Below are 144,179 nucleotides of genomic sequence, written 5' to 3'. Positions count from 1 at the left end.
GAACTGTGAAATGACACTAGTATGATCAATGGCACTGTACATTGTTTTATATAATAATTTATTCAGCCTATAAGGCTTTGATACAACAATGTTGAAAAGCAATTTAAATTAAATTCATTTAAATGTCAATTCTCATGGTTAGGATTTTTCTATAATTGGCTATTTAATTAAAATAATTTTCACAGTCATTAATACAGCCCACAACTTGTAGTGCGCTGACATGTTTTAATTACATGGTATTAACAAAATTGATATGCTTTAGAAAGCATGGTGAATAAGAAATAATTACATGAATCATATATCATCCCCCTTATGGACATTAACAGTATTTCATCATAATTGATGAATTTTGAAAAGGGAGATAAATAACTGAAATTGCACAAAATGGACATACTCGATTTAAAGAGTAACAATCATGGCATTGCAACATGGCATTGGTAGATTTTAAGCAGTAGGCCTAATTTTGGGTACTACCAGTACTTGCATGTCTGTCTTTTGACACACATTCATTATTGACATTGTGATTTTCTCAGTGGAAGATACAGCTTACAATGCTTCTCAGACAAACAGAGTGCAGAATGAATATTTGAATATTAGTCTCCTCAAGGAGTCGAATGTGTGTGTCAGTGTGTGTGGCAGGGGGTGTCTTTAGTTTTAAAGTTAATAACAGCAATAACCATATAATTTGTTCATGCGACTTTCGAATTGTGAAAAAAGAAATGGATGTGCGCAAAACCAAGCCATAGTCAACAAACGAGTTATCTCAGCTGTTGGCCGCACACAACTACCACCGGACCTACCAACAGTGTAGGAAAAAGTTAAAAAAAAAAAACATAAAAGTGACTACAGAACCATCAAGGAAAAGTGGAAGTGGTTCGACCAAATGGACGCTATCTAAACAGGCGAGCAATGGGAGGGAGAATGCCCTGGACTCAGCCACGATGCTGATACATTAATGCCCAGACTTTCCCCAGAGATCTCTTAATAATATTTATTTGAACCTTTCATATAAACAATCTGTGTAAATTTATTTAAAAAAATTTGAGAATTTAAGAGATTAATTGGCACACATCTATGTATAACTCCTATTGAAACCTAGGCAACAATTTTGATTAAGAGGTTCTGTTGGTCACTGAAGTTGTCAGGTGCATTTCTGATTAAACACCCAGAAATGTAATACAAATTATGCATTATTCAGTAAGTTGTCAAAAGCTCTTCTTAATGGGATAGTTCATCCAAAAATGAAAATGTTCTCATAATTTACCCACACTCATGCCATCCCCGGATGTGTATGACTTTCTTTCTTCTGCAGAACACAAATGAAGATTTTAATAATAATATTTCAGCTCTGTAGGTCCATAAAATGCAAGTGAATCTAAGCCAAAATTTTGATGCTCCAAAAAGCACATAAAGGCATCATAAAAGTAATCCATTTGACTCCAGTATTTTGATAGGTAACAGGTAAGGGGTGATATGCATAAAGAATGTGAATGACCAAAAACTCAAGAAAAATTATGTAAAAGTGATCTGTTACTCACCCACACCTATCATATAATTTCTGAAGCTACTGATTTAACCACTGGAGTCTTATGGATTACATTTATGCTGACATATGTGATTTATTGGCGCTTCACATTTTTGGCACCCATTCACTTGCATTGTATGGACCTACAGAGCTGATATATTCTTCTAACACTCTTCTTTTGAGTTCAGTAGATGAAAGAAAGTCATACACTTCTGGGATGGCATTTTCATTTTTGGGTGAACTATTCCTGTAAGGTTGTCTATTTGTACACCGGCTGTTTTTCAAACATCTTTAGTCACCCTCAAATATATATACAGAGAGAGAAGTGTGGAACTGTAGTGTCTTTGACAACCTTTTCTGGGTTAGTGTTTGCAGGATTTTTCTACCAAGGTGGAACGCTGTGTCCTCCCAGACACTGGCGGAACATTGTTATGAACCATGCGCGACACGGACGGGTTAAGCCGTTGCGCACTATCTCCAGGATGCGAGTAGTGTCCGAGTTGGGGTGGCCAGTTGGGTTGCCAAGCTAATTTGTAAGGTTGCCACCCGTGCCACCCTTCTGGCCCCACCCCTGCATTGCAGAAATAAACCTTCATCAATGATTAGTTGAGAAAGAAGTAATTCATTAAATGCAATAAAGAAATCTACTGTATGCATCTGAAATAATTATCAGATGTCAAGCTCTTCTGATGTTAAGATCCATTCATGAGATTGTTATGATGATGTTACCCTGCTTTTCATCTCTCTCTTTCTCTCGCGTCTTGTCTACAAATATATCTGCAAATCTCAGGATTCACTTGGAAGGATGCCAGGTGAGTGTCTTGTGAGCTGAGTTGGCAAAACGTCCAACCTTATGTAAAATACTACCCCTCTGGTGATATCAGTCTTTAAAAGAGCTAATTTAATTTTTTCAAAGAACCCGCTTGATAGCTGCACAGTTACTCCACGGTGCCTTGTACCCCGTTTAAAGCGGCACAGATTTTTATATCAGATGAGAGATTTGTGGATATATAAATTGGAAGCTAAATCTGTATAAACAGTAGTAATTACCGTGCCATTCACAGACCCTGTTGTGCTTGTTCGGCAACAGCCACAGTGATTAAAATGATTCTCCATCGACTTCTCGATTAAATTGCTGGCAGTGGCGATCCTTTGACCTTTCCCATTGATTGAACATAACAATCACAATTCAATTGTAATGCAAAGAGAACATTTGTTTTAATGTACATGAGATGCATGAGCCATTTCCTAGAGGCTTGAGGTAATCAATGAAGTGACTTCAAAAAGAAACCTGCACAAATATCCGTTGCAATCAGAGTCCTTGGTGTATATTGAATCCAGTAATGTGCACTCAAACATTCTGAAGTCTGTTGCATTACTCAATACATTTGCATCCTATGAAGGAACATTTTGCATACCCAAACCATTTTTTGTATTTTAATTTGTGCTACAATTGTCAGTTTGCAAAAACCCAGTGTTTTTATTATTTCCATTTGCTTTCATGTATTCAAATGCTTCATGGAACTCACTGCATGGGGCACAGAGGTCTAAAGATTATGAAGGTTTCTTTTTTTGCATTGTACATCCACTGATTAGTAACATCTGGATGTGACACAAGTATGGTGCGAGGAACACATCTGGTTGTATGATGCCATTAAACTTGTGGTAAAACTGGTCTGCCACTGATTACTTTTATGTAACTCAACTCCATCTCTCTGACCAGGGAGGAAAAACTCCATGAAATATGCAGCTTCTAATCAGCATTTAATTCTAATTTTAAAAGCAGCACTACATTCTGCATTTTAAAAAGTATCTTGTGAAGAGTGAATACTGTCCTTAAGGGATTCTGAAGAATTGAGAGATTATGGTTTACACGCACATTAAACAGATTAAACCAGTCAGATCTCATAAGGCAGTTTATCTAATGGAGAAAATGTTGTATGCTAATTGGGTAGTCTGGTGCTGAAATAACACATGAGTTGTGTTCTTCTCACAGTTTGTAGATTTAAGGTTAAAGTCTGATTAAAATCAAAAGACTGATCAGGGATATAAGCTGAAAAGTATTCCCTGAATGAAAGCATGGTCGCTACACACACACACTGAAAAAAAGTACATTTCTTGAAAAACTTCTGCGATGATAGATTCAATTCCATTTATTAAATGTTTAATAAATGTTATACAAACACTGCTATCTCACTGTATTCAGAAAACAAAGGGAAACTTAAATTGCTTTAATCGTCCAATCCTTTGACATTGTTATTGGCTTTAAAAATAGCAGTTAACAGTAACTGTCTTGTAAAGGAAATTGAACCACATTTGCTAAATGATTCACAATTAAGATATGGCAATCCAGACCAGCAAAATTGAACTGGGGTGTTGTGTCTAAGAAAAGTCGATGCCATACAAAGCTATTTAATTAGCTGAAAGGTCCAAAGAAAAACAGGCTGCCTAATATGTATAACTTGAATAAAATTTAAAATGATTGCATTCCGTTTGAAGATTTCAGAGCAAGGATATGTTCATTAGCAGATATCTGGATAGAATGAGGCAGCTGTTTTTCACAAAAGCAGAACTTAAATGTCAGGAAGCTCAACCATTCGCTACCGCACTGCTAAGCAAGACTGAAGTGTGTTTCTTTTTTCTAGTGTTCACTAATATGTTTCACACTGCTACCTTTAATCTGTACTATAGGGAAATAATGTGTATCCTGCCTTATTTACCATGCTTACTTAAGAGGTACTGTACAATTAGAATTGTATTGAGAAACAAAAGGACTTTGAAGGTGGGAAAGTGCTGACATTATTTAACAAGGGAAAAGCACCTCATAGAAAAAAAGGTCTGCAATACATAGTTTCCTGTAATGTTCTGCAATTAAATGCTGCTCGCTCTCATTAGAAATACCATGTAAATCATCAACAGTAAACAGTAAAAAGTTTTATTCCCACAACGTTAAATTACACACTTTGTGCATTGGACAGCAACTGTGTAAACATTGTAATTTTGCTTCATTCTCATTAAATGTATGCACATTTTTATTTTCTTTAACAATTCATAAACAGATCCAGAATAAAAGTTAATAAATGTCAAAATTTCCATTAGAGGAAAAAAAGCATCTGGCTACATCTTTGCAAATATCAATCTATGAACCTTTCATCACTTGTAAAACAAAATGCTAATTGTCCCTTTAGGAATTTGTGACACAGTGACAAGAAATGAAATGCCCTGTCCTTTTAGATGTGGAAATCAAATGGGGTAGCATACAGAAACCCTAGTGATGGCAAAGCAAACATCGCCAACCACGTTTTCTATGTGGAATTATCAGCGCATAATGATACATCTCTCTTAGATAAAAAATGCTACTCCCAGTTGGAGAACCCAATAAATTCAACCTCTAATAACTGTGAATTCACAATGATCTATTTTCTGACAGAATTAGCCAAGCTTTAAAAAACATCCATGATTACAAAGCATATAAATCAGATACGTTTTTAATGCATTTGGTTTTACTAGAGTACTTCTGGCTTTGAAAAAGTGGTTTAAAGTAAAATATTCACTTATTGAACCTTTAGAGCAAACGCTAATGCTCCATTGTCAGCTCGTTCAGGTTTCTTCTTCATCTATTGTCCCATCAGTCCAACGCTGAGGCTAATTTAGAATTAAGAGTGCAAAAGTGCTTACACAAAGGGTTCCATGTTTACTTGGAATTAATTTTAACACTTAAACAGAATCCAAACTAAGGGCTTGTGTGGGCCAAGCCATCTGCATTTCACCTTATATACACATATATACAAGAATATTTATCAGAAACGCCAGCCAAAGCTGGCAATATGTGTTTCAAAACAAAGCGTAATTTGTTTATTTTTACCCTACAAACATGCTCTACAGTGTCCTTATGAGTGATTAGCAATGTTGTTCTTCAAAGGTCCTTAAGAGGAGTTTGATGCAGTTTTTGCTCGTCCTTCCATTAATCCAAGCTCACTTAAGAGTCTGCCATATGGACGTGTGTTCCAAGCGATAAAAGTGATTTAGAGTTAATTCTAAACTCTGTTCTCTTTACCTTGTTTGTGTATGGATTTCAGAGTTATATGACAAATGTGAAGTGGTGAGCAAATTAATTTCTTTCATTTCAGAGCTCCATAACAATAATTACAGCCTGTAATCATTTCTAGAAACACAAATATCAGGGAATACAATTAACATCCAGAGTGCTTGCACAAATAAAATGATTTTATAAATAAAAAATGTGACGTGTTCAAATGTTTCAGGATGTTCCTGCAAATACTTTGGAAGCAAACCTATATTCTTTAATAAACATTCCTGATTATGCTTGGATTAAGTGATCTGAGGATCAGACATTTATGAAATTGTAACTGTATGTGTGAATATCAGATTATGTTTGATCCTTACGCAGTCCCTGCCTTGCAATTCGTTTATTTTTATTTTTTTCAAGTGAACCAAGCAACAGTGACCTCTACAGGGAATCAATATGGAATACTCTGATACACAGGACCGTAGACAGGGTTTGAAAATTAGTGAGGTCCACGGTGAGATGTCAAGACTTTTACCAAAATTACACCTACAAACGCAACATATTCTATACATCAAAATTAAATATAAAAATTAAAGGACAGTAAACAATAATTATACTGAAATAATGTTTTAATCGCAAATGCAGTTAACAATATTAATACTGAATTTTTGTCACATAGAAATGCACATTTGAAAATAAAGCATTGATTTTGAGTTGAAAAGTTAATTAACAACTAATTTATCTATGTTAACTCCGTAACAAATTTATATTATCCAAAACAATTCATTGTTCCCTTCCGAGGGAACTCGCACTGCGTCGTTGAAAATGACTCTTTGGGGAACGCTCCTTAGCGTGCGCCTCTGAATTATGAATGAAATTATTCCAATCTTGATTGGTGTTGCGTCATGACGTAACATGTGACGGCATAACCGGATGCATAAAAGTGACGCCGGCACACAAACACATTAGCTTTCGCTCTTCAGCAAGTGCTTTATGTGTATTGTTTGTCTTATTTGGTGTTGTTTGTCTGATTTAAAAATATTATGGCCACCCAACAGTTCATGAAGTGCGTGCACCCCTGCCCTCGTTTCATTACGGGTAGGGACACGCACGCTTTATGTCTGAATTGTTTGGGAGCGCAGCACGCACAGGCAGCTCTCGAGGGATCTGCCTGTGAAAGTTATGAAGCACTACCCATGAGAGTGCTGCGCTCCCGGTTGGCGTGCTTTGATGATCACGGTCAGGCTCGCGTTCCCCACGGATCTGGTCCCGCGTCTGTTGAGGCAGCGCGGCGGTTGAGATCGTGGGGTTCGCAGCGAGATCTTGCAGATGAGAATGAGACTGCTGCGGCACTTTCTCATTCTTCGTTTGAGGATCCCGAGCCTACTGTGAGTGGTGCAGAAGCCCACGTCGCGGCTTCTTCTGCCCACGATCAGGTCCCAATGCTTGAGCTCTCTGCTTCCGAGGAAGTGGATATGCTCAGCATTGATGCGGACGACCGTGAGTCAAGCACGCCAGTTTTCGACCAAGCTTATGAGGAGCTGATTGAGGTTGTGACGCGTGCCGTGGCCAGACTTGATATCAGCTGGCCACAAAATGAGCAGGAAACGCAAGTTGAAAGACAAATTAGACGAGCGTTTCCTGCGGCACAGATCACAACCTCAGCGCCGGGGTTTGCCGTTTTTCCCCGATCTCCATAAAAAAAAAATATATAAATATATATCTCAAGATCGTGGGGTAAACCGCATTCGTCCCGTGTCTCCAGCCCCAGTGTGGTGATAACAGACGATGTTTTGGGGGCACGGGATATGGGCTAAAACCCCGGCGCTGCCTAGTAAGCCCTGCAGGGATACATCTGCTTTAATAAGTAGGGCTTACATGGTGGCAGGTCGGGCTGGTTCTTGCCTGCACTCAATGGCTATTGGCCGCTCTATGGCAGCTATGGTGGCCACAGAGAGGCATCTGTGGCTGAATTTATCGGGGATAAAGGAAAATGTTAGATCTTTTCTTCTTGATGCTTCCCCCGTAAGGTAAGTCTAAATCGAGTAGGGCAAGCAGATCAGCCCCAGCCATCAGTCAGCTTCTCGCACCCCCCGTATCGAGTAAATCCTGCCGGTCTCTCACTTCAGGAAGTCGAGAACGGTGCTCGAAAAACACCCGAGACCAGCCTCGAGAGGCTGGTTCCCTTAGTAGATTTTGTAGAGGCATGGAATCATCTTCCCAACATATCTGCATGGGTCCTGCATATAATAAAATCAGGGTACAGACTGCAGTTCGGGCACCGCCCCCCCCAAATTCTCTGGGGTGGTGCAGACTACAGTGGTTCCGGAGCAGACTCAGGTGATGGAACAAGAAGTGCAATCTCTGCTGCTAAAGGAGGCCATAGAACGTGTTCCTCATGCAGACAGGGAGTCCGGATTTTACAGCCGGTACTTTATAGTTCCAAAAAGGATGGGGGTTGAGGCCGATTTTAAATCTCAGAGTTTTGAACCGGCCTTTGAGGAGGTTCAGGTTCAAAATGCTTACTATTCCTGCCATCGTGAGCCAGATCAGATCCGAGGACTGGTTTGTCACGATAGATCTAAAAGATGCCTATTTTCATGTATCCATCCTTCCATGTCACAGGAGGTTCCTGAGGTTCGCTTTCAGGGGCTGAAGCTTACCAATATCGGGTTCTTCCGTTCGCCTAGCACTTTCTCCCCGCACATTCACCAAATGTATGGATGCAGCTCCTGCTCCTCTGAGACTTCAGGGCATCCGCATACTGAATTATATCGACGATTGGCTCATTCTGACCCAGTCTCGAGAAATGGCGGTTCGGCATCGAGATGTCATCCTTGGCCACATTCGAAGTTTGGGGTTGAGACTCAACACAAAAAAAAGTGTGTTACAACCATCCCAGTGCACAACGTTTCTGGGTGTTGTGTGGAACTCGGTTACGATGCAGGCACGCATGTCTCCTGCACGTATCGAGTCCGTTCTGGCGATGGTGTCCGGGTTAAAGCTAGGCCAGGCCATCACTGTAAAGCAGTTTCTAAGACTGCTGGGCCTCATGGCAGCGGCATCCAACTTTATACCTTTGGGCCTTCTACACATGACCTCCCTCACTGGCTGGGGCGCGGTCATGGACGGCCGCTTGGCCAGGGGTCTGTGGCAGGACCATCATCATTCTTGGCACATAAACTATCTAGAGATGTTGGCTGTGTTCAGGGCTCTGAGGAGCTTCCTTCCAGACATCTAAGGTTACCATGTCCTAATACGTTCGGACAATACATCAGTGGTAGCTTATCTGAACCGACAAGGGGGACTCAGATCGCGCCCTCTGTGCAGACTGGCGCATCAGATAATTTCTTTGGTCCCAAGGGAAAATACTGTCTATCAGAGCATGTATGTTCCGGGGGTTCAGAACCAGGGAGCAGACATCCTGTCGAGGCAGGGGCTGAGGCCCGGGCATGGAGACTTCATCCAGAGGTGGTGAAGTTGATATGGGACAAATTTGGACCATCGAAAGTGGATCTATTCGCGTCTCGAGAGACGTCCCACTGTCCATTTTGGTTCTCCCTCTCACATCCAGCCCCACTGGGGTTGGATGCCATGGTACAGGCCTGGCCGAGGCTTCGCCTGTACGCATTTCCCCTGATCGCTCTGCTCCCGGGAGTCCTGGAAAGGGTCCGCCAAGAGGGCATCAGTCTACTTCTGGTTGCCCCGATGTGGCCGGCCCGAGTATGGTTCTCAGACATAATCTCACTCCTGATAGCTCTGCCATGGCAGATTCCTCTGAGGAGGGATCTGTTGTCTCAGGCAGGGGGCACAGTTTTCCACCCTCGTCCAGAGTTGTGGAAACTGTGGGTCTGGCCCCTGAGGGGTTCAGTACCTAAATGCTGGTCTATCAGCGGGGGTGGTTAAAACCAAACTTAACTCTAGGGCTCCGTCTACTAGGAGATTATATGGCCTCAAGTGGAATGTGTTCTCCACTTGGTGTAGAGAACATGAAGTAGATCCAGTTAACTGCCCGGTGGCTTCAGTTCTGGAGTTTCTTCAAGATCGTTTCTCTGCTGGTCTCTCCCTTCCACACTTAAGGTGTACGTGGCTGCCATTGCGGCTTTCCATGCACCATTGAGTGCTGGGCCTCTGGGGAGGCACCAGTTGGTCATTTGTTTTCTCCGTGGTACATGGAGGATGAGACCGACAACCAGGTCCAGGGTTCCTGCCTGGGACCTGGCGGTGGTTCTCGAAGGGTTATCCCTGGCCCCCTTCGAACCCCTTCAGTTGGCCTCGCCCAAGGACCTGACGTTCAAGATGGCTTTTCTCTTAGCTATTACCTCTCTAAAGAAGGTGGGAGATCTTCAAGCCCTGGCAGTAACACCAGCTTGCTTGGAGTTTGCCCCTGGCGGAGTTAAAGCCATTCTGCACCCGAGACCTGGCTTTGTGCCTAAGGTGCCTTCTAACACGGCACGGTCTACGGTCCTGCAGGCATTCATCCTCCACCTCATGTGTCGGCAGAAGAAGAGAGGCTCCATTTGCTCTGCCCTGTCAGAGCTTTGAGCGTTTACCTCGAGAGGTCCTCTTCTTGGAGGAGGTCGGACCAACTGTTAGTGTGTTTTGGGTCACCTAAGAAGGGGCTCCCTGCTTCGAAACAAACCATTAGTAATTGGATTGTTCAGGCTATTATCTCGGCCTATAAGGTGCGCAATTTGCCTTCACCTTTGGCCATAAGGGCTTATTCAACTAGAGGCATGGCGTCCTCTAGGGCTCTCTTATCGGGAGTGCCCCTCCAGGAGATCTGTGAGGCAGCCGATTGGGCTACCCCGCACACTTTCATCAGGTTTTCTGCACCTCCCAAGTACGCCTGGCGCACGTGTGCTCTCGTCCTAGCTGAGTGCCTGAGTTCAGTTTCACTCTAGGGCAGGCCTTTTTCGGCGCGTGGCCTAGTGGGCATTTGTTCCCCAAAGAGTCGTTTTCAACAACGCAATGCGAGTTCCCTCGGAAGGGAACGTCTCGGGTTATGACTATAACCCTTGTTCCCTGAGAAGGGAACGAGACACTGCGTCATCCTGCCATGCCCCTCAATGCCTGACAGCGGCTTGCTTCATCGCTAGGCTAATGTGTTTGTGTGCCGGCGTCACTTTTATGCATCCGGTTATGCCGTCACATGTTACGTCATGACGCAACACCAATCAAGATTGGAATAGTTTCATTCATAATTCAGAGGCGCACGCTAAGGAGCGTTCCCCAAAGAGTCGTTTTCAACGACGCAGTGTCTCGTTCCCTTCTCAGGGAACAAGGGTTATAGTCATAACCCGAGACGTTTTCCTTTTGCCTGACTCTTTAAGTATTTAAAGGTGCACTCAGTAATTTCTTCCCCTTTAGAAAAGATTTACTCCTGAAGAAGTGAATTATTATTTTTAATTTAATGTAGTCATATCAGTAAAAGCTGTTTTATTCTACATGGGGCAGGGATGCCCTCATGGAGGCTGCCATTTTAGAATCACATGACCAGCTGAATACTACTCGCTTACTCTCAAGCTTAGTCTTATTATTGGACACTTTCACTCATTGATTAAATTAATCATGTCTGATTGTGAATTTCTAAGTACATTTCTAAAATGGCATCTGTAACTGAAAACAGCTGATTTTGAATGATGCTGCAACCACACCACTCAGTGTCACTGTAAATCCAAGATGATATGAACAAAGAGTTACTGAGCTACCTTTAATTACCATTTTTCAATTAAAATTCATAAGAACTAAACATATTTACAAAGGAGAAAAAGTCATAACTTCATTCATGAGTGTCCAGGCAAACATTTTTTTGTTAAATTCTGCTTTGTAGTTACATTTACCAATAGTTATGACAATTTACCATTGTTCATGCATAATATCCATTGTGTAGCCTCCAAATTCTCTGGGGTGGTGCAGACTACAGTGGTTCCGGAGCAGACTCAGGTGATGGAACAAGAAGTGCAATCTCTGCTGCTAAAGGAGGCCATAGAACGTGTTCCTCATGCAGACAGGGAGTCCGGATTTTACAGCCGGTACTTTATAGTTCCAAAAAAGGATGGGGGGGTTGAGGCCGATTTTAAATCTCAGAGTTTTGAACCGGCCTTTGAGGAGGTTCAGGTTCAAAATGCTTACTATTCCTGCCATCGTGAGCCAGATCAGATCCGAGGACTGGTTTGTCACGATAGATCTAAAAGATGCCTATTTTCATGTATCCATCCTTCCATGTCACAGGAGGTTCCTGAGGTTCGCTTTCAGGGGCGAAGCTTACCAATATCGGGTTCTTCCGTTCGGCCTAGCACTTTCTCCCCGCACATTCACCAAATGTATGGATGCAGCTCCTGCTCCTCTGAGACTTCAGGGCATCCGCATACTGAATTATATCGACGATTGGCTCATTCTGACCCAGTCTCGAGAAATGGCGGTTCGGCATCGAGATGTCATCCTTGGCCACATTCGAAGTTTGGGGTTGAGACTCAACACAAAAAAAAGTGTGTTACAACCATCCCAGTGCACAACGTTTCTGGGTGTTGTGTGGAACTCGGTTACGATGCAGGCACGCATGTCTCCTGCACGTATCGAGTCCGTTCTGGCGATGGTGTCCGGGTTAAAGCTAGGCCAGGCCATCACTGTAAAGCAGTTTCTAAGACTGCTGGGCCTCATGGCAGCGGCATCCAACTTTATACCTTTGGGCCTTCTACACATGACCTCCCTCACTGGCTGGGGCGCGGTCATGGACGGCCGCTGGCCAGGGGTCTGTGGCAGGACCATCATCATTCTTGGCACATAAACTATCTAGAGATGTTGGCTGTGTTCAGGGCTCTGAGGAGCTTCCTTCCAGACATCTAAGGTTACCATGTCCTAATACGTTCGGACAATACATCAGTGGTAGCTTATCTGAACCGACAAGGGGACTCAGATCGCGCCCTCTGTGCAGACTGGCGCATCAGATAATTTCTTTGGTCCCAAGGGAAAATACTGTCTATCAGAGCATGTATGTTCCGGGGGTTCAGAACCAGGGAGCAGACATCCTGTCGAGGCAGGGGCTGAGGCCCGGGGCATGGAGACTTCATCCAGAGGTGGTGAAGTTGATATGGGACAAATTTGGACCATCGAAAGTGGATCTATTCGCGTCTCGAGAGACGTCCCACTGTCCATTTTGGTTCTCCCTCTCACATCCAGCCCCACTGGGGTTGGATGCCATGGTACAGGCCTGGCCGAGGCTTCGCCTGTACGCATTTCCCCTGATCGCTCTGCTCCCGGGAGTCCTGGAAAGGGTCCGCCAAGAGGGCATCAGTCTACTTCTGGTTGCCCCGATGTGGCCGGCCCGAGTATGGTTCTCAGACATAATCTCACTCCTGATAGCTCTGCCATGGCAGATTCCTCTGAGGAGGGATCTGTTGTCTCAGGCAGGGGGCACAGTTTTCCACCCTCGTCCAGAGTTGTGGAAACTGTGGGTCTGGCCCCTGAGGGGGTTCAGTACCTAAATGCTGGTCTATCAGCGGGGGTGGTTAAAACCAAACTTAACTCTAGGGCTCCGTCTACTAGGAGATTATATGGCCTCAAGTGGAATGTGTTCTCCACTTGGTGTAGAGAACATGAAGTAGATCCAGTTAACTGCCCGGTGGCTTCAGTTCTGGAGTTTCTTCAAGATCGTTTCTCTGCGGGTCTCTCCCCTTCCACACTTAAGGTGTACGTGGCTGCCATTGCGGCTTTCCATGCACCATTGAGTGCTGGGCCTCTGGGGAGGCACCAGTTGGTCATTTGTTTTCTCCGTGGTACATGGAGGATGAGACCGACAACCAGGTCCAGGGTTCCTGCCTGGGACCTGGCGGTGGTTCTCGAAGGGTTATCCCTGGCCCCCTTCGAACCCCTTCAGTTGGCCTCGCCCAAGGACCTGACGTTCAAGATGGCTTTTCTCTTAGCTATTACCTCTCTAAAGAAGGTGGGAGATCTTCAAGCCCTGGCAGTAACACCAGCTTGCTTGGAGTTTGCCCCTGGCGGAGTTAAAGCCATTCTGCACCCGAGACCTGGCTTTGTGCCTAAGGTGCCTTCTAACACGGCACGGTCTCACGGTCCTGCAGGCATTCATCCTCCACCTCATGTGTCGGCAGAAGAAGAGAGGCTCCATTTGCTCTGCCCTGTCAGAGCTTTGAGCGTTACCTCGAGAGGTCCTCTTCTTGGAGGAGGTCGGACCAACTGTTAGTGTGTTTTGGGTCACCTAAGAAGGGGCTCCCTGCTTCGAAACAAACCATTAGTAATTGGATTGTTCAGGCTATTATCTCGGCCTATAAGGTGCGCAATTTGCCTTCACCTTTGGCCATAAGGGCTTATTCAACTAGAGGCATGGCGTCCTCTAGGGCTCTCTTATCGGGAGTGCCCTCCAGGAGATCTGTGAGGCAGCCGATTGGGCTACCCCGCACACTTTCATCAGGTTTTCTGCACCTCCCAAGTACGCCTGGCGCACGTGTGCTCTCGTCCTAGCTGAGTGCCTGAGTTCAGTTTCACTCTAGGGCAGGCCTTTTTCGGCGCGTGGCCTAGTGGGCATTTGTTCCCCAAAGAGTCGTTTTCAACAACGCAATGCGAGTTCCCTCGGAAGGGAACGTCTCGGGTTATGACTATAACCCTTGTTCCCTGAGAAGGGAACGAGACACTGCGTCATCCTGCCATGCCCCTCAATGCCTGACAGCGGCTTGCTTCATCGCTAGGCTAATGTGTTTGTGTGCCGGCGTCACTTTTATGCATCCGGTTATGCCGTCACATGTTACGTCATGACGCAACACCAATCAAGATTGGAATAGTTTCATTCATAATTCAGAGGCGCACGCTAAGGAGCGTTCCCAAAGAGTCGTTTTCAACGACGCAGTGTCTCGTTCCCTTCTCAGGGAACAAGGGTTATAGTCATAACCCGAGACGTTTTCCTTTTGCCTGACTCTTTAAGTATTTAAAGGTGCACTCAGTAATTTCTTCCCCTTTAGAAAAGATTTACTCCTGAAGAAGTGAATTATTATTTTTAATTTAATGTAGTCATATCAGTAAAAGCTGTTTTATTCTACATGGGGCAGGGATGCCCTCATGGAGGCTGCCATTTTAGAATCACATGACCAGCTGAATACTACTAGCTTACTCTCAAGCTTAGTCTTATTATTGGACACTTTCACTCATTGATTAAATTAATCATGTCTGATTGTGAATTTCTAAGTACATTTCTAAAATGGCATCTGTAACTGAAAACAGCTGATTTTGAATGATGCTGCAACCACACCACTCAGTGTCACTGTAAATCCAAGATGATATGAACAAAGAGTTACTGAGCTACCTTTAATTACCATTTTTCAATTAAAATTCATAAGAACTAAACATATTTACAAAGGAGAAAAAGTCATAACTTCATTCATGAGTGTCCAGGCAAACATTTTTTTGTTAAATTCTGCTTTGTAGTTACATTTACCAATAGTTATGACAATTTACCATTGTTCATGCATAATATCCATTGTGTAACTATGGTATTAGCAAGATCATGTTAATCACCATGGATGTAATTATTGTATGTAATTAATTTGTAAAAAAAATAAATAAATAAATAATAATAATCTATGGAATTTGTAATGAAAAACAATATCCTATAAACATGTAGAAATAATAAAACCAACTCAATGACTAAGTGATTTTTATTGCCCTAATAAAGGCTACAATAAATCATATTTTTGTAGGGTAATAATATTAAAATGTATTACAAATAGATACATTATTTCTGGCAAAATGCCATAGTTACTACTACAGTTAACTGTCAGGTATATTCCTATAAGGGTGTTGATTTGTGGAATGAAAAGCCTGTAATTACCTTTGTGAATGGAACAATGTTCCCCTTCTGTCACTCACTCGGCGTTGTGTCGAATTAAGTGACACAAGGGATCTTCCTTGGCAGCCTTGCATACCTCTGAACTTGAGAAAAGGTCAATGTGAAATTGGCAGACAGAATTTGCACGCTCCGCCCCCGGACATACGGTATAAAGAGAAGCAGCCGTGCATCAGTCAATTCTTTGTCTTCCTGCGTCTTCGGAGCTGAGAGGTTGTGCAACAGCAAAGTTGAGTTCTCCATTGTTCTACTCACCTCTACTGGTGAGAAGCACTGCTGTTGGATCTACGGCACGTTTCCAGCTGGCGTTCTCTCTCTCTCTGCAGGCTGTGCAGTCCACGCCCCTGGGTGCATTCACTGCCTAAATGAGTTTCTCCCCTCCTAAAAGAGTTTGTTTTTCTAAAAGAGTTTGAGTGTTCACTCATAAAAGAGAAATACACAGCAGGCATTGAACGATCTGCACCTGGGTAGTCCCGACCCCGACGTGCTGCAGGAAATGCGCTCTGCCACCGACCTCGCTCTCAGAGCCACGAAGGTCACAGCACAGGCACTTGGGTGGACGATGGCCACCCTAGTGGTCCAGGAGCGTCACCTCTGGCTGAACATGGTCGAGATGCGCGACGTTGACAAGACACGCTTCTCAACGCCCCCGTCTCCCAGCTCGGCCTCTTCAGCAACACCATCGACGACTTCGCCCAGCAGTTTTCGGCGGTGAAGCAGCAGATGGAGATGAAAACCCACATTGTGCTGTGGCACTGGCAAACCAGCGTCCCCCGCCCCGCCTGCTCATTGAGGGCATCCCAATGCAGCTAAACAACATGTAGCCCCACTTCAACACGGGCCCAGCTCTCAGCCCCAGCGTCGAGCACCTCGCAGGCGGCGTATGCCTCCCTGTCTCCAGGACCCCTTCCAGGACCAGGAAAGCTCCGAAACGCTCCTGAGATGGGCGATCCAGACAGTCAGACATTCACTCTGGAGCTGGTACCAAGACCACGCTGTCCCCCAGTGGAGGGCACTGCCTTCGTGCTGCGGTACCCACGTTCTAAATAAAAGAGCAATTTCCTCACTTCCTGGGTCATCCAGCCGGTGCGCGCCATTCTCATGGCACCCCGGCTCCAAAAGTCGACAGTCCCAGCTCCCCAGACGCAGCTTCCTTGCCTCTGGACCCATGATTGTGATTCAGTTCACCCGGCTCCCGCCTCGTTTCGGCAGTATTCACTCCACCTCCGTACACGGCAAAAAAGAAAGGGCTTTACGGACATAGATCACGACTTCTCAAGGACGGGATAGAGCCCATCCCTCCAGCCGAGATGAAGAAGGGTCTCTACAGCCCTTATTTCATCATACCCAAATAAGGTGGCAGGTTGCGACCAATCTTGTACCTGCAAGTTCTCAGCCGGGCTTGGCACAGACTCCCGTTCAAAATTTTCACGCAGAAACAAATTCTTACCTGCGTTCGACAGCTAGATTGGTTCGTGGCGGTAGACCTTGAGGACGCGTACTTCCATGCCTCCATCTTGCCTCGACACTGACCCTTCCTACGGTTCGACGGCCAGGTGTATCAGTACAAGGTCCTCCTTTTGGCCTGTCCCCTCGCATCTTCATGAAGGTCGCAGAGGCAGCCCTTAACCCGCTAAGGGAAGTGGGCATCAGCATACTCAACTACCTTGACGACTGGCTCATCCTGGCTCACACTTGAGAGTTACTATGCACTCACAGGGACCAGGTGCTCATGCACCTCAACCATCTAGGGCTTTAGGTCAACTGGGAAAAGAGCAAACTCGCCCCGGTTCAGAGCATCTCTTTTCTCAGCATGGAGTTAGACTCAGTCTCAATGACAGTGTGCCTCACCAACGAGCGCGCCCAGTCAGTGCTCAGGTACCTTGTTCTCTTCGAGCACGGCACGGCGGTTCCTCTAAAACAATTCCAGCAACTCCTGGGGCATATGGCATCCTCAGCCGTGGTCGCGCCGCTCGGATTGATCCATGTGAGACCGCTTCAGCACTGACTACAGACTCCAGTCCCGATATGGGCATGGCGCCACGGCACATACCATGTGACAATCACCCCCTCATGTTGTCAGACATGGATTTTCTTCTGGATTTTCTCCTCCCTAGCCTCAGGACCCATATGTCCGGGGGCGGGGCATACAAATTCTGTCTGCCAATTTCACATTGGCCTTTTCAGAGGTTCAGAGGTACGCAAGGCTCCCAAGGAAGACCCCTTGTGTCAATTCATTCGACACAATGTCTCGTTCCCTCCCTCAGGGAATGGAGGTTACGACAGGAACCATGACATTCTCCTGTTTACCTCATCACTGTAGCTTAATACGACAGGCTGTTTAATCTTGTTTCAGCTTCAGCACAGAGCCTTTAAGTGTCTTGTATCAGATGGGTTTATACAGCACCGCCACTCCCTACACGCATACTACGCAGTCTGCGTAGGGCACCAACTCCCAAGGGGGGGTGGCACCATCATTCCCTAGGAGGGCACCAGAAATTCCACCGGCTGCCCTTACTCGCATGTTATACATTATTCAAGCACCCGAAAGCAGTTGCGGAACACAGATGATCGCTTCACACTCATATCACGTGAACGCTTTTTTTGTATTTTATTCAGTTTACATCACAAAATGTGAAATGTGAAAAAAATGTGACCTCATAGCTGGCTATGGCTATGCTTATTCACATTTGACTTCCTGCAGTAAACTAATGCAGGATGAAGAACCAGATAATAGTATCAATATAACATTGAAAAAAAAATGATATAATAATAAAAGGCCACAGAGCACATACATAAACACAATGTAGATTTTAAGCGATAGTTCATCCAAAAATGAAAATTCTGCCAATATTTACTCTTACAAAGCCATATGCCTTTTTTTCTTGCATGGAACACAAATGGAATCATCTAGCACTATATCCAGAAGCTCTTTTCCATGGTTCCCTTGTCCCCATCCACTTTCATTATACGTTACTTAGGCATTCAGCTTAATAGTTTATGTATTCCATGCAGGAAAGGAGGTCATACAGGTTTGGAACCTAAATAAAGACAGTTTTCATTTGGGGTGAAGGTTCCCTTTAATTAAAAACAACAAAGCAATACAAATAACTTTTGAGGCTTGGTTTAGGTATCTTGAAAAAACAATATTTAAAATTTTTATTTGGTCAAACCCTTTTTGTCCTTTGGTACAGAATAAAAAAAGAAGACTTTATTTTTCCAAAAAAGCAGGACAAACTGTTGGACACATCCAGGTATAATGGCAGCATACCCAGAAAGAGTTGCCAAGATGTTTCTCCCTCATCTCTAAACTTCAGCAGAGGAGAGAGAAGCGTCTTTCACAGAGATATGGGGTAGAAAGAAAGGGTGCCAAACAACATGAGGCAGAGCCAAGTGCTGTATCATGAAGGAGGAATGAATGATGGAAAGATAAGGGACAAACCAAAGAGAGCAGACTAAACAGGAAAAGCAGACAAGCAACAAATGTGGGGGGTAGTCTGGGCTGACACAGAGCGCATGGTGGATACTGACATTGCATGTATCTGCTTTTGTTTAGTTAGGACAAGAAATGATTCTGTCTCATAAAAACACTATTTGTACTATATGTTTTCTCTCTTTGTGGTGCATGTACTACAACCTGAATAAAGGTCCTAACTAAAGTGTATCTATTCAGTGGTGGATCTTTAGTACATTAGACATCAAACGGTGACCTAACACATTACCAAAATCATCAATCAAAAGTAAAAATCGTTTAACATTATAATTCAATTCACTTAGCTGCGTTTTATTTTATGCATTTAGCATTGTTTCTTCCCAGAAAAGACCTGAGACCCATTTTTGGGTTGCAACCCACCAGTTAATTATCACTGTACTAAGAAATTCACTCAAGCTTAAAGAATAGAAACCCATTTAAGATTAGAGCCTGAATCTGGACATATTCTGTTCTGTTGTTTTCCTCTTTCTTGAGTACAAAAGACACACAAGTCATGTTATGCCCTATGTCCTACTGTTGCCTAGTTTTCTTTTATGCATTCACTTTCAGCTCGGCAGCATAAAATCCTCCAGAAAGCCAGCATTGTCCTCCTGCACGTCCCCTGGGTTTCCCATCACCTAGCTGCATCTCTCATCCACACAATATAACACCCTGAAGACCCAGTGCTGTTCTGGCTCCTTATAAATGGCCGCACACAATTTGAGGAAGATTAATTAAAATTCAATTAATGTCACTGCTGATTGTGTTGATTCTCAAAGACTTTGCAAATTATTCCACTTTTACTGAGGCCTTAAACAAACAGACTCAATAGCCTTTCACTGATTTGACCCTTGAAATAAAAAACATCTGTTGTGTCATTATGCGCAGAAATAAAGGGACACATACATTCGCTGCATTGAATACATCACTGTGGAGAGAGAGTTTTGCAACAATAGAAGATCTGCAACAGTAGTGTTACAATTGTAATTGAGCACTGTAGTTTTATACTGAATCGATTCAAACACTTCCAAAGGCCCATAGTCTGGTCTGGTCTAGTGGATTTCAACGTGTAGTCGATGGTGCATAAAATCAAACATAAGGCCAAGCAATGTCTAGCAATGAAACTTTGGCTAATAGGATACAAAGCACAAGGCATTAAGGAAAAAAACATTTCCACCATGAATATGAAAAAACAAATACATATCTAGGTGGTTTAAAGTGGATCAGTAATTAATCACACAGTTTTCTGTGATAATCACAATTAATCACAATTAAATGATATACAAGATGCATTACAACAAACATTAAAAAATCATCATAATATATTTACTTTATTTTTTGTCTCAAAGAACTTGCAAGCAATTGGTTTGTTAACTTTTTGTCAACTTGTCAAAATTGTTATTTTACTCACTTAAATGTGTTCTTGTTAAGATGTTTTTTTTTTGCATAAAGAGTTAATTAGATACAATTTTATAGGTTTTAACCCTTAATACAAGTATAAAGTATGTATACATGCCATTAAATCAGTGGACATGTTGTAATTACAATTTGGGCAAAATCTTCTGCCATTTTAAAGTTGACTCTTTTTAATAATATGGGCAGATTAAATTCATATCAAACTTTATTGGAAACTTAGAATCTTGTGTACATTGTAAAATCATTATTAGACACTATTCATACAGATATAAAATATATTGAATGCTGAAGTTTAATTTGCTGAAGTTTAAAATATCAAAACTATTATTTTCTCTGGCTTCTGTTCAGTCTTTACAAATAAAGCCGACCTGGCTGCAGCTTGATGAACAGACAGGTCCCTCTTAGTCTCTGTCACTCCCATGTTGGGTCTCTCTTGGGTGGATTCACTTTTGAAACTGGTTCAGACGACAGTAGTTGCACATTTACAGGCAATGCGAAGAGATACAGCAGCTTGCCTATATCTCTTGCATGACTGGTTCTCCACTTGCTAATGTGATCTCATGAAAATTCATATGTATACTAACATAAAGTTTGGTTCTAGTAAACGTACATTCTTCTACGTTTGCATAGACACCAAATTGTATTGACGTATTGACAACATCTAATCATCATAATTTTACGTATTAACACCTATAGAAACGTACAAATAATTTTATAATAATATATTAATATTGAATAATTCATATCAAAACATGAACAAAAATACATTTAAACGTGACCAAAACAGTACATTCTTTTAGGTATGCATGCAAGTAGTATGAAAAGAATTTTGACATACTTCATCCGGGAAGTGGGCATTGACCTGTGACCCACATATGTGATGTAAGAACAACAACCGTAAAAATTACCTGCTCTAGTTGTGTTAAACAAGCATCATTTAAGTATAAGGAACAATTATATTGGTGTATGTAGCACTTATAGTTGAGAAGAGTTGTCCGACTCGCGGTTCCCCGCCATTCTTTTAAATCCAATGTTTTGAATGTGAAGTCGCCTCAGCTCTCGAGGCTTAATGGGATCACTACATTTCCAGTCAATCCGCTTTTCAGAATCTCACCTGAAATAGTAGGTCACCCGTGTATTACTCGCTTTCTGCTTCATGATACTGTGGATTCGAGATTGGCGTACCGTTTTTGGCAGACTGTGTATTAGAGAAGTATGGATAGTCGGATGAAGCAACTGGCCCTAAGTGGATCATGACCATTTCCGACATGCCATATTCTGCAATGCATATGTTTAAGTGAGATACTGTATGACAGCACCATTATGGAGTGCATCAGGAGAAGATTAACAGTGATTAATAATTTTAAGTGTACTCTCTACCTCACACAATGCCAGGGCTGGTAATCTGGCATACCAGGCATTTTCCCGGTGGGCCGATGCACTTTGGGGCTGATCAGGGGCAGACTGGCCATCGGGAGAACCGAGCGAGCAGGTGGGTCGGCTGCAAAACGTGCCGAATGGGCTGCGGTGAGCAAAAATGAGCCGGTGTGTTATGCAGAACGGACCACAAAACGGTGCCGCGATATGCAGAAAAGGACAGCGAACACCCTGAACACCCACCCCACGTTTGAATGTCTATCCAAACGTACAACCATACAACTTTAAATGTTACAAATATTAATGTACAAATAGCTACGTATATAAATGAGATCAGGCTGCACTTGCGGGTAAAGTCTTCAATCTCCATACTATAAACCCACTACCACGTATTATATAGATTATTATACATTGAATGTGCATTGCAAGCATGCACTACTCCACACAATTAGTTTCTCTGTTAAGATGTGCAGTTGAGTCAAGCATGTACCTCCTGAAAATGTGTACAATATATGCCAATGTGTTTCTATCTGTAAGCAGTGAAAAACATAAGTTAAGTTTTGACCATTGTACAAAGGTGCCTAGGTTTGTTCCTGGCAGGCGGCAGATGCCCAACCCCACCCTCACCCTAATCAGAGCCTGTAAGGTGGAGTAGCAAAAGGAACAACTCAGAATACCTTTCTCCTATTGTGTCAAGTTTCAGGAAGTAAAAACCCCCAAAAAACTGTCACAATGTAACATTTATAAAACATTTTAAGAACATTCATTTATTGCTTCAAACTTAAAGCAAAATAAACACTTTAAAACATCCAAAGGTGTTCATGTAACATTATTAATGCTTTATTAGCTTGAAAATCAACAGTTTTTTGGTAAGTCTACCAAGGCTAGTTGAAAATATGTACCAGTGTATGTTTTTAATTGGTAAAACAAGCACTCCATTGTTTTACAATTTGCCTGCTCGCATATAGTTTGCATTATATTTAACCAATTGTGTGATGCAAATAAGCTCAACAGTCTAATTATCCCTACAAAACTATCCCAGAGGATTTGAAACTCTAAGTTCAGTCTCATTTCCCACATGGCGCTCAGCAGTGGCGAGTCCTCAGCTCTCTGATCTTCTCTAGACCCAGCAGCTCGAACAGAGGGAGCCTGGTGTACTCCATTCCCTGCGCTACTTGAATATATAATGCTTCTCTTTACTTTCTTTATTCCTTCAAAAAAATGCATCAGAGGCCCAATATGAATTCTCCCTGTAACCCAGCAAAGCAAGGGGAGCGCGACGCACCCTGCATACCAGACTGTGTTTTATAATGATTGAGGCGCACATAAAGCTGCTTTGAACCTTGTCATTGAATTTCCTTTTAAATTTTTGTGCATATTCAACTTATTCCCACGCACTGCTGGAGACTGATCATAAAGAACAATGCTAATGAAACATATAACAGGTAAAGACAATGGTATTAGTGCAATACTAGCAGAGATGATCTCCATCCAGACTGGCAGGTGGACTGAATGACGTTGTACGCTCTCTCTCTCTTGCCCACACCCATGAATCTCCTTTAAAAAATGGCAATAGTTGTGATTGCACAAAGTTCATTACTTCGGCTAAAAAAGACGGGTGTGGAAAGAATCACATCAAGGAATGACATTGACAGAGGAACTGCTGACTTGCATCAGTGTTTTGATGTGAGTGATCAAATCGATGTACACACTCTTGTTGAAAGACATGCTGGGGTGGGGGGATTAGCATTCCAAAGTCCCAAATAGTGAAGGTGCCTTCTTGCCTTAAATCATTAGAGTTTACATCTGCCTGTGCCAAATAATCAGTATTTACCAGCACTAGTTTTTGCAGAGATCTGGAAGGAACATTCTCCCGTGTTGAGTTCCATTCCTCAATTATTAAGTGACTACATGGGAAATAGAGAAACATTAGTATGTGTGTAAAACATTTAAAAGATTAAGAGCTTCAAAAGAGTCACCCAGGAGAGAAAACATGAATGTGAAACTGCTTTGGCAGTAACCAGGCAGTGAAACAAACACTGGAGTTGAGGAAATGGTTATAGGAGACTTTTTTGTTTTGTTGTACAAAGATTCTCTCTTAATGCACACAGAGCTGTGGGGACAGGAGCACAACTGGTGGCAAGGGGAAGACAGACAGTCAGACTAAGCTGATCCACCGATCAGAACGTTAATTTCAGACGCAATATGGTATTTGCTAACCTATCATATTTTCTGTTTCAGTAAGAGGTGGGACATTTCCAGCATCAAATGCTGATGCACAAGCATCCCTGGAGTAACCATAATTTGCGCAGTAAATTTATTTCCCTTCTAAATGTATATATATATATATATATATATATATATATATATATATATATATATATAGATTAACCTTTCTGAATTTACTGCATGTATTGCAGTCGTGCTAGTTTTTGATGCTCCTCGCAGATGCTGGACATTTGTGTCTAAAACATTTATTTCTTACACATTTTACATATATACTGTCCTTCATAAATTCACAGTACGCCGACCTCTTCAGACACTACTGCACCACTGTTCAAAACCAACAACATACAGCAAATTTTCACAAATTTACATTCACAGAATGGCAAATATCATCCTCTTATTCCCACAGTGAGGTTTCAGTTATGCAAGTTATTTCTGTGATTAGGTCCATTTGTAAAATTGCTAAGTGTCATACATGAACTTAATTATTAAATGGCTCGCTGGAATAGCCTACTTGATACTGATTGGTCAATCACACATTTTGTGGACAAACATATTTGCATAATGACTGTTAATCTGTACAGTATAACAGACTGTTTTCTTGACTTCTATCATAAAGCAGTCTCTTTCGTCTCACATAATAAAATAATATTAAATCAATTAACAACATCTTGTACATCACCATTAATTCTAACAACATCTTGTTTTTCCATACAATGAAAGTGAATGGTGACTGAAGCTGTCATTTTGTCAAACATCTCCTTTTTTGTTCCATAGAAGAAAGAAATTCAAATTGTTTTGAAACAACATGAGGTTAAGTAAATTATGTCAATTTTCATTTTCAGGAAATTTCCCCTTTAATAAATTTAGACCAAGGCCTTTTAAATGTCTTCATCATGTACTTATCTTTAATACTATATAGCAGAGCAGGATACATAAACTTGGCTGTACTGCAATCCGACGAACTGCTAATGAATGTAACAGAGTGTGTGATAGAACAAAGTTGTTTGGAGTTGTGGAGGAGTGACTTTGTGGTTAGAGCATTGTGCTTTTCTACACTATTTGAATTCAGAGGGCTTGCTTGTAACTCTACGCTAATGATCAAAGTTGAGAGGGGAAAAAATCTCCTGAGTGTAAGTTATGAGGATGAGACGAGCAGAGGAAAAATGCTTTGCTACCCAGCTTTGAACACTTTTACACTTTCCAATAAGCTTTGTTTTTTAATTGGCTGAAATTAATCTTAGGGATGTAGATGCCTGATTTGCATTCATTAAAACTCAACCAAAGAAGTCATGCTTAATTCCAATCAAATTTGCTTAATTATGCATGGCGAGAGAATCCCAAATGAACTGTGGATTTTTGTTATCTTTCCTCTTTTTGTTTTCTATAGCAAATAAAAAGCCCCTTTTTTCTTTTTGTTTCCTGTTGCAAATAAAATGTAATGAAGCTGTCTCTATGTGTTCTGCTGAATGTTGAGAAGCTGGGCAGCAGCACCTTGAGTCTTTGTTGAAAAACAATAATATGGCTAAAGTAATTACTGGAATCTAAATTTTTCATTGTTAATTGTGGATGTCAGCATCATTAATTTTAATTTACAGCGGGCAATAAAATTAAGAATACTTTATGCTGATGCTTTAAATCATGCCAGTGAAGGCGATGCATAATGCAACTTAAATTTCGAGAAGATATTGATTAGGCCAGATAGCCTTTTCTATGAATCTTAAACAGGCAGATGCAGGATAAAGCCTGAGGGATCACTTTCACTCGCTGTCACTGTGCTGGCCAGGGTAAAGGACTTCAGTACATTGATTATCACTGTGATGTTTCTTTGGCAGTTAAAAATAAATTAAATTAAGTTAAAAACGAAAAGTAGAATGAATATATATGGGAAAAATAAAAAGAGAAGAAGATGGGTGTAGATCCCTTACTATATTCTATAAACAGCACATCCTTGTAACTTGAGTATTGGGTCTGTAGGCTGGCCAGCAACAATTCATAATGTAAAAAGCACTGTTGCAATATGTGATGTAAGCAATTTTGTTTTTAAAATACTGTAAGTTATCAACTGATAAGGTGATTTGGTCACATACAAAACACATACAGCAGCTACATTTCTGAAATAAGTTATATATATGGAGGGAAGGGAATATGGAGGTTTGTGGTGCTAAGGTTTTATTGAAAAAAAGGCCTAAAGGAAACAGGTGTCATATCTTAAAATATTTCAATCAGTGTGGCCAGGAACCCTACCATATATCCTGTGATCTATGTTTTTTTAGTGAAAAAATATGTGGGACTGGTATTAAAAGAAACACTTTAGGTTGTCTCTATTGTGTAGGACATCACAATGTGCTTGTACTAACAGCATTTGATTAATAGCCTCTTTTCTTCTTTGGTGTACAGGAAATATCCAGCTACAAGAAGCTTTGGAGCATTGTACTTGGAAAACAAAGGAAGTATTATAGCTGCAAGCAGTGATTAACAGGCTTCAAGCCTTTAAAGTCCTTTAAGTACATATGTAACAGATATTAAGCATTAATTATACAGTCTGTTAGAAACAAAAACAATGATAAAGTGCCATAATTTTCAGAAACATCAGCTTTGGTAGCACAGAGATATGGTATTTTTACATTACTGACTGTTAATGTGCCACTGAGAGGCAGAGGTACCCAGTTTTTTTCATGTGTCCTCAGATTGACCTCTTACATAAGTGTTTTAAATTTGGTGATGATATCTCAATCCATTCAAGAGTTTTAACCATTTAAGAAAAAGTGGCCATCGGCACTTTGTGCATTTTGACATACTGTTACAGCGGTGCATCAAAATTTTTTTTTGATAATTATTAAGATTGGGACTCCAGATAACCTTTCTGAATGTTTTGGCATACCGTTTGACAATAAATTAAGCATTTTAAATGGGTACTGCAGTCCAAATTCAAAATATCGGATAGCTGTCTGCCCCGCCTTAGACTCGAAGCTCATGTGGGTTGCCAAAAAGTTGACATGCAACTCAGCATCCGTTTTAAACGATTTCTGGGCTTTAAGCTGTCTCCATCTTCCAAAGGCATCTCCAGTATTTATCCTTGTTTTACTACACCTCTTGTCATGATGGTTTATTGACGGATGGCAAGGCTTTTTAGGTCAGGTGGAATCTGTTATCTCTGATCCAGTTCATTTGTTTGCTTCAATGGCTGCAGCATGCAGTGTTGTTTGCCTGCAAACGTATTAATTTTTTTAAAACGCAATAGTGTCTTCCGGTGGCCAATTGTTTTCTAATTTTGCACAGACCTCTTGGGCTATTCAAGATATGCAACTGTTCACATATATCTTGATGGTACCTTGGGTAAAGACACTGCATGCAAAATTTCAAGTTGATCGGACCAACAGTTCCATAATTAGAACCATTTATATAGCGCCACCAAGAGGCAGAGGTGTGAAATGTTGTGTGTGTCATCAGAATGACTCCATACATAAGTGTACCAAATTTGGTGATAATATCTCAATCCGTTCAAAAGTTATAACCATTTTAGTAAAAGTGGCCACTCCCACTACGAAAGTTTTGCCTTACCGTTTGACAATAAATCAAAAGTTCAAAATTCCTTTGAAAACTACTCCTATTGGGACTCTGCTGAATCTTTCTGCACTGATTTTGTTCTGATCAGATGAACGGCCTATGCCAAGTTAATTTTGAATTTTTTTCAAACAGTCCAAAATAGGTGGGTAAACGAGTGGGCAGAGCCAAAATTTGTCAATAAGTGTTTATATTTGCAATGATGCAGGGAATCACCACAAAATAGAATTTTGTTTCTAGCCCTTACAGCCCAAGAGTTTTAGCCCAAAATTTGATTTTGTTAACTATAGCACCATCCATGGTCCAATCGGGCCAATTACATGCATATGACTAGCCAGCCGGAGTACTACCATCCCTGAAAGTTTCAAGTCTCTAGTCTAGGCCTTACGGTCTGCATGATCATTTTTATGGTAGAAAAATTATAATAAAATCCTGACAAAAGTGGGTTTCTAGCCATTCGGGATTGAACCCCTAATAATAATCCTGACAAAAACAATAGGGTTTCTAGCCATTAGGGCTTGAACCCCTAATAAAATGGATCTTCTTGGAAACAAAAATCAATGAATAGTTATTTCCTGTTTCATGCATGTTATTAAGACAGCCTTGTTCATTTCTAAGAATCCTCCTGTCTTTCCACTTGAAGAATGTTGAGGTCTCATGACTTGTAAAGTTATGCCAAAAGTAATTAAAGGAATCTGCATAAAATTAATTTGGCCATATATATAATGTTCTGTTTGCCTTATTATGCTTCATGACATCTTGAATCTTGCATCCATGTACCATGCATATCACATAACTACAATGTGGAAAAAAGCTAATTTAGTTGGTTGTTTGAATTGTTGGTGACTTTATTACACCAGTACAGGCTGAAAGTAAATTTTTCAGAAAATAATATATGAAATTCTACGATTTGTTTTATAGAAACAAATGCTTTACTGTCAAGGAATAAAAAAAGATATAATTGTCAGGCCCAACTGCCATTGCATGATTGTGGTCACTGGTTAGATTTATGTCTAGAAGGATTTGCCTGTTATGCATACAAGAATATAATTTCTTGGTGGATGATTGTGTGCTATCACAAAAGCTTCTCCACTCGATTGTTCTGTTTCAGAATTGGAGGACTGCCCATGGTCTTGTTTTATTACTCATGCAACGCCAACTATCAGCACCATTTTCCTTTTCCTGCTTTTTTCCTGTCAGACACTGAGACAAGTCATTTCAATGTAACAATGATGGTGATGACTTATCACATACAACTGATAAACCAGCTGCCCTTACTTTGATCCAATTCACTTCCTGAAATGGACTTCCTAAAACAGGCGGTAAACAGGCTGAAAGTGTGCTGTCATTTCTTCAGACCAGCAAAAACATTTTAAATTGATTATTTTACCTGTTGTCTGCATCCCTGTGGACTAAGAAGAAAGAAGGCCTGCTGTAGCAGTGTTCCTACCTACACATTTCCCCAATACAAAACCTTGAGACAATGGTGTTAAAGCAACCATGGGATCGTTGAAATCCGCAGTGGCTGGGGGAAAGAAATGGGCCTCTCGGTTAGGAAATGCCCCTTAGTTCATACAAATGTCCTTCATTCTAAGGTTAACATGTGGCCATTACGTCTATTGTATTGCAAATATGAGAAAATAAGTCCCACATGCTCTTAAGGGATTTTTCTTTCCCCAATAACCATTCTTTTACTTGAAGGGCTAAATCATTGACATTGCTTTAGGGGTTCTGGTCAACAGAGTTGAATATAAAAGACCTAAGATTAATTCAGCAATCTGTGACATCATTGAGTGAATAATTCATTCTGATGGACAGATAAGAAATGATCTGTGTGAAATTAATAGAGCTTATTTAATAACATTCTCCAGCGGATTCCTGGTACTACATGATGGTGTATGAGTTGCTAAGGCCGTGTTTCAAAAATCATGGCAAATGATTCATTCGCACTCGTCTGGTAGTTGAGTTTGATGGATCATTCTTAAAAGCATTGTTGCTAATCTTCGGCTCCTGTTTTTTAGGCTATTCACAGATCAGTGAGTTTTCCGGCTAATCCAGGTTTTGATGCTCCCCTGTCTATGTACATGGTATTCATCATATCTTGACAAGAGGAGTCCTTCAAACAACAAATAACCTTCAGAAAAGGGAAGCAAGCGGTAGATGTGCAGTTATTTTGGATATGTATCACAGAGGGGTAAGAACACAGCGTGAGATGAATGGCGTCCTTGTTGGCAGTGGGAATGGACCCCTTTTCAGTTCCTCCAAATAACCATTCTGAACCCTAGCCATGCCTTCGACAACTTAATCAGACAGCCTACTACCTTTAAAGTGGCTGGGCTGTTTTGATTGCCATGTTTATTGGATCCCCCACCCATAAATCAAAGCAATGGGGACGGTTCTACAGACATGACCACTCATCATTTGCTAGCAGCCTTGGAAACATTGTTACAGGAGTTGCGTGTCTGTCAGTGGGGGTAAATCAGACTTTGGAAATTTTGCCTTTTCTCCACAAGAGCGTTATGGTTAGAGTAAATCATCTTGAAAATTGATGTCACTTTCCCAAAGTGCTTCACCTAACCATTCCTCAATGGGGCTCTGTCGTCCCATGTCAATGTCAGCTCTTTCCTCTTACTTTCTAAAAAAGTGGCTTTTCACCATGATGGGCAACTGAGGGATCACTAAACTTTAGCTGGGAACTTTCTGGTTCCCAACCAGTTTGTTAGAGAAGTGACATTGGAACTGTCATTATTTACTCAACCTTGTGTCATCCAAAACCTGCATAACTGCATAGATTCTTGCATCACTTGGAATTATTGTATGGTATTGGGAAGAGGGAGTTTTTTAATTGTGTGTGTGTGTGTATATATATATATATATATATATATATATATATATATATATATATATATATATATATATATATATATATATATAAGCAGATAATTACATAATCAAATCTCTTTATTGTCACAAGACCATTTACACAAGTGGTGAAAGTCTTGTGTGCAGTTCCGAGCAACATAGCAGTCATGACAGTGACGAGGCATATAACAATTACAATAAACAACATAATTACACAACACAATAATAATATACAATGTACAGTAAACAATATACACAATATAGAATACACATACAATAAAAAAAAAAAGAAATAAAGAGTATATAAAAAATATATATACAGTAGTTGTATCATGGAATTTCAAATTCAAAATTCACAAAGCAATGTGTTACTTATTTCATTATTATTGCATATTTGCCTTACATTCTGATTTAAAAAAAGGTGTGATCAACCTAAATCATTTTGTCATGATTTACTCACCTTCCAATTGATAAAACATTTTCATTACTTTAATTCTTCCATGGAACACAAGAGGAAAGTTTTGAAGAGTGTTGGTGTTGTTCTTTTCTTTTTTTTTTTTTTCTTTTTTCAGTACAATGATTTCTGTGGCTGTCATTCCCAAACATTCAACCTAGAATCTCCTTTTATTTTCCAAAGAAGAAAGAAAAACATACAGTAATATCCAAGGATGTTACCCCTCCTACCAACCACCAGAGGGAGCCCTCTCCCGAATACTAACTCTGTACCGTTTCTTCATTAGTTACTTCCTGTTTGAACTATATAAATACCATGCTGTTTCCACTGTCACATTGCGAAGTATTGCCAGCTTACCCTGCCTTATCAAGGGGTTTTCCATTGCCAATTGTTTATTTGTTATGACCATTGCCTGTTTTTCTGGATTTAATTATTTTGCTTGCATTCAAATAAACTTCCAGCACATGGATCCTAACACTGTCTCCACAGCCAGTTCATTACAGAATACTTCACCTAACATGGATCCAGTGGAAGTTTCACAGCTCCAGGCTGCGTTCATGCATCAGTGTGAGGTACTAAGGGGTTACCAAAACCAGCTGAACAACCTTCGAGCTGCCAACGATTGTTTGACACAATACATTCACTCATTGCCAGCACCCCATGCTAAACCAGTAAGCTTTGCTCACTCTGATAAGTTTGATGGTTCTGCTGAAAAATGTCGACAATGCAAGGTATTTTTTCAAAATCAGCCTGAATCATTTGATCAAGACTCCAAGAATTGTTCTTTCTTTATGTCACTGCTTACTAGCAAAGCTCTCAATTCGGCCGCCGCTATTTGGGATAAAGACACTCAAATTCAGGTTTTATTTGATTACTTCGTTCAACAAAGTCTTCGAGTATCCAGCGGGCGGTCAAGATATCTTTGTTCAGCTACTTCATCTATACCAGGGTCATTGATCAGCAGCAGATTATGCAGTTCTGTTCAGGACACTAGCAGCTCAGAGTGGGTGGAATGATGTCGTTCTGAAGACTGTTTTCCACAAGGGGCTTAACCTGAAACTCAGGATGGAACTAATTGCAAGGGTGAAGGTATGAATCTTTCTGAATATATCACTATGGCCATCATGATTGATAACCTGCTTCAGAATGCGTCATGGCCTCAATCATGTTTCACCCCAGATTCTACAGTCTCAGAACATGCCCAGACATCCACTGTATCACCCAAACCCATGCATGTTGCTCACACTCGTGTCTCCATGGAGGAACACCAACGTCGATGCAATGAAAACCTTTGGTTTTATTGTGGTTCACCAAGTCATCTCAATGCTTTCTGCCCACACAAGAAATCAAGGTTCCCTGAGTCAAGGCAGCACGTGAGTACTATGAACATTAAATCACCCTCCTCACATCATTTTCTCTTGCATAGAAATCTCTATTGGTGATCATGTGAGATGTGTTACAGCATTTGGGGATTCTGGGGCTGCTGTTAATCTCATTAATCCAGTGATTGTACAATAACTCAACATACCAACCATTGAATGCTTTCCTAAGCTTAACATCACTACTGTGGACAACGCACCTATTGGTACTGGCATAACCCAACAGATTGTTCCGATAACCATCAAGATTGGACTTTCATTTTGAAAATATCTCCCTATTTGTCATCAACTCATCAATCACGCTCTTATCCTGGGTCATCCCTGACTAGTGGATGTTGTGGGGCTTTTCCACTGCACGGTACAACTCAACTCGCTTTTTTGGGGTTTTCCACTGTGGATGGTACTGGGTCCCTGATCCTTTTTTTGAGTACCTCCTCGGTCGAGGTTCCAAGCGAGCCGGGACGATACTAAATGTGACGTCAAAATCCTGCAAATCACTGATTGGTCATGGAGAATCGTCACTACCAGCATCACTGGAATTCTGACACGCGACATCAACCCGCTAGTTTTAAAGTTAGTAACAGCAATAACCATATCATTTCTTCACACGACTTTCGAATTGTGAAAAAAGAAATGCTGTGCGCAGACAGTCCTCTCGTTAGCGACGATCAAAACGAAAAAGTCTCTCAGGAAGTGTGTCAGCTGTTGGCCGCACACGGCTACCACTGGTCCTACCAACAGTGTAGGGAAAAGTAAAAAAAAAATGTGACTACAGAAACATCAAGGAAAAGTGGAAGTGGTTCATCCAAATGGATGCTATCTAAACAGGTGAGCAATGGGAGGGAGAGTGCCCTGGACACAATGGAGGATGGTACATTTTGTTGCGTTAACTCTATACTCCACTTGAAAGCTTCACTTTATTTAGTTGACCAGCTACTGGAAGCTTGCTTCTAAAACAGCCAGGCCAATTTAACTGTTACACTTGTGTAAAATCACCATGCATCAACTACTTTATGCAGCACAATGAGATAATAGCTAACAGCTAGCAGTTGTGTTATTGTTTTGGTCAGTTTGTGTTGTGTTTAAGATGATGTCACGGCACTATGACGATCAGCCTATAATCCCACCCATGTTGAGGCTACACTAAACTGCAGTGGAATTGCTAGCTCAGAAAAGTAAATTGAGTTGAGGTCAGTCGAACCGAATGTGCAGTGGAAAAGTGCCATTGGTGTTCCTTTTCTTTTTTCAGTACAATGATTTCTGTGGCTGCCATTCCCAAACATTCTACCTAGAATCTCCTTTTATGTTCTAAAGAAAAAAGAAAAACATTCTGTAGCATCTGAGGTTGTTACCCCTCCTACCAACCACCAGAGAGAGCCTCCATGGAACTGTGCCATTGAACTTCTGTCCAATACAGCTCCACCGAGAAGCAAGGCCTATGCATTGTCATGCCCTGAGACCCTCTCCATGGAGAATTACATTGAGGAATTCCTTGCTACCGGTTACGTCCGTCCCTCCACCTCCCCAGCTACTGCAGGATACTTTTTCGTTGAAAAAAGGATGGCGGTCTACGTCCCTGTGTTGACTATCGAGGCCTGAACTCTGTCACCATAAAATATCGATACCCATTGCCACTTATCCCCTCAACACTTGAACAACTCTGTGAAGCCAAGATCTATACCAAACTGGATCTTAGAAGTGCCTATAACCTCATCAAGATCTGAGAAGGGGATGAGTGGAAGACTGCATTCATCACCACCAGGGGGCACTATGAATATCTGGTCATGCCGGATGGATTGTTAATGCCCCCTCAGTTTTCCAGTCTTTCATCAACGAGATATTCGGAGACTTACTGAATCATTGTGTAGTGGCTTACATTGACGACATCCTCATCTACTCACAGTAAATGGAACACACCTAGCAGGTCAAGACATTCTTGTCACTTCTCCAGAAACATCAACTTTTCGTCAAGGCAGAGAAATGTGAGTTCCTTACCACCTTCCTGAGTTACAACATCAGCCATCAAGGTGTAGAGATGGATGTCTCAAAGGTAACAGCTGTCACTGAATGCCCTCGACTTACTAAACTAAAGGAACTACAGCGGTTCTTGGGCTTTGCCAACTTCTATTACCATTTCATTAGAAACTACAGTACCATTGCAGCACCACTCGCATCATTGCTCAAGGGAAAGCCAAGCAAATTGCCATGGAACAATGCTGCATACCAAGCCTTCATCTCCCTCAAGTCAAGCTTCACGACCGCTCCGATACTGAAACATCCTGACCCCAATCTTCCCTTCATCATTGAGGTAGATGCTTCAGATTGTGGGATTTGAGCAGTCCTGTCACAAAATCAAATAACTCTAGCTTTAAGGGGAATAAGGAGTTGCTTTCTATGAAAGCGGCACTCAAGGAATGGCATCACTGGTTAGAGGGGCAGTTCAACCTTTCAAGTTATCATCGATCACAAGAATCTTGAATATGTCAAGGCAGCCAAAAGATTGAATCCACACCAAGCCCGATGGTCATTGTTTTCCACCAGGTTCAATTTCAGTCACTTATTGCCCTGGCAGCAAGAACAGCAAGGCAGATGCTCTTTCACGCAGACACAATCCACCTCACCTTTAACCTCACCCTGGGTCCATCCTGCCACCATCTGTCATCATATCACTGATTAGCTGGAACATAATTGAGGAAATACAATGAGCACAACAGCATTAACCATCACCACCTAACTGCCCTAGCCCAATCACTACATACACCAAGTTCTACATCAGAGGACTATCCAATGGGTCCACACTTCCTTGACCACAGGACATTTTGAAGTTTTGCCAGGTATGTGCCCAATCCAAGACCCCCAGAGAACTGCCCGCTGGGTTGCTTCAACCACTGCCCATGCTTCAAAGACCATGGTCTCATCTTTCCATCGAGTTCATCACAGACCTGCAAAAGGACCTCCCTTGGCTACACTACCATTCTGGTAATCATCGACCGATTTTCCAAATCGTGTAGACTTGTCCCTCTCAAGGGTTTACCCACTGCCATGGAAACTGCTAATATTTTGTTCCACCAAGTCTTTAGAGTCTATGGATTACCAGAGGACATCGTGTCAGATCGAGGTTTTCATCAAAAGTTTGGCAGGGATTTTGCAAACAGTTGGACATTAATATGAGTCTCACTTCTGGTTATCACCCTCAGGCCAATGGAGAGGTGGAATGTCTGAATCAAGAGATTGGCAGTTACCTTCGACTCCATCTAACCTCCCAATGCATGCTAGGCTACCAACCCCGATGTTCCCTTGGTCAGGAGAACCTTCTATGGTGCCAGCGGTGGACAATTGGATTAGGCAGCTAGAGGGTGTGTGACAGCTCACATGTCCAGTTAAAGCGAGGAAATTTTTTTTATTTGTTATTACCATTGCCTGTTTTCCTGGATTTACTGCTTTTTGGATACCACTTTGTTTTGTTTGCCTTGTTGGACTGTCTTTTTGGTTTATTGGATTATACCGCCTGCATAATAGATTTTTGCATCACTTGGAATTATTGTTTGTAACAGGAGTAATCTAGTTTTCTTGACACAGTCACACACACTGTATAGGCAAACGTGACTATGGTATTGGGAAGAGGGAGTTTTTATATATATAAGCAGATAATTACATAATCAAATCACTTTATTGTCACACGACAATATACACAAGTGCAGCAACAGTGGGTGAAAGTCTTGTGTGCAGTTCCGAGACACATAGCAATCATGACAGTGACGAGACATATACCAAATTACAATAAACAACATATTTACACAATACAATTTACATATCAAATGTACACATAATTACGCAACACAATAATATACACAACAGTAAAAAAAATACACACAATATAGAATACACATACAATAGAAATAAAAAATAAATAGTATATACAAATATATTTACAGCAGTTGTATTTTGAAGAGAATATAATTATGACAGTCTAGTGTGAGATAATAATATTAATAAAGTGCAGTGCTGATACATTTATCGTGAGAGATCAAGTGTTCAAAAGTCTGATTGCTTGGGGGAAGAAGCTGTTAAGTAGTCGGATGGTGCGGGTCCTGATGCTGCGATACCGCCTACCTGATGGTAGCAGAGAGAAAAGTCCATGGCTCTGGTGGCTGGAGACTCTGATGGTCCTCCGAGCTTTTTTCACACACCGCCGTACCAGGCGGTGATGCAGCCAGTCAGAATGCTCTCTACAGTGCTGGTGTAGAACCGTATGAGGATGTGGTGGTTCATTCCAAACTTCCTCAGCCGTCTCAAGAAGAAGAGGCGCTGGTGAGCCTTCTTCACAATGGCCTCAGTGTGGATGGACCATGTGAGTTCCTCAGTGAGGTGGACACCGAGGAACTTGAAGCTGCTGACTCTCTCCACCAGTGCTCCATTAATGGTGATGGGGCTGTGTTCTCTGTCTTTTCTCCTGAAGTCCACTACAAGTTCCTTGGTCTTACTGATGTTGAGGGAGAGGTTGTGCTCCTGACACCAGCATGTCAGTGTGTGCACCTCCTCTCTGTAGGCTGTTTCATCAATGTCTGTGATCAGTCCTACCACCGTCGTATCGTCAACAAACTTAATGATGGCATTGAAGCTATGTGTTGCCACACAGTCATGTGTGTACAGGGAATACAGGAGTGGGCTGAGAACACAGCCCTGCGGGGCTCCAGTGTTGAGGGTCAGTGATGAGGAGATGTTGCTGCCCATTCTTACCACCTGACGTCTGCCTGACAGGAAGTCCAGGATCCAGATGCACAGCGAGCTGTTTAAGCCCAGAGCCCGGAGTTTCACATCAAGCTTGGAGGGCACTATGGTGTTGAATGCTGAGCTGTAGTCTAAAAACAGCATTCTCACATACGTGTTCCTTTTTTCCAGGTGGGAGAGAGCAGTGTGTATTGTAGATGCAATGGCATCATCAGTGGAGCGGTTGTTGCGGTAGGCAAACTGCAATGGGTCCAGTGAGGTGGGCAGCACAGAGCAGATATAATCTCTGATTAACGTCTCAAAGCATTTGCTGATGATGGGGGTCAGAGCAACAGTATGCCAGTCATTTAAATAAGTGATTTTTTTATTGCTTTAATACAGGCACAATGGTGGACACTGAGGAGAGGGACAGGTTGAAAATGTCCATAAAAACACTAGCCAGTTGGTTCACGCATGCTCTGATGACGCGGTCCGGAATGCCGTCTGGAATCCACATTGGAGACCAACCGAAAGTAAACAATTATAGTGAAATGAACTTCTCACCCAAAGTGATCATATCACTTTAGAAGACATTAGTTTAACCAATGGAGTTGTATGTACTATTTTAAGTTCCACATTACAAAGTGCACTAAAATATCACCATTTACATTTGGCAGACGCTTTTATTCAAAGCGACTTACAGAGCCCTTATTACAGTGACAATCCCCCTGGAGCAACCTGGAGTTAAGTGCCTTGCTCAAGGACACAATGGTGGTGGCTGTGGGGAACGAACCAGCGACCTTCTGATTACCAGTTATGTGCTTTAGACCACTACGCCGCCACCACCACTCCCGTAAACAACTCAATTAAATAACATTTCCCAAAGTCTAAGTTGAAGGTTGACAATTTGAAATAACTAGGCCCAATATGCTCATATAGATTTCAGGCCCATTGCAATGAATACACAACTTATTATTGCTACTGCAATCGTGAAGGAGAGTGTGACATATTCCCTGTTGTCTTTTGTTTGTGTACTTTTATTTTGCAATTCCTGTTAAGTTCCTGTTACCTAGTCTTGTGATGTCCTGTTTTCCCTCCATGTTCATGTGTCTGGTTTTCATTGGTTCATTGTTTGATTACTTCGATTCAGTTCTAGTTTGTCAGTGGTTTTAGTTAATTGTCTTGTTATCTTGTTTTAGAGTTCTGTTTGTTCATTGGCTTTTGTTACCCATGTTTTGTGTATTTAAACCCTCATGTTTGCCTTTGTCGGTTGTCAGGTATAGTACGTGTAACCTTGTTGTTTTACCAAAGTTTAGTCTAGCCCGTGTACATGTAACCTTGTTGTTTTGTCAACGTTTAGTCTAGCCCATGTACATGTAACCTTGTTGTTTTGTCAACGTTTAGTCTAGTCAGTGTACTTGTAACCTTGTGGTTTTTGTTTTGCTCTAGTCTAGCCATAGTCATAGTCAAGTCAATTCTAGTTTAGTCATGTTTAGTTAGGTCCTTGGTTTCTTGTTTTTGTTTCACACTCACATTTATAGTTAGGGATACTGGTTTCCGTGCTTTAAGAATAAACTGCACTTGGGTTCATCTCAACTTCATCGTATTCGTCTCTGCCTGTTTGTCAACATCGTTACAGAGAGGGACAAAGACAAGCCATATTCACAAATTCGAGCCATTTTGTACTCCCCATGAAAAGTGCTGCAGGCAGTCTTTTTTTACTTTTAGCCCTGGCACTGCCCGCTGCCCAGAATCTAATGTGAAATTGTTAAATGTCAATCACATAACGCATTAAGCATTTTAAATGAATCACATATGTTAAAGCTTTAATTTCAACAGCTCTATTATATATAATATAGCTAAAATACCTTTTCACATTTCTAATTTTTGGAATGCAGAAGTAAACTATCACAGAGTATACTTCTATCACAGTGAATGGGACACAGAAAATAATATTTTTGCTTAAACATTTGCTCCAACAGCAAAAGAAGAGGAAAAATATAGAGCGTGGTGATTACGACAGTCAGAAGATGCCAAATTTACTGTCACCCCCATAGCAGCTGTATTAGAAACCCCATCACCATGAGGGCGGTGTTATTTTCCTCAAAACGAGCATAAAATATATTTAGCTCATCTGGGAGAGAGGCAGTGGTGTTCACGGCGGAGTTTTTATTCCCTTTGTAGTCTGTTATGATATTGATTCCCTGCCACATAGTTCTAGAGTCGGTTGTGTTGAACTGTCCTTCAATTTTGTGCCTGTACTGGTGATTGGCTTCTCTGATTTTTACAGAGTTTGTTTACGCTCCTCCGCATTCCCGAAATTAGTCTGTACATTAAGAATTACACAGCTGTATTAGAAACCCCATCACAGCAGTAGAAACTAGTTTTGATTTTAGTGATTCCAGGGTAAAACAGTTGTTAAAACATAAATTGATTACATTTTAGATTCTGTCAATAATTCAGTGTCTGCAAACATAAGCAAATGTAGATGTGCAAGAACCACACTTTACTTAAGAATACAATCAAACTCTTATGAGATCACATTGCAAAACCACAGCAGCAACAAAGAGTTAACTTACACAGCCCACTTAATCATCCAAGTTACAGATAAAAATAATGCATACTAAACCCATAAGACAAATTAAAATGAAGATCTCTGGGATATCAAGGGGCTCTATTGAGATATCCCTTCCAGTACTCTGCCAAAAGTGAGAATACTAATAATATGCTAAGGACTGAAAATTACCATCTCGGATATGTCTAAACTAGTATACTGGTAAACAAGCCTCCTGTTAGAAACAGGGATGATTTGAATCAACAAGGGTGAACAGATATGGATACTCCCTGCATTAGTGTTAATTGGAATAGATTATGGAGGGATTTGGCGAAGTGACCTTCAGTGTACTAATTGAAATAGTATTCAGAGTCAGCAGTGGAGTAATCAAGTTAAACACAGAATCATAAATCATCATGAGAAGCGCTGTCACAACGAAGCCATTAGCCCCCTGTTTTTCATCCATGCACCCTCATGGAAATATCTGCCATAGCGCTCCCTAGGTTAATAGGAACAGAAATGGCATTTAAAGTCTATTTGGATCAAATGTACTGTGTGCCTGAAAGTAGAACTCTGCTAATTTGCAGGTAATATGGATTGATGTGGTTAGGTGAAGGGATACTTCAGCCAACAGTGGAGTTGTACTTGGGAAGTCTTTAGCATACAAGATTCAACAGGTAGTTCTGTTAACAGTGTTGATGGTCAACACTGATCTGATTAGATTTACTTTACAGTCTTTAAAGAGATAGTTCACACAAAAATAAAAACTCTGTCATCATTTACTCACCCTCATGTAGTTCCAAATCCATATTGTATGAGCTACTCTGTTCTGTTGAATACCAAAAAAGAAGTTAGGCAGTATGTTAGTCTCAGTCACCATTCAGTGCATCATTTTACTGTGCAATGAAAGTGAATGGTGGCTGAGGTTGTCATTCTGTCTAGCATCTCCTTCTGTATTCCAGAAAAAAAAGAAAATCATTCCATTAGGAATATCATCAAGGTGAGTAAATGATGACAGAATTTTAGTTTTATATATAAATATTTAAATATATTGGAGATGCTTGGAAATTGATCCTGCTGAATAAACTGTACCTCACAAATGCTGAATGTCGTCACTTGAGCCTCCTGCATGCATATAACAGCACTCTGTGAGACAGAGACTGGGTGGTTTGTCAAAGTTTATAACATCTTTATTGATATCAACAAGTACACTCAAAGCAAATAGCTTTTTAATTGTTGCAAAATGAATGAATTGGATACTAAACAGTATGTTAATGTCAATGAAACGTCTTTCACAGAACAGTGACCACCAAACTTGTCAGAACACTGATAACAGGCTGAATTGGAATGCTTACATGGCATTAATCAAATAGCTACGTCTAATTAAACAGGCTTAAAACATGTCTTTTTCTAAATGTTGCACAGGTATTGCAATAAATTCTGATCACCCAAGCTTGGAAGACAAATAATTAGAACTGCCACACCATTCTGATGAGTGATGTCAGCGTCTCGGAGTGACCTTCCCACTGCTAATTAATTTTCATCTCGGGAAAAAAAAGACCCTGTTGTTGCACATTATTAATTGAGTTCATGAAAAGATGCGGCTGATTAATTTTTGTTGATAATACTTGTCAGTCTAGGGAGCTTTAGTGATCATTTTATGGCGTTGTGTTTTAGCGTTTTTCAAAGTTGATCAGAGTCATCTCTGGCGTGATTAATTTGTTACGAAGCCGAAGCAAAACTAAATACATTCTGAGTTAATTAGAAAACTTTGCTTTTGGAGTGTATTTTCTGTATACTAGATAAAAGCAATGAGTTACTGTTCAGTGTATGCCAGGTCATATCAGAGTCACTCTGAAACAAGAAGAGAGAGAAGAAAAGAAAAAGAAAAGAAGCTTTTTTTTTCTTTTGTCTGATGCAAAACTGTTCATCTATTATTAGTATACTCTACAAGTTCAATTTTTGTGAAACTTTTAAGGATAGAAAGTTACTTTATTTCCCTGAATTGTGAGGAACAGTTAGTGAGCCCTTTGGAATGATTTGTAGTTCTGCTGAATTGACAAATATGTCAGATTCCAATTTAGGGCCAATGCATAGGGTCTGGGAAAAAATCTTTATGCGTGGATCCCAACTTCTCAGATCCAATGAGTAGGCTATGCCATAGAAGACCTCAGTGCCAAAGGACTGGGGATGCTGCCTCTCTCCCCTTCATTTCCTGTCCTGCCTTTACAATCCCATCAATATATTATAAAAAATAAAAAGTCTGCAAAAAAGTACATGTAAAAAAATCTTGTTATTTTTTATATAAGAATCATACTTGAAGTGCCATCCATGGAAAGATACAAATAATTTCAAAGGCTTTTCTTTCACAACTGTATGCCATAACAGTTTTAACTGTCTTCTAATGTTGTAGGCAGTCAATGGCACTTACAGAAATATTAGGGTTCTCAAGAGCCTTTTCTCTCCATAAAATGAGTTCACAGCACAGAAGGGCTGCTCTTCTTTGATAAGGTATAGCTACAGAATGCTAGAGTGAAAACCAATATAAATTGATAATTGATAATAGAAAAAACATTTATCTGAAATGCCCCACTATAATCTGTGAAATTCAAGATGTCATTGAGCTGTTAAGAATGTGTCCTTTAATTAATATTCTGGCAATTTCCATCCATTATCCTTGACAGTCTACATAAATGTATGTGAATAGCGCAGCATGTCATGGTTATAAAATCATATTCATAGAACAGTAATTATACTGGAGCACATTTTATTTGTTACTGCTGTACTTTATTATACTCAAAATAATTTTTGAGGACTAATAAACAGAATTCATGTATAATTGCTACAGTGACAATAGTTTGCAATGAGCAAGGAGCGGATATGCTCAAAACTGGCATCGGCAAAATAAATCTTCGGTTCTTTCCGTTATGATATGCCTTATGCAAGAGATCGCATTATAGCAGCGAATTTTAAATCGCATGCAGTCTTAACAGTGGTTCCTAACTGGTGCAAGTTCAACAGCACTCGCAGAACAAACATGTTTCTTTCTTGTCCGCAGTTCAGCTATTCTCGCGTCAAACAATGAAGCAACTGTTTGTTCAGACACACATACAGTATTTCATTGCGTAGGCATAAATATTATAAATTATTTACTGGTGTTTCATTGTGGTGGTGGTGTTCATTTGCGCTCATCTCGTAAAAATTATCATTCCGACATGACTTGCATGCTCCAGATGGCCACCGTAAGTTGTTTAGTTGTTATTTTGCACCAGATGGCCACTGTAGATGTACATTCACTCACTAACTGAATTTGTCAGAGCAATTCTTGAGTTTACTCCTGTATTTAGCTTCTTTAAATTTTACTTGAATAAATTTCCATAAAGTAAAATTTTACAAAAATTTTTTTTATAATATTCCAAGGCTGGATCCGGCCACGACTTATTCCACTTATTGGCTGCTTTCAGTTTGTGAAGCCAAAGATAAACCAATAGTTAACCAAAACATTATTAGAATAATAATCTGTGATCATGTACTAACTGTAGCAAATTTCAGTTGTATAAATGTACACTGGATGTGTTAAGGTGCCTGCGTACCCCCACCATTATATGTAGGAAACAGTAATATGTGAGCTAGGAATTAAATTGAACTGTCCTTATTCTACATTATTATGTTAGGAAATTTATAATGGAATAAGTCAGGTTCAACAACCATTATTAATTAGATAAATTACAAATAACTAGATTATTTGTCTGAATAAAATTCTCCACCATTAAAATCGTAATACAATGTCTCGTCATATCCGCTCACAATTTCTATTGTAAGTAATTCGCTTTAAAAATAGAATTATGATTCATTCACTTTTTGGAATAATATAATTCTCATGGCTTATCAAAAATAATATTACACATATTTAGGTACAGCTTTGAAGCGAAATCTTTTAAAAACAGTGATGAGATTATTTATCAAAATATACCACAGTCAAATCATTTACATTTATGCATTTGGCAGACACTTTTATCCACATTATTGCTGTTCTAAACATAAACTAATCTAACACATACAACATGAAATAGTAGTAACAAAATGTGAAGGAAATTATCAATACAGAGAAAATAAACTTTATGGATTCTGTTGACAATGCCTTGAGAACCATTTATCCTTTGAGTCTAAATCGATTTGCAATCGGATTACCCAAAGTATTTAACTAATACACCAGCAATTTGAGCAAAAGTCTGGAGATGTACAGTACTTGCATGTCGTTGCATTTCCTTGCATTGCGTTTCTTGTGTTGATTGCTTCTTTGGCCCCTAGTCAAAATTTTGTTCCGTTGATGTCTTTGACACTGTTATGATCGCGGAAAGTTATTGTCTAGATGGCTGATAAAGTGGGCTTTGAAGCGAGGCCTTTTGCAAAGAAGACTCACGACTCCCATAGGGTGTGTGAACTGTAGAGCAGAGAGTGAGAGGCTTCCTAGGGACTTTTGTGTCCCGGGTTTTCATTGGACTCTACATGGCACAGAGGATTTGGAAGAAGCAAGAGAGCCAAATATAGGAGACCAAGCGACAGTTTCAAGAGAGTGTTGCAAGAGAGAATAGGGATTCGAGAGAGTTATTTTTGGTAGGAAAGTTTTGTACTGAAATTGAGCCAATCAGAAGTGGCTTTTCAGATCACATGGTCGACTGGTCTGTCCTTTTCAAAGTTGATTCACAATCCTTTTTGTGGAAGATTCTTTCAACTCTTTCTCAAAATAGTGCATGTTTAATCATGAACTTTTATATCTTGAACACAGTGCAAGAGACATGATATTCATTGTCATCAACATTCTCTACGTAAACAAGCAGGCATTTACATACTAAATATGACATTCTTTCATGAATATTATACATGTTAGTAACAAAGGAATCCCTGATTACAAATCATACTGGTTAATTCGTTGGTTTTAAAACATGGATAAAACATTACACGTTATGAGAAACCTGATTGAAAGGGTATACTCTCAGGTTAAGCCTTGAATAGTTATCATTTTTAGTATTATGAGATGAATCATACAAGATTAAAGATTATAATCATCTATTTGTCAGTTCCAAGTGATTTCAAATCTCTACACATATTTTACATTAGGCTATAATCATTAATTTGTCAGTTATAAAAGGGATAACAGGTCATAAAATCATTTTCAGGTTAATCTAGCAAGGCTTGGATTTGTATACATTGTGGGTCCATGTGGTCACTGCTGAGCTAAGAGATAATGTCATTAAAATGTGTAGATGGGGAAAGGAGGTGCCCCGGGGGATGAACAGATGTCACTGTGTTAGGTCTATGTTGATTTTGGGCATTGGGACTGTCTTCACAAGTCTTCGTTTCCTGATATGGCTGTGGATTTATACATTAAGGTCACAAAGTGTTACTTGGCCATTTGGTCTTACAGAAGGTTTAAGTTTGTGGAGCGAAGAAAGGTTTTCTTATTGGTCAGCTCTGTCATCACAAACCCTAGTTTGAGATTAAGCAGGCATGGGAGAGACAGTCTCCTTCAGCAATTTTGGCACCATGGATTAATTTTTATGACTCTCCAATTGCTTGGTGGAGGATCTCTCTGATCGGTGGAATGTGGTGTTGTGTTCTTTTGATGGCTTTGTTCATGGATAATCCTACAAAACCCTCATGTCCTTTCAAACTGTATGTCTTTCTTTCAGAAGGAGACCCAACGATCCAGTCTGCACGGTTGAGAGGCCTCTGCTCTTCCAAATTTTGTTATCTAATTTCCTGTTTGCATTCAAGCTACTGTGAATAGTCGGTCAAAATGGATTGCGTGTGGGAGCACACGAGTTGATGGTGTGAGTCTACACCATTTCTTTACAACAGGAACATTCTTGTGAGGTGTTTTTCTGTCACTGTAAATGTCAGTTTTATGACACCAGCAGAAATAAATTGAACTTAGCAGATAAGATTCAGACAGCTATGACACACTGCACTTTTTCATGATACAAGCATTTCATTGTTCTACATGCTTAATGTTTAGGTTTCAACTCATTAGTAATTTGGTTTAAAATGTGTAGTTGGCATGACATTTCAAACAGGACAGCTTGTATTATTTTACTCAACTGTAAAATAAGTTACATTTACTTTTAAAATTAATTTGTCACCCCACAATTTTAAGAGGCTTAAATGTGATTTAAATAGTTCAAAATGCAATATAAAATAATACATACACTTTTATGTATATGTGTGTCAAGCAATTTTCATAGTACAATCAAAATCAAAATAGCTTTACAGAAAATCTTGCATTAAAAGAAAATTAAACTGTAATATCTATAAAGTCTTTATATCAAATATCTAGTTTGATTAAATATGATTGTAAATTGTTGTGGCAAGGAACACAAAACTCCATAAGATTTTGGCTGATGGAGAAAAATAACCTTCGGAGAAACCAGGCTCACCGTGTGGGCCAGTTTGCCTCTGGCTAACAGCATGAATATAATGCCAATTTTAGTTATTTGTCTACAGTACAAGTCATGGTTTAAAATGGTTTAAAATTTGTAAACTAAGAAAGTGTTAAGGCCAGTGTTTAAAAAAATATATTTCTTATGAACTTTTAAGATTAATGGCAAATATTTTGTAAATCCATCCTGGATTAACTGTCGAAGTTCACATAGATGCATTGTTCTTTGTTAGTTGGCTGATGAAGTCTTTTGTTGGCAATTAAATTATAGTCTATGTATTAATTTCTAGAGTGTAGCCCATCAGTAGTGATGCAGGCAGAGATCATTGAGGTGCATTGCAGTTCAACCTGCAGGTCATTTCGATGAGGTTCAATGGGGTCCATCCTAAGACCAAGGTTCAGGTAATGGCATATGAAGTATCCAATGTCTTAGAGTTGGAGTTGGCATCAGTTCATCCTCTGAAATCCATTCTAATATACTGAAGTGGTGTCTGACTAGCACCTGCTGTAGTTTGCTGTCATCACTCAGATGAGTCCGACACTGCAGGAACGGAGCTGGATCTGGCTGGCTCTGGCTCTGGTAACCTGTGTGTGTGTGTGTGTGTGTGTGTGTGTGTGTGTGTGTGTGTGTGTGTGTGTGTGTGTGTGTGTGTGTGTGTGTGTGTGTGTGTGTGTGTGCGCTAGATTCTCTGGCACATAATGTGAATATGGAAAGGGTGGAATATTCTTAAAATATTTACCTTTCATGTTCTACAGTATTGTAAACAGGTTTAAAACGAGATGATGACGAGAAGATAATAACAGAATTGTAGGTTTTCCCTTTAACATAAGCAAGTGTGTGACCTTGTAAGCATTATCCTTTATGTCCAATCAAACACTGAGAGTGAATCAGTAAATACTATCAGTGAAGTTTAGTAAAAACAACCTTCGGATCTTTCAATTGTATCTACAACACAAGTCCCACAATATTCCAAACACTTTCAGTAAAATAATATAGCTTTCAGCAGAACCCACTGGTAAGAAATGTCCACCAACAGGACCATTTACATTTATGCATTTGGCAGACACTTTTATCCAAAGCGACTTACAGAGCCCTTATTACAGGGACAATCCCCCTGGAGCAACCTGGAGTTAAGTGCCTTGCTCAAGGACACAATGGTGGTGGCTGTGGGGCTCGAACCAGCATCCTTCTGATCACCAGATTACCAGTTATGTGCTTAGACCACTACACCACCACCACTCCGACACTTTTTGTCCCTGAAATAATATTCTCACATTCCAAAATCTAAAAACTGTTAAACCTCTGTCATTTCTGCCTGCCTTTTACCTCTCACTCACCCCATCAGAGAACATACAATCATCTGTAATTGTGATTACACATCACCCTTAAAACAAATCTGCTGCAAATTCAATCTATAACTGGACCTGAAAAAGGGAATGGAAATCCCATCCCTGCGAGCACTAAAGTAAACAATGGCCAAGAGTGGTGCAAGTCCAATCTGTAACCTCTATCCTGAGAGGACAAGGTTTCCATCGGCACTCTGTGAATTGGTGCACCCAAAATAACAATTGCACTAAACAACACAAAGCATTCCCTCTTTCCCTCATTGTTTAATTTTCTGCTTTTTATCTAAGATATCTTCCAGTGTGCAATAATCTTTGACCCTCAGCTTGTTGCTTTGTGGCAGCTTCCCTTTTAGATGGCTGATGACCTTGGGAGGGATGTCATTAAACCCTGACCCATTTGATGATCCCCTCATGTGGAATACATATGCCAAACGGGCCGCTTTCACACAGCAGGGGTGATGTGAAATACTTATAAAATATGACTTGACACACTTTATCAAATGGGGAAAGATGAAGAAAAAAAACAGCTGCTGCTGTCGTAAGCAATCTGGCCGTGATTGAATAAAAGTGTCAAGAAAAGGTCCGTTTGATGGTCTTTTGTTCTCTCCCATCCAGGATGATGTTAGTTTGAGCTGTCAGGGGGGAATCACAGCTGTATGATTTATCAATACTTGAGTGACCTTGTAGCCAGTGGAGGTAAGTGCACAACACCCCCATTTGAAATCTTGCTCAATGTCTACAATATATCTGCACTTTGGGAATGATGGCACATTGAAGAAAAGAAGGAAGTTTGGTTCTTTTGTGGAAGCCTTTGAGAAAAACAAAACAAAAAAGTGTACTACAATTAAAGAATGTCTCTGTTAGACCAGACAAATTACATTTATGATAACATATGACCTATGACTTGTGTTTAACTTAGAGAACAAAAATCATGCTTTTATCCTCAAAATGTTTAAAGTATATACATTTGAAACATTCTGTTTAATGCAATTTGTATGGGCAAACTTTGCTAATTTAAAATTAGTTGTTGCTGCTGCTTTGCTTTTAAACTTAAAAGTTATTTTCTGTGATATTTTTAACATCCTCTTCATTAACGGCAATGTGTTTATTTTTATTATTTTTTTTTTTTTTCAAAGGACAAGCATTGTTGTGATGAACAAGATGTTATATCAAAGGATGGCACATTCATTACACCCATAAACCCATCTGTGGAATAGACTTTCATGCAAATTTCTGAGAGATCTGCATAAGTAGTCCTTATTAATATCTTTGAACAGAACTCTTGACTGTTTGATACTAAAGTGCTCTTAATTATGTAGGTAAGGGTAAGGTGCTCCGAGGTAAATCTCAACAAATGGATAGCATTCAGGACATATGAGTGTTTTGTTCTTCAAACTGAACTGTGGTGGAACAATCATGGCCTCTAATGTAAAGTATGGTATGCTCAATGGATGGGTAGTTTATTTCTATATTACTGCTCTTGTTGTTGACATGTAATACCAGCCTGTATGTATATAAAGAATAATGCACATAAGATGACCGATTTTTATGTGTATGAGGTCACAAAATTGAGTTCCCCGTCTGTCGCTCACTCGACGTTGTGTCGAATGAAGAGACACTAGGGGACTTTCTTGAAGGCCTCGGTTTCCTCTGAACTTGAGAAAAGGCCAATGAGAAATTGGCAGACAGAATTTGCATGTCCCTCCCCCAGACATACGGGTACAAAAGGAGGGAATCGCGCATCTGTTCATTCAGATTTTATCTTCGGAGCCAAGCTGAGATCACTTCTGTTCCACTCACCTCTGCAGATGGATTTACGGTGCATATCAGCAGCTTTCTCCTTCTCTGGACGCCAATACAGCTTTGCCCCTGGGCGCTTTGTCAGCATTTCCTTAAAGAGCAAATAGACCTGTAAAAGAGTATATTTCCTCTAAAAGAGTATACACATTGGCGTTGAATGTCTTTTTAAAGATGTCTTTCTGCCTTTGTGTAGTTCCTGGGTGTGGCAGATACAGTATCTCTCCGCTTCTGATGGTCATAAGAGCTGCCTCGCATGTCTGGGCTGCGATCACACACAGGCAGCGTTTTATGAATGGTTCATGTTCTCGGTGCGAGAAAATAACCATGTCAACGTTGCGGTCGTGGATTTCTTTCCTCCGAGAGAAACCCACTTCAGCCGCCCCCGACCCGTACCTCCTTCCTATGGGATTGGGGCCAGCGCAGCTGGTGAAGAAGGTGATTTGGGGAGTGCAGCGGGCTCGGTTTCGCCGGGTAAATCCCAACGAACCACCCGCCCCCCAGCACGCTCGTTTGCTTCCATCCAGGTCTAACGCAAGACAGGCTCACCCCATGGCCAGTCTGAAGTCTCCCTTGGACCCCGAAAGCTGGATGATGATTTTGCCGCTGCATCGGAGCGGCGTCTGATGCCACCTTCGGGTCTTACCCTCCGTCTCCCCCCCTCTAGACGATAGACGATTGGTTCCTCAGGTCAGAGCGCTACTTACAGCCATGTGTGTAAAAGTACAATTAATAAAAAAACGAATTACTCAAGTAGAAGTAAATAATGTTAAAAAATTACTCGAGTAAGAGTAAGAAAGTACCCAATAAAATTAATACTCATGTAATGTGTAACTAGTTACTTTAATGTATAATGTAATGGATGTTTGCTGTCCTATATTCCAGTACATGACACATTTAACATGCATTACAGAATGATTAATAATAATAATAATAATAATAATAATAAAACTATGATTAATATTATTTTTAATAATGGAAATTGTCATCATTCACCACATGTTGTTCCAAACCCATATTACTTCTTTCTTCCATGTATCAGATTAAAGGGAATTTTCACCTAAATAAATGTAATTCTCTCATTTTATCATCCTCATGCCAACCCTGACATGTATGACATTCTTTCTTCTGCAGAACAAAAATTAAGATTTTTAGAAGAATATCTCAGCTCTGTTGGTCCATACAATGCAAGTGAATAGTGATCAAAACTTTGAAGCTCCAAAATGCACATAGATGCAGCATAAATGTAATTCATACAACTGCAGTGATTTTCAGAGGCAATATGATAGGTATGGGTGAGAAACAGATAAATATCTATAACTTTATAATATCTAAAGTCCTGTTTTACAATAAATTCTCCTCCCTCACCAGTACGTGGCAATATGGACAAAGAATTGAATCACCACAAACACAAGAAGGAGAATGTGAAAGTGGAAATTTATTAGAAAAAGGTATTTAAAAATAGATTGAACCAGTTTAATTTGAATTCCTTTAATGCTGCCTTTATGTGCTTTCTTAGCTTCAAATTTTTGTTCACCATTCACTTGCATTCTATGAACCAACAGAGCTGAGATATTCTTCTAAAAATCTTTGTGTTCAGCAGAAGAAACAAAACACACACATCTGGGATTAGGGCATTAGGGTGAGTAAATGATGCAAGAATTTTAAATTTTGGGAAAATTATTCCTTTAAGTAGATGTTAGTCAGAATGCTAGCCTTAATCATCATTTGCTTTCACTGCTTGTTTTACCCTACACACACATATTTACCCCATCTTTTGGGTTCCATAGAATACAGCAACTTTAAGGGGGCTGAAAGAACATGAGTGTGGGGAAATGATGATATAATATTGATTAAAGGCCAAACTATAACTTTAAGGACGCTTCTCATATTTGGACGAATCTGTCAATTAGAAGAGAAATTTGGAAACATTTTTCTAGTAAATATGATGGTGAAAAACGTGAACAATGTCACACAGTACCAAATTACATTTAATGTTTAATTATATACTGAAGCAAAATCATGCTTTATTCATGCCTTCTGTTGTTATTTCACAGCTTTTTACGTCCTGCGTGAATTTAGTTCAGTGTAGTTCCAGCGTTGTCAGTGTCGAAAGAATCTAGATAATTAGTTCTGTACACTGAGGGTAAATTGCACTTTATATCTGTGTTTGGAAGCGTGTTGTCCATAAGACAAAGCCACCCACATCTGTCAAAAGCTGTGCATGCGCCAACCTTGCATGTGCAGCAATGCTCACAATCACGATAGGCAGGGTAAAACATTTGCACTTGTATGTTGTATGGATGTTTACAAGGATATATACAGTAGAAACATTAAATATTGTAGTGCTGATACAAAAATGTAAACCTAGAAACTGAGGTCATAAGAGCCCATAGTAAATATATTCTTGAAACCCTCCAACATCATAACCCCCCCCACCTCATCCTCGTCTCACAGATACATGGGACACAACATTTTGTTTTGCATACCTGCTCGGAAATGTGTAGTTGCGCCACTGACGCAACCCATTGTAACAAAGTAAATGTAAAAACATTTCATCAGAAATTTACTTGAGTAAAAGTGAAAAGTATCCACCATAAAACATACTCATGTAAATGTAGTGCGTTACTATCCACCTCTGCTTCTATGTATTTTGATAATTTATCTAGTCATAAAATCTACATTCACAATAATTTTTAAAGACTAGATTTCCAACATTATCAATCATCAACAACATCATCAAAATCAACATAATTTTCCGTGGGTAGACTGGGCTGCACTGAAACATGTCTTTGCAGCAATGCTTCAAATAAAAACTAATTAATTTCCCCTTCTTTCACTAGGAATGCACAATTGCCTTTGGAGCAGCCCATTGATTGGCAGGTCTGTTTTTCAGTGGATACTGATGGCTTGAATGGTGAAGGTGCCCCTTTGTTTAGAATTTATTGACTAGAGCCAAAAGAGGCTTAGCTTTAACATGGTCTTCCACATCAGTTTCAGGGCTTAACTATGGAGTTAGCACTTTTCACATGACAGTAAATAACACTGTTGGTCAAATAATTCATTAGCACAACAATAAAGAGAAGAATTCCAGGCAAATCAGTGTGTGTACTTGAAACCCAACAGAGACGAGTGAAAGGAGGGGTAGACAGAGGCTAATAGAGACAGCTTTGTCACATGATAAGTGGTGTGTTCTGAGAGAATCTGGCCAATGACTAAAGAGGAGAGGTGTATACAGATCAGGTAATGGCTGGGAATGGGGTGGCTTAAGAGGTATAATTTACCTTTGTATGTCCCATATACTTCAGCTCATAAACAACAAATGGCTTCAAAATGACCTAAAGCCACAGCAGTATAGACTATTTTTATTTTACATAAGAAAGCATGAAAACATTGAATTATACAAGCTAAAAAAGAACCTACAGTGGCCCTAAATAGTATTTGGATACTCAAGGCATTGCATTATAACAAAATATCTAATCAAGTTGTTTTTGCATGAAAAAAAGATAGATCAAGCATACTTTTCAAGCAAAAACTTTCATGAAAAGAAGTTTTATATTCTGATGATTTCTGGTCATCGATGTGAAAAACTACACCTGTCACTTCTCTTCTGGGGCACATGTGTGAATCTGAGGGAAACTGACTTCATCCACTAAATGTGACCTTGGCACCAGTTGGTTACAAGTAATTGCAAAAATGGCTGAATAAAAGTCCTTAGAAAAAATTTAACAATTGTTTGCAGATATCACTAGGTTGATATATGTTATCTAATGCATATAGAAAACAAAAAATGACTATGAATTAAGTGTAAACTTCAATTCAATTCTAATTTAAATTATATTTCTATTTCAACACAAACATCCGCTTAGTAGGCCTACTTTTATTCTGCTGTGATCAAAACCGGCAACTGCTCCCTCCAATCTCACAGATGAATAAAGGCATAATGATTTGAGCCTTAAGTGAATATTCTGCAGTTGGACAGATGTTCTCTCTCTTTGTGCGATTCTTGTTTGTGATCAATGAATCTAATAAAAAAGCTGATTACAAAACATCCTCTACAAGGCTAACAAATATTTGCCCGTGTAGCAGCTTGAAATACGTAATGCTGTCATAGATAAGTATGTTTGAGCAAAGCCTTGCTGTGCAATTACTTAATTGTTTCAAGTATACAAACTGTTCAAGGGTGTAGACACATTGTTTAGAAACAATGATTTAGTGATAAGTTCACAAAAGTAGCTCACTCTTTCAACCCTCGTATTAGCAACAGTGAAGAAGAATCTCTCATAACTTTCCTAAGTGGCTTTCAAAATTTAGAGTTGAATCCTGTAACAACTGAACATTATATACCAACAGTAATGACTTTAATTGAACAAAAACAGATGCATCTTTTAAGTTCTTTCAATGTGAAAAGATGACAATCTGTCATCTTATGTTTTACTTATGTTTTTATCTTTACCACTGTAATATATCTCCTTAGATTAATTAGATGCACTGTCCAATTACTAAAGCTGGAATATTCACTGAAGGCTCAAATCATTATGCCTCTATTCAGCTGTGAGATTGGAGGGAGCAGTTGCATTGTGGGATTTATTATTCACTTTAGATCAATCTATACGGCTGTGCTTTTGTTTAATATTAATGATGCGACAATAGAAGAAATGGTGTTGCATTTGCGTTAAGTATTTTTTTATTTGTTTGTGTGTGGTGAGGAGATAAAGAAGGGGAAATATTAGTCCATTTTTGCATTTCATAAAATTTCAGACATGTCTGGTCAGGAGCTTTTTAAACAAGGTAAACAATTATGATATAAAATATCATTCGTATTTCTGACTTTTAAGTCAATAAAATATGTGAAACTTTCACAAGACAAGAATATAACTACCATACTAATCTTGATACACAGAGCACTTGAGTTCCCATATCATTTTGTTAATTCCAGTGTTAAACAAAAAAGCAGTTTCTGTTATCAGGGGAATCCTTTCAGATTCTTCTCTCCCAGACTTTCAAAAACAAGTGCAAGATTGTCTGTCCAGAAGAACACCTGTAAGACACAGAGGAGCTTACCTAAGCCAACCATCCTGACCAAGTCAATATGCAATTATTTCAACTGAAGATCCAACACTGTCCACATCAAATGCTCAACATTCCTCCAGCAGATTAGCCAAAATTATCTTTCATTATTTTGGCTTGCATGGTTGAATTGAAGTCTATCTGTTCTGCATTGCGATGAAATTTGAGACAGCTTGAATGGCAGGTTGGAGTTTGGATATTACTTACCTTTTAAGAAGAGGGCCAATGGTGGTGGGAGATTAATAACTGAACACTGAGTGCCTTTCACTGATACTATCCCTCTGGTCTTCTGATAAAAGCCTGTTGAGAGGTTAAATTAAATTGCTGTAATAAATGCTTGGTTTCATCGATGCCATATCATTGAAAATCAAACAAACACCGACAGGCTTTTGTGCGATGAGGATCAGAGAGGGAAAATGAATAGGCGGCAAAGGGCGGGGGAGCATGTAGGGAAGTATTACTGTACGTACATTTGAATCTGACTTGTTTTCACTTAAACATTAATTAAATCGGAGCTAGAGGAACAATTATATTGATGAATGTTTTTTTTTTATAGCTACTATAATTAAATGAATCCATTTAATTAACAAATTATGTTTATCTTCCCCAGAGAGCAACATTAGACTCATGTTCTCTCTTACAAACAAGCAAAATATGTTGTGAAATGATCACAGGGACCAGAAAGAAAATAAAACTGAGTCAGAGACGGCAAAGACAACCCAATGGGGTGTGAATTACCATCTCTTGTTAAATATGAAAAACAGCATCAAAACTTTTTCATATCTGTTCTAAAGAGATCTGGTTCTCTGATTTGCAAATGAAATTTGATAGCACTGTGTGTAGATTTTGACAGCACTTTTTCCCCCTACAAATGTATTTCATTTGTTAAATTATTTAAAAAAAAATTATGGATGGATTTTTAATTAAAAAAAAAATACTTCATCAAAATAACTACTTCAGCAAATGATGTAACAATTTTCTATTTAATCACTTTTGGCATTTCATAACTTCTCAAGCATTATATAAGAACGTCTGTTTTATATTGCATTTAATATAGCACTATGTATATCTTGTGTATACCTTATGTAGCCTACTACTGTATTTCTATCATTTTTATTGGGAGCCGTTAATCCTTATAATAAAGTTGTTTTTTATTCTTTTTTAATTATTACTATTATTATTAATAATATTATGATTATTATGATTAGTTTGGTACGGTGGCCGACAGAGCTCAACGTGCTGCAACCTAAAGAAGACGCAAGCAAATAGAAAAAAACGCATGCAAATAAAAAAACACCCGCAAAACATCTTCATCAGTTTCACAACACACGTGTGGTCCAAATATTCACAACACAACAAAATACAGAAACGCGCTGCAAAAGCTCACAACACAACCAAATACAGAAACGCACTGCAAGTAACACAGAACACAACGGAAATGTTTCCGGGGGAACCAAATAAGTGACGAACCCCGCTGGGACGTGCTTATTGCACGTGAGCATCCCTATGCCCTACTCCCTTCGAAGGGCAGACGGCAGAGCTCTTCAAGTGGGACTTTGGAGTGAGCATGGCACTAGTGTGCCATTTATGTAGCCGTTTGGAACGCACTTGATGAAGGAAGCAATGAAAGACAACTTCCAACATAATTATTTTCACCTGGGATGTTCCCATGACAACGCAGCACGTTGTCCATCAGCTGAATAGCTGTTCTGAGGACAGAAATATAATGCTGTTATCATAACGGTTGCAAATAAATTTATTTTTACTTTACAAAAAATTTTTTAAAATATGCGTTTTATATATCCGTTATAAATCTGTGTGTCAGTGTCTCAACTTTAAAACATTGGACCCTACATTACCTACACCTTCTTATGAAACCTTTCTTTATGAAAATTTAAACATAACATTAAACAATTTGTATAGTGTAACTCAGAGCCATGGAGAGAATGGCTCTGGTGTAACTGATGTAAAGATTAATATCTTTCCTTCATGTTCTTCTTCTCTATCTTTTTTATTTATTTTAGTTTTCAGCTCATTGTTCTTTTCTCATTTCTGATGATATTGAACATATTGTTAATACATTTTGTATATTGTATACAAGTTGTATGTCATAAAAAATTAATCTCTGGATGTTTTGCGGAAAAAAAAAAGTTTAAATAAATAAAATAAAATAAAGTAGAATTTTGAGCTGTAAGCAAAGAGTAGAAGAACTATAAAAAAGTATAATATTCCAATATAATATTATACTATTATTTCTATATACAATATATTACAATATTATTTTAATATTATAGTTTATTTATAAAAAAAAATATATATATATAGGCTTTCAAAGCACGTCCCAGCGGGGTTCGTCACTTATTTGGTTCCCCCGGAAACATTTCCGTTGTGTTATGTGTTACTTGCAGCGCTTTTCTGTATTTGGTTGTGTTGTGAGATTTTGCAGCGCGTTTCTGTATTTTGTTGTGTTGTGAATATTTGGAGCACACGTGTATTGTGAAACTGATTAAGATGTTTTCTTAATTTGCGGTTGTTTTTTTTTTATTTGCATGCGTTTTTTTTCTATTTGCATGCGTCTTCTTTAGGTTGCAGCACGTTGAGCTCTGTCGGCCACCGTAAGTTTGTACCTCAAACACTATCCTTTCACCTGGGGGGTTGGCCCTAAAATATATATGATTGTTTTAGGAATTTCTCATTAACTACATAAATCCTATTAATAATACAATATATTATTTTATTCGTGTGTTCATATCCTTACAGTGCTACAGGGACAAACAGATCTGCGATAAAGAATGAACTCCCATTAGAGCGTTACGTCTCTGTCTATGACAACTAAACAGTGCCATCTGGAGGGAGAAGACTGTAACTACAGTAGGATTGACCCACTCTGGAGAGACACGGCACCCCGATCCATTGTGAATCAAATCTTCATTTTTTATATCAAGAAAAACACTGGCAGACATAAACTCGTATAGTTTTATGTAAACCTACACTATATCGAATGAAGACCTTGCATACGGTATAATGGATGTGCCAATGCAAACACTGTAATGTACAGAAAGAGAGTTTCAATAACAAAATAGAGGCTAACTCACTATAAGTGGGACTTTCTCATTAAAACTGAAAATGTTCAGTACACCTAATTTCAATGAATGTTTGCTAGCTGGACTCAATAACATAGCTAGCTTGTATCTATAATTTGTATCTAAATAAATTGTCTGATTGTGGGAATCTCCACAAATTGCTTCATTTATTTATTACTTTCAAATTATCATTATTTTTCTTTAACAACTTCACAATTAATATTTTTTTTTAGGTATTGGCTTTGAAAGATCAAAGAGTCACACAATTAGGTTACATTTACTACAATAATTCAGTGTGCTTCTCCCCCAATCCTACTGTATTATTTTAAAGAGGAGAAGCCTTCTATAGTTCATCATCTAAATTTAATACATCAATTAAAAAAAAATTTTTTTTTTAATAACACTGCACTTTTACCACCAAATCAGCCTTAACTGTATGATGATATGTGTATATAGCCATAACTCAAAAATGTTACAACTATAATCTTTATTTTATAAGAAAATGAATTGATTATCTGGCATGTGACTCTTTTATTTAAGTAAATTTGTGTCAGTTTGACATGTCATCAGACAGAATCATAATGCTAACCAACTAACTTCTGAAAAAAAAAAAAAAAACAGTATTAGTGCACAAATGAGAGAGTGATATCTCCTTACCAAGCAAGTCACAATTTTACAAAAAAATTAATCAAAGTGACTCAAAGATGTGCTCATTTTTAATGTTATTCGAAATAACTAACATGTTTTCAACTTTTGAGGAAATAATGTTAGAAAAATCCACATAGAGTATATGGACATCATGTTTATCAGCGTGCTGACGCGCGAAAAATTAATGCATTTTTAAAGCGGCAAATCAAACGAAACTAGGGCCCTACCCTTTACAGCCAAACTCAAGGAAAAACTTTGTGTTTTTTTTTTACCAGAGGCACTTTTGTTGGCTCTGCGCCACTAGAACCATTTCATGGAAATTGACATCATGCTTTGTGTCACATGACTCGGTGCACCAGAAATGTAACCATTAAATGACAGCCTAGAGTGTTGTGAACATTCTGTTTAAATAATTAACATTTTGAGTTGCGTATAGCGAAGCCAGGGCTGGACTGGTTATTTGACATACCGGGCATTTTCCCAGTGGGCCGACGCACTTTGGGGCCGATCAGGGGTGGACTGGGCATCGGGAGAACCGAGCGGGCCGAATGGGCCACGATAAACAATAATGAGCCGCCGCGTTATGTAGCCCGCTCAACTTTTGGGCGAGTTGCTTTGTAAAATCTCAAGCCGATTTCTCTTCCCAGTCCAGCCCTGAGCTAAGCCGAAATATAACGTCTACGCATGTGGACGCGGTGTCGCGCGAAGTTAAAGACTGATGCATAAAAGTTGCTATATTATTCATATAACCAATAAATCTATGAGAAAACAGCTTAGAATTTGTTTTGCTGTTATTACACATTGATTGTATTTTCATTGTGTACAAATATTTTTTTTCACACCAATGTTTTTCTCTCAATATTTATATGTGAAGTAATTGAGTAAAACTACTTATAAAAAACCTTTTGTAATTAAAGGTGTACATATAATTTATTTCAACACTTGAATATTTAAATCATATCTATGAATTTCTGCAACCTATTTGTTGAATTATTGTTGTTGTTAGGCAACTATTAATTAAAATAAAAACTATGAATTCAGCAATGATAATTACAGTATAATAATAATGATAATAAAAATAATGGAGTCTAATTAAATAATAATTATGATTTTTTTTTTATCATCCATCAGCTCAACAGCAAGGTTTGGCATCAAACCTCAGAAAATAATTCACAAAACCAACAACATTACTACATTTTTTCAAAGCTTATTGTTTTTTTGGTTTTTTAATCTTTCTATGTCTCAAGGCGCTGGGTGCTCTGTCATAGCAATTTGTTAGTGCCTTGTCCCATACAACGAATATTACAAAACAAAACAAAACCTACCTATCTAATTTCCTACCCTAAACCTATACCTAACTTATAGTGTCAGAAAAAGCTAATGGGAGATGAAACAAACAATTTCTGAAGCAACCACAACATTGTGTGGTTCTTCTATGACACTTTCAGCTCATGTGTTGACTTGCATGCTCTTCAGGACTCGTACTCTGGTGCTTTTTTTATTGTGCAACACTCAATCAGTTGAGCTACCATGCACTTTGATCACACTTAAACAGGCTTGTAAATGAAGTTTATTATATGTAATGCAAACATTAAAGGGCACCTATTATGCCCCTTTTCACAAGATGTCATTTAAATATTTTGTGTCCTCAGAATGTGTCTGTGAAGTTTCAGCCCAAAATACCCCTAGAGATAATTTATTATACCATATTGAAAATGCCAATTTTGGGGTGGGAATAAAAACGAGATGTTTTTGTGTGTGTCTTTAAATCCCAATGAGCCGTTGCTCCCTACCCCATATCCAAGGTGGAGTTTTGACATCTCTGCTTCAGATAACTAGATATCATATGCAATATGACTGACAGCAAGACACTGATGAGGGAGAGACTCCGTCAGAAGTAACAACTCTGAGAATGAACCAGGAAGATTCTGAATGGTTATTGAATACATTTATTTATTTGTTCAGCAGTTTTGCAATGATGGATGAACAAAACACACACACACAAATACTGTTACAACATTCGCTATGCACTATATTGAAACAACACACACAAACAAACATGTACGTAGGCAGTGTCCGTAAACAGTCGTGGGAACGGTCTGTAAAAAGTGATGTCACTTTGTACAGAATCTGCAAACAGCTTGTACTGAGACAGTGCTTATGAATAATGTGGATTAAAAAAAAGGGCTGGGTGAATTTTTATCATTATAGGGTGGTTGTGTACACACTGCCAACACACATTTATGTCATAAGATAGCATTATGTGAGGAACAGAGCAAAAATTAAGTGTTTATGAACTGATAATTGCTGATTTGAGTGAAAGGAGATAAAAGTCATTGTTGTTTTAGCACCTGTAGTGTTCATTCCACCAGGAAGTTGCCATGTTATGTACAACAGGCCACATAAAATGTAGTTATTGTAACATGATTCTATGATCAATTTGCAAATGTCACTGGAGGAGAAATATGACGTATGTCGTAGGAGACAGGACAGAATTTAACAACATCCTCTCTCACACAATTTCCTCTCGATTTCATTCTATCCGGGAAAATAGTTACTTTTTAATTTTGTAATACTTAAGCTTAATTTAATGTTTTTTACTTTCACTCGAGTATATTATTTGCTATGTACTTGGACTTTTAATTGAGCATTTTCACTCATTATACTTTACAGTATACAATACTTTCACGTATGAATAATTTCTGAGTAGTTTATTATGCCCTGCTCTGATTTGCTCATTTTCAGAGCCATGATAATCAAATTCCCACCTTAAGTGTCTTTAAACAGGACACCATCTTGTTGTTTGAGTCTTTTGATTTTGTCACTTTAAGGGGCGAGCAGAAGCTTAAAAGCATCCACACAATGTTTATGTTTAATTTAGGAACTGTTAGTTAAGGGATATTGACCGCACTATTTCTCATTTTAGAGGCCCTATAGACGATAGAAATTACGACAGACAAACATATACAAAATATGCAATGTAGAATAAAAACACTCGCTCAGAAATCACGTGTATTTAATTTGAAGATAATACAGACTTATGATCACAGCTGATGAAGTTAGCACAAACATAAAGTTAACTCAGATTATATTTATAATAATCACACATATCTACTCAGTTCAGGAAGTTAATTCAGTTCCATATATAGTTTTATAGACACTTCTTCGGTATCATGCTAATGTGCTTTTAAAATGTATCTTTTATGGATATCTCAGCAGATTTATTGAGATCAATTAATATTTCACAAAAAAAAGGTCCAAGTGTTTTTAAGAAAAAAATGATTTGTCGTAGTAGCATTTAAAGGGTTAAAAAAATAAAAATCATATCATAACAAATGGAGACAAACACAAACAGCAATACACCCTGATTTTTTACACCCAATATCAGAGGTCCAAAAGACGCCCATGTGTACTGAAGTCTCTCAAACCACATTATCACTTCCATCTATTTTTATTCTCTCTGTGTAAGTTCAACGGCCACATAAACTCATATGGATAAAACATTTCCTATTCAGTGCCATCAAGCATTAAATGTCTTCTTAAATAGCTCTTTTATTAAGCCTACCTGCAAACCGACTCTTTCTATTTTGAGTTTCCTCAGAAGCCACCACACCCCCTAAAAACTACAACTTCACAATATTGACATAACAACCTGTTCTTTAAATGTAGCAGTACAGTATGGAATCGCTGATCAACACAATCCCTTTGTGAAAAATGAATACATAAAAAAAAATTCTTTACATTTGAATTTCACGCCTTAAATAGAGTTCATTTGCTCTATACATGTACAATAATATATGGTATTTTTAATTTGATGTTCACCTGCAAATGATAAACAACAAGAATTTACAAACACTTGTATCCTTCCCAATTGAGGTCAATAATGTTTAGCCATGCAAGTTTCACCTTATTAGTTCAGTCGATAATCACTGTCTCAAAATACATGTCTTACATTCTCTAAAATCTGCCATGCAGTTGTTGGGCATATTCTGAGTTTTTAATGAAGTGCGACATAAAGTACTTGCATTCATATGAGGATGTCCATGTGCCAATATCAACAGATGCTCCGTGGCTGCCATGATCTTTAAATTGTCTAATGAGCAACAGAAAATGCTTGTCTTTGATGCACATACAGTGCATAACTACATTCAGCACAGTGAGCCTTCATTTAACATTTGGCAGTGAGACATGGGGTGTGACTCTTTATTGATAGAAGAAAATGTGTGTGCATACATCTTTATTAATAAATAATGCCACAAATACAATGACAGACTATGGATGACAAATGCATCGATATGTGTGAAAAATTAGGTTTATGCTTATTTGTTTATGCTCCTCATTAATATCACTAAACAGTATTTTATATGAAAATCTACTCTGCACACTGCAGCACATGCCTACATCAACCAAATCTTTCATATAAAATACTAAAATCTTTTCTGGATGATGCTGCAAATGTGAAGAAAAATCACTGAATCTGAAAACGTCCGTCATCTGTGATTTCTCTATGCAAAGAACAACATTAGTGGTCAGTCACATTGTTTTAGTTTCAGTAGTTTGTTCGATCCCAGAACAAATCTCTAAACCTGTCTGACATGTGTATTTGTTTTGTTTTTGCTTTTTTCTGAATATCATGTATGTCAAGCAAATGTGCCTGTGCTTGGTTATCAAAAGCTTCTGTGAATCAAGACAATGCAGGCTTACATGAATGATGGGAAAGGCCTTTATTTTGACATCACAATTTATTTGCCATGTTAACACATACATTTTTCTTAATGTAACATTGATTTCCTTTCAGATTAAAATGAACCTGAATTTCATGCACATTTTCATTAATCAGTTACATTGTGATATGATATGAATGAAAGTTTAACTAAGACATAGAACAATCCATTCAGAGATAACCAGGCAAACAAGCATGTTAGGCTTCCATATTTTGTAAAGTAAATGTTCATTTTGGTATCTCATGACAGCATACCTGTTCTCGTGTATCAGGTTTATACAGATTTGACCACAAATTAGTCATTAACTGTGAAGTTCACAATGGAGGGAGGCATTCCGCATGCTCTTGTAAGATCTTGTGCTATTTTTTAATCACAGTTCTGATTTGTCCCTGGCTGCAACTCTGCCTACTTCAACTCTTCTCCTAGCATGTTGGCATAGAACACGCAATCCACAGAGGCAGCAGCTGCAGTGCAGTCAAGCAGTTTTGCATACCAGCACATATGGCTCAAGGGGGAGAGAGAGAGAGAGAGAGAGAGAGAGAGAGAGAGAGAGAGAGAGAGAGAGAGAGAGAGAGAGAGAGAGAGAGAGAGATAGGCCAATGTGAATTAACCCATTCTCTGGAATTCCATAATATAGGATTGAGGATATTAGCAGTCATTACAAAGGGACAGTTTTTAGCAATGTGGCTTATGTGACTGATTTCTATGAAGCCATCTTGTGGAAACAGTGTTATAATTTAAAATATTAAAAATGAAAAATTATGGAATTATTGAACTAAAACTGGGACTTTTTATTTTATTTTAAATGGTCATAGTCTTAATTTATATGCATGCAAAAAAAAAAAGAAAAAAAAATCTTCTATTTCTTCTTTTTTATTTATTTTTTTATTTAAATATATGTTATTGTAAGACTGTTGTAGCTCCTAAAAACCTGTTTGGGTGAATTTTTAAACGTATGACGATAAAGCCCCGCCCCGTTTTGAGGCATTGAAACGAGGCAGTAGCGTAATTTGTCTTGTCAAACGCTTAAAGCGCTTGACATCTCTAGCTGTCGTGTCGTTTTCATTTGCGGCGTAGTGAATGACGTGATATCCCGTTTATTTTAGCGGAGGACATGCGTTTATGGGTAGCGCTTTGTTGAGCGGGATACACGGCTGCAATAATACACCAATAACAACTGAGAGTGAGGCATTGAGAGAGGACGATTACAGTGGATTTAATGACACTCCATCAAAGCATCATATTCTGGTAGAGTGACTCTATTTATCGCATATTACATTTGTATTTGTAACAGTGCTGGTTGGATTCTTTTCTATATGCGTTTGCTATTTATGCGTTAAAACATGATCGCTCCACAGCCTACATTTAATTACAGTGTTCAAATACGCTGTAAGCTTAGATGTGTGTATAGAGTCTATATGCGAGAGGGTTTAATTTCAGTATTAGGGTTTTGTGACTGGGTTGGTCTTACAGAATGTAGTTTAAATGGATTGAAGTGTTTCCTTCAACCAAACATGACACGCTAGATGAATTGTGCTGAACTCTGCACTGACCTTAATCTGAAAACTCCATTACAGCAGAGCAGCTGTAGGCTCTAAATTCAGATGGAGTATTTCGTAGTTTCGGATGGCACAGTGTGTGTGTGTTATAGTGAGAGATTCCTTGGGGTTTCCTTCGTGGGTATAAGGTAGCAACAGACATGTGTTTTTAAAGATACACACTGCCTTGAGTTGCTTTGAAAATTTGAAGAATTTAATGAAGTCCATAGCATCTTTGAGTTGATCGCAGTTAGTGCTACATTCTGAGAGTGTAAAAACAGTCAGATTTAAGGTGCATTCCTGTCAACTTGTTCCTAGAAAGCTTAAAGGATTAATGCTGAGTGAACTTGTTTACTTTCAGTTTTTTTTTTTTTTTTTTTTGACTGTTGTTTTTGTGGTATTTGAAAACCAAATTTTTCTATTCCTCAGATCAGACCAGACATGAATGGATACCTGCCGCCGCAGTTTCACATGATGACAGATCATAAGAAGTTTTGTCAAGACAATTCGCAGACGATGGACCAAGGCACGCCGTACAGTATAAACATGAATGTTTTCTTACCTGACGTCACCTACTTACGGACTGGCATGTGCAGGCCTGTGAGGTCTACAGTGCCGCAGATAAAGACAGAACCTCTGGATTCGTCTTTCAATTACTCCAGTTGCCATGGTTCTCCCGCGCCCGCTGTGACCCACCCAGAGTATCCAAACCTCTACAGCCCAGCTGCAGAAACAGGTAGCAGCATTTACATCAAGCAGGAGATGCCATCCCTTGAATTTCCAGAGGTTCCATTGTTTCAGCTGTTGAATTCTGAGCTTGACCCAAATGTGTCTGGAGCCCACTCTTGCGCAGATTCCCCCAATGCCGGATGTCCACAAATGTCAACATATAACAGCATTCATCCATCACCCAGTCATAATTTAGAGAGATCTCTATGTAATATGGGCAGCAGCAGATATTCCCTACCTTCCCAGTTGGGCCAGCATCCTTTGAAGAGGACTGCATTTCTTCTACCACCCTCCCCTCCTAACTCAGAACCCGGCAGCCCAGACAGAAGGAAAGAACTCATACAGAACATGTCGCCACCTCCATCCTATGCTGTCAGCATGGCCTCTAAAATGGCAGGTGTTACCCCAGATACAGGGCCAACTCTGTCTGTCCAAACACAAGCAGTACCAGCCCAATATAACCGCCGGAATAATCCTGATCTAGACAAAAGAAGGATTCATCACTGTGATGTACCAGGTGAGCCACATAGAGTTGATGGACATCACATGGTCATGCCTGTGCTAAGTGGGGTTTAGGTCAGCGTTCATGTTTAGGCACATTAGTATTAGGTTTTAAATTTTATTTGAAATAATACTTAAGACTTTAGGAGGACACAAGTCAGAAAGTTCATATGACTGCCTATATAATACTACGCAGATGATTTAAGATGGTTGAATAGATGAATTATTGCATGACTTGCCTAAACATGTCAAACTGACAGTTACCTGTGTATAGGATGGACTTTTACTTAGAAGCTTAAATCACAATAGCAAAAGAGCTTCAGGAAACCTTTTAACATCTTTTATACAGTATATGAATGGTGGACAAGTTACAGCTGGCCAGAATTCGTATTTATGTTATGGATACAAGGTTTAATGGTAAAAGTAGTGATATCTACTAACATTTATTGCATTCATATGCAGGATGTAAGAAAGTCTACACCAAGTCCTCACATTTGAAGGCCCATTTACGGACACACACAGGTAAGATTTGCGATACCGGTAATCAATGTTATACTGTAAATGGCTTCCCTGTGAGAGCTCTCTTTATTTGTGTGTCAAGACAGACATGCATGTTTACTCTTACTGTTCTGTGAATCTCCTTGAATATTAAAACCTGTTACGATGGACCACAAAGGCCATTTTAAATGTCAAATGTATCTCTTCGCTTTGATGTGTCATACCTTGATGTTTCGTGTTGTGCATGTCTGAGTTTCTCATGTACGAGACACTAAATGTGCAGAGACCGTGTCGTCCACTCAAACCATATTTGCCTCTGTTTTATTACAGGTGAAAAGCCATACAAATGTTCATGGGAGGGGTGCGACTGGCGTTTTGCCCGTTCCGACGAGCTAACGCGGCACTTCAGGAAGCACACGGGGGCCAAACCTTTCCAGTGCACCGTATGTAGCCGTTGCTTCTCCCGATCGGACCACCTGGCCCTCCACATGAAAAGACACCAGAACTAGAGGCGCCCAGTTGCATTGTTCTGACGGTGCTGCGGGAGGGCTATCAGGAGCTCTGTTGATGATACTAATTAGGTTTTGGGTGTGTTGGTTAATCTTGAGTTTTGGCAGTTTATCAGGTACATCATGACCAAACTTTGCCACCAGTATGGCTTATGTGGTCACAAAACCAGCTAATTGATGAGAACTTAGCTCATCTGCCAGTTGAGACATTCTTTTGACATGATTGTTTGTGTTGTTTATCTGCATAAGTCATTATTTTTGACCTAACTACTTTTTAATGTGCCTTTTTCCTTGTAGAATTTAGGTAAATTTTTCAAAAGCTTATGGGCAATTTTACAACTCTTTAAGTGACTACTACTGATTGTATCACAAGGAACATTTTTATCAAGAATGAGCTCTGTTACTTAAAAGTCAAGAGTCTGTTTGGTTGTAGAACCAAACCCCAGAACAGTCATGAGAATGTGAGCTGCAAATTTTTCCAAAAGCAGCACTTGATAAGAAACCGTGCTTCAAAAACTTTATGGGAGCCACCAGGTAAATCAAAAATTTAATTAAGCTTCAGAACACCAAAGAATAATGAACTGGAGTTAATCCAAATTCTGATATGATCCAAGGATGATTTGCTTTACATTAACAAAGTGTTTGAAAATGCGCAATTTGAAGTTTGATTGAACTCTTTTGTGGCAATTCGTGTATTTTACTGAAATGCAATAAGTGGTACAAATGCGTATTTTCCTGGCAAGAGGACAGGGCAGATAGCAATTACTTCCATAGTTATTTGTTCAGTTTTCCTTACTATGCATTTGTTTGGGATACATTATAGCTTTAAATGTACATATTGTAATTCCTCTGGTCTGTATTTATTTAGCACAGATTTTCTTTTTTTCTATTTTATAAAATGTAACTCAACTCTCATATAAAATGTGCGCCGGGTTATGGGGAAATGGTTTTAGATATCTTTGTTCGAACTAATAGTGTCTATATGGCTGCATTAGGCTGAACAATGCGGCAGCTGATTGTTTACATTACTTTGTTTAGCTTACGGTGTGTTACATCTGTATGTGTGGCCTCATAAAACCTCTTATTTTCCATTACAGTGATCAAAATGTTTTCAGCCTTATTTTTCAGAGATGCTGCATTGTAAATGCATAACAGGAGAAACTCAGATGAAGAGCTGATGTTGTTTTTGAGATGGAAGCATATAGATTGGGAACATATGGAGTTTGAGGTAATGTAATACCTCAGTGTGAAGAGAATGTGACTCAAAGTGCTGACATTTTGGGGTATAGCGCTGTTCAAGATAAAACTTGTTCAACTATTGTAAAGTTCTCCATTTTGTGACCAAAACAAAAATGAAAAACTGTAATGGCTGTAATTTAAAGTTAAGTTTCAACTGTTAAGGATTAAAATGTTACAACACTCCCACTAATAGTGGTAATTTCCAGCACTTAGAGGAGTACAGTCAATGTTAAAAACATCATTATCGTTATTAAAATTAGAGGTATTTAAACATGCACACAGTAAGCGTCAGCCTGTCTGGTAAAACTGGAGTGTCCTGCTGTCCTGGGCCTGGCCACATATGACATGATTATGTGAATCATTGTAGGTGTAGTGGATTAAATTGTAACTGGATTAATCTAATACAGTTGTTAATACGAGCTGTCAAATTTTGTCAAGCCACTGAATTACAAGTTGGTGTTCTTGCGTGGTAACGCCCAATTAAAAGTATACTTTAATTATCTTGTCTGTATACAAATCACTCAACACCTGGTGACAGCAGAATTTAGAGCGTGGACCACAGTGAATGACCTCAGTCAAGATAATAATATGATGTTTTTTTTTATCATTGATAAGTGTGTATGTTGTTTTATGAATTCGATTTTACGCATGCAACTGCTCAATTCAACATCTAAGTATTGTGAAATATAGCAGTACAAAACAAAACCCTTATAATCCATTCATATCTGGTTTTCAGCAAGTTTGTTCTTGTGTGGAAATTTTCCTCCTTTTCCTTCTAAATGATACTGTTGTAATCTTGCACGAAATTCATTTTAAGCCCATTAACAAGAAATGTCTCATCTCTGCAGGAATATGTGTACAGACATCTTTAGTATGTGTGCTGACCCATCCAAAGACAGAAAGGTGAAAAAATATTTAGTAATTATTAAATAAAGCTAAAATCATAAATCAAAAGAAAATATAGGGCAAACACTATTTTTGAGATCAGTATTGTACATATTCGTCAAGCTTATACTGTGTGTTTTTAACTGTGTGGCCTCATGAAACAGCTTACATTCTGGCTGTGTCTGAAAGCTAACATTTCTTGCCTTCACAGGTATTATACAGAGGTAGAAAGGCAACAAGGCACATCCAAATTCAACATTGGCTTCATTGACTGTACTAAGATGCCTTCATTAGTGAGTTAATTAGACTAAAAGAATAGCAGAGGTTTAGCATGATGGCTACATGCTAAGGGTCTGTCATCATTGCACAAGTTATCACAGTCACATTCGTAGGCCAAATAGTGATGCTATTGGAGTATTGCCAATTGCCAGCTAGTAACTTTAAGAATACTTGTTAAACATTACCAAAATCAACCCAACTGCTATTGTCTCTGAGGAAGATTGTTATCATGAGGCCAATGCCTTCATGTTTCTTTGAAATGCTCAATAGGGAACTCATTCATTTTCTATAATGGAAAGGAACATTAGTTTAATTTACTATTTTACCTGACATATAGATGATCTTTGCAGAAGAGAGTATGGATCAAACAGTGGCTTTGCTGTTATCCTCTTTAGTGAATGCCATTTACTGAAAGCACTTATAGGACCACTGTGATATTTTTCATACTCTTAAGGGAGAACCAGGAGTTTGTATGCAAACAATAACGATTATTTATACTTACTTTGTTTATCTGATTTAAAGTTTAATTTACACTGAATTCTACATGATATTTATGCAGTATTATGAGGCTGTACAATGGATACGTTCATTTACTTTAGATGACCATTTACTTTAGATCACCATAGGGCTGGTGTGGTGTAGTGGTCAATCCATAGGTTTTTGTAATTAGAAGTCTGCTGGATCGATCCCCAAATGAGCTTTGAACTGTCAACATTATGTCCCTGAGCAAGCAATTTAAAGGAATGGTTCACCCAAAAATGAAAATTCTCATATAATTTACTCACACTCTTGTGATCCCAGATATGTATGACTTTCTTTCTTCTGCAGAACACATATGAAGATTTTTAGAATAATATCTCCACTTTGTAGTTCTATTCAATACAAGTGATTGGTTAACAGAACGGAAACCAGAACTTTTAAGCTCCAAAACGCACATTAAGGCAGCATAAATGTAATCCATGTAATCCAGTGTTTTTCAGAAGCAAAATGATGGGTGAGAAACAGATAAATATTTTAATCCATATCTTCAGCACAGTAATCCATATGACTCAGGTGATTTAATCCATATCTTCAGAACTGATCTAATAGGTGTGGGTGAGAAACAGATAAATATTTAAATCCTTTTTTACTATAAATCGCCACCTTTGACCAGCCATGTCCACTAGGTGGCAGTATGAATGAATAATGCAAATCAGCAAAAACAAAAGAAGAATGTGGAAGTAAAAGTGAAGATTTATAGAAAAAACAATGTTTTAAATGTTGATCTTTTCCACACCTATTATATCACTTCTGAAGATATGGATTTAACCACTAGAGTCATGGATTATGTTATGCTGCCTTAGAGTGCTTTTTGAGCTTTAATGTTCTGTCCAACATTCACTTTCATTGAATGGTCCTTTTAGTAAGATCATGGTGCTTTTCTATGGCAATGTATAAGTAGTGAAAATGAATACATTTTCTGTTGTATTCTATTAGCATATTTGAAATTAGTCTTTGTAAAGTAAATGGAAATATGGCTGTTTAAATTGAATTATGTCACATTGATGCTGTTGTCCTCCATAAAAAATGCAAGTTTATTAACTTCCATGCCTCCGTTTAGATTAACAAACAAGTATAATGTGTAACCTCAATTTCAATTCACAGCTCAATCTTCAGGAAAAAAGAAAAGACACAGAATAGCAAAAAACCACAGAATATTTAGACAGCTGAAAACACTTTCAACCTTTGAAACAACTGGGACGAGACATCCTCCAATAGGATTCAATGTGAAGGGACTCCCTTTGAAGTATAGCAGGGTAAAATATCACAATTTTACAATAAAACCAAAAAAGCTCTGAATATATTTACAATACACACACTATACATATTACACAAAGATAATTACAGAATATCAGCAAACAAGAAACAAAATAAACGGAGTAAGTATTTTGAATCCAACAAAAGTAAAATAAATGTAATATGCACAGAATCAAAGGCAATATTTTACAGAGACTTGAGGGGGAGAAATTACCATGGGACTACGCTGTATAACCAGTGTCTTAACATTCAGAATATTCCCTGTGACTGATCTATTACCATAATTGGGGATGCCTGAAACTGCAAGAAAAGGTTTAAATGTCTTTGTTAAGTTAGGAGGTAAACCAGATTCCTGACGATTGAGCAAATGTGTCCTTCCATAGGTGAATCATAAGATCACAAATCTTATGCAGATTCCATAGGAGACACAAACACTAATTGGGAAATTTCACAGCTTCACCTTCTGATGTCACAAAATGGTTCATAAGTCTCAGTGCATTTCAAAGGAATAGAATTGTGTGTTTATCTATGTCGTGTCGAGGTGGCCAAACAAGGGAAACCTGGCAACTTGAGGTGCACTCCTTTCTAGAAAACATTTTGTTTCTAATATCTGTCCATACAACTCATGTCTGTGATTTTCTTAATAATACTAGGCACTCATCATTATTGCATTACTTTGACCCTGTTTACTTTTACAAAATTATGCCACACAAAATTTGAGAATGCCACAGGTGAGGGGAAAGTAACACAAAATGAGTTAAAAAAAAAAACAACAACAACCCAGCTCTCTTTATTTTTCAGTTTTACAGAGCTGAAACCTTATTGATGTAAGATTACTTACTAAATTTGTAAAAACAATTTGCTGATGATGACCTTTGAATGCTGAGCTGGGAGCCTGTTATTTTTGTTTTATTCACATTTTATAGAGTCAGTATAAAAACATTCAAAAATGTATGTGTATATATATATATATATATATGTACACATACACACTATAAAAAGGCAGCACTGCCTGAATACTGTGATGAGTTAAACATTTGATTGCTTGTTCAAATAAATTGCACGCCACCATGTGTGCGTTTAAGATGGCAGAGAACCTTCAGCATTCTTCTCACATATAGCCCAGTTGAACACTTTATTATATAGGCTAAATGAATGTCTCTGAAAAATCTGCATATTTATAAAGATAATCCCTTGTAATTTAAAAAAAGCCCTATTTTAATAGGTATTTACAGCCTGTAAAACTGAGCAATATCCTTTCACATATATTACAACATTTTAAACATTTTTCTTTTGTGCAGAAAATAGTAATATGCAGATGAAGTGCCTTACATTACAGACACACCTCAAAAATACAGAATATGATGATAAAATACAATGATGATTAATGTCATGTCTATCTTCAAATAATCACTTCCATACTTCATAAAAACAAGGTGTTCATGTTATATTCAATCCCATATGCAACAGAATTCACACGTGTACACAAATACATACTGTGGAACATAAAACATGGTAGATCATAATACTTCAGAACATACAAACAAACAAAAAAAGAAGAAACGGATTGGTCATGTTCTATCTCTAATGGGCAAATTATTCCTACGAATCTTTCTCTTCCTTTAGGTTTCCTTTTACAGCATTTCACAATATTTGGCTTCCATTTCCTTTCTTTAAATTACATGGATATCCAAGCAACTGTGTGATTAATTGTAGATTTAGTCACCATATTTGATCACCCATGTATGCACAGGCAAACTGCAAAGTGTCCATTCAGAATTAAAATTCTGTTACTATCTAATCATCAGAGAAGCCATCACGGCAGCTTTATATGGCCACTTGCATATGGATCACATAGGCATTTTAGTGAAGGCTTATACCATAGGTGGCTTTATATAGTAACAATATGCAAGTGTTTGTTGTATTCACAAACAGGTTGTATTGCTTTTTTTTGATCATCTTGGTTTGTGTAGTGTGTTTATATATATATTTTTTTTTTTTGATAAAGAGACGATTCTTAAAAGAAGATTGTAAAATATTCGAATGGCAGGGCATATGGCTCAGTAAATAATTTAATACATTTACAGGTTAAGCATGAATGCATAAAACAAAGAATATTGTGAAAAAAGAAACCGGTAATCTGGAGAGCCTATCAGAGATACCTTTGATATTCACCCCACTGCTCTCTACTGGTAACTTTGGGAATTGTTAAAGGTATTGTTCACCCCAAAATTAAAATTCTCTCATAATATACTCACCCTCATGATATCCCAGGTCTGTGTGACTTTCTTTCTTTACCAAGACACATTTGAAAAAATAAAAAAATAAATATCTCAGCTCAGTACAGTTGAAGACACCTTCAGAAGTTTAAATACACCTTAGCTAAATACATTTAAACTAAGTTTCACAATTCCTGACATTTAATCGTAGAAAACATTCACTTTCTTAGGTCAGTTAGGATCACTACTTTACTTTAAGAATGTGAAATGTCAGAATAATAGTAAAGGGAATGATTTATTTCAACTTAAGTTTGCATACAGTTTGTTAGTATCTGGTAAAATTGCCTTGAATTGTTTAACTTGGATCAAATATTTTGAATAGCCTTCCACAAGCTTCTCACAATAAGTTGCTGGAATTTTGGCCCATTCCTCAACACAGAACTGGTGTAACTGAGTCAGGTTTGTAGTCCTCCCTTGCTTGCACACACATTTAAATTCTGCCCACAAATCAGATTAAGGTCAGTGCTTTGTGATGGCCACTCCAATACCTTGTCCTCAAGCCATTTTGCCACAACTTTGGAGGTATGTTTTGGGTCATTGTCCATTTGGAAAACCCATTTACGCCTGAGCTTTAACTTCATGGCTGATGTCTTGAGATGTTGCTTCAATATATCCACATCATTTTCCACCCTTGTGATGTCATACATTTTGTGAAGTGCACCCTCCAGCAGCAAAGCACCCCCACAACATGATACTGCCACCCCATGCTTCACGGTTGAGATGTTGTTCTTCGGCTTGCAAGCCTTACCCTTTTTCCTCCAAACATAACGATTGGTCGTTATGGTCAAAAAGTTCCATATTTGTTTCATTAGAACAGAGGAAATTTCTGCAAAAGTAAGAGTGTGGACTTAAAAAAAACTGTATTCTGGCTTTTTATGGCAGTTTTGGAGCAGTGGCTTCTTCCTTGCTGAGCAGCCTTTCAGGCTATGTAAATATAGGAATCGTTTTACTGTGGATATAGATACTTGTCTACCTGTATCCTCCAGCATCTTCACAAGGTCCTTTGCTGTTGTTCTGGGATTGATTTGCACTTTCGCACCAAACTACATTCATCTCTATCTATCTCAATCTGTCTGTAAACAATTTTTGGAAAAATTACTTAAAGTAGATGTCCTAAACGACTTGCCAAAACTATAGTTTGCTAATAATAAACCTGAGGGGTTAAAAAATGAGTTTTAATGACTTCAACCTAAGTGCATGTAAACTTCTGACTTCAACTGTAGGTCCTTAAAATGCAAGTGGATGGTGATTCGACATTTGAAGCTTAAAAATAAAAAAATCACAGACAGTCAGCATAAACATCATCGATACAACTCCAGCAGTTAAATTAATGTCTTCTAAAGCAATACAATCACTTCTGGTGCAGAAAAAAAATCTATATAAGTACTTTTTAACTCTAAATAGTCCCTTCTGGTAAGCTTCACAAAAGGGTGGAGAGCATGTGGTCTCTTGTGTGATGTATTTGCATTAACATGTTATGGATGTAAACTCACGTTCTTCTCACGGTTGAGACATCCAGGATAAGCACACAAAGAGCACTGCTCATCCATGTGTCCCACAAGTGCCTCAGTTCTCATGTTTTTCACGTGCCAAAATGATTACGTCACATATGCATACCGCTAATGACCGAAAGCAATGATTTAGAGTAAAAAAAAAAAATACTTACATATTGATCTTTTTCACACGCGATTTTTGGAGCTTCAAATTATCACCATCCACTTGCATTTTAAGGACCTACTGAGCTGAGATATTATTCTAATTTTCTTCAAAAGTTGTGCTGAAGAAATTAAGTAATATTTTGTATATCATTAGGATGAGTAAATGATGAGAGAATTTTCATTTTTGGTTGAACTATCCCTTTAATTTGGTGTGATGCAAGGCTGACACTAAAAAAACAAAAAAAACTAAACAGTGAAGTAGACAAATGCTTGCACTGAAGTTTGCAAAGACCTTGCCTGATGCATTTCAAACAGTACTTAGCGCATTCCGTAAAATGCTATACAACTGAATCTGGATTCTTAGAAAATACATGGTAAAGGAAAAAGCCATTTTCTCTCATTTTTGCAAAGCTGTTGTACTAATCATTGACACTTGCAATTTAGCAGTTCATCTACAAGCAATCTCACAAATAAAGGAAATAACCTTCTTAAGACTTCCTCTGCATATTCTACAAAGTTGCAAGACCTCTAAAATGTGGTAGAGAGTATGTGAATTATAGAAAACAAAAGTGGCACAGTTAGAAATCCAGAGTTTTGTGCATGATTCAAAGCCACTTGATATAAGCCTACGCAAGTACAAGGGACCGTACCAGGCTAGCACTATCGGAAATGATATATTGCTCTTCTGTAAAAAAAAAAAAAAAATCCAGTAATAATAAATGACTGTGATTGTCGCATCCTGGCCAGCGCTGAAAAAGGTAACAAGTATCACGTGACAGCGTCGTCTATGCGCTGTTACAGTCGTGATCAGGACCTCTGGACAATAATTAACACCTGCTTAATTATACTGATAAACTTTAATAAAAACTAACCTTTCCGCCATCATTTACTCACCCTTGTCGTTCAAACCCGGTTTTACTTTTTTCATCCGTGAAACACCCGTGAGGGACGAGATGAAGGTGTTCGTGGCTTTCCAAGCTCCGAAAGCGCCATTAAGTAATCTAAAACACCCGTGCCTTATATTTAAATTTTTCTGAAGCCATATGACAGTGTTGTGTGAGGAACAGACCGAAATATAAGTGGTAATTCACCTTGTCACTCATTTGAAACTGGCGCGCACGCAAGAATGACCTTGTTTACAGGAGCACACCTGACTTCAACGCTTTGGGCAGTCAAGAGCTGCGCAAGCAGGATGCGCTGTGGTGCCAGGCGACAGTTTAACAAGACAGGAGAGAAGGCAGAGGAAAATAAATTGTGCACATCAGTTCTTAGGTGTATTAAAAAAAAACCTTAACTGATCACCAGGATATGTTGCATTTTTGTCTCCACCAGGCTTCTTAGTTCACTAAACCAGCAAGACATCCTGGTCAACCAGCTTCACTAAGTGCTGGAGAATAGTATGCCGATGCTGGTCCACCAGCTAGATCAGCACTAAACAAGCATAAACATGACTGGACAAAGATTGAAATACATGCTGGTCTCCACTGCCTTTCTGTTCATCTGTTTTATATAGGGATCAAATTCATTAAGTCTCAATTTAAATTGAAAATCTGCATTTGGGGAAACAGAAGATACAATGACCATAAATAACATTTTTGATATGTTGCTTTGTGTAATCTCATTTGCTTGTGTGTTGACCTGTAGTAAATGACAACCTCTGTTCCTCTCATCAAGAAATCACTGGTCCAAAGTCACCAATCAGTCATCAAAAGAACAACCCATTGATACATCTTAGCTGTGCCTGGCTGCTGATGTTCCACAAAGGTAAATGCAAGAAATTGTGCAACAACACTATTAATGGTCAGTCCCACTTTTGCCTTCATCACCATGTGAACTTGGCCAACATCTGCCTCAGGTGCAGCCCAGATAAGGCTTGGACCAGAATGACAACATGTACAGCCATTCCTTTCTGCATTTCTTCACATTGTAGATGTTGACTGAAAAGCAGCCATATTTTAGTAGAACACAAGGAAGATTCAGAAAGAAAAACCAGAAAACAATCTATTTATCCAAGTGAAGAATTTTTTCAGGCAGACACGAACATCCTGGACTCCAAACTTCAGAATGACAGGTAGCTGTAGAATAGCCTCCTCCATCGCCACCTGAATGGACCCTGTTAAGGTCTTCAGATGTGTGGAAATCATCATAATACTTTATCTCAGTTTTTCTTTTATCCTCTCTCACTTTCTCAGGGGCAGGGATGGCCATGTCTGTGTCCAGCCAGCTGAACACTATTTGGGGAGACCCAGCTCCCCCCTTATGTGTGTGGGTGTGTATGTGCAAGGATATGTGAGTTAGATGACCCAGTTCAGACCAGCATGTGTCTACGGCGGTGCAGGGCCAGATGGTCTGAACGGGAGAAGCTTCGGTCGCAGTCCCCACACTTAAAGGGTTTGACCCCTGTGTGTTTACGGTAATGTCGTGTCAACTCGTCAGAGCGGGCAAACTTCCATGTGCAGCCATCCCAGGTGCACTTGTATGGCTTCTCACCTGGTGGAGACAATGGAAGAGGGTGATATAGTCCATAAGCAGAAGGAATGGATGTTTACAGCAATAAATAGCCCTTAGTGAACAACACAAAAACACAATTCTAATATTGGAAATATTTAGGGGATAACTGTCAATAGGAACTCTCAAAAATGGATAAGTCATGGTTAAACAGGATCAAGACACTCAAATCAAATGAGACTGAAAATGTGTATAAATTGCATTTGTGTATTGACTAACCTGTGTGTGTCCTCCGGTGTGCCTTTAAGTGGGAGCTCTTGGTATAAACTTTATTACAGCCCGCAAAGTCACACCTGTGGATACGTCTCTTCTTGGAGTCTGGAGATTCAGGTGGCTGTGGCCGTCGAATGCTCTCAATACTGAATGGTGACATAGAACTGAATGAGAAACAGAAAGGAGATGTTTTAATCACACTGTACAGGACATAACAATGGTGAAGGGAGCAACGTCTATGTTTACTTGCACATACAGTAGTGGTTCACTGCTGCCATCATGTGGTAATATGATAGCACAGCATAACCATTTGTAGCAGGTGTTTCCATGTGTCAGTATGAAATCTATTAATTATCTTTATTATACAGAATACAGAAACATTTTGAAAACGAACCCCTGTAAAGCTTCCATGCATCCCCTTATATAATGGTGAACCTCATTATATTCAATTAATGCTTGTCATACATGTCCTCTGCTGTCTTCACTGATCCTGGAAACTATCATCTAAACCAACAGAGCAATATGAGAAAACAAAATATTAAAAATGCACACCTGATGAACGAAGCAGTGATTGTGTAAAATAAATAGACTGTTCAACACAAAATTATTCCAAAAACAACATGTAATTGTGCAATTAATTAGGTTAAATGTGTATAAACATTTCTAGCAAGGTAAATTACAAATGTTTATACAGTTACGCACAACTATAATGAAGTTACACTGGCACTGACTGAAGTTGAACCTAGCACATGGACAGCAACTAAAGAAGCACTTAAAGTAGTTTATGTTAAGTGCAGTTTTGGGAAGCACAATAAACCTTTGTAAAATTGCTTGTAGAAAAAAGATCAACATTTCGTTATTGTGGCCCAGGTCAGTCCAGAGCATTTTGCATTACAGTTTGGGAGTCAAAATTGTAAAAGTCGTTATGATCGCCTCTTATCTATTGAAATCAGAAATTAGCAACTGATGACAGCATAAAGATCTTTCCTTTATGAGCGAAAAGGTTTTTTAAAATAAAATTTTCGGCGGCCTTTGGACAAATTCCTTTTTAGCTCTGAAATTCACATTGCCTCTTTTCCCTTGTAATGATGACGAGCAGTTAATAGGATATTAGCCATTTTATTTGAATATTCTTTTGTCTCCCCTTCTGTTCAAATGGACAAAAATAAAATTAGATAAACTAACTAAAAATCAAAGAGGACTGATCATTCGTACAGTTTAGGCTAACAGCCTAATAAACAAATATAACAGACTTCTGCTGGTGTGAGCTTCGCTACAGAGTGATAAAGAGCTCAAGTTCAAACTTTCAATGATTTCATTTGTTTTTGGGGTTAAGAAACTGCAGGTCAGTGTATGAAGACTATGCACATGGGGCACATCTTATTTTGTGATTTGGTTATCTTTGATCTTTGTAGGCTATACTGTACGTGGCTATTAGCCTACCATCCATTATCTCTCTCTCTCTCTCTCTCTCTCTCTCTCTCTCTCTCTCTCTCTCTCTGAGTGCATGCGCGTGAGTGGCGAGTGAGTGGAAGCGTGGCTGTGAGAGCGTTTGTTAAGCTGATTTGCTTTCAAATAATCTTTAACCTTAGACCTTTTTTGTTTTTTCATAATTATCTTTTCTTTTTTCCCCTTGCTGGACAGTCATACTTACAGTAGTCAAGAGAGTTTGTTTGGTTTCGCTTGCACGGTTTTCTGTTCCCGTGCAAGGAACGCCAAATCTGTCACTCCGTAATGGGTGCAAATGTATACCAGAGCCCGGAGTAACCGTAGAGGAACTACTTAATAGTTATAGGAGAACAGGTCGGTTTTGAGAATATCTCTCTCTCTCTCTCTCTATATATATATATATATATATATATATACACACAGTATCTCACAAAAGTTAGTACACCCCCTCACATTTTTGTAAATATTTTATTATATCTTTCCATGTGACAACACTGAGGAAATTACACTTTGCTACAATGTAAATTAGTGAGTGCTCAGCTTGTGTAACAGTGTACATTTGCTGTCCCCTCAAAATAACTCAACACACAGCCATTAATGTCTATGCTGCTGGCAACAAAAGTGAGTACACCCCTAAGTGAAAATGTCCAAATTGGGCCCAAATTGTCAATATTTTGTGTGGCCACCATTATTTTCCAGCACTGCTTTAACCCTCTTGGGCATGGAGTTCACCAGAGCTTCACAGGTTGCCACTGGAGTCCTCTTCCACTCCTCCATGACGACATCACGGAGCTGGTTGATGTTAGAGACTTTGTGCTCCTCCACCTTCCGTTTGAGGATGCCCCACAGATGCTCAATAGGGTTTAGTTCTGGAGACATGCTTGGCCAGTCCATCACCTTCACCCTCAGCTTCTTTAGCAAGGCAGTGGTCATCATGGAAGTGTATTTGGGGTCGTTATCATGCGGGAATACTGCCCTGTGGCCCAGTCTCCGAAGGGAGGGGATCATGCTCTGCTTCAGTATGTCACAGTACATGTTGGCATTCATGGTTCCCTCAATGAACTGTAGCTCCCCAGTGCCGACAGCACTCATGCAGCCCCAGACCATGACACTCCCACCACCATGCTTGAATATAGGCAAGACACACTTGTCTTTGTACTCCTCACCTGGTTTCCGCCACACACACTTGACATAATCTGAACCAAATAAGTTTATCTTGGTCTCATCAGACCACAGGACATGGTTCCAGTAATCCATGTCCTTAGTCTGCTTGTTTTCAGCAAACTGTTTGCAGGCTTTCTTGTGCATCATCTTTAGAAAAGGCTTCCTTCTGGGACGACAGCCATGCAGACCAATTTGATGCAGTGTGCGGCATATGGTCTGAGCACTGACAGGCTGACCCCCCACCCCTTCAACCTCTGCAGCAATGCTGGCAGCACTCATACGCCTATTTCGCATATACCTCTGGATATGACGCTGAGCATGTGCATTCAACTTCTTTGGTCGACCATGGCGAGGCCTGTTCTGAGTGGAACCTGTCCTGTTAAACCGCTGTATGGTCTTGGCAACTGTGCTGCAGCTCAGTAGCAGGGTCTTGGCAATATTTTTATAGCCTAGGCCATCTTTATGTAGAGCAACAATTCTTTTTTTCAGATCCTTAGAGTTCTTTGCCATGAGGTGCCATGTTGAACTTCCAGTGACCAGTATGAGGGAGTGTGAGAGCGATGACACCAAATCTAACACACCTGCTCCCCATTCACACCTGAGACCTTGTAACACTAACAAGTCACATGACACCGGGGAGGGAAAATGGCTAATTGGGCCCAATTTGGACATTTTCACTTAGGGGTGTATTCACTTTTGTTGCCAGCGGTTTAGACATTAATGGCTATGTGTTGAGTTATTTTGAGGGGACAGCAAATTTACACTGTTATACAAGCTGTACACTCACTACTTTACATTGTAGCAAAGTGTCATTTCTTCATTGTTGTCACATGAAAAGATATAATCAAATATTTACAAAAATGTGAGGGGTGTACTCACTTTTGCGAGATACTATAGATATATATATGTATGTATCTAAACCAGGACCGTCTAAAAAGTCCACCAACTGCACTAAAATGTCATTGGTTGAAATGTGGTCGAAGTGGGGGTAGGGGGCTCTTTATTTAATCATTACATACTTATTACATTCCAATAGCCTACATATCAATATGAGATTTTTCCTTCACTTTTTTCCACACAGCAAATACGTGCATAGGCTACTGCGTACACCAGATGTTCCCATCAATGAGCAACTAATCGACAAATAACAGCACATTGCAGTTAAAGCACTAGCGCGTGAACAACAGTGGAGTGTACTACTGAGGTGTCTCGAAGAAGAATTTCATTTTGCAGTATTTTGGATGTGGGCGATTGCAACACCACAAGACTTTTTCCGATGCTCGAGACAGCGCCTTGGAGGTTCTGCATGGGGCAAAATATTGCTATAAATAATCGATATGAGGCAACCGTCTTCACGTATTTTCATGAATTTCTTTCAATGCAAATATTTAAAAACCTTGAAACTTGTTTTTCAATTTAAATGTGTAAGCAATGAATGTACCATCCTTGCAATTAAAATATGTATTTATTATTTAACTTTTATTTTAATATTTTATTCGTTAACTATGCTGTTCAGCCGTGACGTCAACTTGTAGGCGAACCCAGATAATTCGCCATGGGTTCCCTCTGGATTTTCCTATGGGGTTTTATAATGACAGTTTTGGATTTATGAGTAAAATAATTTATGTGGTTACCATTTTCTAACGATATGTGGACGTTTCTCAAACGTGAATTTTTTATTTGTATTTAATTTTTTCACGTTTGAGACATGACTGTGTGTAATTTATGTTTTAAATCCAAAACTCCCATTACAATCTCATAGGAAAATCCCATTGCGGGAGGAACCCATATAGAAAGATCTTCGGGGTTTGTGAACTACAACTATGCGATGGGAGAAAGTTGCCATCCATTGTTCCAGGGATGCAACTCTGCTTTACAGGCTCCACTTGGTTAGGATTAGGGTAGGGGTGGGGTTAGGGCATCTGCTGCCTGCCAGAAACAAACCATGGCAACTACAGTACAACCTTTTTGCCCTAACAAATTTCACAAATGCCCTGTGCTTTATCTATCACTAGATGGCGCTGTAACCCTACATTTTTGATGCATTTTGATTACACAAAGCAAATGGTGAAAGACCAAAATCATCAGATCTTTTTTCTTACAAAACGAGACATAATTTTTACAGAGCAGTGAAAGTTGCTTTTTCTATAGTTAGTTTGCTGTTAGTGAAATGCAAGTATTTGAAATTACGTACTGGTCTAATCTGGAAAATCGTATTCCAAATCAATATTAAATGGTATTATAGGATCACATGAACAAAACTGTACCCAATTAACATGCTGTTTGTTATGATTGCTGTGGGAAAATTTTATTATTTGACATTCCAGACGGTCTGGGCCTGTTTTCCATAAAGATTCTAAAGCTGCCTGGCTCTCATTGAAAGGATTTGTACAAGATATCAACCAATGAGCTTACTGAACTGTTGGAAAGGAGTGAAGAGCAGTGTGAGGACATGCTGTGTGAGTGTATGTGGGCATGTGTTTGAATGTGAGAGAGAAAGTATGAGAGTAAAAGTCATTTATTTCCATTTCCCCATCGGTAGAGATAGAGAAGTGGCTAATTATATTAGATTGTCCTCTCTCCCCTTCCCTTCTAAGATAATAAGAGCTCTTTGTCCCTTGCTTTGCTTAATGGCATGGGCTGGGCCTGGCAGTGAGGGCCAAGGGGGCGGAGCCAGACAACCCCTCCAGTGATCTGTCTCCACTGCACGCTGCCCACTTCCTGTTTCTTCCCTGCTCCTGGGATCACCTGTTGGTAAGTAAAGCCCTAGCAGAAATGAGTGATGTGTCAGAAATAATGCTGAACTCTCTTGTTGCCTAAAGCTAGCACACACAGAGAGAGAAAGAGTCCTATGAGGAGAGAAGTGAAATTGAGAAGAGGAGACAAAGAGAAGCTGAGAAAGAGGCAATGAGCCAAACAGGTTTTTTTTTGCTCTGAGAAATTACAAGAGAGTATGTGTGTGTGAGAGAGAGAGAGAGAGAGAGAGAGTGGCAGACAAAGACTGAGGGTGAATGCTTTATACTGTATAAACTTGAAAGTTGGTGGCGAGATAAAAATGAGGAGGGGTAATGTTGGAAGAGTGCTCAGAAGGAGTGGGGTAGCCCGAAGGGAGTGACAGGATTTACAGTGGAAAGACCTTCAACAGCAAGCTCTCACAGGATGTTTACAGTCTGATATATTTCAGAAGGGACTCCGTTGACATAAATAATGATACAGTAGTCTGACAAAAGCTAAATCTAAAATCTTTAAATATGAAAAAATGTACGTAGATGATGAGTTTGCAGATATATGGAGAAAAAAAATCATTCCAACTGTGCAAACTGAAGATTAAAAAGTTTATTATGGAATTTACATAAATAAACCTAGGCTTTATTCAAGCTGTCAAACCACAAAAATAAAAACTTTTTACTGAAAAATTGCCTTTTCATAATTTTAAAAGTCAATAATCTATGTCCCTTCATATTTGGGTCAAATTTAATGGAAAACTATACGATTGTCACGAAAGAAACGGCGGTGGCAGTGTGCTTACATTCATAGGAAACAATGATTTCAAATTGTAGGATGCTGTGTGTCGCCCGCCTGACGTGTCTGGTATCCCTTAAAAGAATAGAACACCCCAAAAAAAATAATTATCATAATTGAATCACCCTCATGCAGTCTTCTGCTGAACACAAACAAAGAATATCTCAGCTCAGTAGGTCCATTCAATGCAAGTGAATTGTGACCAAAACATTAAATCTCCAAAAAGAAAATAAAGGCAACATAATAGTTATCCATACTACTCCAGTGGTTAAATCAATGCTTCCTGCACCACTTTTCAACAGTGGCGCTCCAAGGTGTGGTGCGCTTGATTTGGTTTGGTTACATGCACTGAGCGTGTTATATTTACAGCAAATTCACTTTAATTGCCCAGTAGAAGTTCCTATAGAAATCTAAAACAACGTTCAAAGTTTGTTTACAATTTATTGTATGGATCTACAGAGCTGAGATATTCTTTTAAAAATCTTATTTTGTGTACTGCAGAAGAAGAGAGTCATACACATCTGGGATGGCATGTAAGTAAATGATGAGAGAATTAAAATCTTTGGGTGCTCTATCCCTTGTAAGATGACCTTCTGATTCTGTGCCTTTTGCACCCACTGCTCCTTTGAACATCCCAACCTTCACTTATCCCAGTATGATGAGGACAGCATGCAACGTTTTGTTCAAACTTATTGGCACATGTCTCTTTTTTCTAATGAATACCAGCACTGATCCAGCTGTGTCTGTCTTTATTTGCTGTCAAATAAAATATGCTAGTGCCATCACCTATAACAGTGCAAACTGCAAAGCTGTTTGTTGCTTAGATGATGCCTAGACCTTTAACCAGCTCTTATGGGAAGGCTCAGCTCTGTTGCTCAGAACCCTGTATAACCATTCCTGGCTTTGTGCTTTTGTCTCTGTGTGGAGGGGCTTAAGTTAGTGAATCTTCTTTTAGGGACATGATTCTGAAATGTGCTTCAAATCGAATTCACTCCTTTTGTCTTCGCATTCCTTCACCTCTGAATTGGGAATTCTACTGAGAACTCAGGGTATTCCCTTATATGCTCTCCGAAACATGTGTCACAACAAGACCAGCATCTCATCCAGGAACCCCACAAAGAAAAAACAGAGAGTAATGATGAACAAAAACCAGGGAGAGGTAGCTCAAGTACAGTTTGGGAAGATATTTCCATAGCGGTTTAGTTTTTCAGGACTGAGCATGGAGTCACAGAGTTTCTCTGAACCCAGCAAATTATCTTGAAATCCCTATTTAACAAAGAATAAATCCTGAAACATGTATGCACATACACATGGAATTCACATTGTTGTGTCAGAACCAAATTCATAGCACAACACAAGTGTGCATTAAATTATCAGTATTGCCACAAAGGGCGCACGCAAGCTTTAGCCTTTTCTTCAACTAAGTTTTCTCTGTCAGGTCCAATACTTTCATGTCAGAGCAACAGTTTGAATCTTTTGGAGCAAATTATTTTAACTGTCAGCATGTTTATAGCTAGCTAAACCTGAATAATAAACATCCTCTTTAATGGCACAGACATTTAAATGAACTCTATCAGCCCTTTGATTACTGAGGTTTGTTACTGCCACAAAAATGCACATTAAGTATGTATAACAGGTTTGTGCACTTGCAAAGCATTGGCCAAGTGCCTGCATTTGCATATGTGCCTAGAATATGTTTCTGTCCAATGAGGATTGAAATTGTGTGGTTATGTGCACATCTGTGCATATGTATCTGTACAAGCACACTCCTCAAGTGTCTAACTGAATGGCCCTGGAGATTCGAGAGACCCAAAAGAACCAGCCATGGCCTCTCTAACAGTAGTAAAGCCTATTTCCCTCAGTGATTCATGTATATTGCAAAGGGTTTTGTAAAGGGATATAAGGGAAAGAAGGAGGCGAGGACCGGCTTGACAATATAAATAATATTTTAATGAAAAACTTAAACAAACGACACAAACACACACATGACGGTCAGCTGCCTGTAAATGATCTCTCTCCGTCGCACCACCATCCGCAGTTGGCCTTTATCCCTCTCGGAGGCTTAATTAGCCCGATAAGGTACCGGATGTGTATAATCACGACCCGGCCCCGCCCTCTGCCCTGTCACAGACACTAAACCCATATAGATGCAGTTGTCACTCAAGATGCTCTCAGAAATTTGGAAGTTGGGCCTTTCTTGCAGAGTTTTAGACTGTTCATCAGATACGTGCTCTGAAACTGATACCTGCGACTTAACTCTGCAATCATTTATGTACAAATTACTGCAAATAATGGCATCTAATTTATATGCCAATAATGCAACTTTTTTGCCAAATGGTCATTTGAAGTCCAGAGCTGACAGTTATCTCTCTCCTAAATTGGTTGTCTGATGGTGAGTATGGTCTTATTGTGGAGTCATTTTGGGACAGACTTGACAGGGTTCTGACAGGTCTATGATCGGAGGGGGTTATTTTAGTCCCACGGGGCCACACGGAGCCAGCCAAACCTCTGCGTCCCCAAATTCACACTGCCAGAGTCGGGGGAGAACAGCAAGATATCATTCCTTATGTTGGACAGTATAGACTGTGCTTAATTTACAGACCATGCTTTCTAAACACGGGACACATCATCATTTTCTAGTTTGAGAATTGCACAAAAACACTGACCCAATTTAATGATAAAATACTTCATCAAACATTTATTTAATTCTAATGATACTTGCTAATTTGTTCTAATCCATTAAGTCCACTGTGCTATCGGTGTCATTCTTGTGGCTACATTGGCCGCAGAGTTATCTTATTTCATATGCTAGAATGAACACAGCTGCACACATGCCCTAATGCCCACATTTTTTATTCCACTTTCTCCTCTCTCTCTCTCTCTCTCTCTCTCTCTCTCTGTGTAAACAGCCAAATGCAGCTCTCCCAATAACACAATTACTGTAAACCTGGTTAAACTGTGTTCTAGTGTTCTACTGCACTGGGGGCCAAAGTTCTAGTACTGTTCGTCCACAGCATGCTCAGAGCAAAAGGAAACATTTACACTGTGTCAGTGCAGGAGCTCCGACATACAGAAGAATACTGGAATATTTTCCAAACCATTTGCCTAAATAACAGGTGGATGACAGAGTGCTGGTAGGGTACTGGCTCATGCAAAAGGCTGGGTGTTTGGGAGAAATCTTAGGCTGTTTTTTACAGCCTACAGGCTTGAGTCTGCTCAGAGAGTCTTCTGGTTTTGATCATGTCACATTCTGTAATGGGAAGACTACCTCATCTGAGTGAAGACACATGAAATTGGGCTGTTTAAGAATGGGCGATGACAACTAGTGTTACCATAGACCAAAGAAACGCTTTGCAGTTTGCAAAAAGCTTGTCATGTGAGGTGTTTATTTTCAACTCTTTGATCCACTGACATGCATAAATGACACAGTTGACTAAATGTCAAAATGCCATGCAGAATCTTCAAATAACACGTGATCATTAGCTATGGTGTGCATAACCTGTCAACTCATTATTTTTTAGCAAAATCAAGATTGCCAGTCTACATATGCAGGAACTTGATTTTCAGATTATGCAACAGTAGGTGTGCTGTAGGCTCTGTGTGTTTGTGAGAGTGGGTCTTCAGAGAATACTCACTCCTGCACTGCTCGGGCTATAGACAAAGCTGTGGATCCTGTTTCATTAACACTGTCCAAGGTCACGTTTGGCAGGTCATCATCATCGCTGTCACTTTTGATTTGACTTGGCGACAGGCCATTGGGGTCTGTTTGTGCTGCCGCAGGGGGAGGAAAACAGAGGAGTAGGTTATTTACATGGCTATGATATGCATACTGACACATATCGTACCATATTAAAAGACCGACATGGGGGGAAAAAATATATAATAGCTTAGCAGTCTCCAAATATAGCAACTAAAAATGTGTAAAAGTATTGCACAGAAAATGTAAACAAAATTTTTACAGTATTTCACAAATATAACTAAGCCATTGAACACATATGTACAGTATAGCTTGAATGTATTTTATGGTGCTTTGGATAAAAGCGACTGCCAAATTTGTAAATGTTAATGATCCAGTGTACTTGAAGTGTTTCAAATACAGATTTGTGGAGGTGGATTTTGGACAAATGAGATTACGTGGTTCATTACATGTATCTCAGCAATTCCGAGGTGAAATGTCCACCGAGTGGTGCTAAAAGAGAGGTAAATTTACTCATAAACAGATTAAAATTTTTAAAGGTGGGGTATGTGATTTGCAAAACGGCCGGCAGATTTTGAAAATACACAACTCATAAGGTCCTACCTTCTCTCCTCCAACGCTGGCCCTGACTCCACCCATTCGAAAAACATGGACGCGCAATCATGCACGAGCGAAAACTCAGATGCGCGAGAGCGAGCCAGGCTAGCATAGGTTGGAGTTTCTGCATGACGTCACCATTTACCTGCTAAGACCGTCAACATGGCACAACATTCAGCGGTAAGTTGCACCAGATATTATTAACATTCAACAGTCACATAAATCATTAGTATTGTTAGAAAATTGATGTTTTTGAAATGTAAATATATATTGTATAAATATATATAAAATATATAAAAATATATTGGACGTCCTGGCTGTCACCGAAGTTTATGGCTAAATATAGGGCTGACCGATATAACATTATCAGATGAGATTGTTATGCGCATCTCGTCAGTAAAGCACATAACATAAAGTGCATTAATTGATTAGTAAATCGCCATCAGCTGCTTTCAGATGGAGTGTTGTATACTACACAGAGCCGTAGTTCACTAACAAGCTGGGCCGTGATAATGAAGGGTAAATTGCCCAGCTTGTCAGTGATGAACTACAGCTCTGTGTAGTAAATGCCGCTCCATCTGAAAGCAGCTGATGACGAACGGGACACGCGCGCCAGGGTGGTGGGGGGGGGGGCATGGTACGACCGTTTGATTGACACATTTTCTGTCCAATGATTCTAGATGGTCTTGAAAATGATTGGCTGGAGTTTTTCGAGTCCTGCCTGTTCCACAGATGATTAAATTGCTTAATTTTCATTTCAGTGCTTCTAATTTACAGCCAGTAAGTGGGTTAGGAATAGGATTTCAAGTTATTTTGAAAAAATGGTCAAAAAAGAAAATCACATACCCCACCTTTAAGTTAATGTTATATTGAGTTTTAAATCAACAAAATCTACTTCCCTACCCTAATTCTTGAACCAAAAGTGATAGTGTCAGAAAAAGCATACATTAGATAAAAAACGCAATAGCTGAAGCAACTATGTCATTTTGTGGTACTTCTATCACTTTTTCAGATTACTTGTCTACTGGCATGCCCTTCAGGACATATACCCCAGTCCTTTGCATTGCAATTGCAACGCTCAAGCAGTTGCTAGGCAGTTGACCCTTCACTAAGCCCCGCCTTAAATTAGCTTCTGACCAATACTGTCTTAGCAACTGCAGCCCTGCCGCCATTACTCTGACATGCGTTTGCCATTTTCCAATGACGGCCTATGGAAATAATGTGTTTGAGTACTTTTAAGTGGGATTTTATCAAAATAATAAAAAATTTAAAACACGATGTTGCCAGGTGACACGATTGTACAGTGTTTTTTTCTTTCTTTTCTTTTTTTTTAAATAATCTTTAAATAAATCTGGAGAAGAGCATGTTATGGATTAAAATGTGTCAGCTCTCATTCACAAAAGAGCATATAACATCTGCAACGACACCTACATATGCTCCAACGTAAATTAAAGATAATAAGTGAACATTAATTAATTTATGTATTTATTAAATTCATAGTGAATCTCTAGTAAATGAAGAGTTCACAGCATCAAAATTACTGTGTTATGAAATGTTATAAACAGCTCTGTTCACTTACGCTAATGTTATTAGATGTGCGATCACTATCAAATTACGTTTTTCTCTTTTTAAGTGACAGTTATATTCGTTTGCCTTGATTCTGATTCACAGTCTCCACCGTTTTTAATCAAAATACTGTGTAATTTAACCATTTATTTTAGAAAAAAACCTACTGATAATTATGCATTTCAATGTCACTCTTCATTCCAGCCCACGTAAAAATATTATCCATTTAGTATTTGTGAACTGATAATCTGTCATTTTACTTTTGATTTGGGTGAAAGGGAATAAATGTAATTGTTGTTTTAGCACCTCTAGTATTCAATTTACCAGGAAACTGCCATGTAAAAATAATTTTGAAAATTCAGGTGTAGTATATGTTTCTAGGAGACCGATTAGGCTGATTAGGACAAAAAACTTAATTACCTTAGAAGAAATAGGATTTATCACTTGATGCTTCATGTTGCAAATGGTTAGGATATGATGTAATGCAAGAAATATTTAAAAAGTGTATGATCCAACTCAGGTGTGCACCTGTTTGTTCACGTGCAAGCATGTATGTACAGTATGCCATCTATCAGGTTATTAATTCAAAAACACCTGTGTATGTCTTGTCATATGCCAGTGTCTTAGATTCGCAGTCACAGAACACCAGTCTCTGATTGCAGTATCTCTTTCCTCACAGAAAAAGGCCAGCATTTTCCCTGACTGCAAACTTTGTTAGCACTATGTGGGTTAGCCTAGTCTGAATCGCTATGGCTTTAATTCACTGCTCTCTCAGCAGTCTGTCAGACCTGATCCCAGATCAGAGGTGTTCATGCTGTCTCCTAATCAGCCTAAGGCGGTGTGCCCTCCAGGCATGTCACCAGCTCAGGCGATTAACACACTATCACACACTTCCCCACCCAGAGAGCGTCTAAAAAATACAGCACTACGCTGCCACTCACCCTTATCTCCAGGATGGTGGACATGACTATGCTGACAGTTAATGAATTTCTGTATGGTTGACTGGTATTTACAAACATTTATAACTATTGTTTCAAACAGTATATTGATACTTGGCTGTAATTTAACTCAGATTCGAAGTTTCTTATAGTTTCAAGCATGAGTTAAATCAGAGGTTTTGCTTCTTTGGATATCAAATTACAAACCAACACAATACTAAACCAATGTTAAATGTAGTCTCTGTCATTTTTTTTTTATTGTTTTCAAGCATGAGGGCATGTCACGCTAACTGCTCATGTTGGCATCTGCCTTATTTGGCTAGCTTCTTAGTGACCGATGAATTTGTGCCAAAGAGCTGTAGAGTTTGATTGGACACACCTCCTTTGACATCAACAACAAAAGATATGGGAAGCATTTACTTCTTCTCCCTTTATAAAAATGGTATAAGTCTGTTTAATTTACTTTCCTAAAAGCACAATTATTATTATTTTTGCAGATTATCATTTGCATTTTACAATGTTTTTTCCCCCTCCTGTCCAAAAGATGTGTAACTCACTGGTCAATAACCAGTTGATAACATAACATAAGACCTATTCCTCATTAAGTCATAAGCAACAAAAACTTCTTTCATTGCAAACAAAGTTCCTTATTTTTCTATGTCTTTTGCAAGGGTAATTTTAACATTCACTTCAGAGTGCCACAAACATTCAGCAGAAACGATGGTAAGGATTGCAACGAAAGAATAATTGAATGCATTATAGGGGCCTGGCTCTCCTCCTCTATTCTGTCCACTTAGACGAGACACAAATCAGTTTTAGCATACACTTGGCCATACACTTGTATGTAGAGTAAACCAAATCAATACACAGTACTAACTTCTGCATTGCCCACAAGAACTAGTGGTGGGCTACTAGTCAATATTCAAACATACCTTGAATACCTTGGATACTGTTGGTATTCTCTTGATACAGTGATGAAAGAAGAAAACTATTAAACCTCTTAAAATGTTTCTATTTTTCTTTCTCTGTATTTATAATCGTGTCATACCCTTTCATGTGATTCTGAAATCTAAATATACTTTTGACTATGCACAGTATAGGAAGATCTTGTAGTAGATAGTAACCACAAAGCAATCTGGCTCCACCTCTGCAAAGTGTTCTCCACAATTATCTATCCATTCTAACTACAAAGCTGGGCTGTATATTCCTAAAAATGTCCATATAAAGGCAATGACAAAAGCGGAGTTCATAAGAGGTAGTGAAGCAAACCCCATGATTTCTTTCTTCTGTTGTTTCCAGCCATTGCCTGTTTCCATGGTAACTCTGCCGGAGACAGAGCTGTGGAGAAAGGCACACCCACTCCCACCTCCCCCTGGCAACCTGTACACAAGTAAATGCTTGGAAGGGAAAGTGTACAGTGTCCATTGTGTATCCAGTTGTCACTGCCCATGACGAAAGCATACGCAAATTACCAGAAAGTGTCAAAATATTACATTTACATTTATCCATTTGGCAATTGCCTATTGCTGCACTCAAAGTATGACCACTGACATACGAGAAGTTTCATACAACAGTGGTAAATTGTAACAGTCCAGCATGAATCTCACATCTTGATCATATCATAGTCGGTTGCTCTGTGGACCCCACCCAGGCCTGACCCCATTTCCTCTGAGCTGCTTCAGAGCTCTCTGGGTGGAGTCCATGTTTCTATGTGCCTGACTACTCACACTGCCACCCATCTTCATTGTCTGCCCCACCCAATTATGCAAACCTTGTTTTTTCTCTCTTTCCTCCCCTCCAGCTGAGAGACACACAATTTTTAAATCCTTCTTCTCCTTGCAGGATGCCCAACCCAGCCAACCATTTGGGACAGACACCATTCCCAGATAAACAAAAAGTTAGCAACAAACAGCTCCCTTGTGCCCTCTGCTTGGTCTGAACAGCATTTGATAGAAGCACCCATAGTGCCAGAGCATAAAAACCTCCCTACAGGAAACCATCAATCTGGAGAGTTTGGGAAGGCACAGCGCAAGATGTGTGCTTTTGATTAGGGCATGTGGCAAGTAGCCGAGACTTGTCAGAATTACAATATTCCTCCAATTTGAATTTCATCCCAGTTATCACAAATTTTGTTTACAAGAACAGTGACTTTTTATCAATAGGTTTTTACTTTACAGTATATACTTGACATGAAGGGTAAAACTAAAAAACTTTATTTAATTTTTGACTTGTTTATAAGTAAAAATATCTAATCATCCTTAAAACAAGATACATACTTGTGCACAATATATATACGTACATACTTGAAAAGCAAAAGACATATTCCAAAATATTGAGTCTTGTTTTTATATATATTTTTGATTTTTTTGGCAGTTTTCTCTAGTTTTAAACATAAACTTCACAAAATTTGGTTAGATTTCTCTAAAAACAAGACTAAAGTCTTAACTTAAAACAAGACGTAAAAGTTATTTTGCTTTTCAAGTAAATTTATTTTGTTTTAAGATGGTTTAAATAAAAAAATGACAAAAATACAGAGTGAGACATTTTTTTTTTTTGCAGTGAAATACCCAGTTGGACAGTATGCAAGCAATGCTTAACAGAGCAGATACTCTGTTTTTCTCAACTGGAAGGCTGCAGCTTGGTTAGGCTGGATGTCACGGCTGCCACGTCATCAAGCACCATCAAAGGCCGTTTCAATTGTTATGACACTTGGAAGACAGCCTCATTTGCAGCCTTTGTTTGGCTTATTTTGGAGGATGCATCAGTTGCATCCTTCATGGCCTTCAATCACCCACAATCCTTTGCACAATTCATATTTTTTTCTGAAAACAAATCAAATGGACGTGCATGCTCCTGGTGGCTTCCTAAATTTCTACAAAGTAGTTGTGGTGGTTCACAAATTATTTATTTTTGAAATTTTCATGCCATGACCATGGAGGCATAAACCTTCAGTACCGCCGCTCCCTATAAGCAGACTTCTCAGTCTGCATAGGGCACCAACTCCCTAGGGGGGTACCATCTTACACTAGGACGGCACCAGAAAGTCCACCACGTTAAAAGTTATTCAAGGACCCGAAAGCAGTTGAGGTACACAGATGACCCCCCCCCCCCCCACCACCACCACCACCTAAAACCTATCCTACAGCCTCAGAAGGACTGGTCTAAGAAGGACACAGCCTAACTAGGTTGCAGCCTTTCGTTTGAGATGCCTGTAATCAGCTTTCATTTCTGCACATTCCAACTGAGTTACTTTACCCAGCCATCACAATTTCATAAGATTTCAACATTACCCTGCAGGCAATTTGATGTTAAGTGCTTTACCCAGGGGGCACCAAGGTGATCGAGTATGTTTTTGCTCTCATTCATTTTCAAGTTATTCCCAATTAGTCTAGCAACTAATTTCCTCAAAATATGAAGGGATAACTACACTAAAATTAATAAATAATAAGTGGGATTCACGAGTAATCCAGAAACAGGTCCTCACCTTTGCCCTGGCACTTGGCTTGGTCCAGGAGAGGTAACATGATAGTGGAGTTGAGGGTGGAAGGAGAGCGTACAGCCGTGGTGTACATGAGGGGCAACGATTGCACCACCACAGGGATGCGGTGCACCTGGCTGGCCAGTTTACTGGGGCTTGAAGGGGGGACAGAGTGGATGATGTGCAAAAACTGCTGGCTTCTAACTCCTTGTGAAGAGCCCACAAAGGGCCCAGGTGTCAACACAGAGGGCATTCCAGAAGAGATGGAGGTGATGACGGAAGGTGAGGATGATGATGATGAAGAAGAGGATGGAGAGAAGGCTGAGGTGTTAGACGAAGGAGATGATGTCCGTGTCTTGATGGACAGGTCCACTGGCTCTGTCTGGGTCTGGAACTGCTCGGAAGATAGAAGATCTTCTGGAGGCTCTGCTTTCACTTTGCTGAGCAGGAGGGGCATGGCCTCCATATGAGGGTAATTGTGCACTTTAGGTAACTGTAGGAAACAAAGACATAAATTAAAATGTTTAGTAGCTCTGGCCTAGTCTCGGAAGCCCACTTTTAAACTACCACAGTAGGAATGCAAAATTATGACACTGAATAAGATATGCCTGCAGAATTATGTCGGATTCCCTTTGTATCCTATCAATCATACAGCGGTTTGTCACTATTGGCAATACACATTTCTATTGAATCTGCCCTTCACTGCTCCAAAAATACAATGTGGGCCAGATCTCCTGACCTGCTCTGGCACTGTCTTGTGCCTTGTATGAGTCAGGGTGCTGGTTTAAAACACAAACTTGTGCATGCATTCAGTAATACATTTCCACCTATTCTTACAAAACCTGTGTAGAAAAGGATTTTTTTAACAACAATTGAACCACCAGTTTTTTTAATAAAAAAAACATATAAGCTGCATCTGAAACCATGTACTGTAACCGAGTATGTACTGCATTTGATGAGGAACACACTTATCTGCTGCCAAAACAGTACATTCTGTTTGGTATGCATGTGAGTAGAATGAATAGATTTCGGACATACTTCATCCTGGGACATGGGCATTGACCAGTGACCCGCATTCATAACGTAAGAAAAACAACTGCAAAAATTATCTATTCTGGTTGTGTTCAACAAGCACCATTTAAGCACAAGGAACAATTAAATTGGTATAAATAGCACATACAGTTGAGAAGAGCCACCCGACTCGCGGTTCACCGTCGCTCCTTTACATACAGCTCCCGAGGGATTATGAGATTGTTAAGTGTCCAGTCAATCCACACTTCAGATTCTCACTGGAAATAGTAGGTCATCCGCATATTACTCGCTTACTGCTTCATGAATAGTGTGGATTCGAACATACTACTCCATTGGCACACTGTTTTTGGCAAACTGTATAGTAGAGAAGTATGGATATTCAGACACAGTAATATTTAAATTGTAATGAATCTATACATTGTACTAGAACTCCCTTGGTGCTGCCTATGATTTAAAAAAAAAAAAAAAAAAAACATTGTTCTCATTATTATGATTAAAAATCACTGTACTGTAAATCATAGAAATTAATTGTAAACAATGGGAGTTGTGAAAGTAAAACATGTGGACGTTTAACGGTAATCAAAATTGGGTGGTAAAATGTGCTGAAGTGTCTTTAAAATCATGTCACTATGCAAAACATCTAAATATAGGCTTTATTACCTTAAATATGAGCAGGACTTTTCACCGACACATAAACAAACACCTTTACAGTACTTATGGCAGTATGGATAAAATATAACTTTCCAATTACCATGCATTTTTTAATTGTTGAGTAAAGGTTTTATTTAAAAAAGAAATGGGGTAAATTCTCAGCTTATTAAACATCATCATTCTGCACAAGAAAACAATGCAAAGTGCTAGCAGAGAGTGTTCCTCTCTGCAGAAAAGCATGCAGTAAAATGATCACTCTGGATCAGGCGGCTAATCATGACAGAGCATCTCATTAAACAGAGGGGAAAAGTTCTCGAATTGCTACTGCAGATGTGAAAAACGCTCTGCTAGAGAATCACGACTCAACTTTGTTTATGGACTGACATTTTTTTATGTGGCTGTAATGTGGACTGAGTAAGCCTATGGCGAATTACGTTTTCTTTTTTTTTTTTACTCCCTCTGCTCATATTATTTTTAGTTTGGACGTGTGGAGTCACTCTGAGCTTTACTAACCCATGAATCAGTGGAACGCAGTACACAGTACAATAAAACTGCATCTGAATCAAAAAACAAACAAATATCGCCCAATCAAATATGCTGACGTGACCCCGTAAAACCCAGGTTAGATCATTCAGGGTTCAGATACAATTGTCACAGGTCAGCAGAGCCGTAGCTAGTAGGGTGTAAGATGGTAACGATTCTAGGGCCCCAAATGTTCAGGGGGGCCCACAACAATTTCAAAACTGTATTATTTTAATAGGTAAGGGGCCCAAGGCAATATATATATTCACAGGGCTCAGATTTCCTTGCTACGGCCCTGCAGGTCAGGACACATGACCTCAAGGTTAGAGTTACAATACTGAATTGATTGTGAAGGTCAAAAACTGCAGTATTTTCAGAACAAAAGACCCTTATTTGAAAAGTGTGACAGAGCTGACAACAATGGTTCAATAGTCATGTTGCCTCTTTTAGGAGTTTTTGGGCTAAAGGAAACATACAATGAAGCCTTTTTCACAGTTTTACCCAATTGACTGGTGGGCTGTATTATAGGGTCTGCAAATATCTTCAAATTAGTTTTCTCTTTTGTGGTGCAGTGGAGGTCTTAAAGGGGCAGTTCACCTGAAAATGAAAATTCGGTCATTATTTACTGACTCTCATATTGCTCTAAACTCATATGACTTTCACTCTTCCCTGGAACACAAAGATGTTAAGCAGAATGTTAGCCTCAGTCACCATTCACTTTCAGTGCATCTTTTTTCCATACAATGGAAGAGAATGGTGACCGAGGCTAACATTTTGTTGTGTTCCACAGTAAAAATAAAAATCATGCATATTTGGAACAATATGAGGCTGAGTAACTGATGCCAAAATTGTCATTTTTGTGAGAACTATTCCTTTAAGGAAACCTTATATATATATATATATATATATATATATATATATATATATATATATATATATATATATATATATATATATATATATATATATATATATACATACAGTATACATAAAATCTTTCTGACTAATTATCTGCTAAGTTAAGAGGAGTGAAAGGTTTTTATGTATTTGCAGGTATTTTATGTGAAATGCACGATATATCTCTTTTTGATATGCTTTTGTAAATGCTGGACATGATAAGATTTTTAATCATTTTGGGTATGTTGCGGCACAGCTGCAAAGACAAAGTAGTAATCAAACCCAAGGAGTGAATTTCTATTTGCATAGCAGGCAATCAGCAACCTGCTAATGAGGGTTGTATGAAAGGGAAGGGAGGTACCTCTAATAACCAATCAGCATCATACATATCATCCTCGCTATCACTGCCTCTGTAATACCTAAGAACTCCCTTTTTTCCTAGATAAAGGGACTAAATGTTTCTGGTCATGTCCTTGCATTGCTGCAAAAACATTTGCAGCAATGCAACATTCTCTATCTGCTGAAAATATCACTCTTCACAACAGAAAAGTAAGAGGTGTTTGTATGTAGTGAACTCTTGCTCAAGCTCTGTTGAATTCTGTGATGTAACCTTCAGGGTACGCTTAAGAGGCTTTATACCGTGCATGTGGTTTTGTTTGTGTATGTAGGACATTGTGTGGTGATCTGCCTGTGGGCAGCTGTAACCCCAGGCCTTTGCGCCCCTCTGAGACCAACCTCCTTTTCAAAAAAACCTCATCACCTCTCTTTACACTGTATTCAATTTGGCCTTGGAGAGCTCTGAATTTAATTTTTGTTTCACTGGTTTTCCTCTCAAAGGCAGGTTTGAGGTACTTGAAGATAAAAACATCAAATAAGCTTTTGTAGGTTTCTTTACATTTGAATTTTTATGACAGATGGTGTTTGAATAAACGGGCATGGCCCGTATAAACATTCTGTCAATGTAAGTCTAATATCTGATTGTCTGCTGTGCGAAAACTGCCTGTCCGATCAATTAGAAAAGACAAAGCACAACAAGTCAGAGCAGTCTGAAGGTGAATGGTAAATAGTGGTAAATGTAGGAATTTAGGAGGAAATAGTGATAGACTTTACTCCTAAAGCTTTCAAGCTACATTTACCAATATTTACCATTCACTTTTATGCTATGTTATAAAGAAGTTACTGTAGTCCGCAAAGTGAAAATACATGACAAGAAAGCCGCTGTTGAAACCTACCGGCAACAAGGTTTACCGTGTGCTGTTTATTTAGACCAACAGAGGGGGCTTTATGTCATTCGTCTTCCTTTCCTGATTACTTGTTCGCACCAGTATTGCCATTAAGAACTGGACCAGGGAGCAAGCGCAATTGAAAAGAATCATCATCATCGTTATCAGCTTTGAGGTGAGGCACATACTAGCTATGCTATAAAGAAGTTATATTGTTATGCATTATATAAAATTGATGCATTTAAAATAAGAATACGACATTAATAACATGGAAAATGAAATGAAATGTATAATGAAGTATCTGCAAAGAACAACAATAAATGTAAGTCAGCACATTACAGCATAGACTACATTGCACTTTGCTGGTGACTGAAAAGAAGCATCATAATGCTTAAGAATTTATCATAATAAAAGGTATAAATAAGAAAAACACAGGTTTAAACCATATGAGATAACTGATAGAAACAGTTAGGTGAAATAGTGTAATAATAATAATTACAAAAATAACAATAATAAAAGGCCCACCCATAGTATTGGAGATTATTCTATGACTTCCAATATATATTTATAAAAAAAAGCAAGGTTTTTGAAAAAAGGTTTGCCCCCCTTAGAAGCAATATGAGGCTTCTAAGGGGGGCAAACCCCTCTACAGAAATTAACTTCAGGCCCTGATATAATATATAAGTATATAAAGTGTTTCATATGATTTCAGTTGTAATACTGAGTGACATGGTATTCAAGTGAGATAATTTTTTTGAAATTTCTATGCCAATTTGCCAGGAAGCAAGGTAGAAGCCAACCATCTTACTGTTAGGAAAGTGCCAGGTAAAGGTGATGGAAAAGTGGAGAAGAGAAGGAAACTTAGAAAAGAGTAAGAAGAATGATGTAAATAGTGTGACCAAGGGTAGGGCCCCTGTGCTGTGGAGTCAGCTGCAACAGTTCCTGTATTCAGTCATTGTTTATATATGTTTGTTTAGTTCACTTTTATGCCACAATGTGTCTCATAACTCAAATGTAACAGAAGACAATTAAAAATTATCAACTTTACCTCCATATCAGAATTTCATTGAGAAATATTCAACACAGTATGATATACTATAGTTCATGACATTACTACATTCACCATGGTCAAAATACATAACCTCCGAATTTTCTCCTTTTTTATTTAATAGATAAGTAATGTGAAATTTCAACGACATATTTTCCACTGTACTAGAAATGTCCTCGCTTTTCATTTCAGAAATCTGGTCACCATATTTTACATACACAGCTCTTTAGTTTCCACCTTCACTCTTTACTGATGACTTTCACTTTATTTGGTAAACTTACATGAAATCTGGGTCTATTTTTGCTGGCCGAGCAAGGTGAGGGCATTAACTGGGGCAAAACATTCACAGCAAGGCCTTGGCAAGTGGCCACGCAAATGATGACCATGTCTGTGCAATGAGATGCACTTCAAAAAGACATTGTGTAGGTTGTACACTTCCTGCTGCTTGGCAGTGCTTCACCGCATATGGATAGTTAAGTCTATCAGCCTTACGCAGGAAGAAAGGTGTTGGTATGATGTTCTGGCTTGAGAAGTAGAACACAAAGTGGGTGCATTGCTGGCTCTGAAATGTAATTATTTATAATAGTAATGCTGCCTTCAAGTCCTCCTTGAAAGTTTTTTCTTACAATTTTGGAAATTGTAATTATGGTGAGATGTGCGTTCAAGTGATTTTGGTCGGAGAAAAAAAATGAATGCAATTGGCGATTTCGCATTTATCTCTTTCACATACTATTTTATCATTCTAGTGCTTTGACAGAATAATGGGAAAAGTAGTTTTGTCTCAAAAGCCTGTCTCCTCATATACCGACTAAATGAGTAGTGTTTTTGGCAAGATTAATTGCCTTTCTTCATCAACAGTACAGCAAATCCATAAGATGAAAATTATACCATCAACAATTATAACTTATTATGATCAATATTAATTTACTTCTACAAAGGTTTCTAATTGACAAGCACCTATCTCGGAAAGTCAGGTCTTAAACAATATCGTGATTTCCACAGTGGTAACTACAACATTGTGGTGGCATTCATGTGTGCTCAACTCAAATTGTAAGATAATTCCTACATAAATTGAACGCACTATAAGGATTCTCTCTCCAAGAAAATACTGCATCTATCCATATATGCTTTTTATGAAACATTAACTAAACAATTAATACTGAGCCATTCATTGAACACTGCATCACTGTCAGTTACTGAATAAGGATATTGTGTTTGAGCAATATTGCTGTGCTTTCCTGGCACAGAAGCAACTTTATATGCTAAACTACACATTCCTGAGTCAAATATTTAAAGGGTTAATTCAACCATAATTAAATTCTGAATGACTTTCTTCCATTGAACACTAAAGGGAGATGTTAGGCAGAATATCAGCCACAGTCACCATTGACTTTCATTGAATGGAAAAAAGATTAAATGAAAGTGAACGTGACTAAGGCTGTCAGTTCCTGACATTCCGCTTAAAATCTCCTTATGTGTTACACAGAAGAAAGGAAGTCATGCAATTTTGAGTGAGTAAATCATGACATAATTTTCATGAACTATCCTTTGTATAAAAAGCCAAAGAAAAGAAGCAGTGAACGACTCTCTACAGCGGTGTCTCTGCATCTGTGATTGAGCCCTGCCAAGATGGCTGCAGTGGCCATGACTAGAGGCACTGGGAGCATTCCTGCTGCAGCTGTGGCTCTCCACAACCCTGTGCTCCATCAGGCCTGCTCTGCACACACACACACACACACACACAAACTCCTGCTCAATGTCTGGGAATAATTAGGGGAATCACATTGAAGGGGTGGGTGAGAATGAGGGCTAAAGATGAGGGTGATTTAGGAGTGTGGATGTGAGGTTAGGGTAAAAAATGTATCCAAAACAACTGTTCTCTTACCCCACTTTCAGATTCCAGAGGTTCTACTTTGACTCGGACTGCAGGCATTCCGTCTAGCATTAACATCCTGTTTTTGATGGCGTCTGTGAGGTGAGAAAGACAAAAAGGCATAAAAAAGCTGCTTCGTATGACTCCTCTCACCTTTTCAGACCTAGCATGTTCTGAAAAATAGCAACTTTTTTTGCATTTTACACCTAAAGTGCTCTAAAGAGAGCAAATGGTGCTGAATCAAGCATACAGGCGGTAGGAAAGTCATAACATGGAATCCAGTCAGAACTGACAAAATGCCAGTATAAAAACAGAACATGCCAAAAAACACTATATATTGATTAATATAGGAATAGTTCACCCCCCAAATATTTTTTATTTGAACTCTATGTTGCATGTTTGGTCAAGAAATGCATTGAGAACAAATGAGGTTTGATTTTATTGACTGCAACATTTTTTATTTAAACACTTATATAAATAAGATTTGATTTGAGAGTGAAGAATGTTTTCATTTTGCTCAGCTCATCACACAAAGCAATCAAATTGCCTCAGAAGACTTGGCATGTAGTGAATGTGTTATATCATTTTACTTTTTGACATCTTTCGAGCTTGACACACATAAGTCACTATTCACTTATATTAGGGCAAATAAACCCTGTTGTTAAAAATAAAATAATTACCTTTGTGTTCACAAAAGAAAGAATTCCATATGAGTTTGGAGTGACATTAGAGTGACTAAATAATGACAGCATTTTCAAGATGCACTCAGTAAATTTTTGAAGTATAGTGAAGTATGGCTTACACTGATACCTAGTGGCCTGGATGCTGCTTTGTTTAAACAATAATCAGTTACCGTTTCAGTTAACAATGCCAAATGTAGACATTCACTATGCACAGTAGGGGCTGTCAATTGAGCAGAGAAACTAAATTCAAATATTTAACTTCAATATTTTCAAAATTCAAATAATATTCAAATTTTAAAGTCATCTGATTCTTAAACTGATGTTGTTACCTTAGTCCACAAGAGGGCGCAATAAATACATAAACCATTTATCAGTGTTATATTATTGCAAAGAACATTCCTGGCTGTTTAAAAAAGAGCATTTCATTTTCAACTAATGTGTATAAAATAAATAAATAAAAAGTTTTAGTCTGTCCATATTCTCAAATGTTAAGTCAAAAGTAAAAAGAGAGGCACTGATACCACAGTATACTACCCAGACACACGCTATTTTAACAGCAAAATACCACATAGTTTTTAATTAATTATAGTTGTATGTAGGTTAGCAATATTCCCAGATAGCAGAGGTATATGGCTGAACTCTGTGGTAAAGCGGCTCAGACTATCAGCCAAGGTCAGAGGTTGTTCAATCAGACAGAACACAACAGAATGAAACCGAACGCAAGGATCTCAAGATACACATTTCCAAGTTGAACATCTTTCCTGACAAAGCATTAAAAAAACGAATTGCTTAATCTCAGAAACTCTTATAAGAGAGCAAGACGCAATGGAATTTGCAAGGTAATTGCAAAGTACCTCCACCAACTGGAAGTTCACACTGAACCCAATTGCAACCATCCATTTGTTTTTCTTTGGAAACGCGTGATAGACGAACTTCTTTGTTTTGCTTTGTTTTTGTTTATTAAGCGTCTCCTGCAGGAGCACAGGGAAAGACACTGAACCCCAAGTTTGTCCCAATGGAAGGCTAGTGCCTTGCATGGCAGCTCTGCCGTCATTGGTGTATAAATGTGTGTGTGAATGTGTGAATGAGTCACAGTGTAAAGCGCTTTGAATACCGTTAAGGTTAAAAAGGCGCTATATAAGTGCAGACCATTTACCATTTTAGCGCAAGAATGTGACTGTCAGTTCTTCGTACACATCCAAAATTCGAATGCAGAGTTTTAGCATTCAAATGCGCGTTTCTTTCTTAAATTTGACAAATATTCCAATTTTAAAGTGAGCTGATTCTTAAACTGACGTTGCTACCTTAGTCCACAAGAGCATGCAATAAATGCATAAACCATACTTCAGCCTTCTATTATTGCATAATTCGACAAATATTCAAATTTTAATTCGACTGCCCTAATGCACAATAAGCCAGGGTTAATTAAATCCCTGAGTGAAAGTGTCCAATAACAGGGCAGATTAAGCGAGCAGTATTCAGCTGGTCGTGTGATTCTAATATGGCTGCCCCCATGAGGCACCCCTGCCCCATTTAGAATAAAAGAGCTTTTATAAGGTTACTGATATGACTGAACTCTTCATCTCACAAGAGTGGTCATGATTTAATACATATGTTTAAAAATTACTTTTCATTTCTTTAGAAGTACAGTTTTTTAATGAGAGAATAAATTACTGAGTGCACCTTTAGTGAATAAACCACACTATTAAAACAATTAAAATTTGCTTTAAGCTAAACTTTATGCTCATAATTAAACTGAACCTGGAAATCAGTTTCTTGCACATGCACATTACAAAAATTCACCTTACATAACATCCTGCGAGAAAAAAAGAATATTCAGGATCACCCAAGTGACCTGCTGCATGTCAGAACACACACACACACACGCACGTATCTACATACACACACATAATCATTGATCTCTCTGCTATCAGAGTCCCCTGACATTTCCCATCTTGGATATCCACACAGAAGACAAGGCTTTCTACCAGAATCCACTTCTTTGTGAAAACTCCCCTCAGGCGTCTGAGTCTTGGAACAAAGGCTACAGCTCTCTGCTTAAGAACAAGCAGCGCTCTACCAGACTCTCTCTCACACATAGAAAGTGGCCACCTCCCTTAACATCCAAGGATGCACAAGGAGACAGCTTAAATGAACTGGTGAAATCTGATTACAAGTTAATATAACTCTTAGGGCACTGCATGATGGGAAGATGAGATGCTCCAGCACTCCCACTGAGCCAGTTTCTCTCCCCCGTCTACTCAATTTACCATGTTTTACACAATAATAAAGGCACTGTAATAGACACATAAGCATCTTGGGAAATGCAATATTCATGTTTCCTCACGTTTGTTTGGGTTCCCTTTCGTAGCGACTTGAGCTGCGTAATCGAACTGGGACACGCCCTGAGTGTCACGTGGTCTGAAGCCCTTATACAATCATGCTATTTTATTGGCTGATGGTGCTTAAGCGACACCCCTAGGGAGCTACGTCATGAGCTCCATAAAGGCACTCACTTTCACGCCATCAAGTCTTTTGTGCCTGATTTTGTCTAAGCCCATGTTTCCAGCAACTCACATTGAAACGAATATTATTAATCCTCCCTTTTGAGTGATGAACACGTAAGGACTTCGTTTACAGTGTAAATTTTAGAGCAATTTTAATGAGTTTTTTTCCAAACATTACAAGGGTCTGAAGGGGACAGCTGTACTTTTCGAGGTTTGCAATTTCTCATCATGGGGCATTATCCCCACTTGTTCTAGTTTCACAACCACCAGATTTGGAGCTCAGTGTGTGGGAGCCATTTGAGATTTCTGCTTTGTGTCTGAGAAGTTTGGAGTACGAATGGACATCATGTTCTTCCTCATGTTTGTCGCTCTCCCCCTGAGCAAAAGTCTCGTCAGACATGCTCTGAGGCCTAGCTCGGCAACCATTTTCTGAAAAATCATGCAAAAGAGTTTGGTAAGAAAGGAACAAATTGGCCCCTTTGTCATTATTGTCTTTATCTCTGTCGTTCTGGGAGAATGCACATGAATAAGGCTCTCTCTCTCTATCTCCCCTCATAAGCTACTGCTAAAAGCCAGGTGAGCCCAGCCGCAGAACAAGGGGGCTGGAATAAGAGAATACTCCCCAGTGGAGTGGTTATACTTTTGGGATTCTATCAGGAGATACGAAGTATTTTAACTCACTTATTTTATCTTTCGCCTGTTCGTGGACCAAATGGGTATTCTGGCAAGACAAGAGTATTGAATATTTTCAGCTTGAGTTTGGCCTCTGCCTCCATGACCAAGGGTCTTGGGGCACGCGTAATATAACTCAATGTACAATAAAAATAGGTCTACACATGAGCCTGATGGGCTTGCTGTGTAACTAAAGATGAGCCTCCATTCAGTGAACAAATTTGTACCGTATAAACATATCCGTTTCTCTCCTGTTTGCCCTTTGGTCAGTTTTGGAATGAGTTCGTCATTGTACATGCCTCGAACATCTGACAACCAGAATATGGTTGAGTTTTCAGGAGGATTATCACAGTATTGGAGGAGCGAAGGCTTCCTTCAGCCATGCTGCTAGTTCTGGGGCAGTCGGCAAAATTAAGCCAAGCTTGCCATCTAGTGGTTGTGCATACAGGTTACACTGCAGGCAAGAGCCATGCATTAATCCCTCTGTCTACCCATCTGTCGGCTTGGCAGCAGCTGTAGGGCATTGTGAACTGGGTACTTTGAACAATAAAGCATGGTTATGTAATTCAATTCAGGCGGGCTCTGCCAGTGTTTAATGGGGTTGTTCTGACAGACGATTTGGTTTGGGAAATTCACTCTCTCTTAGAAAAAGGGACAATGGAGGAGATTCCCACTTCTCATAGAGAATACGACTTTTACAGCCGCAATTTTCAGGTCCCAAAAAAGATAGCGACTTGTGTCCTATTCTGGATTTTGAGATGCCTGAATTTTGCTCTAATGAAATACCAATTCAGAATGTTGACACAGAAACAAATAATTTCACAAGTGCAGCCAGGGAACTGGTTTGTGACAATACATTTGAAGGACGTTTATTTCTATATTCAGATTGCGCAGAAGCACAGGCGCTTTCTCATATTTGGTTACGTGGGCAAGCGTACACATTTTTCGTCCTTCCGCTCAGACTTGCACTGGCACCACGCACTTTCACAAAATGCATGGATGCAGCTTTGATGCCCTTGAGGCTTCAAGGCATCCGCGTTTTGAATTATCTCGACGATTGGTTGGGGTTTGCCCTACTCTGAGACTTTGGCTGCCCAAAATTGAGATGTCATACTCAGCAGTTGATCGAGGGCTGTGTGTAACCTATACAAGAGTGTCCTATGTTTTTAGGGATGGAGCTGGATTTGCGAACAATGCAGGTGCGTCTTTCTTCAGTTCGTGTTCTGTCATTTCGCAGTGTGGGACGCGTTTTCCCTGCGAGAACATTTCACAGGCTTGATTGAGGCTTCCACTGTAATTCCCCTGGGAATGTTGCATGCAAGACATTTTCAGTGCTGAATGAACTCCCCAAAGGGACTTCAACCACTGATGCATGCGTTCTGTCTTTTCAAAGTGATACGTGGGTGCTACCAAATTCTGTTACCATGGAAACGGACCTGACTTCTGATGTCAGGTGTTCTGTTGGGACAGGTGTGTCACCGCAAAGTTATAACAACAGACACCTCCTCCACAGGTTGGGGTGCAATATACGATGGTCATCCAACCTACAGGGTTAGGACGGGCCAGCTGCAATATCGCCGCATAAACTGTTTGGACATGTTCATGGTCCTGCTGGCATTAAAGATTTTCCTCCAGGAGATTCAGGGCAGTCATATCCTCATCCAGTCAGAAAACAGGAAGGTGGTGTCCTACATCAGTCACCAGGGAGGAGTGCATTCTCATGCCATGCTGAGACTGGCACGTCACATTCTTCTGTGGGCACGGGAATATGTGCTGTCTCTATGAGCCGTGCATGTTCCGGGCTAGTTGAATTTGTGGGCGGATCTCCTGTCCAGACAGGGCTTGATGCCCAGAGAGTGGACATTTCATCCACTGATTATGGAACAAATCTGGAGAAGGTTCGGCAGAGCGGAAGTGGACCTATTTGCTTCGAGTGAGATGTTACACTGTCCCCTCTGGTTTTCCCTCTGGCCCCCGAGTGTTCGTGAGGATCGGGTTCGGCTTCTGTTAGTGGCACCGTTTTGGTCATCTCAAGTATGGTTTTTGGTATCTCTCCTAGAGAAAGTGCTTTGGAGATTTCAGTCAGAACAGACATAGCTCAGGGCAGCATTTGGCACCCCCGGCCAGACTTGTGGAAGTTGTCACCTCTAATTGTGTAAGTTGGCCTCTGTTGAGGGTATGGCCCCTCAAAAGGGCGCTCTTTTGAATGATGGTTATCCCCCACTGTGGTTGATACCATTCTGAATGCTACAGCTCCATCAACTAGGAAGTTTTATGCATACAAGTGGTTCTTGGTGTACAGCGCGAGGTGAAAATCCAGTTCACTGCCCTGTCGTTACAATGCTGTATTTTTTTGTAAGAGTGTTTTGGGGCCAGGATTGCCCCAGCAATGCTTAATGTCTATGTTGCTGCTATAGTGGCACTATCTGTAAGTAGACATTCTCTTGTCTCTCGTTTTATGCACGAGGTATGCAGGCTTAGAACATTTTGTCTGCGTTTCCTTTATGGGATTTATCTGTTGTTTTAGAGGCGGTCTCGGGTGCTCCGTTTGAGCCCTTGGCAATAGTCGTTGATAAGTTTATGACTCTTAAAACTGCCCTGCTAGTAGCATTGGAATCATTTAAAAGGGTTGGTGATTTGCATGCCCGGTCAATCAATCCCTTATGTATGGATTTTGCACCAGGGTGATCAAAGTGGTGTTAAGACCTCGTTGGTGCTATTTACCCAAGGTTGTTTCTACATCATCTTGCACGCAGACTATTAATTTTCAGGCTTTCTTCCTTCCCCATTCGAGTCGTAGGAGCATGCTTTGCACAGTTCGAGTGCTGTGAGTTTATGTTGACTATACTAGCAAGTGGCATCAATCCATTTTTTTTTTTTTTTTTGTGGAACTCAGACTAAGATCGTTCTCAGTCACCCTTCACTTTCATTGTATAGAAAAAGATGCAATGAAAGTGAATGGTGACTTAGACTTTCAGTCTCCAACATTGTGCCTAACATTTTCTTTTTTGTGTTCCACGGAAGGAAGCCATTCAGGTTTGGAACACCAAGAGGGTGAGTAAATGATGACAGAACTTTCATTTTTAAGTAGACTATCCCTTTAAGGAAAGAAAATTGTAGATTGAAAGAGATGAAATACAAGTGAACCTGTCAAAATCACTTTCATTGATGTGTGTGGACGCTAATATGGACAGTGTGTCTGTCGGATATGCCATGCCTCTTAGTGAAGGGAACCTCATGAAAGAGCCAATCAAAACAATGTAATTCTGCCTCAGAGGGAGGTGTCCTGAAGTAACCCATGTACTTATTATTTTAGCAGTAGCTCATGAAGGAATGCAAGCAAAGCAGATACAATTTAAACATCTCTATTACACTTCACTCCTGGCATGGGCAACAGGAAATGAGGCCCAGATCTCGATTCAGCACTTGGGCCGAACCCATTCTGGTGGAGATCAGACAATACTACTAACTGGATTAACCACTAGGAATAAACTTTGTCATGCTTATATAGCTTGCAATGCATGATATACTACTCTAGGTGCTAGTGTGTTAACCATTAGTAGCTCCACATTTTACCTTAAAGGGAATTTAAGTTATAAAAATGATGTCTTTATTTACTCACCCTCATGTCGTTATAAACCCATTTGATTTTCTTTCTTGTGTGAATCACAAAAGGAGATACTGGGCAGTATGTTAGTCTCAGTCACCATTCACGGCATCTTTTTTCATACAATTAAAGTGAATGTGACTGAGGCAAGCATTTTGCCTCGCATCTCCTTTTGTGTTTGAGTCATGGAAGAAAGAAATTAACCAGTTTGGAAAAACACGAGGGTAAATGTTGACGTATTTTCTGAACTATCCTTTTAAGGAAACCCTTTTTCTCCACAAGCTATCTGGCTATTCTCTGCTGAGCCTTGTGGAGTGAAAGGTTCTTATAAAGAATAATATGATTTCTCTGTGAAATGTAATCCTAGCCTTTTGTCATTGACACACATGCTACCAAGCTAATCTGTGTGCATTGGATTGATATTGTGATCAGGATATCCAATGGCTCCAGGTAGTGGTGGTCTGAGATAATGTTGCCATGGCAACCCAAGTTGAAGCTCAGAAGGCTGTTGTCCTTCTGAATTGACATACACAGTTTCACAGATGACCAGGCCATTCAGGCTCCAATTGTTTTGTCTAATATCCAGCCAGGGAGCTGTCATCATACCCTTGTGTAATGTTTAAGCATATCACTTCAAGACATTGATCATTATATCAGATAAATGAGCTAACCTCTTGCCTAACTAACCTTGTCCCTTAAGAGAGCTCCAAATGGGAAATCAATACCATGAGCAAGGTCTCAGTTGTTTCATTAACCATCAAATGAACAGATTATTAGCATAATTGAGTACAGCATCATGAGGTTAACATTTAGGCGCTATCTGCCTTAGCCTACAATTGATTAACACTTCATCAAGAGGTTGTGATGGAGGATGGGGTATCGCCAACTGTATTTAACAGCAACAAGGTGATACAAGAGGCAAGAGTAATGCTGACTAATTCTCGATCCATCTTCCTCTCCTTCTCCAGACACTGTAAATACTCCAAGTCAGATCACAGTTGTTTATATCATCAAGTATACAGTCAATGTAATGCCCTGGAGAGCCCAGCAAGACAATTTTCACCTTTAAGGTATACATATAGTTCACCCAAAAATGGAAATTCTGTCACTATTTACCTCATGTGGTTCCAACCCCATACGACTTTCTTTCTCCAGGACAAAACATCAGGTAATACTAGGCAGTATACGACTCACTTTCATTGTATCTTTTTTCCATACAGTAAAAGTGAATGGTGACTGAGTCTGAACATTCTACCCAAGATCTTCTTTTGTGTTCCATGGAAGAAAGAAAGTCATGTAGGATAATGATGCTGTAAATAAATAAATAGCCATCTTTATTTTAGAAACTAGCAATATTTAACGAATGAAAGATTATGTTAGTTTTAATACAAAAACAGACTTATTAGCAGTTAATGGGTGTGTGCTGTTTGCTTTCAATTTGATCAAGCACACAGAGCAGGAGAAATGGCAAAAAGAGTGTTGAAATAAAGCCTTTAATTTAGTCTTTCCAATTGAGCTTTGGTCTATTGAGGCACACCTACTCACACATATAAATACCAGGAGAGATGGAAGGAGAGCGATTGAGAGAGAGATTAAGATCACCTTTCCATTTCACCAGGGCTCTGAAATGAAATGGTGATCCCAGGTGTGAGTGTTATGAGCATGTGTGTATGGGAGATACAAGAGCCGGGTGCTCAGGCATCTCATTGCCATGCACGGCTGGAGCCGATCCCCAAGAGACTCCCTGAGAAGAATGAGTGCAATTCAACTGGAAACCGGGCGACAGGGAGGGGGTTTGCCTGGGATTTGATTCCGGCCGACGATGGAGGAGCCAGGGGAGGGGATTGGCTGGCATTCCCATGCCCGGTCTCAGCTCCAGAAATCCCTGATGGCCATGGGTGCGGATAGAGGCACAGTACAAGGGGCAAAACAGACATCCAGATCCCGACAAATGACGAGCGGATCAATACGAGGTGACAGGCTTTGGGTGGAAAAGCCTGACCTTCCTGGAACCCACGCTGACGTTGCCACACAATGATTTAAAGAGCATTCAGCATTCTCTCCAAGAGCCAGGAGCATGCCTCATTGTGCAAATTTCTGCCTCTTCGAGTCTGGTGTGGCATTGATATGAGGGGAGTTACAGTGCATGGTTGGAACCTATGTTTAAATGGAGGTTTGTTTCGAAGCATCCAAATCGGCAAGTCGATTTTACCATTTAGATTATGATGTAGGGCTGAGGGGTATCAAATACTCAGAGAGAGTGATTACGGTAAGGATTGACACCTGTGGGAAATCACCTCTAACAGTTGTTTTGTGTTTGCAGTGTGAGCGGAGAAGAATTTAAAAAGGCAAGCCAGACCGCCGGAGGGGAGAGAGAGTTGCATGCAGCAGTGTGTTCATGTGTATGGTCATTGTGTTGAAGCTGGAAAGTATTCTGAAGTTTATGTTGGAAATAAAAATGCATGTTGAATTATTACCCGCCTCCCATGCTGGAGACACCAGTTCGAGCAGGACTGGTTACAATGGTGCAGAAGGAGGAAGGATACACCAAAGACAACACCAGGCCCTCATTGAGCTTTGGAAGGACCAGATGAAGCATTTCGATATGCTACTCGAGGCTCAAGTGGAGGACCGGGGGGTGTTGCGGAGCTTGCTGCCCCAGGAGGGGGCTTCAGCCATAGCCCAAGCAGCAGCAAAACCCCATGTGATGCTCTCGAAGATGACACCACAGGACGACACAGAGGCCTTCCTGGAGCTCTTTGAGCACACGGCCAGAGCCCTGAATTGGCCTCGCTCACAGTGGGCGGTCACTCTGCTACAGTGCATGGTTGGAACCTGCTTAAATGGAGATTTTTTTAGATCTTCCAAATCGGTTGTCGTTTTTATCATTTAGAGAATGATGTAGGGCTGAGGGGTATACAATACTCAGAGCTTAAGAATTTTACTTCAAAATATAATCTCTCACCGATTTTTCACTATTTCCAGTAAAAATATCTAAACTGCCTTAAAACAAAATACATTTACTTGAGAATTAAAATGATATAAGATATTAAGTCTTGACACTAAACACAATTTAGTGAAGTTTATGCTTTAAAACAGGAAAATAAATATTTGCCAGTGGAATAAGAAAAATAAACTTGTTTTTACCAGGGAATTACATTTATTGTTCTTATACCATTTGCAAACATTGGTATTTCTTTAGCATAAACCTTTTTCTGAAAACAAAATGTATATTATCTTATGTAATTTTGCTTCTCAAGTAAATGTATCTGGTTTTCAGGATGTTTAGATTTTTTTACTTGAAAATAAGACAAAAATACCAACATGACTACTTGACAAGATGTACAAGATGACAAAATCATACAATTAATGTGTGACTTGGCTTGTATAAAAAAGTAAGACTTTAATCCCATGACCAACCAATCACCAAACAGAATTTCAAATTGATACAATATAGCCATCACATTTTAGCTAGCCTCCTATCCATCAATTTATTTTCTGACATTTTTTAAGATATTTTTTATTAAAATTGTTCAGTTTTAGGTGTCCTTAAGGTTTATGGTTAGGTTTAGATTTGATTTAAACTTAGGAAAAAATGTAATAGCATCATTCAATGGTTAGTTTTTTAACCATCTCGTTCTAATTATTAGGACCTGTTGAAAATATTTAGTGGGAGGGAAATTATTATTATAATAATTATTTATATTAATTTATTTATTGCTGTGACATAACTAAATAACAAGGCAAAAATTGCTTGGATCACAGGCAGAAAGGAATAGGGAGCTTAACTATCATGCAACTGCTTTTAGGCATTTCTTATCTGAGATTTTAGATCTTTGCACTGAAAGAGTAGCGCCCAAACAGACTACTTCCCTTGGTCCTGCCAATGCCTTGTTCCCATGTTGAGAGCCCCGCACAACTGCGGGCATCTGTGGCACAAAGGCTGTTTCTGCTGCCCCAGGCAAACGGGGGGAAATGCGGATGGGAATGAGAGGATGAGGAGGAGGTGGTTTTTAGAAAGGAGGTAGGGATTTAAGCAATGGATTCCAGCCAAGAGTCAGACAACAACACTGAACTCAAACATGCCAACAGAGCCTCTCAGGCTAAACCAGAGCAAAAGAACTGTGCTTTACGTAACATCACTCCGCTGAGGAAAAGAGCTATCGAGAGCTGCTCCCTGATGAGCTCTTGTAAATAGATTACCTTGCTTTTTGAGTTGCAAGAATCTGACACTTTCAATCACTTTTCCCCCTTTTTTATGAAATATAAAGAGTCTTTCTGATTTATTTAGGACCATCCTGATCCCACTAGAGACAAAAATCATTGTTACATACTGAAATTTCACATGACACAGCAAGTGTCTCTGAAAACAAGTCTTATTATCTTGTATCATTTTGCTAATAAAGTACATTAATATTGTTTTAAGAATGTTTAGATATTTTTACTTAGAACATGTTATTTTCTTTAACTTGGAACATTTACAGTACATATTTAAAAAATATATATTTGTAAAACAAGACAAGATCACTGTGTAAGAAAATTACTTTTAGCAGTGTGTGAATTCAAATTTTAAAAAGTGCTAGCAAACTAATTTAATAAGCCAGTTCCAATGATATTGACATCTGATACAATCACTGTACATTGTTGCGGCAGCAGTACTTTTTAAGGGTTGTGCACTTTGTGAAACTTTTGGACTGGTGCACAGCTCATGTCCATCCCAGTCTACCACTTCCCCCTTTTTTTAGGTCTCTCCAGCACTGTCCATTCAAACCACACATGCATAAAGATAAAAAAAACTTCAGAACTGGAAGAAGAATGAGGGTTTGAAGCTCAAGAATAGGCTCCCATAAGCTTCCATCCTTATATGACCTAAATTAATGTCAAAGAATGTTGTGTAAAACATTATTGTGCTGATGGGGGCATGGCCGAGCGACATCTGTGGAGAGCGAGCCAGAGAGTGAGTACAGTAAGGACTGACACCTGTGGTTAAAACTTTGTTTTAAAAATAGCTGTTTTGTGTTTGCAGTGAGAGCGGAATTTAAAGGGCAATCTAGACCGCTGGAGGGGCAGTGTGTTTATGTGTGCGAAGCTTGCTGCCCCAGGAGTGGGCTTCAGCCGTAACCCCATCAGCAGCAGGACCCCATGCGATGCTCATGTAGATGATACCACAGGACGACACAGAGGTCTTCCTGGAGCTCTTTGAGCACGCGGCTAGAGCCCTGAAGTGACCACGCTCACAGTGGGCTGCCCATCTGCTACCACTGTATGAGGAAACTCAACTCACAGCACAGCAACTCCTGGTTGCCAACCTCCTGAAGTATTCTGAGTTGAAGAAAGACATTCTGCTACGAGTCGGCTGCCGCCCAGAACAGCACCACCAGCATTTCCGCAAACTGACGCTGAACGAGGTCAGTTACCCTTTTGTCTTCACACAACAGCTTTAGGATGCCTGCTGGAGGTGGTTGCTGGCTGAGGAGGAGGGCAATGCCTACAAAGTCATCAACATTGTGGTTTTAGAGCAGTTCCAGTTGGCTGAGTACCCTAGAGCAGCATATCTGGGGGCCGGTGAGCCCTTTCTCTCTCTCTCTCTCTCTCTCTCTCTCTCTCTCTCTCTCTCCCTCCCTCCCTCTTTCTCCCTTTCCCTCATCCTGTTCCTGCTCCCCAGAAATGGGGAAGGAATTCCCCCAAACCGGTTCCCCTAACCCTCTCTGCTCTCCCCTACACACTGGTGAATCCACTGCCGTGTGTGTGGCTGTGGAGTCTGGACCAGTCTGCTGGAGCTTCATTTCCAGGACAGATGATCCACGATAAAGGTAAAGATATTCATTCCGGGTCCCTGACACACCACAGGCTGCCCCGATCGAGCAGAAATGTACCAGATACCTGTAAGTATAAAGGGGGGATCATATCAAACCTTGGTGGATTCAGGTTGTAATCAAACCTCCAATCCACACAAGGGATTTCCATCTGGAGCAGACACAAGAGGAGACACTTAGGCACACCTTTGATTAAGTGACAGTGATTGATGGCCAACAACTCCAGCCTGATAACATGCTTGCATATCCGTATTTTTCAGTTATAAAAGATCGGTTGTATCGAGTGTCACAGGATACTCAGTCAAAGGAAGCTACAACCCAATTGTAGTACCAAACAGCCATCGTAAAATTGTATTCCAGACAGATCATTGTAATCAGATGGCGGGTCACTTAGGGCACGAGAAAACACTGTACCGTCTAATGGCCCATTTCTAATGGCCGAGCATTCACAGGGATGTTCGCAGATGGTGTGCGACATGCCATGAATGTCAGCTGGTGAATCCATCAGCCACCCCAAGAGCACCATTACGCCCACATAATCTCCCGAGTGGGGATTCCGAAAGAAATCCTCACTGCTCAAGGCACGACGTTTATGTCACACACACTACGTGAACTATAAGAATTATTAGGTATCAATTTAGACCTGCGTTTATCACAAACAAATATGATTTGTACGTTTCTGCACGAAGACGCTCAAAATTGGTACAAGTGGCTCGAGCCCCAATCATTTGCAGTTCGACAGGTCCCACAAGCCTCCACAAGTTCTCCCCATTTGAATTATTGTACCACCGTCAACCACACAGCAGGCTCGATATCCTATGGGAAAATTGGGAGGAGGGACCTTCAAACAGCAAAAACGGACTAAATACGCAATACTTTCTTGACCTGAGGCATTTAAAACAGGAGAATTTGCTCCAGGCTCAAGTACGTCAAAGCCAGCTGTATAATAGGGGTACTCAGTTACACGAATTTGCACCGGGAGATACATTTCTTGTATTACTCCCCACATCGAGCACTAAATTACTTGCCAAGGGGCAAGGGCCTTTTGAGGTCACACGCGAGTCTGGGAAATCGATTATGAAGTTAAACAAACATGGAGAGAGGTGATCCCCATGACTCTGGCGATGGTGCTTCCGGAGAGGGAGGGGCTCGGATCGGAGGTTAACTTAAGCCACTGATCGAGTCACCCCGTTCACTTGTGGAGACCACCTCTCACCATCACAAGTCAGGGAAGTGGTCAGGTCATATCGAACAGGGAGTTGGGAGCAGTACTGTCACAGATGGTGGAGGAGCACCCTGTGCTGTACATTAGTCGCTAGCTCACGATGAGAGGGACTAAGTACAGCACAATCGAGAATGAGTGTTTGGTCATTAAGGGAGTGGTCCTCAACCTCCTTTACTATCTGTTGGGACATGCTTTCACCCTCTGTTCGGACCACGCTCCAGTGGAGACATGAAGGATGTCAACTCGCGGATCACCCATTGGTATCTAGCTCTCCAGACATTTAAGTTCAAGGTGGTCCACAGGCCGGTGGCATAGATAGCTGTTGCAGATTTCCTCTCCAGGAATGGGCGGGGATAAGTGACAGGCCAGATGGCCCCCAGCCATCGGGCGATGGGGGTATGTGGTGATGGGGACGTGGCCGAGCGACGTCTATGGAGAGCGAGGCAGAGAGAGTGAGTACACTAAGGATTGACACCTGTGGGAAGTCACTTCTAACAGTTGTTTTGTGTTTGCGGTGAGAGATTTAAAGGGAAATCCAGCCCACCGGAGGGGAGAGAGAGTTGCACACAGCAGTGTGTTCATGTGTGTGGTAATTTTTTTGAAGCTGGAAAATAGCCTGGAAATAAAAACACATGTTGAATTGTTACCAGTCTCCTGCTTCCTCCTTGAGAGAGTTAAAAGAACCTTGTCACAATTATCTAAACATACAAACACAACCACATCCACACACTTACAAACTTGGTCTTTGTCCACTCTGTCCTGCAGATATTGTGGACTATAACCCCAACAGTCCATATACTTTGCATGGACTCTATTTCTTTGGTTTATATTTCTGGCACACTATGAATGACTTCAGACTTTGCATTTCATTTTAAATTTCATTCTCATTTTCCGTGGCAGGCAAGTCTACCCTAAAACTTTGGCCACTTTTAGGTCATTTTTTATTTGAGCTCAAGAGAGATGTGCTGCTTCAATACCAGCTGAGTTTATGGGTAAGAGTTATGTGAGTGTGTGTTCCCTTCTCTGCGTATCCAGACACAGAGTGCTTCACCTCAGGGAGCCCACTTTGCCATTTTCCTCTGGCTAAAAACAGCTACACAACAATGCCTGTCATTCACTCAGGCCCCCAACCAAGTAGATTTGCTGTCTTGTAGCCCTCTTTATTTTTTTGAGTGTGACAATGTACTCTGACTGAGAATTCAACAGCAGAAGAAGTAAAAAACATGACCAGATAAACTCTTCTGAACAAAACATTAGGTCACGAGGGAACGTACAAGAATAGAGTAGTCTTGATAGAGAGTAAATGTCCATTTTAGAGCCATGTCAATTTAATCTAATCCCAATTCAAGCCATAAATCCCATCAACGTTTCACTCTTTTGAGAGAGGTAAATACTGGGGCATATCCAAGATGGCAGCTGCAAGAAGACTCTATACTGTACACCAATTTTACCCTACTATACCCACCACTGGGCCTCACACACCTGATAGGAAGAGAGAGCCCTTTATTAGAATGCTGAGGCTCTTGTAAACATTTGGCCAACTCTCCAAAATAGAGGCTGACAGAAGCACCCATAGTTCAGCAGATTGCCCTTGCGCTCTGGCTATTTCTGCACATGGGAGATCCTGTGTCAGTGATCCAATGAGGATGGGACAACTCAACCTGTGAGATACAGCCCTAGTCCTAACCTCTCACATAAACAGTACTGCTGAAAGATGATAACAGACAGAGTAGTGCCAAAATCAGTATCTGATCTTTCTGCCATCCATTTCCTTTACAATTTAGAAAAAGGAATTGATAAGGAAGCTGATATAAATATGCCTGGGAACTATAATTATTCAATCTTTTCCCTGGTTACATTATATTACAAGATAAATTATCAGCCGGGCTTATTTACTAATTGGTCAATCCTATGGGGGGTTGTCAGGTCAGGAGTTGTGTAAGGATTAGAGGACAGAAGACGGTCAGAATTCACCCTCACTTATGTGCAAGACTCCTTTTTTCCAAAATGAATATTCATTGGAACTTAGGGTACAGGAAGGGTTCCTAAGAGAACACTAAGTAAACAAAAAATAAATAAATAAATAAACAAATAAATGCATCAACTACTCAGTTGAGCAATAACTGCATCTAGGGCTGTCCCCTGATAGTCGACCAAAGGTTAGTCGATGAGGAGAGTCTTGGTCGACCAAGTTTTGGTTGGTTGCAGAAAAAACTCCACATAAAAAGGACGAACATCGGTATTAGCGCTGGTTGAATGCTAGGTGGTACTATGGGGAGATTTTCATTAAGCGGGGTTAAGCCTTCACAATAAAGCAAGACACCTTGATTTCAAATTTAGAATTACATTTGTTTATTTATTTTAACTAAAAATTAGTGCAATTAAAATGTTTGTTGTTCAACTTTTGAAAGATGGTTTTACATCAGTTGTTAACATCTCTCTGGCAAAGAACCTACTTCAACTCTGCATTCTTTACCGGATGGGTATTTCGTTATCCATGAAAATACATTGTGTGTGAAAACATTTGTTTTGTTCCCTCCTTCACGATATTGCAAAATCCAATTACATAGGCAACTCCTGGGCTGAGGGATTGGTGAATATTCTTGCTTTAGTGATTTTGCAATTAAAATTATTTAAAAAATGAAAAATGAAAATCTGAAATCAAATACATTTCTAAATTCAAATTCCAACTAATTAAAAAAGCTATTAAAATAATGAAGTGATAAAAGAATAATAATAATATATATATTCACCTTTCCATTTACTGTCAGGCAAGAATCTATCTTAAAATCATGGTGGATTACTTTCACAAATAAATCATGGATTGAGGTGAAAGTGTTTTTGTATTATTTTAGTTTTAATAACAGATGTATAGGCTGCACAGTTGTGTTCACAATAAACTGCTCTTTGGAAATAAAGTGAACTGAACTCAAAGCACCCCTTGAGGTGAGATGTCTGAAGTCATTTGCAGCACTCATAGATGATACTGTTCTTGCAAAAATAAAAAAATAAATACAATTCAGAACGCTGCCACTCGCTTCGTGCGTGCGCTTGTAAAATGTATATTTTAAAGGCTCATTATTACAGTTTAGTAATTCTCTGTAATGTAGAACAGAGTTAGCAATGTTACTTAGAACATTCTTTCTCAGCCCTGGAACTCAAACTATTTTCTGACGCCCCCCCCAAAAAATACATTCAAATAATTAAATGAATATCATAAACGTGCGGCTAGTCGACTAAAGGCTTAAAATCGACTAGGGAAATCTTTGGTCAGAGGCAGCCCTAACTGCATCCTTTCCCTTTTCCAGCGTTTTCATCTGAGATCTCTAAAATGGAACGAAAGGACTTGGTATCAAAAAAAACATCCACAACATCTTTAGCCAGAGCTCAGCTACTTTGTTTGAATTTTCAGGATGTGTGATGAGTGACGTCTTTTAACTAATCAAAGGGGCATCTTTAAAGCAAAAACAAGAGAACTGTGAGGTTTTTATTTTCATTCACATGGTTTTGCAGCTTCTCGTAAACTTGTCTGGCTTCCTGTGCTTTGATTCCTCTGACAAATCGTTTCTCAGCTCTGAAACACATACATACATTCATATATATATACATACATATACTGTATATTTTGGGGGGCAAACAAAAAATTATTATATAAATTGTGAACACATACAGTTAAATTCTGAATGTAAATCTGTATATATTCACAATCACATATATGCATGCATGTATACAGTATATGTGTGTGTGTGTGTGTATATATATATATATATATATATATATATACGTACATATCCTATACATAGTATATGCACAAATACATTTATGAGTACACTACTGTTCTAAAGAAAATTTGTATTTTTTTTCAAGGAAATAGAAAGAAATCTGCAATTATACACAAAAACACGCTGCTTATCATCTTGAAATGGAGGGCTGCACAAGAGAGAGGTGACCCTAGCCACTGCTAGCACACCTCTTCCCTTCCCCCTTTAGTTAAAGTGCAGTGGTCTCAGTGGCCCGTGCTTTAAAATAGACCTGACACAAAAACCTCAATTGCTCCGAGAGGTATGGTAGGGGCAGATTGGTCACTGCAGAGAGATTTCATGGCTGTTAAAGTTGATGATCTGTGCTGGATCAATAGGCGGATCTTTTGTGACTTCATTGTTTATGTTTGTCGCGTTGCATTATGGGAATCGTGTGGCAGGAAACACCGCTAGATACCTGTAATTTGATTGTTTTGCACGTTTGGAGGAGGATTTAGAGAAGAGGATGGTTCACTCTTGCTGTGTGGTCGATTGTACGGCTCGTTGGGGGCCTGATAAAAAGTTTTTCCGAATCCCTTCCGAAAAGGATCGCGAAAAACGAAAGAAATGGTTGTGTGCAATTACATTCTGTAGCTGTGCTTTGATACCTGCAAGCCTCACTAGTACATGCAGCATTTGTAAGTCCTATCCTGACAGCTGCTTCTACTTTAAACATTAAAGCTGCTACATGACTGCATGTTTCTCCAAGACTGGATTTGAAAGAAGGAGAAATGTGTAAGCTGTGATATACAATTTTTCACCATAGTACAGACGCCATTGAAAGTCTCACACTGAACACAATTGAATTGGTACAACAGTCACTACATTTTCAATAAATAAATAAGAACACTGATCAATGAAGACTTACCCGGCTTTGCAGTCGCAGTGAGCAGTGATTATTTCGCCGTTCTCTTTGGCGATCACCCACGGGAGATGCGAATCACGCTGTGACTCTGCTTGGCCAGGTCTAACCTCTGCTTTTAGCACGATCACTGCTTTCTGTTTGGCAGAAAAGATCGGCCCAACTTTTCGAGAAACAAAATAATCATAGGCCTCCAGACTTTTGAAAGCCTTTAATCTTTCATGAGTGAAGGGTCCAGGGGTTTCTATTAAATAAGAATAAATGTCTGCCCAGCAGATTGGTGGCCAAGACACGGGCGAGTCGGACCAATGTTTTTTGTCATCCCAGATCTCATATGGGCTTTGAATAACTTCGATTTTGTCACCAATACAAATTTTGAGCTTCTCTCCAAACCTCCTCCGGTCTTCTGATGTTAAATTGCTTATATATTGTGGATTTCGCCCGCTAACTCTCTTGAAAGTGCTCGTCGCGTCTTTACAGCCCGCCATACTGTTTGTTTTTTTGCCACACAACCACTCGCGCATGCGTACAAAGATGTCAACAAAATCCTCCTATAAGGCATGTGCATTTGCTGATATGCTTCTCTTACTTCCTATTTTCTCCTTTCAAACCCTCAGTACACACAGGGACTGAAAATCCAACCTCATTTCCAATTCAGCAAAGTAAATTAAAGAACTGCCTCTGACCAGCAACATCGCACAGCTCTTTCTGTCTTACCATCCTTCTTATGTGTATTGTCATGTCAGAAGCCTTTAGTTTACAATATTGTAACAACAAGCCTCAAACCTCTGTTTTTCTTGCGACAGGTCATTGTGACTAATGAGCAGGTCTGTAATGTCACATTGATTCTCATGTCATTAATCCACTTTTAATGAACCCAGACCACTGTAATTAGGCTTTTCGCTGGCATGTGGCCAATGCTTTGACAGTTCTGACTCTTAGCAATGTCACTGCTGTAAAACAAAATCCCTCTAGTGTCTCAGAGGTCACTCTTGTGACTCTTTGACCATTGCAATTATGATCTCAACTTAATAGTATAGAAATGTTGCCTTGGGCAGGGCCAACCAGTTTATTCCAATTAGCAACAAACATCCGGTTTGTCATCCAACAACAATTGCTTGTAATTTGGTTGACAGTTACAGTGGTGGCCAAAAATATTGGCACCCTTGGTAAATATGAGTAAATAAAATCTGCATTGTTTATCTTTTTGATCTTTCATTAAGAAAATTCACAAAAATATAACCTTTCATTATAACCATTAACCTATATTGTGCCCTCTATACGTTTGACTACTGTGGGGTCTAGAGCTTTTAGTTATACTGCTCCTTGTACTCTGCTAACTTTTAAATCACGTCTCAATTTAAAATTAAAATACCATTATTTTAGATTATCTTATTTCTGATTTTTAAGAATTGCTTTTGTTGTTCTTTGCATATTTGCATTTGTTTCTTTTATCATATAAAATAATGTTATGCAATTATTGTTTATGTATTTTAATGTACATGTAAGGTATCCTTGATTGTCCTGAAAGGTGCCCACAAATAAAATGTATTATTATTATTTATTAATTAATTAAAGTAAAACAATTGAAAAAGGGGAAATATCTTATTCTTATAATATATAAATTCTCCAAAACACATTGACCACAGTTATTGGCACCCCTAGAAATTCTTATGAGTAAAATATATCTGAAGTATATTCCCATTCATATTTTATTTATTTTTTTATCTGCACCTGGGTGACTAGTAACATGAAATTGTTCGGCCATGACTTCCTGTTTCACAGGGGTATAAATATGAGTTAACACACAGGCCAAATTCCCTTAATCATCAGTCACAATGGGTTGGTCTAAAAAACATAGTTCTGATGTGCAGCAAAAGGTTGTTGAGCTTCACAAAATGGGAAGTGGCTATAAGAAAATAGCCAAAGCATTGAAAATGCCCATTTCCACCATCAGGGCAATAATTAACATATATATATATATATAAAACAGTGACATCTGCAGATGCACAGCTGCCACCAACATAATTAAGGAGATAGTTCGGGCCTTTCATTCACTGCATGTACGCTCTATCCGTCAATTTACATCATATGGAAATAAGCACAGTTGTACTATGTATAGAAGTGAAGGTTATACAATGTAGTAAGTCTGGGTGTTTGCGGAGGTGGATGGGAGGAGAGCTATAGGTGTGCGTGCGGGTGGAGGTGGTGGAGTGTATTATCATCAGTACAATAATCCCTTCATCATGTCTCGGGGGCTGGCTGCATCCTCTAGCCTTAATGGTAGAAAGGTTCCTTTAGACACTTCCTACTTCTCCAAGGTGCAACGGTCACTCTGCTGCATGTCGTGACCGCATTACCACCTCAGGTGTGCATTATTTTTCAATAATTCAACGGTCCATCGTCAATTATTCCTTACATATAAATGCCAAAATATCAATATCTCTGTATTTGTAGGCTGAATTGCAATACACAATATAGATCTCTGTATTTTCTATGAAGTGGGCTAAATGTTCAGTTGTAAGTCAAAGCCACATGTGAGATGGTAAATGAAGCTTGCAATATTCTTTGTTTTGGGGCAGAAGACTTTTCAGGCTGCAAAGGCTTCACTGCCGGGTTTACAGCAGCAGCACAAAGTTTAATACACACTTCGTAATGCAGTTTATGTTTGCTCCCCAAAAGAAATCCCACAATGTAATGTAAAAACCAAGGAGCATCGTTGCTCAATATGTTCCCTTCCTGGAAATGTCTTTGTGTCTTCTTAAGTCTCTCAAGTCATTAGCTGATGAACTCAAGTGTAAAACTATGAAGTCCAAGCATTGTTTTCTCTTAAAAAGATATGCTGTTTGTATTGTTTTTCCTTCATAATTTCCATGAAAGTGAAACAATCTTTTAAAAATGTAAGTTGTTTAAAATACACTCCTTTATATTTTATTTCTTTATCCCATTTATCTGTTATAATGATCTTTTTCACAGACTGCGATGATGCCTTATTTATCAGCGTTAATCTCACAATCTTTTTTTTATATTATAAATGTTTTAAATATTATGTGTAAAATTACACTGGAATTAGTTTAAAAAAAAAAAATTACCACAGCTGCGAGGGGGTTTCTATTACAGCTGCTGAGTGACAGTAAATTTGGCATCTTCTTCCATTTTACTGTTTTAGTCCATCATTCTCAATTTTTTTCCTCTTCTGGAAAGTCATTCTAATGTAATAGTGGATTTTTGGAATAGTGGAAAAATTATATTTGCTTTGATCTCCAATTCACTCCCATTCACCGCTGTTGAAGTTTACCCTGTAAAACGTTTACTTCCGCATTCCAAAACCGAAGTGTGTTGAAAACATTTGAATATCTTCAATGAAAATTACACTGGCATGGCAAACACTGGCATATCTAGTTTAAAAATCTATCAATAAAATTACAATTCTGTCATCACTGACTTAGCCTTGAGTTGTTCCAAACCCATTTGACTTTCTTTCTTCAATGGAACACAAAAGGCGATGTTAAAATCAATCAACATTTAATTTTGTTCCATGATTTTTTCCATACAATAAGTCAACGGCAACTGAAACCTACAATCTCCTTTTGTTTTCCAAGGAAGGAAGAAGTCATCCAGGTTTGGAACATCACGGTGAGTATGTTTTTGGATGAACTTTTCCTTTAACAGAAAAACCAAAAACCTTGATTTCAGAAACATTCATATTTACACAACTAACATCCTCTTGTAGATCCACCTACACACGTTCTCTGATTGAGCAATGGCACTTATGCCAAACAAGAACACTATCACAACAAACATGAAGCAAGGCACACAGTCATCTTACATGCTGTTTTTCTTTGCAAATCTATAACTGCCCTTCTTGCCACATTTATTAAAATAATTCAGAGTTCAACTCACTTAAATCTTAAGTAACACAGGAAGTCCTCACAAGGGTATTTTTAAAATGAAATCTGACCCATTCCAGCACCCATATCCCTACTTAATTGAATAACCAGCTGGGTTTATGGTCATGCTGCATATGCAGTGACAGTCTGCTTTTGAATTTACCTTTGCATGTTTTGTGTTGATATCCAGTATTAGGTGCCAGGTATGAGTCTCAGCTAGCCGACAGTGGAAAGTTGTACTATCTGACATGAACGAACACAAGCTTGACTGTGGCAATCTCTCAAAGCTGAGCCAGGCATGCTGTGCTTTGCCTTTGATTCATAATTGACTCCACATGTTGTTTGCATAATTTCTCTCACCCCCTTCCCCCACCACCCAACAAACGCTGGACCTATAACTGGTAACAAAGTTCACACACATCCCAGGAGCACCAAAACATCCTAGTGTTGGTTTCCATTCCAAGTCTCACACGTAACTGAACATTTTACAAAATATATGTTAGAAGAAATCATGGATGTTTCATTATGCCTTGAATACATGTTTTCAATACAAGTGCCTAAAAGTCATCTCAAGTTAAGGGACTGCAGCTAGATGCACTAACTGTGTTGTCATGATGACAGGCATAGGACAGAACATAGATATTATCCAGCATAGGTCTAGTCATCTTTAATTTGTCGTACTGTCAGGCAAAATTACAAAAAAAAAACACATCAGCATCTCTTCAAAACAACCACATGTACATTTCCTGCTAAAGATCTTGAAGAGTGTCCTAAGAACTGTACATAACGGCTAAACAGAGTGTAGTGTACAAATTGTGTTACTGATAAAGAATAGTGGCAGTTGTCATAAAATATTTGTGTTTAGGAGCGCTTATACTTGAAGCAGATGTACGTTGTCAGAGTGTTCAGCAATTCCCCCCCCTCCATGACACACAGCTTTAGTAAACAAACTAGGGCTGGACGCAAGGGTCAAGGGTTGACAACACCAGAGGACACGTACCAGAATATTTTGTCAGCTTAGTAAAATGTTGAAACCTCAGACACACAGTTACCCACATTCAGATGTCCAGTGCGTTTACAATAGAGGTGGGAAAAATATTGATATGTTAAAGTATCGTGATATTTTTCCTCATGCTATTGATATGTCAAATATCAATATTATTATTTACATTTTCCACATTAATATTGTAGAGATGGGAAAAAATAAATATCTTTGCCAAATCGAGCTACAAATTCAAAACAGTCCATTTATCAGTTATCATGCTTTTCAAATAATTAACCTCCCTTACTAAAATGTATTAAGATTTTACACGAGTAACAATAACTGAGGTATTTTGACCAAAATTTATGTTAGTATCATATAAATATAAGTATATAAGGGCTGTCGATTAATCCATAACACTATAAAGACCATTATAAGGAAGATTCCTGAGAATTCAAGCTTGTAGTAACACCTGTTTACTCCAGAGGGCAGTAAGTGAAATTTCAGCTGTATGAGCATCGCGCAGTTTATACAGTGAACAAAACACACAACACAGACAAACGTTACGTTCTTGCGTTCAAAACACTTGAAGGAGCGCAAATGCGAACAAGGGATCTCAAGATGTGTTTAAAGATTGAGTATTAAACTATATTTAACTTGACACAGTGACCTAAACATTTTATGTTTATGACGCAACGCACCAGAGATGCTACACAAGCATGTCTGAAGCAGGGTTTGGCTGGATTGAGATGGTGCAAAATTTGGAAATTACTCCATAAATATTTAATCACAAATAAAATCAAACAAATTTCCTTCAAACTTATTTGTAAGTACTACCTCACTAATTATTTTCTTGTAGAGAGATTTAATTGTGATGTCGATATATTCTGTACATTTTGTGGTCTGCAGGAGGAAAACATTTTTCATTTATTTTTGAGTTGTCCGTACTCGACTTGTTTTTGGTTTGATTTCTTCAAGATTGTTAGAGATCATATCATTCCCAGCTTTCAACTTTGTTTTGAAAATATTTTATTGTTTTTTTTTTTTAGCTATGACATGTTTCTTCGTAAGGAATATTATTTGATTCATTTTCTGCTTTTGTTGGCAAAGTTTAGTATTCATAAATGTAAGTATGGTGGTTATAAACCATTAGTTTTTTAATTCAGAGGTTCAGCATTAAAAAAAGCTGTAAAGTGTATTTAAATATGTAAACAATTTGATATTTTTATTTAAACAGTTTATTTATTTATTTTCTTTTTGTTGTTGTTTGTTTTAATATACCTCTTGGCTCTAGATGTAAAAGTTTTGTAAGCATTAATAACAAAAAAAGTCTGATGCAGGTGTACATTGACGGGTCCTTAAACAAGCCCTCATAATAAATCTCCAACTGATTGACAAACTCACTTGTGAAATGGATTGCTGTGAACTGTATGCCAATGACTGACTTATGTTCAATAATATGGTAGTAAACAAAACATTGTATTCTAAAGCTGCTTTTTGTATTGTCTTATTAATGATTAACTCTTCTGCTACAGGACTGTAAAGCATTTTAATTATCTGAATATTTTTTATTATATATATACATATATATACATATATATAAAATGTTTAAATATTTAAAGATAACTATGTATAATTATATATTGATATAAATATGTATAATCATTATATATTGAAATATTGTTATATGAGGGGCTTTCTGAGCAAATATTTGTATATGCGATTAAATGCGATTAATCTCGATTAATTAATTGGGACACCATGTAATTAATTTGATAAAACATTTACAGCCCTAATATATATATATATATATATATATATATATATATATATATATATATATATATATATATATTAGGGCTGTCAATCGATTACAATTTTTAATCGAATTAATTACATGGTGTTCCGATTAATTAATCACGATTAATCACATATGCAAATATTTGCTGAGAAAGCCCCTCATATAACAATAACTTCACCAGGAGTTCACTTTTGATGAGGTCCACAGATGCTCAGTTCCTTGTCTCTGTCCACACAGTGGTCATGAGTGAAAACACCCTCTCCACAAAAGCGTTGGGGACAAGAATGCTCAAAGCCAAAGATATCAGAGCTGTCATATTTGGGGCACTGAAATGCATCAGCAGAGCTGTCCGTGAAACTTCAGTGGCATACCGTGCACTCTCTTTTTTTAGGGTCACCTGTAACTGGTTTTAACCATGTATATATTTTCTCCTATTCTTTATAATTCGAACTAAGACACTTTTTCTTCTCGGGAGCTCCGTATAGACCCATTTTTCTGTTGCAGTTTTTTTTCCAAAATGCGGGACAGGTGGTCACCCTACCATATGACTCGGGTGTGTTACGTCATAAAAATAACATTTTTAGGTCACTGTGTCAAGTTAAATATAATTTAATACTCAATCTTTAAACATATTTCAGATGTGTTGCTCACACAGCTGAAATTTCACTTACTGCCCTCTGGAGTGTACAGGTGGTACTGCGATTAAATGCGTTAATTTTTTTAACGCTTTATTTTTTGTATAATTAATCACGCGTTATTAACGCATTAACTCGACAGCCCTAATATATATATATATATATATATACACAGTGGTGGGCCATGCATTTTAAGTATAGGCCTTTAGTGTGATTCATGCCATTAAGCAAACACAGTTTCACAATGCATAAGAAGCCTTTGGGCATCATACATTATGTCACAGCTATAGTTATACCAATTGCCATTTTAAAAACACATCCACGCATTAAAGCCAGAACTTGAAATGACACTTAATGCTCAAACAAGCCTAATTTTAACTGCAAGCATGACTGTTTTGTGAGATGAACAGACATTAAAAATATTTTTTCATATAAATCTGCCAAGGAGGTCTATAATACCTGGAAAAATCCATCTAATAATATTTGTGATTTAAATGTTGCTTGCAACAAATTTCATTTCGTCATGGTACACGGTTATGCTGCATTCCATTCAAGTTGGATGAGGAATATTCCTGCTTGATATCTCCAACCATAAATGCATTCCATTCCCCGATATTCGGAAGATGACATTTAAGGAAACAAAACTGCAATGCTCCTCTTAGCTTAGCAGGGGTTTAACTCTCATTAGAGATGTCTCCTATCAACCCAACTGATAAACAATGCTCCAGTGCTAGCATTTGTGCTTCAGGTGTCTGATTATCAAAAGAGATTATTATGTTTTATAAACCTGTTTCTGCAAGCGTTTGTTAAACAAGATTTATTATCATGTAATGTGGAAACAAACTAATTTATTGATATGAATTAATAAAGTGAATGTTTATCACTTACTTTGTATATCTCCCTGAGTGTCGACATGTTTGTGTAACATCATGCCCCTGAATCTCGGCGAAATTGGTGTTGAGAATTCTGCAAGAGCCTACAAGTTGTAATTCTGACTTCAAGATGCATTCCATTGCACTTCCTAGTAGGAAGTTGTAAAGGCTTACCAATTTGCTTGAAGTGAAAATAAGCCCTCCTTTCATGATTAATGAATTAAGAAATCACATGGTCATGCAGAACATCTCATGTTTTTAAATCCATAAGGATCATAAGGATGACAGTCGACTCGTCAAAAAGATCTCGCGCTCTTCGCTTTCAAATTATGCACATCACTTAAAGCATGATTGCGTCACTCAAGGCCAGCAAAAAGTTGATTTTGGTAACACTTTACAATAAGGTTGTATTCGTTCACATTTGTTAACACAATAGTTAACACAAACTAATAATAAACATTACGTTTACAGCATTTCTAAGTATACTGATTAATTTTTACATTAAATGTTGCCAATGTTTACATTAGTAAATGTAAATTAACATTAACCAAAATTAATACAGTATATTCTTTACAATATCATTGTTCATTCATGATACCTTATTCATATGGAAATAAATAGAACCTTATTGTAAAGTATTTTCAGTAATTTTACCCAGTAACCTTCCTAATATCGTTAAAATCGATATGAGACAAAACATAACTATCATGTTTCTTTTGGTTTGTTTGGCTGTAATTTACAGTTACTTGTGTATTGAGATCTTCTAGTATTACCAAACAATCATGACATTACTTTCTGAGTTGGCAAACATTTATGAGTCATTATACTATTGAGGAGCACACTCTGTGTCTCGCATATGCTACGGTTTACTCACTGACATCCTTGAAACCAGCTGCACTGAGAAAAGATATTGTATGTCATGATGCAATAAAGAATGAAAATAAATTGTTTTTATTTTATTTTGTAGTTGTGCCTCAGTATGCACCACAGCAATCATTCAGTAAGAACAAACACACCTGGATCCATCATTGCAATGAAGGGTATCATTAGAACAACATGTTCTCCATGCTGTTGAACAGGACCAGTGACAGACCCAACATTAACACAACATGTCCACACACTATATGTGCTGTGCTCTTAAGTTGTTTGTCACTGAAGGGTGTTTGAGGGCAGTGCAGAACAATTGATCAGCTGTATCCGACAGCTCTGTAAACATAATGGGCGTTTCTGAGTCTCTCTGGGCCGAGCCCTGGACAGACATGGCTGGTTTGGGGCTTGAGCCCAGACCATTGCCTGGCCCTGAGCTCTGGAGTGTCTTTCGAGGATTTCCTAGATAATCCCTTCAGCAATGTGTCCAGTCTCAGGCAAGTTCCATCAATAATTCACAATCTCCAGCCTACCTGTGTGAAGCTCCTCTGAGCAGAAGTGTTCTAACCTTTAATTCCTGATCGACAAGGCTAGTAGGGCCCACTCATGGGTTTTAATGTAATCCTCCAGTGCAATGGAAAGCAGTGGTGATAAACAGATATGCTGTCCTATGATTATTGGGTCCCATGATTGAGCGCTATGTCTGGTTGATTGGAATCTGGGAGCCATGGATAGATTCCTCCAGTACTCTTTGGATAGGGGCCACAGTGGCAATCAAATATACTCCATAAAGTCAATGAATCAAATTAAAGTTTGATTTTATCCATGTGTCTAACATGCTTTGATCATCTATATTTCATCCAAGAGGATAAATTCAGATTTCAAATACCTAATATAATACATGTGAAATTGATGTTTTGAATGTGTGTATTTAATATGAGAGGCTAAATTTAGATTTAAATATCAAGATTAGACATAACCAACCGTAACTGTCACGGTTCATGAATTCGCTGTTTCCTTCATGTCTCGTGTAATTGTTGTTCTATGTGTGTAAGCGTGTGTGAATGGGCGTTGCCGCTTGTTTCATTGTTTAGCACACCTGTCATCATTCCCCGCACCAGCTGCTGCCAATTCACTCCCCTATATGAACTCATCACACTCTCCTCTCTTTGTCAGATCGTTGTTTGGTGCCCTCAGTGTTGTTCTTCGTTTACCTGTTTGCAGTCCTGTTCTGGGTTAGTTCCTGTTCCTGTTCGATGTCTTCGTGGTTTCGTCTCGTCTGATGTTTACTCGTACCGGATTCACCACTCTCTGTACCAGCACGCTGACCATATAGCCACTGCGTCACCAGCCCACCCGTACTCCAGAACTGTGTTGTTTCTTTTCACTCTAATAAAGAGTTACTTGCATCTTTGCTTCCGTCTAGTGATTGTGACAGTAACACATTCAAAACTCACTAAGGTGTTCTGGGTGGTTGCCAAGGCTTTGGCTGCGGTTGCGAAGAATGTTCTGAGTGGTTTGTCACACATTGCTATGTGGTTGCCAAAGTGTTCTGGGGGCCAAAATGTCATTACTAGGTGGTTGCTTATTGGCCCAAATCAAAAGAGCCAACCCTCAAAACTCGACATTCTGGTCCCAAGATACAATTCATGTCCCTCCTTCAGTATTTTTTTCATCAGTGTTATTGTCTGCCAGGCAAATCTGTGTGTCTGAATGCTTAGAAAAGTAATAATAAGCTGCTCAAATTGAGGTATCAGTCAGGGCCTTGTTTTCCAAAAACATTGTAAGCCTCAGTAGATAGTAGAATCCATCTTACGATTCATATTATTTTTGCGGCCCATTTCCCAAAAGCATCCTAACTTAAGTAGTACTTCAAAATGCTCTTAGATTAACGAGCGCTCTGGAGTAGTCGTGCAGCGCTAAGAACATCATAAGGACACAGACTTATTCAAACACCTGCAGGACAATCACAAAATGACACCTAATAAAAATGTAAATACCTAGAGCAACACTTTATGCTCATTTAATATCAGTATACATACGTTTTATTTTATTACTATTTTTAACCAACAAGGCTAATGATAATAATAATAATAATAATAACAATAATAAATGCAGAAAATGGTTAGTCAATATTAGATGAACAGGTACATTTATAAGCAAGCACAAAGTTATTTGTGGATAGTTGTAACAACACAGTTGTGGCATGATTGTTGCAAGGAACTGTAAAAATTACCATCAGAGAGAGAAGGAAAAAGGTAAATAACTTGCAGATGTGCATGAAAATCTTCCGTACAGTATATTGGCTCCTCATCCTCGTCTCCTCTTCCTCTCTGACACACAAGGGCACTCTCACCCATACTACGCATTGTGTACATGTTGTGTAGCATTGCTGTTACCGTTATCACTTTTGGGAGTAAAGAGCAGCCCTCCCTTTGATTGGTGAATGTCCCTAAAGTGCAGCTTCCAAGCATCTCCTTATTTTGCACTCCACAATAACACGGTAAACCTCATTATATTGAATTATTACTTATTGTCATTAGCAGGACCATACACAGGGCCTCTGCTGTCTTCACTGATTCTGGAAGCTTTAATCTCGACCCACAGAGCAAATTTTTTCTGATGTACAAAGCAGTGATTGGGTAAAAGAAATGTATAGTTCTGCACAAAACAATTGCAATTATGTGGTGAATTAAGTTTTTAACGCATTTAAAGTTACGTACAAATATAATGAAGTTGCAATGATGAGCAGCACTATACGGTCACATTTCGGCACTTCATGTTTATGGACAGTGACTCTTAATTAGCACTTAAAACGCATCCTTGCATGTTCATGTTAAATGCAGTTTTGGGAAACGCACTTTCGTAAAGTAACGAACGTTCGTAAAATCGTTCATAGAAAACGTTCTTAACCGCTAAGATCGATCATTATTGAGAATCAAGGCCCAGGTCCATTGCACATACAAATGTAATACTAGGGTTAAGGGATAGAAAATATAATTAGCTTACTATAAAACAATAGATGTAAATGTTAAGTGGAGACCTAATTTCCCCACAAGGTTAGTAAAACGTGAAATCACCTACATTGTGGGGACCAGCCAACAGTCCCCTTCAGGAAAATAGCTCAATAAAAAACACTTAATGGTTTATGTGATGTTAGATTTAGGGTTAGTCTAAGGGGATGGTTATCAATAGAAGTCCTTCCATGATAGAAAAACAAATGTACTGTATGTGTGTGTGTGTGTGTACTTTGGTATGGCAACTGTGTCCTGATCTGTGTGACTCTATGCAGTGTTAATGTTGGTCACTCAGCCTTAAACTGTGAGGCAGCCTCTGCTGCTCAAGGCTATTCAGGCAGAGAGATTAGAGATTTCATGCTCACTCTCACTGCGGTTAAGGCAGACGAGACCCCCACTACAGGACACAGCTGAGTGTATGTGTGTATTGTACACTGAGCAAATCATTCTGTTGCTACTGATGCAGTGAGTCATGTTACAGTAACTATGAATGGTAATAAGTAGCACTTAATAAGTCAAGCATCACTATTACTCATGCTTTGGGGTTTCTTCTAAACCCCTAACCCTCACCAAACCATTATGCATTTCTGTATTTACATTTAGCATGTTTTAGTATGTTTATCGAGCTTTTTTTTCCTTCTAAAAATGGGTGCCAATGTAGGTGCGTCCTTGTGGGGACATTTGGTGCCCACAATGTAGGTAAAACCAGTCCCATGTGTTCCTACATCCACCCAATCCCAAAAAAACACAGTTACACACTCACAGAAATGCAAAATCGACAACATCGCCCAACACTGCACTCTCCATGAGCAAATGCCTTCCCTGTCAGTTGCAGCCAGGTCTGCCATAATTGAAAAGAACAGCCACAGGCCAGCCCACAGCTACACCACACCAACCCTGGAGCCCTGTCACTGACAGCCAGCCATCAATACTGATGACTGTTCCTTGAGGAGCAGATGACATCCACCACACCGCCCATGCAACACCCCAGCGCACACATACAGATGCACACCTCCCGCCCACTCACTGTCCTTCCTCCACCACTTCAGTCTCTGATTCTGATCCCTGTTTGTCACCACGGTAACTCCACTAGCCGGGAAGCTAGTCATCACTTTGGAGATACACGTGCCATTACCAAACACACACACATTTACATTCATGCATGCACGCCTCCAACAGGGACTCAAACTTTTTCAGCTTGGAAGAGTGGGCACTCAGATACCACTCCAAATCCCTCTCTCTCTCTCTCTCTCTCTCTCTCTCTCTCTCACACACACACACACACACACACACATGCACACACATGCACACACACGCACACACACACACACACACACACACCTCTTTGATAGTATGTCAATATTTAACCCAGAAACCACTTTGCAACCCTAAAAAGCAGAACAAATATGTCTAAAACACCTCAATATTCCAGAAAAAATCCCAGGTACACTCAGTGAACCAGAGTGATGTGACGAAAATTAAACTTCACAACAACTGCTTATACAGTTCAGACCACTTTTTAGTATATTAATATTGTATCTACCACTTTAAATACATTTCAAACTGCGAGAGCACCACATATAAGTGTCTGGAATTAAATTAAAATCATGCTTTTTTTGTAATGACTGTGGCCACCTGCATTTTATGGTTGTTATTGAAGGCTGGACAACATCAGACTTGTCAGTTGAGGTAACACTACAGTGACAGCTGAACAAGATGCACAGAGCAGAGACAAACAAGCAAGACCAGCAAAAACAACAAGAGTAAACAAAACGGAATACAATATAGACAGACCTGATCAGGAGCTGCAGAGCGACAGAAACTCTCTTCCTTATACAGTCCTCTTTCTCGCTCTCTCTTCGTGTGACTCCCTCCCCTCTCCGCTTCTCTCAGCTGCACAGGGCAGTTCTCAGGAAATGAATGGAAGCTCACAGAGAACTGTTGTACTTGCAAATGACTTACCACAGTCACATGATCCACTAAATGTAGGGTGAGCCGGTGGGTGGAGGCTTCATAAGCAAGAGAAGACAATATACTCTAAGCTTTAACAGCATGCATCGAATTACACGGGGCCCCTCGTGGGAGGTTTCCGACATGACTCTGAGCCCCGGCAGCGGAGAAACAGTAGAGTACCTTCCCGTTTAAAGGGGAAGAGAGAGAGAGAGAGAGAGAGACAGAGAGACAGAGAGAGAGAGATAAATAAAAAGTAAGAGAGAGTAAATTTACCCACAAAAAGAGTGGATTACTTAATATAAACTCTCAGTAAAAAGTCTCAGAATTTCACATTAAAAATAAAGTCTACCAGGGGAAAGCATATTTTTGTAAAAAATCTGTTAATATTAAAACTAATGATAATAAATTATTTAAAATATATAAATAAATCTATGTTAAATCCATTTTTAAATCAGTTGCAATTTTTGTAAAACATATTTATAATAATTTGTTTGACTATTAATTGTCTGTGATGCTGTTAACATATAAAGAGACACATGTGATTTCATATCTGTATTACAAGTTGTTCCGGAGAGAAGCGTCGGCTGAGAATGCAAACATCAATGTCATGCACATTTCATTAACTATCTCAATGTTACTCAACATTCTTCTTGTTCAGATTAGAATAGATCTCTGTACTAAAATTCAACAGAAGCCAATTACAGTATTGCTATGTTCATGTGAGCATGCAGAAGAGACCACTGTGAAGTCTCAGCAATGGTTTATTGAAGAGGCAGCTATGGTTTTTAAGATGCAGATTTGCTCTTCTGGGAATCCTAATTAATGTATAGGAAAAAGAGCTTGTTTGCATCTCTGATAGACTATGTGTTGCATGAACGCACACTTGCACACACACACACACACTGCTGAGCTTTATAGTGCTCTTTCATATTTCATAGACCTTATCCTTCCCATTCTGAACTTTCATACAATAACAAGTTCAGAATATTCGGCATGAATGCAACAGCACAGTAAACTCGATGAAAATAATCTCTTGGTGGGTTATGCATGATGTAATTTACTAGTATGTCTGTATTTTATAAGCAAATCAAGCAGTCCAGGTTCGAAATGGTGCATTCATTTCATACGATGGAGACAGAGAGTTGAGATTCGATCAATGACAATTACAAGCTACTGTGCAGAGGCATCACAAAAAGAGGCTGTTTTAGGGGGGTGGGGGGTGGAATTGGCTCCCTCTGACAGAAGCCTGGACTCCACATGTGCACACTCCCCACCCTGGTCGGATGGAATTTCGGTGCCACCACAGACTGATCATGGTACCCTACTCCTGGCACCACCCCGATCGCAAATATTCAGTTACCTAATGAGACTGATTTTAAATACAGAGGTATAATACCTTGAATATTTTTGCACTTGAGATACGCAGATAAAATGACAGACTGAATTATGTAATATTGATTCTGCAAAGGAGAATGACTCATATCATTGTAAGAACTGCTAGATAATTACAAGTTATTTCAATGCAAGATGAATTACACAGGAAAAATAAAGACTTGTATCCTTTTGTCTGAAAAATGGCCACTGAAAGACCATTCCACTGCTGATTAGCCATGATGCTTCTTTATGAAATGCTATACCACCCAGCTGCAGCCTCTGACAAGAGCAGCAATTTCCCCAGCAATAATGACATTTTGAGGAAGCAGTCCTGCACTGCCCGCACACCCAGCCTGGCACACAAAGGGTCCTGGCATGTCTTGTAAAGAGCTGAACCGAAATCAGGCATACCAGTGGGAGGGTGAGCCGTGTATGGAACATTGTCAGGGAACATGGCCCCTTCTTAGCTCCCCAGCAAAGAGGAGAGAGAGAAAGAAAGACACAAAAAGAGTGAACACCCCAGAATACAGCTATGGCAGAGTGAGAACCCAAGGCGATAAGGTGGGCTCCAATGTTCATGTTAACCACACAGCAGGCAAACAGTTGTTGTAAGGTGATAAGATTAACCAAGCCCATGCAGGCCAATATATACACAAATATGCTGTTACACATCAACAAAAAATGACATGGTTACAAAAATTAAGGTTCCACCATCATTGTCTGAAGTATAAACATGACAACCAATCTCCAGCATCCCTAATCTATTTCACAGTTTAAAAAAAAGACAAAACAATTTTTAAGGTTTAGCTGTGACTGAGAAAATATTCCATGAGGTGAACTATTCCCTGATGAATCTGGTTTGAAAAGAAAAACTTCACAAAACAAATAAAAATAACTCCAAAATACTAATGAGAAGAACTAGCTTTTGATGAGGGCAATGGTGTGCCATCAGTAAACAAAGTACTTAGCGTTATACGGCGAGAGCAGGGAAATGCGTTGATGGCGCATTACCCACACAGATTTACTGGTAGCACGAGAGACCCAGTCGCTGCGCAATAAATGCATCTCCTGCTGGGTAACTTATCGCTGTCTGTGAGCCTGCTTTGAACATTGTGCTCAGACCACAATAATGAATCATTTCACGCCATTTTACCATCAAATTTGATTGGAATGCAAATACTGTATCTGAATAATATGTGCAACTCCTTTTAACTTCACTTGAGAATTGTTACCAAGGTAATAGATTTTGCCATCAATAGATTTCTGTGTTTGGGTTGGGAGTGTATTTATTATTGTTTAAGTCCAAGTGAAATAAGATTATATCCTAATTCTTAAATTATTAGAAATTAGATTTTGCACAGGCCAGTTCAGCACTAATTTGAAAACTAAAACTTAATTTTGTAGTTTGAATATTAAATTTAATTAAAATATTTGTATTATTATTATTTATAATTATAATACTTATATTTAGTATAACTTAAATTTAATTTATTATTATAAAATATCATTTGTTCTTATTTTATTATTTTATTAATATTGTTTAAATAAAATCAGACTATTATGAGGAATGACATTTCTATTAGTTAAGCAACATTCTTGCTCTATCCCACAGCTTTAGCCTGACTACGGTAGCACATTTTACAGTACTGTTCTACATTTACGTACTATATCATTACAACAACTACAGTAATTACTAGGTACTAACCCTAACCCTAAAGCTAAACCAAACCCTAACCTTAACCCATAGTAAGTACATCTAGTTACTTAATATTACTTAATATTATTAAGTATACTGAAAGTACATCTTTTGTCAAATAAAGTGCAAATTTGAGTCCACTTACAAAAAAGTATCATAGTATCACCATGTCTTTTGGATATGGAATCTTGGTAATATGGTATTTTTTTAAGTACCCTGGAGTACCATATAAATTCCATGGTACTGCATGTGAATATGAAAATTATACAGTACCATGAGGTATCCAACTGGATCCAATTGTTACCTTCACTGTACCATGGTACAACCAAATAATTTTGTAGTTTTCTTTAAAAAATTAATGATTCAGATGAAGTATAATTTTTAATATAAGGTCTGTCATCTGTTCCAAGTAAGCCTTTAGCTGTGGTTAATTTAGAATAAGCAATCATTCATTTAATATGAATTAATGAATCTGACTTCCTTAATTTATTAAAACAATATGGGAAATTTTGTGGATGATGTTAGCCTGAGAGGACCACTGCTCAGATCATGTGTTAAGCCAAGGGAACTAAGAGAGAGGTCTGTTGTGACAGGGTGTTCCGTCATGTTGTCTGGTCACTTCATTTGTATGGGTTCTGATCTTTTATGTGTGATGAACAGCATGCTACAGTTCATTAATGTGCAGAATCTCAAACTACCTCACCAGTATGCCAATTTAGCTCAAGCAATCACAATATGTCAAGAAAAATGTGAATACTTCCAAGAAGCGTTCAATAGATTATAGATATTTAGCATCCACACCGCTTGTAGAAGTTTAGTCTGTAATTATTATTTCAAGTAGGTTATATGTATTGTACAGTAGTGGGTAACACAGTGGTTAGCACTGTTGCCTTACAGCAAGCAGGTCCTGGGTTCGAGTCCCAGCTCAACTGGGCCTTTCTGTGTGCCTTTCTGTGTGGAGTTTGCATGTTCTCCCCAGTTTCCTCCGGGTGCTCTGGTTTCCCCCACAAGTCCAAAAACATGCAGGTTATAGAGTGATTTGGAGACTATAAATGGCCCCTTAGGTGTGAGTGAGAGTCCCCCAGCCACTGGGGCTTGTGTCAGGAAGGGCATCCGGTGTAAAACCTGTGCCAATTCAAAAACACGGATCAGAGATGGTCCTCTGTGGCAACCCCTAACAGGAGCAGCTGAAAGAAGAAGAGGAGTGGTGCCTTAAGCATAAGGTAAGCGTTTTTTAGGGATTTGTTCTAAACTAAGCGTGTAACTAGTCCCACACTGTTTGAGCTACAGTATGGAATGAGACCTCAAATCATGTGGCCTGTTGAGGAATGGTTTGTTAATACTTTCCTAAGTCATTTAACAAGAGCAAAGGCAAAAAAGTAAATCCATAGACTTAAATATGGCTTAGACTAGGAGCTGAGCCATATCTAGTGACCAGAATATCATGGAGATTTGGTGGTGGGCTCTTTTGGGCCAGTAAGCAACCACCAAGAACATTACCCTTGCAACGATCAAGAACAATCACAAAGCAATGCATTAAAAACACTCAGAACACTTCAGCAACTGCATAGCAACACCCTGGCAACCATCTAAAACACCAAAATATTGTTGTGGTGAGTTTCGCACAAAAAACAAAAAAAAGAATACTACTTTGTGCCAAGGTAGTCTTTGTAGCAAGAACTAAAGGTGCATCCCAAATGGCACACTTCTGCACTATTCTACGCCATTTTGTAATATAAGGAGTGCGAGTAGTATGTTAACACTGAAAATGCAACAAAAAGAAGTGTCCTTTAAGTTAGGGATGATGCACTTTTTCAAACGTCAAAATGGAGTGTGGAATGTTGGACACTTCATACACTCTGCACACACGGCTTACCATACATAGCGGAAGCTAGCAGTTAAGTTAAGTGTTCCATTTGGGATGATATTACACTTTGAAAATTCATAGTACATTTTGTAATGGATAGTGTGTAGTTTGGGACAAAGCTTAAGTTAAAAATCCCTGGCTGCATAGAGAGGTCTCTAGCTGGTGTGGCTGCAGGGTGTGTGTTTATGTGCCAAGGTCAGCACGCCACCATGGGCAGAGGCAGGGGCAGGAGAGGGGGCGGCAGCCACACCACCACCTCTTCTGTGTCCAATAGCAACTGCATTTACAGTAGAGAGAAGTGTGCATGCCGTGGGCAACTGCAAACCCAGGCACACAGAGATGCAAACAAATACTAAAACATACAGAGTAATGCTGAGAGTGCATTCATATAAAAACAAACTAAAGGAGATAAAGTGGAGAAACATAAAAACAAAGAGACAGGATGTTTACAAACATATTATGTTGGTTATTAGGTCCACTCAAAAATGCATGTATGCAAGGCCTAAAAGTACACTACACCCACTACATGCCTAATATGAAAACAAATTGGCTTTGACAAGTATATAATCAGAGTAAGTTGCTACTGGCTAGAAATACATGGTTTCATTTTAAGAAGAAAGAATAAAAACCTACACTTGTGTAGCAAGTTCAGTGTAATGATGTAAGGAGGAAGTGGGAGACGTTGAGATCCAACACAAAAGGTACTTTATTGGTACAACAAAAAAACTCACTTTTCAGCAGCCAACATAAAACTGCTGCTTTTCAGCCAGACAGTGAAGCTTCGATGACACACACACACTGCTCTCTACGTTCCTCCTCTGCCCCCCTCCATTTATGGAGAGGATGTCCACAAAAGCCATCTGTGCCCCTGGCATTTGGACCACCTCAAACTTAAACGGTTGAAGAGCCAGTTAGCAATGGGTGATACGCGCGTTGGTATCCTTCATGTGGTATCCAGACAAACCTTCTCAATGGTGCTGTACCTTGCCTCTCTTGCCGAAAGCTTCTGGCTGATGTACAGCATTGGGCACTCCTCCCCCTCGACCACCTGGGACTACATGGCTCCCAACCCCCTGTTAGATGCATCGGTCTGTAAAAGAAAAGGGAGAGCGGCATAAGCAAAGTGCGGTCTGAGGACTCTGTCAATAAGGCACTGAAACATAGCTTGGCCCTGAACAAACCAAATGGAAGGGTCATGAATTGGTGTAAGCCAAAGGTGTGGAAAAGACCATTTTCTCGTGGGACATTGGCGTTAAGGGAATCTACCGATAACTCTTTTCAAATCCAGTGTTGAGTAAAAGTGAGCCATTCCCAACCGATCGAGCAGTTCATCAATACGAGGCATTGCATGCGTGTCAAATTTAGACACTGTGTTGACTTTTCTATAATCTACACAGAACCGGAATGAGCCATCGCTCTTAGTCACTAGAATGACTGGGCTGGCCCAATCACTGGCCCATTCTTCTATTACTCTCATTTCGAGCATGGTCTTTAATTCTTCCCAAACCACTTTTTTGTGTTAATCGGTAGGGACGCCAAAGTATCACTACCCCAAGGGTTATTTCGATATGGTGCTCTATGAGATTTGTTTGACCAGGAAGAGTAGAGAACACGTCTGAGAATTCCCTTTGCAACCTGGCAACCTCCGTGACTTGTGAGGGTGAGAGGTGGTCTCCTCAAGTGACCGGGGTGACTCGATCGGTGGCTTTGAAGTTCACCTCCAGTCCAAGCTCCTCCCTCTCCAGAACCACCATCGCCAACGTAAAGGAGACCGGCTCTGCATGGTTTTAAGAGATTGAGGTGGTAAATCTAACGTGCGCTGCCTCTATCTGTTCGTTTAACCTCATAAACAATTTCCCCAACTTGCTGTATGACCTGAAAGTGTCCTTGCCACTTGTTGAGTAATTTAGAGCTTGATATGGTGAGTAATACAAGGACTTTATCTTCCAGTGCAAATTCCCATAGACAAGTACCCCTTTTATACTGCCAGCTTTGACGTTCTTGAGCCTGGAGCAAATTCTCCTGTGTTAATGCTGCCCCAGTGTGTGGAATTTTGCTCTCAGGTCAAGAACATATTGAATTCAATTTTTGCTGTTTGAAGGTCCCTCCTCCCAGTTTTCCCGCACAGTCGAAGCCCTTACAATAATTAGAATGGGGAGAACCTAGCGGAGGCTTGTGGGACCTCTCGTACAGCTCAAGCAACTTGTCCCAATTTTGAGTGTCTTTGTGCATGAACTTACAAATCATATTCTTTAGTGTCTGATTAAATAGTTCGACCAAGCAATGCCAGGTAATGGCACTGGACCCACTCCGCTGTCCCTCTCGGAAGCCAAGCAATAAACTGCTCAGCAACCACCTCTGGCAGGTGTCCCAAACCTGCTGGGTGAAGGCAAACGTGTGTTTGTGCTCGCCAAGCATCAGGGAGTAAAGCTTTGGCTCTGGTGTCTGGCCGACTCATTGCAGGGTGGCTTTCTTTATACCGGGATACACAACGAGGATGTGAGGAGGTTGGTCACAAACATGAGTTGGGCCTCCCCAGACAAAAGTGGTAATAATCTGACCGCCCACTGGGTGCTCAGCCACCCGCAAGCTCCTGAAGTCCGCTCAAAGAGCTCCAGGAAGGCCTCCGGATCATCTTGGGGGCCCATCTTGAATAGCAGAATATGGGCCAGGGGGGTCGTGCCCCCCTCCTGGGCAGCAAGCTCAAGAGCACATGCCGGTCCTTGGGCATGGAGGAGCACTTAGGACCGCTACTCCTGCTCTGTGTGTAACTCCAGGAGGGCCTGATGCTGTGACTGGTGGATGCTGGCGAGGTACTTGAACATGTCCTCCAAAGGTGAGGCATCCTTGGTGGTGTTTTTTCTCCCTGTTCCCGGGTTTCAGCACCAGTGTAGCAAGTTCGGTGTTATGATGTAAGGAGGGAAAAAAACCTGCTTTTCAGTGGCCACTACACCCCCACCACCACAACATGTTAATATAAACAAAATTAAGGAAAATATTAAAAATAAATACCATTGTCATAGTCACACAAATATAATTTTTAAACAACAAATAATGCAAAACACAGTTTCATGAACAGTAATTAATTATTAATGGCTGGTAAATTTTATGAATTCACTCAACACTGGCTGGTGCAGCAAAAAGTATATTTTGGACCCTGCACATACGTATTTAAACCCTTTCCTAATACATTTTATTTAAGCATAATGTATTAGAATAGGTGGGAATGAACAAATTAAATAAATGCTACAGCTATGTCCTCCACTTTGTAAAGGACATTTGTGAAAGTATCATCGAGAGCGATATGTTCTCAGACTGCATGCTGGGTATTAAGTGATCTCTGCTCAGATCTATTACCTGGATCATTTTCCTTCACAGGGTATGACTTAGCAAAGGTGGGGCTGACATTTAACCCTCCAAAAACCGCAACAAAAGTCATCTGAGCATTTTGATGAATGTAGATACCACCTAATTCCACTATTGCTAATCTTCTTCAGTCATTTTCCTCTTCTTTAGGGGAATGTCCTAGGCTGTTGTGGTTAATTTACTGATGTTACTCATGGTTGATATAAGCCTTATACAAAAACTTTGTTTGCTGCCTCATAAGCAGTTGGCTTCAAAGGCATCATCCTAACTGTCATAAAACCTCATAATTGACTGATTTAGAATGCTCTTCATAGGCAGCAACTATGTGTACCACACAAATAGCAGTCTGCATAGGAGACTCGACCGAACAATTGATTTTAAAAGAGCTTGATATTGCTAAACTAATGTTGTTACTATGTTGCTTAGCTAATGCCACAATACTCTAATAAGTACAAAATACAAACATGCTCAAATATTTGGTAAAACTATGCATTTTAATTACAATAAACCATATTTGCATTGATCCAACTATGGCGATAAGGCGCCATCCATGGTTTAACCATGTGGTTCCATGTGGTTACTACAAATACCACAGTATAGTTTGGTATATTGACTATATATTAACTATAGTTACTATGCAAGAACTATGGTAAATTTTTATTAGGGTTCCCAAACATTTAGTTAGTTTCAGCAGAGTTGTATCTAAATACTGTGCTTAATCCCAATCAACCTGTTATACAGACTGATAACAACCCCTGGCATCAGCTGAGTGGCCAAATACACAGTGCACCCATCACCCAGCCACATGGACACAAGGGAGAGCATTGGGTTTGTGTTGAACCTTTTGTTGCTCTTTCCCCAGCCAGCTTGTTTCCAAGCAGCTCCACCCCTCCCACCCAGGCTCAGGGTTGGGAACAGCCAGTGCTGTTCATTGTGGGGGCTTTCGATACATGGAGGAGGCTGCCAGCAGGTAGCCATGGCAACAACATTGCTTTCACTCTCTACTTTTTTGTGCTTTATATGGGGACTGTGGAGAATTGGAGGGGCCCTCATCACAGGCCAAATTAAAGAGGTCACAGTCATTTGCTGGCACCAGTTGAAATAATCATAGAGACGGATGTGTTGCAAAGCAACGGTGAAATTGAGGGGGAAAAATAAGCATATTAAAAAGACTTGTGAGAATTTTGCATAGCAACATATAGTTAAACATTAAGTACATTGTATTGTATGTATTTTAATGTTAGTGCATTGATGTTGAAGACACCTAATACAAAGTGGGAACAAGAACGGCATTGTTTTCAGTCTAGAGCTTCAAAAAAAGCTATGGCTTACCTTTATAGTAGTATCCACACCTAACTTAAGCTTTGTCATGAACACCTTAAATCAATGGTTATGAGTGCTGTTTAATCGATCACTGCATATTTACATTAGAGATTGACTACTCTTCTTGCATGCTTACAGCATTGTGTTCACTTTCCAGTTTCCATCAAGATTTGTATATAATTTCTTGCACATTATATGAGCCAAACACTATAATCCAGATCATGCATATTTACATTTTGGCAAATGTTAGAATTCCACATGCCACAAAACCCTCAACTCTGACTGTGCCTATTTCCTGTACTTTCATCAGCTTTTTGTGTTTTTAACTCAGCAAGAGTGTAAAACAGGAAAAATGATATCACTATAAAACACTGGAATGTATCATATTGGTGGAGGCTGTTTTGAATTTATGACACTGACCGGGTCAAGTCAGTCAAAGCTGCTTATTTTTCGTTGCATTTTCCTGAAAGTTGGTCAGACTTAATCAGGAGTGGGATTTGATTTAGCGCCAGTGTAAATCAAACACTTGCTGAGA

General features: G+C 39.2%; 2 protein-coding genes across 5 annotated transcripts; one reads left to right on the top strand and one right to left on the bottom strand.

The window, feature by feature from the left end:
- The first annotated feature begins 63,566 nt into the window (after positions 1-63,566).
- Positions 63,567-68,251, top strand: LOC127659106 (Krueppel-like factor 5). The gene is made up of 4 exons (XM_052148757.1): positions 63,567-63,787; positions 64,507-65,323; positions 65,770-65,829; positions 66,136-68,251. The coding sequence occupies exons 1-4, from the start codon at positions 63,662-63,664 to the stop codon at positions 66,312-66,314; spliced, it is 1,182 nt and encodes a 393-aa protein (XP_052004717.1). The 5' UTR covers positions 63,567-63,661; the 3' UTR covers positions 66,315-68,251.
- A 4,242-nt stretch (positions 68,252-72,493) lies between these two features.
- On the bottom strand, positions 72,494-133,998 carry LOC127658960 (Krueppel-like factor 12). 4 transcript variants are annotated; one of them, XM_052148541.1, is made up of 7 exons: positions 133,860-133,998; positions 100,842-100,924; positions 100,549-100,673; positions 93,590-94,076; positions 86,943-87,078; positions 77,179-77,336; positions 72,494-76,941 (listed from the first exon to the last, which is right to left on the bottom strand). In XM_052148541.1, exons 3-7 carry the CDS (start codon positions 100,621-100,623, stop codon positions 76,760-76,762), a joined length of 1,038 nt encoding a protein of 345 aa, XP_052004501.1. In that variant the 5' UTR covers positions 100,624-100,673; positions 100,842-100,924; positions 133,860-133,998; the 3' UTR covers positions 72,494-76,759. The 4 variants fall into 4 exon arrangements, with proteins under 4 accessions (XP_052004501.1, XP_052004502.1, XP_052004503.1 ...); XM_052148542.1 differs by having other exon boundaries at positions 100,549-100,668; XM_052148543.1 differs by lacking the exon at positions 100,549-100,673.
- Positions 133,999-144,179: the final 10,181 nt, after the last annotated feature.

This window comes from Xyrauchen texanus, chromosome 18 (genome assembly GCF_025860055.1).
Source record: "Xyrauchen texanus isolate HMW12.3.18 chromosome 18, RBS_HiC_50CHRs, whole genome shotgun sequence".
In the NCBI taxonomy this organism is placed as follows: Eukaryota; Metazoa; Chordata; class Actinopteri; order Cypriniformes; family Catostomidae; genus Xyrauchen; species Xyrauchen texanus.
This window is presented reverse-complemented; position numbering and strand designations above follow the sequence as displayed.

Bases quoted from the DNA above. Each gene is read 5' to 3' on its own strand.
- LOC127659106 (XM_052148757.1), top strand. From the start codon at position 63,662: ATGGGTAGCGCTTTGTTGAGCGGGATACACGGCTGCAATAATACACCA. The intron at 65,324-65,769 runs GTGAGCCACATA...ATTCATATGCAG, and splicing joins TCATCACTGTGATGTACCAG to GATGTAAGAAAGTCTACACC. The intron at 65,830-66,135 runs GTAAGATTTGCG...GTTTTATTACAG, and splicing joins CCATTTACGGACACACACAG to GTGAAAAGCCATACAAATGT.
- LOC127658960 (XM_052148541.1), bottom strand. From the start codon at position 100,623: ATGCTCCCAGTGCCTCTAGTCATGGCCACTGCAGCCATCTTGGCAGGG. The intron at 94,077-100,548 runs GTAGAGAGTCGT...TGTTTCCTACAG, and splicing joins ACAGATGCAGAGACACCGCT to TTACCTAAAGTGCACAATTA. The intron at 76,942-77,178 runs GTTAGTCAATAC...TGTCTCCACCAG, and splicing joins ACACCGGAGGACACACACAG to GTGAGAAGCCATACAAGTGC.